This window comes from Hypanus sabinus, chromosome 6, assembly GCF_030144855.1.
Source record: "Hypanus sabinus isolate sHypSab1 chromosome 6, sHypSab1.hap1, whole genome shotgun sequence".
Lineage (NCBI taxonomy): Eukaryota > Metazoa > Chordata > Chondrichthyes > Myliobatiformes > Dasyatidae > Hypanus > Hypanus sabinus.
Window position 1 is genome coordinate 68126761 of NC_082711.1, and position 121896 is coordinate 68248656.

A 121896-nucleotide genomic window follows, 5' to 3' on the forward strand; every position below is an offset into this window, starting at 1 on the left:
CCCTGCTGTTGCTCCTACTTTGCCTGTGTGTATTCCAGGGTTGATTCTATTAGCAAAAGCAGTGCCATTATTTTTATCTGATTTGATTTTAATATGATGATTTATGTACAGATTAAGTAGTAGATTATTGCTGTGCTATAGTTTTGTCAATTTTGTTACATTTTGGTATAAATTGCCTTTTGAAAATGTCATTGACATATAGAGAGTGTCAAACTTAAGATCTCTATTCCTGAGACGTTTTTTCAAAGTCAGAAAAGTCCATTTCTGTTAGTTGCCAATATTGTATCACTCTACATTTGCTATATTTTTAAATTTAATTGATTAATCACAGATGTTACCCATGAAGTAATGGAGTATATGTATCCAGTTATTAATGAATACCATGAAACTTAATTACTTTCTTGAAAAACTATTTAATATGAGGGATCTTCTGTAAAGCTGGGTTTTTGTAAGTCTAGTCATCGGAAATCCAGTGATGTATTACATTTACTAAATAACATGCATTTTTATTACTCTGCTCAATTCTTACCAGCTCATGTGGGCTTGATAACAGTTTAATGTAGAAAATCAGCAAAGCCCCAATTTTGTCAAACTGGTCCACTATCTGGAGCATGAAATTTCTTATTCAAATGTTGTCAGGCATATGGCTTCCATATCTCTACATCTGTGAAATCTAATTTGCATTGCAATGGAAGAAGTTTTGATAACCCACCTTCATTACTGAAATCAGAAAACACCAGCAATATGTTCACAGGATGTAGGAAGCAATGACTCTGAAGCACTCTGGTTCCCTTATGAATTTGTAGCTGAAATTGTAAAACATGCCACTTTTGTATTGGACTTTATCTCACACTCCACGTTGACTAACTTGTCCCTTGATTTCTTTTTCAATCAGGGCTGTGTCGTAGGAACCCTTTTCCTCAAGGGCAAAAAAGCATGTGCAAGTGAATTTTTAACCATTGTTTTTGAGCAAAGGCTTAAGATTTCTGAGTTAGGCAAGAAAAATGAGTTCTTGGGTTGGTCTAGTCGACCATGGTATTAAATAAGACCATAAGCTATAGGAATAGAAATAGGCCCTTCAATCCATCAGGTCTCTGCCATTCCATCATGGCTAATCCCAGATTCCACTCAACCACGTACACATGCCTTCTCGCTATATCCTTTGATGCCCTGACCAAAGATTAGGCTGACTGGCCTATAATTTCCTCCCAGTTGCCTTCATCCCTTAAAGAGTGGAGTGACATTTGCAATCTTCTGGTCCTCCAGGACCATTCCAGAATCATTTGATTCTTGAAAGATCATGACCAATGCCTCCATTATCTCTTCAGCAACATCTCTCAGGGATGTAGTCCATCTGATCCAGGTGACTAATCCACCTTAAGTCCTTTCAGTTTGTCTAGCACTTTTTGCTTTGAAATAGCAACAGCACTCACTCCTGCTCCCTGACACTCACAGATCTCTGGCATACTGCCAGTGTCTTTCAAAGTGAAGACTGATGCAAGATGCCCATTAAGTTTATCTGCCATTTCTTTGTCCCCCATTACTACCTAACTAGCATATTCTCCCAGTGGTCCAATATCAACTCTCACATCTCTTTTAGTCTTTATATAACTAAAAAAAAACATTCTAGTATACTGCTTTATATTATTGGTTAGTTTGCCTTCCTATTTCATCTTTTCCCTTGCAGCTTTTTTAGTTGCCTTTTGTGGGATTTTAAAAGCTTCAATCATCCAACTTCTTACTCACTTTTGCTACCTTATATGCCCTTTGGCTTTTGTGGAGTCCTTTTCTTATCAGCCACTGTTGCCTGCACTTGCCATTTGAGAATTTCTTCCTCTGTGGGACATATCTATCCTGCTCCTTGTGAACTATTCCCAGAAACTTCAGCCATCTCTGCTCTGCCATCATCTTCCTCCAACCCACCTGGGCAAGCTCTTCTCATGCATCTGTAATTCCCTTTGTTCCATTGCAATACTGATGCATGTGAGTTATGCTTCTCCCTCTCAAGTTGCAGTATGAATTCAATCATATTATGATCACTGTCCACTAAGGGTTCCTTTACATTAAGCTCCCTAATAAGATGCGGGTTATAATAAATTCCCAGTCTAAGATGGCCTTTTCCCGAGTAGGCTGAAGCGCAAGCAGCTCTTTTATTAAAAAAAAATCAAAAATCTAGTAGGCATTCAATAAGTTCCCTATCTTGTGATTGGACACCAGCCTAATGAAATACAAGGGCAGACTAGCCAATAATATATAGCTGGATACCAGAAGTTTTTTCAGTTATGTAAAGAGTAAAAGGGGATGCTGGTGAGATAGTGATGTGATTGCATTCCTGTAGCTCCTATCTATCATTTCCTTAGACTCCTGTCTTATCTGGTTTGTCTAGATATATGGAAATGTAAGCAGGCTTTTAAGAACTGAAGCAATAAAAATATTTCTAAAATGCATTTGAGAAAATGAAGACAAAATTTTACACTTTGTACATAACTCAGCAGCCCAGTTGAAATGTACTGTGACTTTGCTAATTTTGTTAATTTGTTTTTGTTCAGGAGAAGAGAGTACACAGGTTTACAGTTTAGAAGCAGTCTCAGTGTCTGAAGTGAAGTGACTGGTCCTGTTTATAGGATGGATGAAGCTGATCTTTGCTACTGTCTGTACTGTTGATCCTTAAAACTGGGCTAAGTTATTTATGTTGGTTTTGTCGTAAGCACTTTTGATCATGTACAACAAATCCATTTTCTTACTGGAAGCATTATGTAAAATCACTATTGTATCAACATTGACTGTGTACCCTTTTTATATTTCTGATCTCAATTTCTATTGTATGAACTTGGGGTCATTATGTCCCAAGGTTATAATTTATCTTGTAGGTTTCTTTGGAATTGCCTTTTCGTGAAGCTCAGATGGTTAGTGAATATCCTGAGAGCTATGGGTTTAACTTTGACTCTTTTGACAGAATTGAATTCTGAATAAAATGAGATGCATGGTCACTAACAGAAATGGCAACATTACCTTGATGGTAATACCATCAGATTTCAGGAGACCACAATTATTTTTCATTCTGAGTAAAACTTAATTCTTTCATTAAAGTACCCACTTGACCAAACCTTTACAAATTGCATAAAATACTGAAGAAACAATCAGCATATGTGAAGAAATTAACAATTTATTTCTTTAAAGTATATTGTATAGCTTCCAAAAAGAATATTGTGATATTGACTTACTCATAAGCAACATTCTATTTTAGGAATATTAATGCAGCTGCAAAAAAGCACCAAGTGAACCATTACCATAAATCTGGAGAAAGATTTTATTATCATATCAGAAGATGTCACATTGTAGATGAATTTCAGTATTTAATTACAAATATTCAATGTACTGTTCCAAATATTGAGATTTCACTATTGTCATTGTAATTTTGTATTTTATATCCAGGCCCTCCTACACAGGTGAAATAACTTCTCATATTATAGGACTTAGGACTCAATCACTTGTGCCTTCATTTAAAAGCTCAGTTCTAACCTAAAAAATTTTAGCACATCCTTCCCCTCTCACCAAAATAATTGATATGTGACCTACAGTAACTTAACAGATCTATTTTTAATATTTTGAATTTTAATTTAGTCACTAATAATGGCTTTGAAAGCAAATAAAACTTGACAATACAAGCAACTTTTACGTTACAAAATGTGACAATATTTAGCTGCCATCACTATTATTTTTGATCTGATATTGTTTGCTTTTTTAATTTATCTTATTACCTAAGTATTTTAGAGCCTGGACAGTTTTTCTCCATAAATTTGATTGCTTTATGCTTCCTGAAGTACTTGGAAACATTAAGAAATTTAACATGCTGAATGCTATCTTATACAGGCTTTAATCTGATTGAATTATAAACTATTCCAGAAATTCTTGATTTTAAATAAAACTCCATGCCTCTTAATCATCCTTATCAAGTAATATTTACTTGGCTTTAATACTTAGATGATTTTCTTTAAAGCAACCATTTGGAAGAATACACCTTAGATAAAATAGTCTATCTACTGCATATACGAATATTGGAGCTTCCTGCATTGCAAAATAAAGGTTAATTGGCACTCTTCATAAAGTGTGTTTTAATAATGCAAGACCTTATTTGGTAACCTGGCACCAACTTGGGTTTGTGATTAATACTGTAACACTAATGCAAAACCTATTTTTGTGTACAGAATGACAAATCCAATTTTAACTTTCAATAGGGATCACACTTTCCAGAGTTTAGCACAGTCAGTACTTCCTTCAAGTTGTCTAGTATCAAATCAGTGGAAAAATGTAAACTCAGATTTAAAAAAAAATTCTTGAGCTACGTTGGTGGTGAAACTTAAAGCATTTTGTTTAAATCTGTAAAAATCCAACTTATAGAAGCAAGCTGTTGTGAAAATGAAATTTTTTTTGTAAGTTGTACATGTGTGAAGCTTTAACTTTTGAATTTCTTGTCAGTGATTTAAAATATAGAATAAATGTACTTTGCTGAATGACTTAAAATCTCACTTTCACGTATCATAATTTGTAAATGTAAACACTTGCTGATTTTATACTAAACTGTTGAACACTAAAATATTGTTTTGCTTAAATTTGTCTGTGGTTCATTATGCATTCCTGTCCTTTGTTTTTTGATCTATTGTAATTGTTTGAAGTTATCTGCAGTAAAGATTGATAATCATAGTTAAATATACTGGCTGGAAAGTGATTTTTTTCACTTCTGAATTGCATTACAATTCTGATTGATAGTAAACATGAGAAATTCTGCAGATGCTGGAAATCCAAAGCCACTTACAGAAAATGCTGGACGAACTTACTGTGAAAACTATGCAGGTGAAGAAACAGTTGAGCTTTTGAGCTGAGACCCTTCTTCAGGACTAGAAAGGAAAGGGAATGATGCCAGAATAAAAAGGTTGAAGGATACCTAGAAAGTGATGGGTGAAACTAGATGGGTAAGAAGGAATCTGATGGAGGAGAGTGGACCAAAGGAGAAGGAGACCCAGGGGACAAGATCGGCAGATGAGAAGAAGTAAGAAGCCAGAATGTTGGATGCAGAGGTTCATAATTCCTCGTCCTTAACTACCACTCTATCACTGTAAAGGCGGCGGGAAGATGGAGTGAGCATGGATGCTTGGGAAATGGAGGAGATGAGGGTAAGAGCAGCATCAGTAGTGGAGGAAGGGAAGCCCCATTCCCATGATTATCTTGACTATACCACTTCCCACACCCTCTCTTGTAAAACAGCTATTTTTTTCAGTTCCTTCATCTCCATATCTGTTCCCAGGATGAGGCTTTCCAAGCTATCAAAGATGTCCTCCAAAGAATGTGGTTTCCCTTGTCTTCATGATTGCTGCTGCCCTCACCTGCAACTCCTCAATTTCCCAAACATCTGCACCCACTAGCAGCTTCCCACCACCTTAACAGTGACTCTTGTCCTTACCAAGCAGCCTGCATCCAACACATCACTTTCTGCAACTTCTGTCATCTCCAAAGTGATCCTACCACCAAACATTTTTACCTCTTTCTTTCCACCCCCTCCCCTTTCACCTTCTAGCTACCCTCCAACCCCTGCCACCACCTTTTTATTCTAGTGCAGCTTTTCTTGACCTTTTTGCCCTGGAGGAACCCTTGGAAGTAATTTTCAGGTCTCATGGAAACCCTGCATAAAATATTATATCTACAGCTCACAGTATATTAATGTATCAGTAAGTTATAGATATAATCCAAAAATAATTGACAATGCTCTTTTGAGTAGAGAATTTTTAGCCAACCTTCCCCTTAAATTTTAAAAGGCAAACATAATAAATTTATGTTAAAATTTAATTTTTCTAAAGATTGGCTAGGTAGATTGAAATAAAGTTGTAAATTGATTTTAATTAATGCTATTTATAGCATGAAATTTTATTGACAATGTTGAATTAAAATATAGAATAAATGTACTTTGCTGAACACCAGTTGAGAAACCCTGTTCTATTGTTTTCCTCTTTCTTTTCCCATTACTGAAGAAAGGCCTCAGCCAGAAATTTGGGCTGTTTATGCTGCCTGACCTGCTGAGTTCCTCCAGCATTTTGTCTGCTTAATAGTATTGATTGGAATGCATATTTGGAGATAGAGGCTTCATTTAGCAGCATCTTCTGTACCAAAATTGATTTGGCAGTAATTGGCAAGTTGCCCTGGATCTCATAGTCTCCGACCTTTTGGAGCAGTCTTCCATGTGGAACTTTGTCAAAAAGCCTTACAGAAGTGCATGTCAATAGCTGAAATTTGGCCATTTATCTTTTGGTCATTGGTCCTGACTACCATATTATAGTTAAATTGCTTTCATACCTGTAAATTAGTTTTAAAATATAAAACATCAGGAGATTTTTTTCCATTCTTGTAAATGCCAGCTTTATTTGGCTCACCACTTTAAATCAGATATGCTTCCATCATCCTTTCAATATGTACTGAAGCTATATACTTTCCAACATAATCTTGATAGAAAGGAAAGCCCAAAATGCATGAAGGCTACAGAACACTGAAGTTCTGATCATTGCCTTTTGCGGTGGTACAATTGACCACAATAGTATCAGTGATGTGTGAATAAAACTGTTCTCACTCAGCCCCTTCTGTGGTGCTAAGTAGTTTGTGCAGATGTGCTAGGTTCAAGTAATGCCTGACATAGTGAAGATTATGAAATTATGTCATCTACCTTGGATGGCAAACTTGAAGAAGAGGAACCTTGCAACTTGGTCTACAAACATTATGGGGAGAAGGCAGGAGAATGAGGTTGAGAGGGATAATAAATCAGTCGTGATGGAGCAGACTTGATGGTCTGAATGACCCATTTCTGCTCCAGTGTCTTACTGTCTTTACATTGGCTTGTTCTTTTTTTTAAAAACTTTTTTTTATTGTATTTCAAGTTACAAAATAAAAGTATGGGGAAAAATGTATATTACCCATCCCCCTCCCCTTAACCCCTCCCCCCTAGCATCCCTATATAAAAAAAAAAGAGAAAGAAAGAAAGAAAGAATGCCTGGATATTGGAAGATCCCCACATGCTCCATGGAGTTTGTAATAACTTTAGTGTATATATATTTATTTATTTCCCCAAATAACCAATTACTTCATCTTCGGAGCACCTATATACTTAATCCTGTCTTTTGTAAATAAGGGTGCCAAATTTTCAAACATGTTTCATATTTGTCTCTTAAATTATAAGTAATTTTTTCAAGTGGAATACAGCTATAAATTTCTTTCTTCCAATGAACTATACTTAAATATGTATCCAATTTGCAAGTAACTGCAATAGCCTTTTTGGCTACTGCCAATGCAATTTTTATAAAGTATTTCTGATATTTATTCAATTTGGGTATCGGTTTTATCCCTTCAATATCACCTAGTAAAAATAATATTGGATTATGTGGAAGTTGTATTCCAACAATTTGTTCCCATAAAACTCTTAAATTTGTCCAAAAAGGTTGAATTTTAGAACAAGTAGAATGTAAAAAAGTAGAATGATCAGATAAAAAAGTAGAATGATCAGATAAATTTGGGTTTAATTTATTTATTTTTTGTGGTGTAATATATAATTGATGTAAAAAGTTATATTGCACTAATCTTAACCGGGCATTTATTGTATTTGTCATACTCTCAAGACATAGTCTTGACCAATTTTTTTCTTCAATTTTATTATTCAAGTCACTTTCCCATTTTTGCCTTGACTTATGGACTCCTTGTTTAATTGCCTGTTTTTGAATCAAATTATACATACAAGAAATGAATTTTTTAATCTTTCCTTTTTGAATTAAAGTTTCTATTTCATTAGATTTTGGCCATAACATTGTTTGACCTAATTTTTCTCTTAAATAAGCCCTTAGTTGAAAGTAACAAAAAAGTGTTGTTTGATACTTTATATTTATTATTTAATTGATCAAATGACATCAATATACCTCCTTCAAAACAATCACCTATATATCTAATCCCTTTTTGAAACCAATTATATAAAAGTTGATTATCCATTGTAAAAGGAATAAGTCTATTTTGAATTAAAGATCTCTTTGCTAATAAGGATTTCTTTATCTCGTCGTCAACATTTATCTTATTCCATAAGTCAATCAAATGTTTTAATATAGAAGATTCTTTCTTTTCCTGTATCCATTTAGATTCCCATTTATATATAAAATCTTCTGGTATATTTTCTCCTATTTTATCTAGTTCTATTCTAATCCATGCCGGTTTGTCTTTCTCAAAAAAAGATGCAATAAATCTAAGTTGATTTGCTTTATAATAATTCTTAAAATTTGGAAGTTGTAACCCTCCGAGATCAAATTTCCATGTCAATTTTTCCAACGATATTCTTGACATCTTACCTTTCCAAAGAAACTTGCTCACATATTTATTTAACTCTTGAAAAAACTTCTGGAGTATTTGTATTGGTAGTGATTGAAATAAATATTGTAATCTAGGAAATATATTCATTTTTATGGTATTTACTCTACCTACTAATGTTATTGGTAATACCATCCATTTATCAAGATCTTCTTGAATTTTTTTCAATAGTGATAATTTAATTTATATAAATTCTTTATATCATTATCAACTCGTATACCTAAATATTTTATACCATTTGCCGGCCATCTAAATTGGGTTATTAATCAACATTGACTATAATCTCCTTTAGTAAGAGGTAAAATTTCACTTTTATCCCAATTTATTTTATAACCTGATATTTTCCCATATTCTTCTAATCTATAGGATAATTTACGCAACAAGTGTAATGATAAAGCGGAACATCATCAGCAAATAAGTTAATCTTGTATTCTTCCTGATTAACTCTAAAACCCTTAATATCTGGGTCCATTCTAATTAATTCAGCTAATGGCTCTATCGCCAACACAAATAAAGCAGGTGATAATGGACAACCTTGCCTAGTTGACCTTGTTAACTGAAATGGTGTTGAAATTTGACCATTTGTCACTACTTTAGCTTTGGGATTAGTATTTAAGGTTTTAATCCATTTATAAAAGATACTCCTAATCCATATTTTTCCAATACCTTAAATAAAAAATCCCATTCCAATCTATCAAATGCTTTTTCTGCACCTAAAGCAACTGCCACGCTCATTTCTTCCCTCTTTTGCGCTAAATGAATTATACTAAATAACCTAGTTACATTATCTGTCGATTGTTTTTAATAAATCCTGTTTGATCCATATGTACTAATTTGGTAAGTATTTAGATAATCTGTTAGATAAGATTTTTGCTATTATTTTATAATCAGTGTTTAATAAAGAAATAGGTCTATATGATGCTGGCTTTAAAAGATCTCTATCTTTTTTTGGCAATACTATTAGAATAGCTGTCGAGAAAGATTCTGGAAGTTTATGTGTTCTTTCCGCTTGATGTATTAACTCCATAAAAGGAGGAATTAATAAATCTTTAAACTTTTTATAAAATTCAGGCGGAAAACCATCCTCTCCTGGAGATTTATTACTTTGAAGTGATCCTAGGGCTTCTTCGACCTCTTTCAATGTAAAAGGCATATCTAATCCCTTCTGTTCTTCCGTATTTAATTTTGGAAGAGTTATTTGTGATAAAAATCTTTCTATCTTGACATTGTCATTTTGTGATTCTGATTTATACAACTCAGAATAAAAATTCTTAAAAGTTTCATTAATTTCTAAAGGTTTATAAGTAGTTTTATTTACTCTTGTTCGAATTGCATTTATTATTTTAGAGGTCTGGTCTATTTTTAACTGCCATGCAAGGACCTTATGTGATCTTTCACCTAGTTCATAATATCTCTGTTTAGTTCTCATAATTGCTTTTTCTGTTCGATATGTCTGGAGTGTATTATGTTGTAACTTCTTATTAATAAGATGTCTTTGTTTTTCTTCTGTCATATTTCTTTGAGATTCTTTTTCTAATTTTGTAATCTCTTTTTCCAATTGATCTATTTCTAACATATGTTCCTTCATAGTTTTAGAAGTATAACTTATTATCTGACCTCTCAAGTATGCCTTCATTGCTTCCCACAATGTGAATTTATCATCAACTGAATGTGAATTTGTATCTAAAAAGAACTGAATCTGCTTTTTCATAAAATCACAAAAATCTTGATATTTTAGTAACATTGAATTAAATCTCCATCTATAAATTGATTCTTCTTTATCTGTCATTATCATTCTCATTATCAAAGGAGAATGATCTGACAGTATTCTCGCTTTATATTCCACATTTTTCACTCTATCTTAAATATTCGTTGATAATAGGAAGAAATCTATCCTTGAATATGTTTTATGTCTATTTGAATAAAATGAGTAATCTCTTTCTTTTGGATTAATTCTTCTCCATATATCAATCAAGTTTAAATCTTTCCCCAAATATAGAGTTAATTTTACTACTTTTGATTTTGTGACCACCTTTGTTGATCTATCTAAAACTGGATCTAGACAAAAGTTAAAATCTCCACCTATTAATGTTTTGTCATGTGCGTTAGCCAAATTCAAAAAGACCTCTTGTATAAATTTTACATCATTTTCATTTGGTGCATAAATATTCATAAGAGTCCATAGTTCTGAAAAAAATTTGACAATGTATAATTACGTATCTCCCCACTGAAACAATTATTATGTTTTGTATTTTAATTGGTAAATTTTTATTAACCAAAATTGCAACTCCTCTCACCTTTGAATTAAATGAAGCTGCAATAACATTTCCAACCCAGTCTCTTTTTAATTTCTGATGTTCTTTATCTGTTAAATGTGTTCCTTGTAAAAAAGCTATATCGGTTTTCATTTTTTTAATGTATGTTAGAATACTTTTTTCTTTTTACCGGTCCATTAAGCCCATTAACATTAAAACTTTAAAAATTCAGTAAATTAGTCATTATTTTTAATTATGTTACTCCAAGCTATAATAATACCTAATCTTTCAACTTTCTTGGTATCTTGGGAAATCTTTTTGAAATTCTCCATGTTGCTATGTGTGTCCCCACCAATCATCCAGGCAAAAAGATAGAAGAAAAATAGAATATAAAGACAAAAACAAAATACCCCCCTACTAATATTGTGAAAAAAACACAACATTACCCCCCACTGTTGTACAGGTCATGGCAATTGCCATGATTACACACGTGAATCCCGCAGAAACCGGTCCAAAGCTCCCCAGCCCCCCCCCCCCGGAACATAAAAAAGTATATACATAAGAAGAAAAAAAATACTATTCTCAATTAGTGTTCCTAAAATTTTACTTTTCTTCCCTATATTATCCTTAAATGTCCATCACTTCTGTTCGCTGTCTCTATCTTCATCTTTAATCCATTACGTTTGGAAGTCTTTATGTATAATTAGCCACTAGATGGAAGTTCTTGTGCGAACACCTCCGCTTCTCGATAATCGGAAAAAATCTTCTTTTTTCCTCCTTCAAAAAAATTATCAATGTTGCTGGGTGACGCATTATAAATTTATAACCTTTTTCCCATAAGGCTTTTTTCGCTGGGTTAAATTCCTTCTTTCTCTTCAAAAGGTTATAACTTACATCAGGATAAAAAAGAACTGGTTTCCCTGCTATCATCAATGACCCGTTTCTATTTTTGGCACATTGGGCAGCCGCCTTCAGGATCTTTTCTTTATCTTGGTATCTTAAGCATTTTATCAAAATTGATCGTGGATTTTGATCAGGTTGAGGTCTTGACCTTAAGGTTCTGTGAGCCCTTTCTATCTCAATTGGAGTTTCTCCTTCCATTTCCAATTTTTCAGGGATCCATTTTTGAAAAAAACTTATTGGATCATCACCTTCTTCATCTTCTTTAAGTCCAACAATTTTAATATTGTTTCGTCTACTAAAATTTTCAAGCTTATCAATTTTTTCCATAAATTGTTTTCTTTCTGATGTCCAAGCGGTATTCTCATTTTCCATTTTGTTCATTCTTTCAATCATGTCTTCTGTTGTAGTTTCCAAGTCTATAATTCTTCCGTTTTTCCTGTCTTTGTCATTTTATCAAACATAATCTCCATATTTATCATTTTTTCTTTGATTACTTTTTGATTACTTTTAATGTGCCTCATTTACGCATTATTTGCCTCAAAGTCTTTTCTATATTTCCAGAAGAACTTTTATCTCCATCTCCGTCTGATCTTTCCAGAGAATTTGACTCTCCCTCAGATTCACTTTCACTTTCGGTTGCAGTCGTAACTGGGCTTTGTAGTTTTGGTTGCTCCCATTTGCGCATGCTCCTTGCTTCACGCTTGCGTAGTTCTCGTTGGTCTTTTCCTTTAGGAATGTCCAATGTTGCCGCAGTTTCCTGTTCCGTATCGCTGGTGGTATAATGTACCTGAGTCCGCGGTTCATTGGTAGAAGTGGGCCTTGGTTCTGCTCCAAGTTGCGTTGCGTTGTCTTCCCGGTAGTGGTTTTCTTCATCTTCTGTTTTTGAGGCATAGCTTGAAACAATCCGGAGTAGTTCATAAGTAACTTTTAGAAAGTATTGACTAACTTTTCTTCACTTAAACATTAATTTATTGATTTTTTACGGGAGAGCTGAGTTCCAGCGCCTCGATCCTACGTCATCACGTGACGTCCCCCTATTGGCTTGTTCTTGTCCAAGGCGCTACTGATTGCAACTAAATTCAGTAGAGCTACATAAAGACCTTTCTGCTACAAATTGCAGCATTCTTTGTGAGATTCCTGGTAACTTGCCAAATTGGGTGGTTTTTCCTGGCCTTCCATTGGTTTTGAAGTGGCCTATGGTATTATTACTTTAACATGTGGAAAAATGCAATCAGAACAATTATTCATTCATTAGGCAGGTCATCATGTGCCTCCTAGTATGATTAAAGATTAACACTGTACATCAAAACATACAATGAAATGCACCATAGCCAACACAGTCTGAGGATGTATTGGGGGAAGCCTGAAGTGTTGCCATGCTTCCAGTGCCAGCTTAGCATGCCGACTATTTACTAACCATAACTTGTATATCTTTATGGATTATGGAGGAAACCGAAACACCTAAAGAAAACCATGTAATCATGTGGAAAATGTAAAAATTCCTCATGGATTGAAAGTACAGGGGAACATCTTCTGTACCCTCCCCAAACCCTCCACATCAATCCTACAATGCAGCAACTGGAAATGCATACAGTACTACAAATGTAGCTGAAACACAGTTTTTTTTAGAGGTGTGGCAGGACTAGCAGTAATTCAAAATGATGTTCTATCTATACAGATTCCAATAGATACTTAATACAGAAAGATAATTTAGAGGAAAGATTTTAGTTCATTATTATCTTATTTCAATGGAAGTTATTTTCAGATTGTTCATATTTTATGTGAATAAATATTCTCTTTCAGGTGGTCTTTAAATTCAAAAGGATATAATGAAAAAAGTTGCAACAGAAGTTAGACTATGGAGAGTTGAGGGTAAGTATTTAGTAAGTTTAAGCCTTATTAAGACAATTCTTGAAATGCCAGTGTTACGAAATCCCGTAACTGGAGAACTTACCAGCAAAGATAGAGAGGTCCGTTGAAGTCTGATGTCACTATTTTCAAACGTTTTTATTTATAAAGGGGCACAAAAGTAAGGTTAATGCAAACATTCAAATAATGCACATCACCAATACACAATCTAAAGCACGGGTATAGTCATAATCATCATTAATCTCGGCTGTTGTCTAGGGGATAATATTTTTGTCCATTGGAAATATAAAGAGTCATTCAGAAGTCTTTCGAGGAATCGCTGGGTTTCACGTGTCTTAGAGGGATCGGTGAGAATGAAAAGAAGACTTGCCCGTGTCTTCATGACCACTCCATTAAAATCAGGGGAGCGTTGGTTTCCCCGTTGTTAGTTCGAAGTCCTTCTCGGTAGTATCAGCCACCCGCTCCCCAGGCAAAGGGGTTAGGAGCACACATGGCGTTGAGTGGCTTCCAGCTCTCCCGGGAGCGTTGAACGAGAAAGTTCCTTTGGTGCATCGCTAGGGTACTGCCTCCTGCAGTCCGCTTTTATCTTTACTTGCAGAGTTGTAGCTGTCCATCAAAGTAGGGGGATGCAATCTCCACCCCTACCTGGCCCGAGGGTGTTCAGGTTCATGGTAGTTGTCACGTAGCCGGGACTTGCACGTGACACAGGTGCCTCTAAGAACAAGTGGTCAAAACCGTTGCATTGTCTCTCACTTCCGAGTCCCAAATTAATAATGATCTTGCGATTCTCCGGAAGGAGGGGGCTGCTCCCGCTCCTTCGGCCCCTCAGAGCTGTGGTACCTTCATAACACCAGAAAGAAGTGAGTGATCTGATGAAAGTTAATTAAATTGAAACATTAACTGCGTCTCCCTTCACAGATGCTGTCTGACCCATCAAGAATTTTCAGTATTCGGTATTTTACACATTATACTGTATAAAAGTAAACCACTTTAGTTCAGGAAGATAATGATTTTGGATTTACACTGATATGCATAATATCCCAGGGTATTGCTGAATCGTGGAAATAATGGGTCAGATTGAGCCCTATTTTTGCCTGAACTTCTGATTTATCTGTGCTATCCCCATGACCACACTAATTTTTTGTGGTCTATTGAGTCTAATGCCAGAGGGTTGAGCAGTGTAGAAGTTGCCTCTATGGACCATTCTGTCCATACCAACCATTGTGCCTGTCTATACTAATCCCACTTATCTGCATTAATTTCATATCCATCTATGTGCCTTGTTTATTCAAATACCTGTCCACATGTTCTTAAATGTAGTTATAGTTCCTGGGTCCACCACTGACAGTTCATTTGAAATATCGACTACTCAGTGTGAAATATGTACCCCTCAGATCTCCATTAAACTTCCTCTCTTTCACCTTAAGTCTTTGCAGTCTAGTTTTAGACAGCCCTATCATGGGAAGCAGACTCTCTCTATGCATGCCCCTCATAATTTTACATACTTCTGTCATTTAACTTCTTGACCTCCTTTGCTCTTGGGAAAACAGACCCAGCAGATTCATTTTCTGTTTGTCACTCATTACCCATTCTTGCACCCCCTTATGCTTAAATATACTTTTCATAATAGTGAGATGACCAGAACTGCACACAGTACTCCCAAGTGCAGCCAAACTGAAGTTTTATTCAAAGACCCGGCCCATACTCATTGCCTTGGCTAATGACTGCAAGCATGGCATACATTATTTACTGCCCTGTGTTGCTACTTTAAGGAAATTATGTACTTGCACCCATGTCTGTCAGAAACATTCTACGTGGCTGTACCTTTTTCTGTGTATTCTGCCCTAGTTTAGAACATAGAATTGCTCATATAAAAGAGCATTGACAGGTTCTTTTGTTCACTATATCTGTGCTGACCATGATGTCAATCTTAAAAAAAACCCAATCTACCCGAGTGTAGTCTACAGCCTTCAATTACTGTTAGTTCATGTACTTCTTTAAATGCTGCTGTTGTACTAACTTTTGCAACCTCCACTGGCAGTGTATCCCAAGGCACCTACCACACCCAGTGTATAAAAAAAATTGTCTTGCACATTTCCATCTATTTGACATTTCCATCCTACAAATAAGAACATAGAACAGTACAGCACAGTACAGGCCCTTCGGCCCACAATGTTGTGCCGACCCTCAAACCCAGCTTCCCATATAACCCCCTACCTTAAATTCCTCCATATACCTGTCTAGTAGTCTCTTAAATTTCACTAGTGTATCTGCCTCCACCACAGACTCGGGCAGTGCATTCCACGCACCAACCACTCTCTGAGTAAAAAACCATCCTCTAATATCCCCTTGAACTTCCAACCCCTTACCTTAAAGCCATGTCCTCTTGTATCGAGCAGTGGTGCCCTGGGGAAGAGGCGCTGGCTGTCCACTCTGTCTATTCCTCTTAATATCTTGTACACCTCTATCATGTCTCCTCTAATCCTCCTTCTCTCCAAAGAATAAAGCCCTAGCTCCCTTAATCTTTGATCATAATCCATACTCTCTAAACCAGGCAGCATCCTGGTAGATCTCCTCTGTACCCTTTCCAATGCTTCCACATCCTTCCTATACTGAGGCAACCAGAACTGGACACAGTACTCCAAATGTGGCCTAACTAGAGTTTTATAGAGCTGCATCATCACATCGCATCTCTTAAACTCTATCCCTCTACTTATGAAAGCTAACACTCCATAAGCTTTCTTAACTACCCTATCTACCTTTGAGGCAACTTTCAGGGCTCTGTGGACATGTATCCTCAGATCTCTCTGCTTCTCCACACTACCAAGTATCCTGCCATTTACTTTATACTCTGCCTTGGAGTTTGTCCTTCCAAAGTGTACCGCCTCACACTTCTTCAGGTTGAACTCCATCTGCCACTTCTCAGCCCACTTCTGCATCCTATCAATGTCTCTCTGCAATCTTTGACAATCTTCTACACTACCTACAACACCACCAACCTTTGTGTCGGCTGCAAACTTGCCAACCTAACCCGACATCCAGGTCATTAATAAAAATCACAAAAAGTAGAGGTCCCAGAACAGATCCTTGTGGGACACCACTAGTCACAACCCTCCAATCTGAATGTACTCCCTCCACCACGACCCTCTGCTTTCTGCAGGCAAGCCAATTCTGAATCCACCTGGCCAAACTTCCCTGGATCCCATGCCCTGACTTTCTGAATAAGCCTACCGTGTGGAACCTTGTCAAATGCCTTACTAAAATCCATGTAGATCACATCCACTGCACTACCCTCATCTATATGCCTGGTCACCTTCTCAAAGAACTCTATCAGGCTTGTTAGGCACCATCTGCCCTTCATAAAACCATGCTGACTGTCCCTGATCAGACCATGATTCTCTAAATGCCCATAGATCCTATCTCTAAGAATCTTTCCCACCACAGACGCAAGGCTCACTGGTCTATAATTACCTGGACTATCCCTGCTACCTTTTTTGAACAAGGGGACAACATTTGCCTCCCTCCAATCCTCTGGTACCATTCCTGTGGACAACGAGGACATAAAGATCCTAGCCAGAGGTTCAGCAATCTCTTCCCTTGCCTAAGATTTACAATATCTATCCGATCCATGCCTCTCATCATTTTATGTACTGAGGTTGTCCCATCAGCCTCCAGTCCTCCAGTGCAAACAGTCTGGCTTTTTTGTCCAACCTCTCCTTGTAGCTAATAACCTACTGGAAACCTCTTCAGCAGCCTCTCCAGACCCTCCAGGTCCATCCTATAGTGTAGCAACTGGAAGTGCACACAGTACTCCAAATGTAGCCTAACCAAAGCTTGAAAGAGCTGCTCCATAACTTGCAAGCTTTTATACTCTGCTCTGACTGATGAAGGCAGGTGTGCTGTATGCCTTCTTTATGACCCTATTAATTGTGTTTCCACTTTCAGGGAGGTATGAACTTGCACCCCAAGGTTCATCAATACTTTTAAGTTTCCTGCCATTTACTGTATACTTTCCTCTTGCATTTGGTTCACAGACAGCAACACTTCTCAATCTTACCCAGAATAAAAATCATCTTCCACTTCTTTGTTCATACTTTTATCTTGTCTATATCCTGTCAAAGTCATTTAGATATGACAAACAAAAGTACTGATCCTTGCAGAATACAACTGGTTGCTGACCTCCAGTCAGAATAACATTCCTCCACCCTCTGTCATTTATGATCAATCCTATTTTGTACATCTTACTAATTCAAATTGACTTAATCTTATAAGCCTTCTTTCCATGAGGGATCTTGTCAAGTTCTTTATTAAAGTCCACTGCCGCTACCTTATTAATCATCTTTATTACTTCCTTAATACAATTCCTTGAGACAAGTCAAGAGCTATCATTACAAAAGGCAATGTTAACTATCCCTGTTGCTGAGTTATGGAAACCCTATCGATGTTGTCGATAGGGTTTTTGAGGCAAGATATGAAAGTAGATTGCCAGGCCTTTCTTCCAAGCAGACCCTGCTGTTTGCCCAGGTTGGGGCCCAACTGGATTTGAACTCAAGACCATCCGCCTAGCCCAGTGGTGTTGTCACTACACCACCAGCCAGCCTGTTAACTATCCCTATCAAGTCCGTAGTTTTCACATAGGTAAATTGGGTCCATAAGAGTCTTCTCTAATAATTTCCCTACCACTGATGTAATGATCACCAGCATGTAATTTCCAGGTTTATTTCTGTTGTACTTAAAAGAACAATGTAATCTATTCTCCAAATTTCTGGGATCTTACCATGCTTAAAGAGGCTATATGGACCCCTGTCAAGGCCCCAGCATTTGTTTTCTTTCCAAATGTAAATAAATTCTGTCTCTCAATGTCTTCCAGTAACTTTCCCACTACTGATGCAGTGCTTATCAGTGTGCAGGCATATCCCTGCTGCTTTTATCAAATAAAGGAACAAAATTAGTTATTCTAGCTTCAGGTCTTGCAGTGAGAAGTGTCCTATGAAGTACTGCAAGTACTAATTTTTGTGCCATGGTTCCTGACATCTTACATTGATTACCCTTTCAAATGCTTTTTCAGTTGTCTGCATGTCTTTGTTAATTAGACTTGTTAAAATGAATGAAATAGAACTAACATTATTTTTAATTCATATGTTTTTGAAAATGTCTAAACTGATGTGTGTTAATTAAAACATAATTAAAATAGGTCTATCTCTACTGTGACTTTAACATAGGGTATATGTTGGGAACTATATTTGAATCAAAGTTGTCTGCTATGATTGGCATAAAGCTTAGACCAGATCCAAACCATACGTATCTGGCCCCTTGGCTCAACATTTCTGAGTTCTTCTGCTTAGCCCAGGAATTCAATTTCCAACTTGTTCTTTACTTGTGAACTGCCATGAAAATGAAAGCACATTCTGGCCCTTTTGTGTGTAGCTAATGTAGAACTAAATTTTAGAAAGGTGACAGTCATTGGCTAGATAGCATAATACTTATGGAAGGATTTTAATCCCTTAATTAAAAATTAATTTACCAATTATCTCGAAGAAGATAGATTTCTTAAGCAGTGAAGCATACGCTCCATTGGATAATACATTGAATATGGATGGCAATTCAATGCAAGATTTTCATTACATGAAATTAAGTTTTTGCAACAAGATTCTCTCCAATCTATTCTGCAATTTTATTAAAATGATACAGACCAATCCCGTTCTCTATTTCTTTTTCTTTCCTCCTATTTATATCAGTCTTTAATTCTATATCTTCCCTGCAGTCTATGGTTTTAAGAACATAACAAAACTGGAGGCATAGGCCACTCAGCCCCTTGTACCTGCCCTGTCATTCAATATGATTATGGCTGCTCTTCTTCAGATTTTAGCTCTTCAAGTCTAGTTCACGATAGCCTAAATTCAATGAACTTTCAAAAATGTATCCACTTCCTCTTTAAACACCCTCAATAATTTTTCCTTCACAACTCCCCAGGATAGAGAATTCCAAGGATTTGCTGCCTTTTGTGAGGAGATGTTCCTACACTCCTCGGTTTTAAATGACTACCCCCTAATCTTGAAACTGTTCCCCTGGGTTGAGAGTCTCCTACTTTAGCGCCTAACCTATCATGCCCTAATGGATCTTAATTTGCTTCAATAATATTTCTCTTCATTTCTCTAAACTCCAAATAATATGGATATAATTCCTTTAGAAACTGAATCCCATGATTTAGATCTGTGTATCCTTGTTCTGATTAACATCTACAGAAAGTACCTCATAGATACTGGGAAGTTCAAGTTTAATTATCATTCAATCATACATGAATATTGAGAAATGAAACAGTGTTCTTCTGGGGCCAAGGTGCCAAATACATTACCAACAGCACACTACACATAGCACATATGATTATAAATTCAGAAAAATATGCAATCACAAAGAAAATTAAATAATATAGCTCAAGTCCTTAGGTTGCATAATTGTAGAACTGATGGTAAGTTGTTCTGTTCCAGCTTGTTCTATAAGATGGCTTTTTAGAGCAGCTCGTGGTTCAGCTCTAGAGAATAAGCTATTCTGGATTGGGTGTTGTGCAATGAACCAGAATTGATTCAAGAGTTCAAGGTAAAGGAACCCTTAAGGGTGAAGTGATCACAATATGACAGAGTTCACCCTGCAGAATCAGAATCAGGTTTAATACCAGCAGTATATGTCCTGAAATTTGTTATCTTAGTGGCAATAGATGATAACACAGAAAAAAAGTAAGTAATACAGTATGTATATGTATATTAAATATTTAAGTTAAAATAGTGCAAAAAAAAACAAATAATATAAAAATAGTGAGGTACTGTTCATTGGGGAAGAAGCAGTTCCTGAATCACTGAGTGTGCTCCTCTAGGCTTTTGTACCACCTTCCTGATGAGAAGAGGGCATGTCCTGGGTGTTGGGGGTTCTGAATGATGGACCATGTCTTCTGAGGTACCGCTCCTTGAAGATGTCTTGGATACTACGGAGACTAGTACCCAAGATGGAGCTGACTAATTTTGCATCTTTCAGTTGCTTCTTTTGATCCTGTGCAGTCGCACCCCCATCCCTATACCGGACTTTGATGCAGGCTGTCAGAATACTCTCCATGGGACATCTGTAGAAGTTTGGAGAGCTTTAGGTGACAAACCAAGTCTCCTTAAACTCCTAATGAAGTATAGCCACTGTCTTAGCTTTTTTTTTTAAGCTGCATCACTATGTTAGGACCAGGTTAGTTTCTCAGAGATATTGACACACTGGAACTCACTCTCTCCACTTATGACCCCTCTATGAGGATTGGTTCATCTTCTCTCATCTCTCCCTTCCTGAAGTCTACAATCAGCTCTTTGGTCTTACTGATATTGCGTGCAAGTTTATTGCTACAACGCAACTCAACTAGCAATTATATCTCACTCCTGTATGCCCTGTCATCTCCATCTGAGATTCTACCAACAATGATTGTATCATCAGCAAATTTATTGATGGCTTTTGAGCAATACCTAGCCACACAGTCATGGGTATAGAGAAAGTGAAGCGGTGGGATAAGCACATACTCCTGAAGTGCACCAGTGTTAATGATCAGCGAGGAGGAGATATTGTCACCAATCTGCACAGACTGTGGTCTTCTGATTAGAAAGTTGAGGATCCAATTGCAGAGGGAGGTACAGAGGCCCAGGTTCTGTAGCTTGTCAATCAAGACTGTGGGAATAATGGTGTTAACCGCTGAGCTATAGGCAACGAACAGCATTCTAACATAGATGCAATTTGAGAAGGAGAAGCTAAAGTCAGATGAATCAGTATTACAGTGGAATAACATGAATTACAGAGGCATGAGACAGCTGACCACAATTGATTTTCTGGGAGCAATTCAGAAGGCACAGCATAGATATATCCCAAGGAACAATAAGTATTCTAAGGACAGGCTGACAAGAGAAGTCAAAGCCAACATAAAAGCCAAAGAGGGGGCATATAACTAAGCAAAACTTTGGGAGTTTAGAGGATTGGGTAGCTTTTAAAAACTAAAAACTAAAAAAAGACATAAAGAAAGAAAAGAGGAATTTGAAGGTAAGCTAGCCAATAATATTAAAGGGGATACCGAAAGATTCTTCAGATATTTAAGGTGTAAAAGAGAGGTGAGAGTAGATATTGCACCACTGGAAAATGCTGCTGGAGAGGTAGTAATGAGGGACAAGGAAATGGCAGATGAACTGATTAATTTTTTTTGCATCAGCCTTCACTGTGGAAGACACCAGCAGAAGTTTGAGGGTGTCAGGGACAGAAGTGAGTGAAGTTGCCATTACTAAGAAGAAGTTGCTTGAAAACTGCAAGGTCTAAAGGAAGATAAGTCTTCTGGATCAGATGGTGTACACCCCAGAGTTCTGAAAGAGTTGGCAGAAGAGATTATGGCGATTATTTAGAATGTTACCTGGGTTTCAGCACCTAAGTTACAGGGAAAGATTGAACAAGTTAGGTCTTTATTCTTTGGAGCATAGAAGGTTGAGGGGGGACCTGATAGAGGTATTTAAAATTATGAGGGGGATAGATAGAGTTGAAGTGGATAGGCTTTTTCCATTGAGAGTAGGGGAGATTCAAACAAGAGGACATGAGTTGAGACTTAGGGGGCAAAAGTTTAAGGGTAACATGAAGGGGAATTTCTTTACTCCGAGAGTGGTAGCTATGTAGAATGAGCTTCCAGTAGAAGTGGTAGAGGCAGGTTTGGTATTATCATTTAAAGCAAAACTGGATAGGTATATGGACAGGAAAGGAATGGAGGGTTATGGGCTGAGTGCAGGTCAGTGGGACTAGGTGAGAGTAAGCGTTCAGCACGGACTAGAAGGGCCGAGATGGCCTGTTTCCATGCTGTGATTGTTATATGGTTATATGGAGGCGTTAGTAATGATCTTTCAAGAAACAAGATTTCAAGAATCTTTCAAGAAGGTCAAGAGACCAGCTTCTGGCATGGTCTCAGAGGACTGAAAATTGCGAATGTTACTGCACTGTTCAAGATGGCAGAGAGGCAGAAGAAAAATTACAGGTCAGATAGTCTGACCTCGGTGGCTAGGAAGATGTTGGAATCAATTGTTTAAGGATATGGTTTCAAAGTACTTGGAGGCACACAATAAATTTGATCGAAGTTAGCGTGGTTTCTTTAAAGGAAAATCTTGCCTGACAAATCTGTTGAAATTTTTGAAGAAATAACAAGCAGGACAGAGAAAGGAGAATCGGTGGATGTTGCGTACTTGGATTTTCAGAAGGCCTTTGGCAAGGTGCCACACATGAGACTGCTTAACAAATCCATGGTATTACAGGAAAGATACGAGCATAGATAGAGCATCAGCTGATTAGAAGGGGGTAAAGTGTAGGACTTAAAGGGAGCCTTTTCTGGTTGGCTGCCCGTGACTAGTGGTGTTCCGCAGAGGTCATTGTGGGGACCACTTCTTTTTACATTATATGTCAATGATCTTAATGATGGAATTGATTGCTTGTGACCAAGTTTGAGGATGATCTGTGGAATTCATTGTCACAGATAGTTGTGAAGGCCAAGTCATTGGGTATACTTAAGCCAGAGTTTGGTAGATTCTTGGTTAGTCAGGGCATGAAGGGATGTGGGGAAAAGGCAGAAAATTGGGGCTGAGAGAGAAATGGATCAGCCATGATGAAATGCCAGAGCAGTCTTGATGGGCCAAATAGCCTAATTCTACTCATATCTTATTGTCCTATAGTTCTTGTACTGAGCAAACACTGGAATGCAGCATTGCTGGGAGGGGGCAGCTACCAACCCAAGTACAGATTCCAGTGCACCCCAAAGGGGCTCTCTCACACCACCTCAGTGTCTCCTCACCTTGTTGGCTGCCCTGGGCGAGCCCCTTGCTTGATCCTAGTCCTCACCACAACTAAGACAACACAGCTCTCCCACTATTGGTCTCACCAATGAACCAGCGAACTGGACTTGCAGCATTCAATGTTACCAGCCCCAGTAGGATTTTGCAATTACAACCATGTCCAAGACAATCACTTGCTTCTGTTTTTGGAACACACCATCTTGACACAGCAGTACATGACAAGTCCAGACGACAACACAACAATGGAGCACAATAAGTTTAGCTCCATTGCTATGGAGCAACTCACTGATGGGATAGTCCTTCAGTACTTGATGTTCTTGATATCCAGCAGTGACTAGTGATCATAAAATAAACATATAAGGTGAACAAATACACATTTGGTTGACCCTGGAGTGACTGCTGCATCCAGGCACACTGCCATCTTACCAAATCTTCTGAAATAAGCAAATATTGAAGTTCTGCTATTGTAACCGTCACCAGCTTAAGATCCCAGTTTATCATCCTTTTGTAAACCAACATCTAATCTGAAGGTCTGCCAGGGTCTAAAGGTCCAGATAACCTTTCCCTTCCCTGATACATTGTGACATTTACACAAACAAATCTGAAGCAATATTTCTTGAGTTCGAGACTCTTCGCATAGGAGTTGTTTCCAAGGATAATGTTACTATCCGTGGACTCCCAGAAGCTGAATTACATCTGCACTAAAATCTGTCCAATCTAACCTAATCCTATACATCAATTAAATTAGTTTGTAATTTATCATTCGCAAAGTATTGGATTTGCTGACTGCAAAGTTCTAAACTCCGACAAAGATTTTAAGGCCCATCTGATAAAAATAGCCACAAGTGCCCTCACTAAAGGGAGATTATGCTGTAACTACCCTATCTTCAAAGAGTCATTTACTTCCCTACCTACTTGTCATGGCACATTTAGCTGATGATACCCACTGCCAGTATCAGCCTCACAGCAGTGAAAATTCTGTGTTACATTTTAAATGTTGAGACAATGGGATTATGGTTCATCCTCATTCATCAGCAAAGTATGTGCTTATCTGTTTACTGAAAACAGTGGACAGTTCACAGATAACTGAGGACAAATTCCCACTTCTCTATTTCAGGTTGACCTACTCAACAACTTAATAGAGTCGCTGTCTCGTTAACTTTTTAACATCGTAGCTACTTTACAATGAGTTCACAAAGGAGTATTATTGCTACACTTGCCAGTAAATATCATCATAAAATTATATTGATAACCATTGAAGTGGAGCTAAGTGTCATCTGAGTGTCATCTTCTTCATATTGGAATAACTTCATGAAAATAATACAATAGTAATGAAAACCTATATGACAAATGGATTCTTCGTCCAGACACTACTAGCTTCAATTTTACTCCAATGCCAGGGATAGATTGGGTATTTTTGCTCAGTTGCTATTTTTTATTTGCTGCTTTCAAATTTTCTATCAAAAATAATTGATAAATGTATAATAGTGAGAATATATATATATATATATATACACACACACACACAAGGACAGTAATGCCAAATCTCATTGGTAAATATATTCCTACAAGATTGGATTCTATCCTGAATGGCACAACTTGAAAATGTGCTATATTGGGTGCTATTTACTCATGTTAAATAGGGTAATGTTTCTACTGAAATAGTGGACTAGTGAGTATGCTGTGAATTTGTTCTGTAATACGTTACAATATACTATTTAAATTCAATTTTTGCATAGACATGGTTTAGGAGAGGCAGAATAGTCTTCAGTGGCATTTTTCATAGGATCCAATAACGTAAATCACTCTTGAAAATGTCCTGTTAAAAAAACGATGACATTTTGCTGAAAAATATCTAAACTATTTCTAATCAGCTGAACTAAAGTTTACATCTTTTACCAGCCTTTAGCTGCTTCTTGCTTAGGGTTTGTTATCATATCAAATGAAATAAAGCTACTTGGTGACCTTGGCCTCCCTTGTGCGAGATATTCCCCCTAACCTAAACATTTATCCCTATCTGTGCTTCTGTTTTGCTGAAGAGTCTTTGACCCCTAAAATGTTAATTCTTTTTTTCCATTAAAGCTTCCTGGCCTGTTGAGTGTTTCCAGTATTTTCTGGTTTTGAACTTCAGTTCAATGTCCACAGTGGCAGCAATGGAATTTGAACTTATTAGTTATTAGTAATGATAACCACTAAAAGAGAAGAAATTGTTGTAAAGTCCCATCAGCTTCACTAACGATCTTCAGGGGAGGAAATCTAACATCATTACCAGATCATATGACTCCAGACCCACCATTGTAGCTATTTCATTATCACAAATCTCTACCACTGGCAGAACAGACGCTCCAGAGGGGAGTATGCATATGGCAGTGAGTGGCCCTGTGAATCTCGGCAATTGCTCTGAATCCCATGAGGTCTCATGGCATTGGCAAACATCTGTTCAAACTGGCCTCAAGGAATGAGCTTCTGTTGATGTTGAATATTTGAGGCCAGATTGATAAAGATAACTGAACAGATTAGAGGGAGCTCAGTCCAGCAGTAATCCCCACCTATTATAGGTGATGCAAGCATCTCTTTGGTTCATTGTTGGGATGATGATATAATGTAACAGTTTGACGAGGGGTGTTGCCATGAGGTCCTATCCTTGTGTTGCTGGTGAAACAACTTGTTCCTTGTGAGAAGGGCATGTAGCCGGCATTTTATTAGGAGGAGACCTCCCTTGGAGTTTGCTTTCTCTGCTCCTTTCTATGCCAGATGGTTGCATTGCTTCATTGAATTTGCCCAAATAAAATAGTTTGTCTCCCTTCAGGATGCAGACTGGGATTTGTTTCAGCATTAGTGTCAAATCCTCCTTGGCCTCAACTTCAGTTCCAGAATTGGGACATGTGCACTGACTACTGTGGTATGTTAGTTCTATGTTAGAGTGAGCCGTAGGGTCATCATGTTTTTGTTAATTATTCAGAGGGAGTTGTTGAGACTGCTCATTCTCGACAGTTAGACTCACTCTCTGAAGATGATGTTCCTCGTCCACTTTGCTCTTTCAGAAGAAGATGTACCCAGTGCTTTATTAAACTGATTACCTCCTGCCTGTGTTGCCATATTCAGTGGCACATTAGTGTGTCAAAATACTTGAGTTTTGGAAATACGATAGTGAATCGGTGTTCAGCACTATCTCTGCCAAGGCTGTCATGAGTGATCTAACACTGCAAATTGCCTGTGGTTTGTATCTTTTTGCACACCACTGCCACGTGGATTCCGTACAGAAAGTATATCGGGAGCATCTGTTTGAGGGTAAATTCCTATCTGACAATTGGATATCTTTCAAAGGCCCAGCAAACTCCTACAACGAAGAAAGATCAGGATGGCAAGGTTCGAAAACCTAGGATGACAAGAGATACTGCAACTTCAGGATGCATGTGTAAGGCTTAGGAAGCTGAAAGAAAACAAGGATCTTGAGGAATATAAAGAAAGCAATAAAGAAATCAGATCTCAAAGGGGCCATGAAATGTCCATGGGAAGTAGAATGAGAAGAATCCCAAAGCATTTTATACATACATTAGGAACAAGAGGTAAGCTAGGCAGTGGGTAGTACCACTCAATGAGAAAGAGGGATTTGTGTGTAGACCCAGAGGAAGAGGGTAATACTTAGCATTGACATAGAACATAGAATAGTACAGGCCTTTTGACCCACAATGCTGTGCCGACCCTTAAACCCTGCCTCCCATATATCCCCGCCCAGCTTAAATTCCTCCAAATACCTGTCTAGTAGTCTCTTAAATTTCACTAGTGTATCTGCCTCCACCACAGACTTGGGCAGTGCATTCCACGCACCAACCACTCTCTGAGTAAAAAACCTTCCTCTAATCCCCCTTGAACTTCCCTCCCCTTACCTTAAAGCCATGTCCTCTTGTATCAAGCAGTGGTGCCCTGGGGAAGAGACGCTGGCTATCCACTCCATTTATTCCTCTTAATATCTTGTACACCTCTATCATGTCTCCTCTCATTCTCTTTCTCTCCAAAGAGTAAAGCCCTAGCTCCCTTAATCTCTGATTATAATGCTTACTCTCTAAACCAGGCAGAATCCTGGTAAATCTCCTCTGTACCCTTTCCCATGCTTCCACATCCTTCCTATAGTGAGGTGACCAGAAATGGACACAGTACTCCAAGTGTGGCCTAATCAGAGTTTTATAGAGCCGCATCATTACCTCACGACTCTTAAACTCTATCCCTCTATTTATGGAAGCTAACACCCCACAAGTTTTCTTAATTACCCTATCTACCTGTGAGACAACTTTCAGGGATCTGTGGACATGTACCCCCAGATCCCTCTGCTCCTCCACACTACCAAGTGTCCTGCCATTTACTTTGTACTCTGCCTTGGAGTTTGTCCTTCCAAAGTGTACCACCTCACACTTTTCCGGGTTGAACTCCATCTGCCACTTCTCAGCCCACTCCTGCATCCTATCAATGTCTCTGCAATCTTCAACAATCCTCTACACTATCTACAACACCACCAATCTTTGTGTCGTCTGCAAACTTGCCAACCCACCCTTATACCCCCACATCTAGGTCGTTAATAAAAATCATGAAAAGTAGAGGTCCCAGAACCGATCCTTGTGGGACACCACTAGTCACAACCCTCCAATCCGAATGTACTCCCTCCACCACGACCCTCTGCCTTTTGCAGGCAAGCCAATTCTAGATCCACCTGGCCAAACTTCCCTGGATCCCATGCCTTCTGACTTTCTTAATAAGCCTACCATGTGGAACCCTAACCCTGACCCTAACATTCACCAAGGACATGGATATGGATTATGATGAGATCAGGGAAGGGTGCATTGTGACTCTATGGCATGCTAATATTAGGAAAGAAGACATATTGAGGGCCTTGAAAAACATTAAGTTGGATAAGTCTACAGGGCCTGATAGAATCTTTCTCAGGATGCTGAGGGAAGCAAAGGAGAATATTGCTGGGACCTTAACAGAGTTCTTTGCGTCCTCTTCATCCATAATTGAGGTTCGGGAATTCTGAAGACAGCCAGTAATGTTCTTTTGTTTAAAAATGGAAACAGGAATAATGCAGTAAATTATCGGTCAATGAATCTAACACAAGTAGTAGGAGAATTATCAGAGAAAATTCTTAGGGACAAGATAACTTGCATTTGGAAAAACACAGATATGAGGAAGAATCAGCATGGTTTCCTGCAGGGGAGGCCTTGTCTCGCAAACTTGATTGAGTTTTTGAGGAGCTGACAAAGGTGATTGATGAAGGTAGGGCAATGGATGTTATTTACATGGACTTAACAAAGCATTTGATAAGGTCCCTTATTATAGGCTGGATAAGAAGATTAGGTGAGTTGGAAATTGAATCCCAAATGGATTGGTCAAAGACAATAAAGGCTAGATGTGGAGGGTATCTAGGACTTGTTGTTTAAGCTATGTAGGTATTCATGCATGCATGAAAATGTAGGTGGTCTGACTGGTAAATTTGCAGCTGACACAAATATAGACGGAGTTGTGGAGACCAAGGAATATTGTGAAAGGATACAGCAGGATTAAATTATCCGGTATCCTTTCATCGATTTGGAATCTGAGTGGAGAAATGGAAAATAGAATTTAATTCAGACAAATATGAGCTGTTGCATTTTATGAGGTCAGGAACAATCATATACAGAGGGATCTTTGGATGCAAATCCCTAGCTCCCTGAAAGTGGCATTGCAAGTGGATAAGGTGGTAAAGAAGTGGTACTGGAAGATTGCCTTCATCTATCAGAGCACTGAATATAAATAATGGGCAGTCATGCTGCAGCTGGATAAAATTTTGGTTAGCATATTCTATGCATTTCTGGTCACCATATCAAATGAAAGATGTTGGAAAGTTTGGAGAAAATGCGGAGGAGATTCACCAGGATGCTGTCGGGTTTGGAGCATTTTAGATGTAAGGAGAAGTTGGTCAAACTTGGAGTTTGTTCTCTGGAATATCAGTGGCTGAGGAGCAAACTGATAAAATTATGAGAAATATAGGTTGGATAAATTGAGTCTTTGTTCTCAGATTGGAAATGTAAAATTCCAGGACTTATAAAGCTTGAAGGAAATGTGCGGAGCAAGGTTTTACACAGAATGGGAGGTGCTGCTCAAATGCAGATATGATGAAAATGTTTAAGAGGTATTTGGACAGGTGGGGAACAGAGGGATACTGACCAGGTGCAGGCAGGTGAATTTAGTTTAGATTGACTTCAATGTCAATGTAGGCATAGTGGGTCAAACAGTTCTGTGCTGTTCACAGAGTTAGGTCTTGATCCAATGGCAGTGGGTGACGAGGCTCCATTGTGGTTGTTCCACCTTAAACGTATGCTGCAGTTTTACTGATAATGATGCCAGATCACTCCTCAGAAACACACTGAGCTCACTGCATAAGCATTTGATGATCATCAGGTCCCCTTACAGAAGTAATTCCTACTGTTCACATTCTACACTGAACATGCTACAGCTAAGTGTCTCGGTAACTATACAACTGGAGTGCTGGCGGCTGCCTGCAAAACTGTGCGAATTTCTTTGAAATTACTTACATGTTCAGCTAGAGGGAGCAGGATGGTTCGGTTTGGAAGATCCTTCTAGAGGTTGTTTTGCACCCCGCCAACACCTATTTCTCCCAGCTCTCTCAAGTTCCCTGTTTTTTTTCCCCTGTGGATCTGCTGCTTGCACCCCTGCTGAATAACATTCTTCCCCTCTGGGGTCTTGAGCTGTGAAGGAATGCCCCCTGTGTGGCTATCACCTCCTGGTGATGGCAGAGCTCTAGCTTTGCACGATACGACTGTGCACTGTTCTATGCTTAGCTGATCATGACTGGGAACATGTCAGAATTTGGGAAAGTGTTTTTTTCCCGTTTTTTTTGCTTTTTTTTTTAAACACACAGCATATTTTCTGCCTCCGTGTGCAATAAAAGGGTTTCGGGACTGTTAACTCTCAACATTCCTCGCTTTGACACCAACCAGATTATTGAATCTCATGTGGCACCTCTATTTGAAGCGAACAGATCTTTCCATTGTTTTATTTAAACACAACTTCATTTAGTCACAGATTGTTCCAGGAGTGGTTTGCCTCTTTAACAGTCTCTTCCGCAGATCGGACGTAAGGAGTTCAGCCTTAGGGGATTGTTTTGGGTCTTAAAATATGAATTTCATTGAAGGGTGAAGTCAGCATGCTGGCTGCCCCATCTGGCTGCTGAACTGGAGCTCACACCCGCTTCCGAGAGTTAGACGTTTGTAATTCATTCTTGGCCGATGTTCTGTCTTTCACCTCACTATCAGGTCCCTTAATTCAGGGATCTTTATGGGACTGTGACTGGTATGCGTGTCGCCTTCACGCTGTTATGATTGGAGCAGTAAAGGAGAAGGGGTAAAAACATAAAACAGTGAACTGTTACAGGATGTGGTTTCACTGAACACGCAGCATTGAAGATTAAAATTTTTGATGCATGACGTTTTCAGCAGCAAAAAGGAAGTTAACGGATAATTTTAGACCAAAATGCTTCAATTGTAAAATTGGTATAAGAATCAGACCAGTCTGGTCACCTCTTATGCTGTTTGGAACAGTGCTTTGTTGCACTCTGCCTTTTCGAGTTATTTCTTACTCGTAAAGCTCATCTCAGTTTCCTTGAGGGCCAGGAACTTCCAATCCTGAAATGAGAGAATCTTTAATTGTGGTGGCATTTTGATCGCCGGCAACTCTTGAAAAGACTGCTGGCTTGCTTGAAATAATTTTCGTAGCAAGCATTCCTCAGGTAAATTATTCAATAATTATTTGTGTGCTTGAATGTATGTGTTGATGGTTTAATATTAGTTGCACTCTGTGCTCTCAGTTTAGGTGCTAATGCTGAAGGAGTTAAAGCTTTGACACAATAAACAGCATTTTATTTCGCCTTTAGAATTTTTTTTCCCATTCTTAATTTGCTTGTTTCATTTAACTATCACAGGAAGCATGTTACTATGCAGCTACGAATCTGCCGAGAGTGCTCTTTTTAACTATCTGTTGACCAAAATCATTTATAAACGTGTTAAAAACAATCAGGGGTTACTGTATTAAATGTTGCTGATTCTCATGATAGATGGAGATCACTTCATAATTAAAATGCAAATACAAATTTGTATTTGTTACATCATTGTATATTAAATATAAAGAGCACCAGCCTTCAAATAGTTAAACATTCATAAATAATTATATAATAATAAAAAGTACAATTCTTTTGACAACTATTGACTATATAATTAGTTGCAATTATATAATTAAAATTAATTCCCAGGTTGACATCTTTGATTTTCAACAGATATTTTAAGTTTTATTAGTCATTTTCTTACAGCTTCTTAAAATTATTTGAGAAGCACAACATAGTTAATATTCTTTAAGAATTTTTGTGTAACAATGCTGTAGGGGAATTCTCTGTTAAAAATTCATTGTACTTGAGGCCAGTCTTTTACATGCTGACAGAATCTTGCAGAGAACTCTCAGAAAAAAACAGCTGGCAGTTGTTAACAAAACTACAAATATAGCTGATAACAGAGCCTACTAAGACCATTACTCAATCCATTATGTATTTGGTGGTAAGGATTCTACCACATAGGCATCTTAACAATATCTGTAGTACCTTCTTTTGTATGAACTGATGTTTTGGTTATTTGAGTGACAGTACATTTCTTCTTGAGAAGTATGTAAACAAATTCAGTGAAACCAAGTTTGTAAATAGGATGAAAAAGAAATGCCTTAAATGTGAGACCAGGGCCAACTAATTGTGCTGTGGGCTCAGCTGAATAAAATAATCTTTAAGGAGGCTGGCTGTGAATTCCCGCTAACATATTCCAATTAAACCCATAAATATAACTGACCTAATTGGCAGCAAAATATGGAAATTGGGAGTAAAATTACAAAGCTGAACTTCCTTATAAGTTAAGCTTAAGAAAAGAAAGAGTGGTTTTAAAATGATAAACATGTGCAATGATTTAGGTCTGGAGAAGGGTTTAGAAATGATAACAGAATCAATACAGCACATCAGTCATCCATCAGAGATACCCTGAAATAACACAGGCTGACTGTGAATGAAGTCAGTACAGTACTTAGTCTCTTGCTATTGAAACTGCTGAATTCTTCCCATCATGTCATTACAAGAATCACCCCTTGTAATAATGATCAGTGAGGCACAGAGAATCCGTAGTTACCAACAAGTAACTTTTATTGATTCAACTAAAAGCACATGGGTTCACAAACTGTCTCTGTGTGCACCATTCTAGAATTCCCTGACAGTCCATGAACAATCAATGAAGAGAAAAGGATATTCCCCAGGAAAAGAGTCTTCGCTGGCTAGGCGTTCCTTGTGGTCCCGATCTCCACGTGTCTGTTGAGTCCTCTTTATCTGCGATGGTTGGTCTCTTGCTGCTGGAGAGTTATTGCCCCTGTGTATTTGGAGGTCCTGAGTCTTATACGTTTCCTCATCAATTGAACGATTGGATCTCCATCCCATTGGCTCAAGGTCACCTGACCTACCTGGGTCACCTTCTTACTGGTCATTGTACGGGGCTACAGCCAACATTGTTTCATGGCTCTGCCCACTCCAGCCCTGTGTATTTGTGTCCAAACACTCTGACTGGTCCAAACCAGTTAAATGAGGCAACCCAGACAGAGTCTAACGAGATTACAAATTGCAGGTCTGGAATTTTACAGAACAGGTAGCTACTCCTTTGAGAATGGTCTCGGGTATATCGCTCTGATGAGATTGTCCCAGAGCAAGGATCAGTTCAGAGTCCATTCCCTTTACATAACAAATGGCTATTTGTTTGAGAATGGTCTTGGGTTTACCTGAAGCCTTCTGTATCCACATGCAGTTGCTCTGATAAGATTATCCAAGAGCAAGAAACTGTTCAGAGTCCACTAAATGGGGCAAACAAAGTAACTTGTCTGCTTCCCCATCCTTGATCAGACTGCAGTTTCTTCTGGTCAACAATACACTATCTTAAAAACAACATAGACATAAGGGCACAATTTAACCGTATTTCCTAGGCAAGAACTACTCCTTCAAGTTACTAACCTGTTGGGAAGATGCACAGGATCCTCATTTTCCCAATTTGTAACAATTGCATAGCCAACAGGATTGTATTTCTCTTATGCTAATTGAGAATCTCCTCCGTGACTTAAGTTTCTGTCAGAAGCCTTTTAGATAAGTTTATATTACTGCAGGAGGAGGAGTGCTTTAGCATGTCAGTGAGGTCCAGTGGTTAAAATTGTTGCATCCTCATACCTTCATTTAACTCTTAACACCTATTCTGCCTTTCTATGCGATTGGCTTTATTGGAATATATTTTGGGATGCTTATTCCCCATTGCGTGAAAGTACGTTTTGACTTCATTTCTGCATGATCCGGATCCCCAGTTTATCATGAGAACAAATAGTTTATGTAAATCCACCACAATGAATAACACTATTTTAATCACCTCAATCAGATTACATCCTCACCTTCTCAAGTAAAGGTAACACAAGGAACTCCTATGCAGTCAGTCTTAGAGTAAACTCTAACAAGAGCTTGGGGAATCTGTCGCTGTCATTTAGAATCACAGCCAGTTTCCACCCATCCTTACTGGATTATATGTAAAATATGTGATGTGATAGTGCATTTGAATAATATTTATTTGATTCTATCACTGAGATGGAATGTTTGTCAAAAAAAAAACATAAAAGCAATCAGTGTAGAATGTAGTTTATCCTAGCTGACTTTCTCACAATCAAAGAAATATAGTTTTATTATCTCCTTTAAACAATTTAGATTTCTCTAAGCTGTAATTGCAATGTGAATGCAATTATAAGTAATTAAGGCAAAATATTGTAGTTCGTGGAAGACAGACGTAAAAACAAAATGCTGGAAATTCTTAAGCGGTGAGGCAGCATCAATGCAGAGAGAAACAAAGTTAGTGTTACAGATTAATTGTAAATCTTGACTTGCATAGATCAATGGGTTAATCGGAGTTCTCAGATTTCCCATTAATTTTATCCAAAGTATTTCAACACTTAAAGAGTTAAAATGTTCTATTTTTAAATGAAGAAAACCTCTTCTCCAGTACAGTTTTAATTATACCTATTTATTATTTATTCGGGATATATACCATAGAATCTCTGTTAAAATGGAAGAACTGTTGACAACAAAAACTGAAATGCTGGAAATATCAGCACGTATAAGAGAATATTGGGTTAACTTGGCAATCTATGATTTTATGTTTAAAATTCAGTGTAGTGGATTCCAGTTAATTGGGATACATTGGGACCAGTACATCTCAGCCCAATTAAGTTACCCTAATTAACTGAAGTTTCATGGAATTAGTTAAGTATAAAAAAGACAAACTACCATTTAACTGAGTAACAAATTATGTATTTAAATGAAATATGGAACAAATTAGGACACTACCAATGCTACTACAATACTATAAAACTGTACGTTAGTTCCTAATAGTCATTGAAAGAGGAATTCATTCAGTTTACGCTGATGTGTATGGCAAGTCCTGAGAGGGGCAGCACCTCAGGTGAAGGGGCTTGTCATGATCATTCTGGAGTAACTCACTCACTTTTGGTCCTTACAGAACACTCAGCCTTCACCCTGGATCTAAATAGCTGTTTGCATGTGACAGCAGCCACACTCCAGTAAACCGCTTCGACAGAAGGGTCAAACAAGTTGAGGGTAGCCAGTGGGTTGCATGTCCTGTTGAAATAGGGACATGCTTGTCCTAGTATATGAAGTCAGCTCCAGTGGACTAGATGGATGAGATCAATAGTGCGATCCAATGGCCAAGAAAATGGTTCTGCAACACTTTGTGGATAGCAAAGGCTATGATGACTACTCGTATCACTGGATCCAGACTTCCGAGGTTGTGAGAGTGGAACTGTTCCAGTGTAATGGCTTTTCCACTTAAAAATTGTCTCATGGAGGTTCACTGTCATCATCAGATACGACAAACAACTAACATATTCTTTTTGATTGGTTGTACGTGAACAAAAGTAGCGCAGACACCTAATGCAGTTATGCTTTGAACAACTGCATCCTGCAAATCTTCATTTTCATTGTAACATCCAAGATGATTGGTGATATCTTCAAATTCTTTGTAGTTTCTAACTTGTTGAAGTAGTAAAATAATTTCATTTTCACTGCCAGCCATTTCTCCAAGCTTGGATAATTGAAACCACAGTGAGCAAAAACAATTCTAAATTGTCTTGCTTACTGCTATTTCTCACCAACTATCAGCGACAAAAATCACTGCTTTTTGAACACAAACACGCGCAACTGAGGCTGTTTAAAAACTTTGCTCTGAGCACAGTATAGTGTCTTACAGCCACACAAGTTCATGCGACTGGCACTAATTGGAAACTGTTCAGCAACAGTTTTCTGTCAATAAGTGGCACAATGTCCCAAATAAAGGAAAGGAATCCCAGCTACCTTTTTAATTAGTTTTTGTTCTTTAAGAGTTGTCCTAAATAAGTGGCTGCCCTAAGTAACTGATGGACCTATTAAACAGAATCCACTGGATTTTCAAAAGTTGTAACCATTTCTTGACAAAAAGATTTATTAGGTATTTACAGATTAATATCAAAAATATTAACAAAGAACCAGATCAACTTTCTGGTTTGTGATTTAAGAGGTCCAAGGTTAAGGTAGGAATACTATTTTAAATATTTGGTAGCAGTAAAGAATGAAGGTCAACTGATGTGATTGTGTTCCAGTTATATTATATGACTTCAGATTCATTTTACTCTTGTACAAGTGATGTACAGTTAAAGAATGTTAGTAGTTTAAGAGAAAATCAAATGTGGAAAATGTTTCATAATGGAATGATTGTATAGTTAATGCTTGTAAATATTTCCATGATGCCAGCTGTTTTGTTAAGGATAAGATTTAAAGAACAAAGCAAATGTGACATCTGTAATAAATAGAATTCATAGAGTTAGCAGCATATTTATGTGATTAAGATTTATTAAGTTTTTCAGAGATTTCTGAGGGTGTCATTTGTTGATGCTGTGCTGTTAATTCTATCACTCCCTGTACACTTCTATTTTATAGTAGCAACTGAAAAAAATGGGCTGTGGCTTACCAAAGCTGGAAAAATCCGATGAAAACAGCCCTGGCAAAATCTATTCAACACTTAAAAGACCACAAGTGGAAACTAAAGTGGACATAGCCTATGAATATAAGCTTTTGGATTTCACTGTAGCAGCAGAGGGTGGTAAGTGGTACTTATGTTCTTAATATTACAAAGCAAAGCTGTGAATTGGGATCCCACATCTAATTATATTCACTTTGAAGAGATATTCTTAATTGAGTATTCTCCTGACTCATCTGTAAAATTGTAAAGATCTAAACTGGAACAGTAAAGTGATTATCCTACTGTCAATGTAGCATGTAGGCATCTCTCAATATGCGTCATATTACCTTCTTTCGGGTGGTCACCCATTGGTGTTAGTCTTGGAGTCATATGTGTAACGCTGAGCTATATCGGCTCGTACCTATATAGGGGAGATCCTGTCCCTGCCCAACCTTGTCTCATGGTTGCATCGGTTGCTGTGCAATGCCAGCTGATACGTCCTCAAACATCAATCATCAGCCAGCATACAATGTACATTTTACAAATTACACTTTATAAATCTTACTTGGTCTATGAGATTAATAAAGATACAATACAAAAAGGAATGAATGGAAACAGAAAAAAGGCGCCAGACTTATCAAAGTTCAGTTTCTTCGTGCACACACGGTTGGAGCTCGGGACCTTCCTCCTTCCCCTGTGATCCGCTCTGACCCCACGACTCGTAGCTTGGGACCACCCGAAGTAATCGACCAGAGCACTCCCAGCACGTCTGTCTTCCTCTCGATCTCCCCTCTGACTGTCCACCAAAACCCCTGTTTCCCAGCCATATGAGACAGCGTATCACCCCAAAAGAAGAATAACATGGATACCCATTGGTTCATTCGCTCTCTTATCAATAGGATAACCCAAACAAACGGCAGTGAGAGAGCTTTCTCAGCATTTAACATAACCAAGAAGCCATTTTAATTAACATACGCAGTAACACAAAGAAGAAACCCCTTATATATGGAAATACAGCAAATAGGTCCTATGGCCTAACAAGTCCCCACTGAACATCCATCATTACGCTAATCCTGTCCTAACCCATTTTATCCTCTCTGTATTCTCATCAACTCTCCCAGATTCTACCCTCATCGACACACATTAGAGCTGATTTACAGTGGAAAACTAACTCACCAACACAAACATTTTTGGGAGGTTGGAGGAGACTGGAGCACTCGGGGGAACCCAGATGGTTTGAGGGAGAACATCCAGACTTTCTGCTGGTAGCAGAAACTGGAGAAAGAAATGTGATTGTGTATGATCGTGAAATATACTTAACATGCCAACGAGGTAGAAGGTAACAACCTTCTGTGGGCAGTTTAAATTCATCTGTGCAGAAGATGTGTATGCGCACACATGCACACACCTTAGACGGAACACTGTTCCGAAAAGCCAACTGACCTCTTAATTTACAGTTTCCAAAGACATAAATTAGTTCCTGCAATTAATGTAGCAACATTTGTTTCTGGAAACCTGTACTGTCAGGCTCCTTGGCCACTACACTTCCCAAACCCACTCCCTTAAATCTTGGAATCAATGAATGAAGACAATATCTAAGGAACAAGAGAACTGATGCCCAGTCACACTAGCGTGTATTATTTCTTCTTGATCCATTCACATTGTAAAAGCACTTACCATCCCACTGTTTTGTCAGATAATGCAATCCTTTTCAAGTGTCTGTCCAATTCCTTTTCAAGAATTGCATCAAATATCAATACTTTGCTATTGATTAAAATGAATTTGGTAAAACATTGCCAGATAAGGGAAGAAATATCCTTCATTTTAATTTCACTCCTAATATAACAATATTCTGTAACTACATGACACTTCATATATCAAAAGCATAAAATATGAAACAACCAAAAATCTTTCACAGTATTTAGCTTAAGAAAACAGACTGTTTCTATTTGTTTAAATCTTAAAATAACTGATAATCAAGAATCCCATGGGGAAAATCTCCAAGAAGGAAAAAAAGTCTGCTAAAATCTTTATTTACCCTCCTTGATGATAAACCAAAATATCCAGGATATGTTTCTCACATCATTATCAACATAGCTCAGCCTAACAGGTCGATTCTGCAGTTGCCATTTTCAAAAAGTCCAGACTGCAGGACAACATGCAATCATCTGTGCCCATGTTTTATTTCCAACCTTAATCCATGAGCAACTAATGATAGGACTGAATCAAAACAAGTTTTGGATCAAAGTATTCAGAAGCTTAACAACAACCTACTGTACCTTTTGAATGAGGCTTTTTAGCCCAGTGTTGGATCCTGGCAGTTCAATTTACTCAGTTCCATTCCTCTTCTTTCTTTTTGCTTGCAGACTGCTTCCCCCGCCCCCCCCCCCCCCTCCCCCATGTGCCTGTCCCAGTTCTCATGGTTGTCTCTATTTCCACTGTCCCTACAGACAGTGGGTCCAACATCATAACCTCTTCATCAATGAATAAAGATTTTCCTTCATCCTTCCAGTGATTTGCCCATGCTATAAATCAGTTTCCAGATCTTGAACAATTTGTTGATTGGAATTGCTCTCCCTTTACCCTATCTAGACCTAGTTGAGTACACATACACCAAAATTCCTCTTAATCTTCTATGCTCCAAGAAAAATCACCCCAGTTCTCCAGATTAACTTCATAGCTGAAATTCTACATCCCTGGAAACATTCTTTTAAATCTTTTCTGCATCCTTACTAAATGTTTACTAAGTGTTGACCAGAATTGGATGCAATACTCGAGTTGTGGTCTAACCAATATTTTATAATGTTTCAACTTAACCACTATGCTCTGTGCCTGTTTATGAAGCTCAGGATCCTACAAATTTTATTAACCATTCTTGCAAAACACCTTGATGATTTAAAACATTTTGACCTAATTAAACATAGGCCCCTTTGTTTCTGTACATTTTTAAACTATGCACTATTCAGCCAATATTCTACCTCAGCCTCTATTCTGCTAAACTGCTTCACCACTATTTTCTGCAGATGTATTTTTGATTTTGACTAGTTAATCAGCAGGTTATGCAGAAAATCCATATGGGCATCATCTACTCCATTGTCTTCATTAATTTCAACTGCTACCTCATTAAAAAATTCAAACAGTTTAGTTGAACAGGAGACACGAGGGACTGCTGATACTTGCATATGGAGTAAAGGAGCTGGAGGAACTCAGCAGGTCAGGCAGCATCTATAGAAGGAGATAGATAATAGTCAATGTTCTGGATCCAAACCCTTCCTCAGGTCTGGAGAGAAAGGGTGGAGATAGCCAGTATGTAAAAGTCAGGGAAGGGGTGGAGCAAGAACTAGTGAGTGACAGTTGGATCTAGAAGAGGAGATAGTCGATGAGGGAGAATGGAAAATGAGGATGATGTGAGGTTATAATAGAAATGAGAAAGGACTGAAGATGATGGAATGTGGAGCATGGAATAAAGGGAGGGAGGTGGGGAGGGAAACCAGTGGGAGGAGTTATGGATAATGAGCAGGTGGAGAGGGTGTGGGAGGGATAGGGATAGGGTACTGGGAGCCAAATGGATCGGGGTAGACAGAAAGAGAAAAGGGAACTTAATTCAATTTGCTACATTCTGGGGGTCAAGTTCTGTTGGCTCCATTTGAATCCACTTAATGTTTGAATTAACTCTCTGACTTTATGCTCATTGTTTAAGTAAGCCTGATTTACAGCACCTTTTGTTTAGAAATTCAGCTATGCAACCACTGATTTCAGAGTCAGGCAAATGAAAATTGCAACTTCTCAGACTAAAACATGGGTTACCTAGTCCAACTATGCCAGGTTGGTCTGGGCACTTCCAGTTGCAAACTGTGCTTGAGCAGATGAGCTACTTTTATGCAGGTATAAACCGTGACACAATTCATAATGTAACCGTCACATTGTGTGTGGCAGGAAGAAAGGTCACCTTGGTCTTTGGCTCATCCACTGCTGGTTACCCACAACACAGCTATTGGTTCTACAGCTGTGCTATTTATGAAGGAACTCACTCAGCAATCTCAAAACAATGCTAAATACCTAACTCTGATGGATCCCTTTTCAATTTCTTGCTTATTGGTTCTCTTTATGACACCCTTCAACTCTTCTTTCATTAATACCTTTCACACTTGCCTCAAGCTCTCTCAAACTGATAACCACTGACCACTCAACATCCACTCCACACCAATGAGCAATTCCTAATTCACTTACTCAACACCCCACTACTGCTGATTGTACTCCACAATTAGGGACATGTGGTTAGAGAGTCATACAGCCTGTCTTGTCAATGCTAATCTGCACCAATCCCTCTTGCCCATATTAGGAATGGATCCTCCAGTGCTTTGCCTACATAAGTGCCTGTTTAGATGCCTCTCAGAGTGATTTTACCACCTCCTATGGCAGTACATTACAGGTATTAACCACCCTAGGTCTAAAAAAATCTTCCTCCCAAGGACTCCTATAATTCTCTTCAATTTCACCTTTAAACTATGCTCTCCTTTTTTTTCCCACCACCTTCAACAAGATCCTACCACTGACCATATCTTCACCTCTGTCCCTCACACCCTCGACTTTCCACACGAATCCCCCTTGTCCATTCGTCCCTCCACACTAATCTCCCTCGTGGCACTTACCCCTGCTAGCAGCAGGAGTGCTACACCTGCCTATTCACCTCCTCCCTCACCTCCATTCAGGACCCCAAGCAGTCCTCCCAGGTGAGCAACACTCCACCTGCGATTCCGTTGATGTTGTCTGCAGTATCCAGTGTTCCTCCTCTATACTGTTAGGACCTTTTCGTAGATTGGAGACTGCTTTTTCAAACACCTCTGCTCCAACCACAAAAAACAGGATTTCCTGGAGCCCAACCATTTTAATTCCAAATCTCATTCCTGTTCTGATGTGTCAGTCCATGGTCTTCTCTACTTCCGTGATGGTGCCAACTCTCAGGTTGGAGCAGCAACACCTCATGTTATGTCTGGGTCACCTGCAACCTGATGATATGAGCAATGATTTCTGCAACTTCTGTTAATTTCCCCCCTCCCCTTCCTTCTTCTTTAGTTCCTCACTCTGGCTTACCTCTCTTCTCCTCACCTCCCTATCTCACCTCCCCCGGTGCCTCTCTTCCTTCCCTTTCTCCTGTGGTCCACTCTCCTCTCCTATCAATTACCTTTGTCTCTAGCCCTTTAACTATTCCACCTCTCACCTCCCAGATTCTTACTTCATACCCCATCCCCCACCCACCTGGATTCACCTATCATCTACTAGCTTGTCCTCCTGCCATCCCCACCTTCTTATTCTAGCACCTTCCCCTTCTTTTCCAGTCCTGGTGAAGGGCCTTGGCCCAAAGCGTCAACTGTTTATTCATTTTCATAGATGCTGCCTGACCTGCTGAGTTCCTCCAGCATTGTGTGTGAGTTGTTCCCGTTTTTGCTATCTCGACTGTAGGAAAAAACATTCTGTGTATCAACCCTATCTGTGCCATTCATAGTTGTATATATTTCCGTCAGGTCACCCCTCAGTCTGCTTTGATCCAGGAAAAATAAGTCCAGCCTATCCTATTTCCACCAACTCTCCACCAACAACACATGCGGCTTATGGCAAGCTCTGCACCCTATCGCAGACTTCAAAGCTGAGTACATTGGTGCTGCTGACATCGCTGCCACTCTCCCAGATGAGCTAAATCTTTTTTACGCTCAATTTAATGTCGCCAACACTGAGTCCCTGAGGAAAGCTGCCAAAGTGGTCTGCACCTTGGTCATCTCTGAGGCTGAGGTACTCAGGTGTAGCCAATGAGTGGACAGTCGCAAGGCTGCGGGACCGGACGGCATCCCAGGGTGACTACTCAGGATGTGTGCAGCACAATTGGCGGGTGTGTTTACAGACATTTTTAATCTCTCCCTCTTCCAGTGTAGAGTGCCTCCTGCTTCAAAACATCCACTATTGTCCCTGTACCAAAAAAGACCAAGGTAAGATGTCTGACCGACTGGTGTCCTGTCACACTCACCTCAATAATAAGCAAATACTTTGAGAGACTGGTCAAGGACTACATCTACTGCATGCTACCACGCACACTGGACCCTTACAATTTGCCTACTGACACAACCAATTGACGGATGACACAATAGCCACAGCTCTACACACAGTCCTTGCACGTCTGGAGAAGAAGGATGCTTATGTGAGAATGCTGTCTTGGAGAACAGTTCAGCATTCAACACCATAATTCCCTTCAGGCTTGACAGGAAGCTCAGAGACCTTGGCCTTCACCCTGCCTTGTGCATCTGAATCCTGGACTTCCTGTCAGATCGCCAGCAGGTTGGTTCCCTCAGCTCTGCCCCTCTGACCCTCAACACAGGAGGCCTTCAGGGCTGTGTCCGAAGCCCCTTCCTTTACTCTTTGTATACCCACCACTGTGTCGCCACCCACAGCTCCAATCTTAATTAAATTTGCTGACGATGCTACATTGATCGGCCTAATCTCAAAAAGTAACGAGGCAGCCTACAGAGAAGAAATCATCACCCTGACACGGTGTCAAGAGAAAAACCTCTCCCTCAACGTCGTAAAAACAAACGAGCTGGTTGTGGATTACAGGAGGAATGGAGACAGGCTAACCCCTATTGACATTAATGGATTGACACTGAGGATCTCACGTGATCTGTACATACTGGCTGTGGTTTAAAAAGTACAACAGTGCCTCTTTCACCTCAGATGACTGAAGAAGTTTGGCATGAGTCCCAGATCCTAAGGACTTTTCTCAGGTGTACAATTGAGAGCATCCTGACTGGCTGCATCACTGCCTGGTATGGGACCTGTATTTCCCTCAATTGCAGGACTCCGTGGAGAGTGGTGCGGACAGCCCAGCGCATCTGTGGATGTGAACTTCCCACTATTCAGGACATTTACAGAGACAGGTGCATAAAAAGGGCCTGAAAGATCATTGGAGACCTGAGTCACCCCAACCACAAACTGTTCCAGCTGCTACTATCTGGAAAATGGTACTGCAGCATTAAAGCCAGGACCAACAAGCTCCAGGACAGCTTCTTCCTCCGGGTCAACAGGCTGATTAATTCACACTGATACTTCTAAGTTATATTGACTGTTCTGTTGTATATCTTACTGTACATACTATTTATTACAAATTACTATAATTTGCACATTGCACATACAGATGGATGAGTAACAAAGATTTTTACTCTTCATATATGTGAAGAATGTAAGAGATAAAGTCAATTCAAATCAACTGTCCCCATAATTGAAGTCTTCAGTCAGGGCAATATTATGGTGAATCTCCTCCGTACTCACTCTAACGCAAACCCATCCTTCTTCTGGTGTAGTGACCAGAACTACACACAATACTTAAGGAGCAGCTTAACCAATACTCTGTAACATTGCAACACAATATACCAATTCTTATATTATAGGCCCAACCTTCTTCACCACCTTATGCGTTTGAGTTGCCACTTTCAGGAAACTGTGGATGTAAACACCAAGATCTCTCTGTTCATCAATATTTTTAGTGCCATCCTTTATGATGTGTATGTCAGGATTAAATTCCATTTGCTAACCCACTGCCCATTTCTCCAACTGATCTATATGCTGCTATAGTATTATAAAAACTTTCATGTTAATTACAACACCACTAACTTTTGTGTCAACCACATATTTACCAGTCAGTCCTCCTAGATTCTCAACCAAGCCATTAATTTATTGACCTCAGTCTGGTCTCTTGATCAGCAGTCACGGGCCCCACCATCGTCGATCATCAACAGTTGAGCCTTCATAACTCCTGTTCTGATCCACTGCTCTCCTTCTAATCCTGGAGATCTCCCCTCTCTGATTCCCCTAGACCATGCCTTGTTCTTGCCTTTGTGCTCTGGATTGTTAGAATTCTAAGGCCAATTTAGCAGTGCCCAATGCCTTTGGCCTTGGATGCTGCTAAATATCCAAATGCTTAACCTATTACTAAACCTCTAATGGCAAGACACATTATGACCGGCTGGCACATCCCTACACATGCCGAGGAAATTCTAAGCATTGGAATTGGAATTGAAGCTAATTTATTACTGTTATATATATATATGAGATATGGTGAAAAGCTTGCCTTGCAGACTGTTGACATAGGTCAAATCATTATACAGTGTATTGAGATAGTACAAGCTAAAAGAATAACAGAATGCAGAATAAACTGCAGCTGCAACAGAAGAAAGTGCCACAGTTGCAGAGAAAGTGCAACTCACGTGGACAATAAGGTGCAAGATCACAATGAGGTAGCTTGTGAGGTTGATACTCCTTCTTATCGAATTGTTCCAAAGTTTTCAATATAGAGCAGATTAGAGGCTGCCCTTGAGCCTTGTGATCTGTGGTTTCAGGCTTTTGTATGTTCTGCTTGATGAGAGAAGGGAGAAAAGAGAATGTCTGGTGTGGATGGTATCTGATTATGTTAGCTTCTTTAATGAGGCAGCAAGAAGTGCAGGCAGAGTCCATGGACGGGAGACTGATTTCCATGTTCTGAGCTGTGACCACAACTGTCTTCAGTTCCTTTTGATCACAGGCAGAGCAGTGGCCGTAATGAGCCATTATACATCCAGATAAGATGCTTTCTATGGTGTATTAATAAAAAAATGTTGAGGGTCAATGGGGACATGCAAATTGCTTAAACCTCCTGAGGAAGTAGAGGTGTTGGTGATCTTTCTTGGTATCTATGTGGCTGAACCATGACAGGCTATTAGTGATATTCACTCCCAGGAACTTGAAGCTCTCAACCCTCTCTGTCTCAGCCCTGTTGATGTAAACACGAGCCTGTACACCACTTCCTGAAGTCAATGACCTGCTCTCATGTTTTGCTGACATTGAGGGAAAGGTTATTATCATGACATATGCTACTAAATACTAAGATGCATCATTATTTGAGGATTGGCTCACTATGTTGGTATCATCATTTACAAACCCCATTTCCAGAAAAGTTGGGATATTTTCCAAAATGCAATAAAAACAAAAAAAGACCACATTCTGCACGGGCTACAACAGAGTGGCTTTGTAGACACAGAGTGTGCTTGACTGGCCTGCTGCCAGTCCAGATCTATTTCCTATTGAAAATGTATGGCGCATCATGAAGTGGAGAATCAGACAATGGAGACCACGGACTGTTGAGCAGCTGAAGTCTTATATCAAGCAAGAATGGACAAAATTTCCAATTGCAAATCTACTCCAATTAGTATCCTCAGTTCCAAAACAATTAAAAAGTGTTATTAAAAGGAAAGGTGATGTAACACAATGGTAAGCATGCCTCTATCCCAACTTTTGTTGAGTGTGTTGCAGCCATCAAATTCTAAATTTGTGTATATTTACAAAATACAATTAAGTTGGTCAGTAAAACGATTGAAAATCTTTTCTTTGTACTTTTGTCAGTTAAATAAAGGTTCACGTGAATTAACATATCACAGATTTTTGTTTTTATTGCATTTTGGAAAATATCCCAACTTTTCTGGAAATGGGGTTTGTAGTTTCTTAACTATAAAAATTCACTTTTCATAAAATAAAAGATTGGGGTAGGAGACCATCCTGACTCTTGGCAGAAACCATAGTTGGCAGAATCTCAGGTGGAGACAGGAGGGCATACAAGAGTGAGATATACCAGCTAGTTGAGTGATGTTGCAGCAACAACCTTGCACTCAAAGTCAGTAAATCCAAATAGCTGATTGTGGTCTTCAGAAAGGGTAGGATGAGGAAACACGAATCAATCCTCATAGAGGGATCACAAGTGGAGAGAGTGAGCAATTTCAAGTTCCTGGGTGTTAAGATGTGTGAGGATCTAACCTAGTTCAACTTATCAATGTAGCTACAAAGAAGTCAAGACATCGGCTATACTTCACTAGGGGTTTGAGGAGTTTTGGTTTGTCACCTAAGTCACTCGAAAACTTATACAGATGTACCACGATTCCTTCTGATTCCTAAATGGATAACGAACCCATCAACCTTGTGAATAAATGTTTCATGCTGATTTGGTACTAATCTGCCATGATTGCTCTCTAACTGTACACCTTCTGATAATTATCCAGTGAGACAGGTGGGAAAACAGGATAGGATGACAGGAATGTTAAAGTCTCCTGCTGTGAAACCTGGTGATCTGTAGTTGCTTTGCATTGATCAGGGTAATTACCAGAAGCATATAAGTGTAGCTTTTTTTTGACCTGTTTAAATAACATAAATGGATCCGTTGACTCAGTACAAGATAAAGCAATGTTTTCAGTTGAGCTCATGATACTTTATGACTTAGCTTGCACGATTTCTTTTATTTCATGAAGAATATGTACTTAAATAATCAATGAAAATGTAGATGTGTGGGTTAGTAAATCTGTGGATGACACTGAGATTGGTGGAGTTCTGGATAATGTAGAAGACTGACAGAATACAGCACAATATAGATCATTTGCAGATATGGGCTGAGAAATGGCAGATGGAGTTTAACCCAGAAAAGTGTGAGGTAGGGTAAATTCAAGGAGACAGTACACTGTTGAGGGCAAGATCCTTAACAGTGTTGCTGAGCTGAGAGATCTTGGGATCCAAGTTCATAGCTCCTTGGAAGTGGCTACACAGGTTAATAAGGTGGTTGAGCTTATAGAATATGTATTCTTATTAGTTGAGGCTGTGAGTTCAAAAGTCAGGCAGTTACGTTGCATCTTTATCAAACTCTGGTTAGGCCACATTTGGAGTATTGCATATAGTTCTGGTCGCCCCACTATAGGAATGATATTGAGGCTTTGGAGAGGGTGCAAACGAAGTTTATCAGGATGCTGCCTGGTTTAGAGGCATGTGCTATCACGAGAGGCTGGAAAACTTGGGTTGTTTCCTTGGAGGATTGGAGGCCTAGGGGAGATCTCATAGAGGTTTGAAAGATTATGAGAGGCATATATAGAATGTCACAGAGAGTATCTGCTTCCCAGGGTTGAAATGTCTAATACATGCATGCATTGAAGGTGAGAGGGGGTAGGCTTAAGGGGATGTGATACTTGGATGCCTGGAGTGCACTGCCTGGTATGGTGGTAGAGGCAAATGCATCAGAGGCTTTTCAGAGACCATGAGAGGCACATGGATGTAGGGAAGATGAAGGGATATAGACGTGGTGTAGGTTGGAGGGTTTAGTGTCTGGGTGTTTTTGATTTGCTTTTTAGCTGGCTCAGCACAGCACTGTGGGCCGAACGGTCTGTTCCTGTAGCGTACTCTTCTGTATTTAAGAGCTGTCAGTATAATTATAAGTAAAGCTCTTAGCAGGATGAAAATCCCATCAGGCACACACTTTTATCACTAAATTGTTTGATTTAAGGTTTCTAAATGTTAACTTACTGACAACTGAAGTAGCACAAACTGGATTTGTAACCATTCTTCCATTCCAGCAGGGCTGAGACATAAAAGTTTTTGAAAAATGTTATTGACAACAGAGAAGATTTATTTCCTCCAGTTTTTAATATTAAAACTGATATATCTCCGTCTTAAAGTAATCTTTTAATTTAAATACACTTTCAAGGTTCAGCTTTTTATGAGTTGTGCTACATATTAGAATTAAGCTCATACTGCAATTCACCCTTCACAAGAAATATAGTGAGGGTCCAAAAAAAGAGAAAAACGACAGGCACGATGATTAGAAATCCATGCATTTGCTTAACATTTTCACAGTCTGACTGGACTATCTACACTTTTTAAATTCTGATGTTTTTCTTATCCTTATCAACCACATTGTCAATTTTTGTTTCACGTGCAAATGTATTTATCATGCTACCTACATTTAAGTTTAATTGTTATTATATGTCAGAGCTCTGAGGAGCCCTAGTGGTAACAGCCTTTCTTCTAATCACAGAAATACGTGTCAGCTATGACCGCTTGCTTTCTGCACAGAGCCACTTCTGGATCCTATCTTCCACATTCTCTTGGATCCTGTTGGCGTGTACTTTCCTGATCAGACTGTTATTCAGGACTATGTCAAAAGTCTTGCTAAAATTAAGTGAAGACTACATCAAATGCACTGCCCTCATCATACCTTCTTGTTACTTCCTCAAATATTCTAATGACAGTCTTGTACAAATTTCATTTAGCATGTTCTTTCTAGCTGTCTCAAATGAATTTATGACTTTCAAAGTGAAAGTTATCCTACCCCTCAAATAGATTCCAATAACTTACTGACAACTGAAGTGGCACTAACTGGATTTCTAACAATCTGGGATGCACAGCATTCAACTCAAGTGACTTATCCATTTTCAATGATATTCAAACCTGCAATACGTTATGTTTATTCCACACAGCTCTTGCTCCTGATCTTTCACAATATCAGTATCATCTCCTTTGACAAGAATATCAAGAACCTCACCACACCTTTTGCCTCTAAACCCAGATTAATTTTTCAGTTTTAGCATATCATAGATTCCACTATTTTATCCTTGTTCTCTATATTCTTATGAAGCTTCTTTAGCTTTTGTTTGATTTTACTTTCTGATTTCCTTTTCCAACCTCCCTTAGTTTTCTGAATCACTCACTTCTGTGTATCCGGCTATACTGAGCTCAAGGTGCCTTTATCTCTCTTTTGATCTTGGTGTCTGCCTTTTCCAAGAGATTCTCAGTTTGTCAGTCCCAGCCTCGCATCTGCTGCTTCTCATTGCATTGTGACTCGTTAGTATCAGTTTCCAGTAACTTTTAAATCACTTCTCAGTTGAATATGATTGAACTTAACCCAGTTTAAGGTATTTACTATAGTTTAATCATTGTCCTTCTCTCTAATTATGCTAAAGGGAACCAAATTATGATGAGCACCACAAAAATGCTGTCCTGTTAATAATTCATCCATCTCCCCACTTTCATTTCCTAAAAGCATCACCCTCTCTTGTTGGACCTATTCTCATGGAGCTGAGCAGCACAGATACAGACCCTTTGCCCCATCTCATTTATGCCAACCACAATGCCTACCAGCACTAATCCCATTTGCCTGTGCCCCTCTATGCCTTTGTCGTGCGTGCACCTGATGGATTCCACCTTTGTGAGTCACCATGTCTTCAGTGGTGGGGAGCTGGTTAAGTCTACAAATCTCTGCAGCTTCTTTTGATCCTGCACATAGGAGCTTCCTTTCCGGGCAGTACTGTAACTAGACTGCAAGCAAGCTCTAACAAGCCCTTTCTGATGTTGTCATTGTATTTGCTTCCTTCTCTGGCAGCTGGTTCAACCCTCTCTGTGTAAAACACCCCTCAGATTGCCTCTAAATTTCTCACCTTAAAACTGTCTCTGTCAGTTCTAGATATCCCTGCTCTGTTTCTCTGTCATATCTATGTCCCTCATAATCTTATGAATCTCTATACTAACTATACATTTTTCTGAATACAATGCCCCTTTGTACTTTTTAAACTACATATACCCTAGGAAATGGACAATTAAGTTAAATTGGTTTGTTATTGTCATTTGTACCAGGGTACAGTGAAAAACTTTATTTTGTATGCCATCCATAAGATTATTTCATCATATCAGTACATTGATGTAATACAAGCGAGACAGTTACAGAATTTGAAATAGAATGCTAAGTTACCAAGAAAGTGCAGTGTAGGCGGACAACAAGGTGCAAGGCCATAAGCAGAGTCTCTTATTATGCTACAGAACTGTTCAGCAGCAGGGTAGAAGCTGTCCTTGAGCCTGGTGGTACATGCTCAGGCTTTTGTATCTTGTGCCTGAAGTAGGTTTGGGGAGCATCCAGTCTAGGAGGGATCTTTGATGATGCTGGCTGCTTTGCCAAGGCAACAAAAAGTGTAGGCAAAGTCTGTGGAGGGGAATCTGGTTTCTGTGACGTGATAAGCTGTTTTCACAACTCTCTGCTGATTCTTGTAGTATCAGGAAGAGCAGTTAGCATGATGTATCCAGTTAGGCAGGTTCTTATGGTGCATTTGGTAAGGATTAATAGGAACACACCAAATTTCCTTAACTTTTCTTGGCAAGACATCTACGTGTTTGCCCCTAGGAACTTGAAACTATTAGCCAGCTCAGTGATGTAAATAGCATTGTGTGCAACAAACTTTCTGAAAGTCAATGGCAAGCACATTTGATTTGCTGACATTGAGCAAGAAGTTATTAGCATGACACCGTGGCACTAGGTTCTCTATCTCCTTCCTGTAGTTATTTGAGATTCTGTCTACTGTGGTTGTGCCACCTGCAAACTTACTACAATAATTTAAATCTCCCACTGCCTGTGGTGAACTACATATACCTGTCTGGACATGCCCCCTGCTGACTGCTCCTGTGGCTCCTCCCAGAGACCCCGGTATAAAGGCTATTGAGGTCTGAGCCCGGCCTCTCTGTCTCCAGGATGTAGTATGGTGGTCAACCACTGCTTGTTCCTTCTTCCAGTCAATAAAAGCCAGTATCTCACCTTTATATCTCAGAGAAAGTTATTGATGGTGCATCACTGCCTTAATGCGTTTTGCATATTAATATATTGCTTGCACATGCCTTTTGGTCATGTTTGGATTGTGGAAAGTATATATCCCACTCCCAAAAGCTTAAGTGTCCCTTTTTGGCTGTTTAATTCAATATATATATATATAGTCTCATTTAAGGGACATATTGTCTCTCCTTCCAGCTCTCATTGTTTTGTTTACTGATCGTCATCATTTCCACTTGTACAGTAACCCCATCTCTTCCTTCTTTGACAGGTTTGTAGCCAGAAGCAATAAGCCAGGAGATTCTTACCCTCTTTAAAGGGATGTCATCACTAGATTATACCTCTTTGCCTATCAATGCCCTTCAATTCCTTTATCTTACTTACTTGGCTTCTTACAGTGTACCGTTAAGCTGAGTCAGAATCCATTTTTTGCCAATTTTCTAACCTTGATTGTGGTGAACTATGTGCCTGTCTGGACACACCCCCTGCTGACTGCTCCTGTGGCTCCTCCCACAGGCCCCTGTATAAAGGCGATCTGAGGCCTGACGCTCGGCCTCAGTCTCCAGGACATAGTATGATGGACACTCACTCCTGGTTCCTTCTTCCAGTCAATAAAAGCCGATATCTCGCCTTACGTCTCAGTGTGAGTTATTGATGGTGCATCATTGATGTTCTCTTCTGATTAAATTCTCTCAATGTTTTTCCTTTTGATTTTTCTATTTTGCTTTACTCTCTTCTGAATCTTTGCTAAGTTTCCAGTACCCTCACCAATCTAATTTAAAACTTTTCAAGCGATGACTAGCAAACCTATCCAAGAGAATGTTAGCCCAAGCCATGGCACCTTCCCCAGATCCAGTTCCAATCTCCCAGGAATCTAAAGCCCTCCCTCCTTCACCAATTCTCCAGCTATCCATCCACCTGCACTATTCTCCTATTTCTGCAGAGTGCCAGGACTAATCTGAAGTTTATTTCTATTATGTCCTGCTTGGAAATTTCATTCCTAACATCTGACTGAAGAACCTCAACCTTTTTGTATCTAATGCTATTAGTACCAATGTCAATTACAAACTCTGAGTCTGGATCAGTAGCAGCATCTCCAACACCACCACACTGAGCACGGGGGCCCCCCAGGGCTGTCTGCTCAGTCCACTGCTATTAACTCTGCTGACCCACAACTGTGCAGTTCAAATTACATCAAGTTCGCCGATGACACGACAGTGGTGGGTCTCATCTGCAAGAGCAATGAGTCAGCTTACAGAGAGGAGGTGCAACGACTAACAGACTGGTGCAGAGCCAACAACCTGTCTCTTAATGTGAACAAACAAAAGAGATGGTTGTTGACTTCAGGAGGGCACAGAGCGACAACGCCCCGCTGAGCATCAATGGCTCCTCGGTAGAGATAGTTAAGAGCACTAAATTTCTTGGTGTTTATCTGGTGAAGAATCTCACCTGGTCCCTCAACACCAGCTCCATAGACAAGAAAGTCCAGCAGCATCTCTACTTTCTGCAAAGGCAGAGAAAGTCCATCTCCCAACCCCATCACATTCTACAGAGAATGTATTGAGAGTATCCTGAGCAGCTGCATTACTACCTGGTTTGGAATTTGCACCGTCTCAGATTAGAAGACCCTGCAGCAGATAGTAAGGTCAGCTGAAGGGATCATTGGGGTCTCTCTTCCTGCCATTACAGACATTGACACCACACACTGCATCCGCAAAGCTAACAGCATTGTGAAGGATCCCATGCACCCCTTGTACAAACTCTTCTCACTCCTGCCATCTGGGAAAAGGTACCAAAGCATTCAGGCTCTCACGATCAGACTGTATAACAGTTTCTTCCCCCAAGCCATCAGACTTCTCAATACCTAGAGCCTGAACTGACACCAACTTACACACACTCAACTGAACCTTACATTACTTAGTCTATCATCTTGTTTATGAATTGTTTTACTGTTTTGTGCACTTTATGTAGTCCCATGTAGGTTTGAAGTCTAATGTAGTTTTGGGTTGTTTCATGTAGCACCATGGTCCTGCAGGACCATTGTTTTGTTTTAAGCGTGTACTGTACCAGCAGTTATGGTTGAAATGACAAAAGCAACTTGACTCGAGCTCAGTGACAACCTTGACTCTGGCATGTGAGGCAATTTAGCCTCCAATAATTAATCCTGCAATCAGAGAAATATATTTTACTCTGAGCTAAGATGTCCTTGACCTTCTCTCTCCTGCCTTATACAACTGAGCCAATGATACTGTGGTCTTGTTTCAGTTTGCACTCCTCAGGGGAAATCCCTTCCCTCACCCCAGTAGTCTGAACCTACAGGATAGCAGTTAGAGAGCAAGATCCCTGAATAATTACATTACAGGCTATTTGGCCTGTTAAGTCCACAGTCACTGTGTAAAGACAACCCACCTAGTCCCCTAACTTCACCTTTCTTTTCAAATACTTATCCACCTCCTTTTTAAATGTTACAATTATAGGATTATATAGTGCAGAGACAGGCCACTCTTATACTATTCTATGCTGACCAGCAGGCGCCATTCTGTATTAATCCAGCCCTTGGTCCGTAGCCCTCTATGTCCAAGAAACTCAAGTGTTCATCTAAACCTGCCTTTCAACCTTCACACATTGTGCAAAGTTCCAAAGAAAAATGTATGTATTTTTTTTAAATGCACAATTTCTTGCAGAACCCCAGTTCAGAAACCCTGATCTAAATACTTCTGAGATGCTGTCAGAAGTCCCAGGGAGGGTGTTCCAAACCCCCATCTATTTCTGCATAAAGTAATTCCTTGTGTCCACTTTTTGTACTTTTGTCAGTCATTGTTTTTAGAAACAGAAAACCTACAGCACGATACAGGCCCTTCAGCCCACAAAGCTGTGCTAAACTGCCTAGGCTTTACCCATAGCTCTCTATTTTTCCAAGCTCTATGTACATATCCAAGAGTCTTTTAAAAGACCCTATTGTTTCCACCTCCACCACCACTGCCAGCAGCCCATTCCACACGCTCACCACTGTTTATATATATTATATATATTTTTTTTTTATAAATAAAAACTTACCCCCTGACATCTCTGTACCTACTTACAAGTAACTTAAAAACAAGCCCACTTGTGCTAGCCATTTCAGTCCTGGGAAAAAGCCTCTGACTATCCACACAATTAATGCCTCTGATCATCTTATACACCTCTATCAGGTTGCCTCTCATCCTCCATCACTCCAAGGAAAAAAGGCTGAGTTCACTCAACCTCTCACAAGGCATGCTCCCCAATCCAGGCAACAAATCTGTAAATCTCCTCTGCACCCTTCCTGTAGTTACGTGATCAGAACTGAGCACAGTACTCCAAGTGGGGTTTTTTATGTTCACTGGTTCTCTCCCTCTTCTTTAATGAGAAAGATTTCTCTAGCAATTGACTCCATTTATGCTTTTCATTGTTTTAAATAATCAGATATCTTTTTAAACACTTGGACCAAGAACTACTACCCTGCTCCTCCAATCTATCTACTTAACTAAATACACCGGACATTAGTTTGGTAAATACCTTTTGTCCCTTCGCCAAAGTCTTCACAACTTTCCCATTCTCATGCCTTAAGCTGGACACAGTATGCCAGTTGCAAGCAAACCTATCTTTAGAAAGCCATAATTGAATTGGCCTTACTATTGCAGACACAGCCTTCCAGATCCTAAGCATTCACTTTAAGAAAAAGTTTTTCCTCATTCCTTTCTTTATTCTTTTTCTCATCCTACCATTTGATGCCTCAAATTATTAACCCCTCCAAAAATTAGAAATTTATCTACGCGAGTTTCCCCGTCAGCCTCTTCTCTACCAGCAAAAATTGCTCTGAATTTCTGTGGTCTGTCCATGCAGAGGCAGTGACTCATTCCAAATAATCATTCCAGTAATCTCTTATGCACTCTCCTACAGTTCTGAATCAGAACCAGCATTATTGTCACTGACATCTGTTGTGAAATTTACTGTTTTGTGACAGATTGCAAAATATAAAAATTCCTGTGTTATAAAAATAAAAAAATATTGCAGTAGTGAAATAAGGAGATGTTCACCTCCATCAAGGTGGAGGACCCCTTCATCATTTTACAGGATTTTAACCAGGCCAGCCTGAACAAGGTCACTAAAGGAAACAAACTGGACCACTGTTACACCACTATCAAGAGTGCCTGTTGTGCTAATCCACACCCACATTTTGGAAAGTCTGATCATCTAGCTGTACTTCTGCTCTGAGTATAGGCAGAGACTGAAGACTGCAGAACTAGTAGTGAGGACCAAGATGGTATGGACAAGGGAAGCAAAGGAGTACTTACAGGACTGCACAGTATTTAGGGATTTATCTTCGAGTCTGGATGAATACACTACAGCTGTCTCTGACTTCATTAAATCCTGTGAGGATGAGTGCATGCCTATGAAAACTTGCTGCACATTCCCAAACCAACAGTCATGTATGAACCAGGGGGTTCATCTGCTGAGGGCTAGATTTGTGGCATTCAAGTCTGGTAATCCAGGTCTATACAAGAAAACCAGGTATGTCTTCCAGAGGCCTATTTCAAGAGTGAAGAAACAATTGAGTGAGGTTGGTGGCAACATGGGATGCACATCAATGCTGGCAGGCTTTGCCAGACAACTTCCTACAAAGCAAAAGCTAATGGCATGAATGGCAGCATTGCTTCACTACCAGATGATGTCAACACCCACTGTGCACACTTTGAAAGGGAGAATGCAACTACAGCTGTGAAGGTCCCTGCTGCATTTGGTGACTAATCTGTCTCAGAGGCCCATGTCAGGCTGTCTTTCAAGAGGATGAACCCTTGCAAGGCCGCAGGATGCAATGGAGTACCGGGAAAGGCTCTGAAAACTTGCCTCAATAGCAGGACTATTCAAGGACACCTTCAACTTCTCACTGCTATGGTCAGAAATTCCCACCTGCTTCAAAAGGGCAACAATACCAGTTAACAAATTTCACATCATATGCCAGTGATAATAAACCCAATTCTGATTCAGTGCCCAAGAAGAGTAGTGCAAGATGCTTTAGTGACTATCATCCAGTAGCACTCACATCCACAGTGATGAAATGTTGTAAGAGGATGGTCATGGCTAGAATCAACTCCTGCCTCAGCAAGGACCTGGAGCCACTGCAATTTGCCAACCACCACAATAGGCCCACGGCAGATGCAGTCTCAATGGCTCTTCACATGGCCTTGGATCAGCTGGACAATACAAACATCTTTGCCAAATTGCTGTTTGTTCCTATTGCTCAGCATTAAATACCATCATTCCCATAATACTAATCAATAACCTACAGAACCTGAGCCTCTACCTCCCTCTGCAATTGGATCCTCGACTTCCTAACCAGAAGACCATAATCTGTGTGGATTGGTAATAAAATCTCCTTCTTGCTAACTATCAACACTGGCACACCTCAAGGATGTGTACTTAGCTAACTGCTCTACTCTCTCCATACCCATGACTGTGCGGCTAGATTTAGCTCAAATGCCATCTATAAATTTGCTGATGATGCAATCATTGTTGGTTGAACCTCAGATGGAGACAAGAGGGTGTACAGGAGTGAGACATACCAGCTAGTTGAGTAGCGTCACAGCAACAACATTGCCCTCAATGGCAGTAAGACCAAAGAGCTGATTGAGGACTTCAGAAAGGATAGGGTGAGGAAACAAACCAATCCTCAAAGAGGGATCAGAAGTGGAGTGGAGAGTATGAGCAATTTCAAGTTCCAGGATGTCAAGATCTGCGTATCTAACCTGGTCCCAGTATGTCAATGCAGCTATATTTCATAGAGTTTCAGGAGATTTGGTTTGTCATCTATGGTATGGAGTGGGGGGCGGGGGAGGTGTGGGCTACTATTACATAGGATTGAAAGAAGCTACAGAAATTCAGTAAATTGGTCAGCTCTATCTTGGGTACTAGCCTCCATTAGTATCCAAGACATCTTCAAGGAGCTGTGCTTCAGAAAGGTAGTGCCCATTATTAAGGACTCCCATCACCCAGGACATGACCTCCTCTCATTGTCAGCATTAGGAAGGAGGTACAGAAGCCTGAAGGCACACACTCGGCAATTCAAGAACAGCTTCTTCCCCTCTGCCATCTGATTCCTAAATGGACACTGAACCCATGACCACTACCTCATTTTAAAATATTATTTATGTTTATGCACTTTAAATATGTGTACTGTAATTTGTTTATTGCTCTCTTATTATGTATTGCATTGTACTGCTGCCACCAAGATAAAAAATTTCATGACATATGCCAGTGATATTAATCCTGATTCATGGGCCATTCATAAATTTAATAACAGAGGGCAAGGAGCTGTTCCTAAATTGTTAGGTGTGTTTCTTCAGACTCTAGTACCTCATCCCCAGCAATAGTAATGTGAAAAGGACATGACCTGGATGGTGAGGGTCTTTAAAAATGGATTCCACCTTCATGAGTCACCATGTCTTCAGTGGTGGGGAGGGTTGTGCCTGTATGGAGCTGGTTAAGTCTACAAATCTCTGCAGCTTCTTTTGATCCTGCACATAGGAGCTTCCTTTCCAGACAGTGCTGTAACTAGACTGCAAGCAAGTCTCTAACAACATCTCAAATTTCCTCAAATTCCTAATGAAGCAGAGCTGCTGGTATGGCTTCTTTGTGATTCCATCATTTTCTTGGGCTGAGGATGGATCCTTTGAGATGTTGACACCCAGGAACTTGAACTGGATCTGCACAAAACAAGAGGCAAAGTATATTCATCCTAACTTTCTTACTCAAGTATTCTACAACTCCCTCATACAGCCCAAGAACTTAGCACATTTCACAAACCTGTCAGGTTACTTTCAAAGAGCAGATTTAGGGGTAAATGTGTTTTTTTTTTAATATAAAGATCCTTTCCAGAATCATGCCTTCCAGTTATTGTTTCCTGCCATTCTTTGCATTTCTCAGCATTAAATTTAACCCAATCATTCCACCATCTCCTTCACATCTTACTGTCCTAACTAGTCACCATCTCTCCAAGGTTTGTGTGGTCTACACTCAGAGCCAAGTCATTATTATGCCACACAAATCACTGGTCCTAGTACCAACCTCTGGAAAACTCCTGTGTACATTTCCCTCCAGTTTGTAAAGCAATTCTGCACACACCTCTATTTCCTCTTATTTAAGAGTTCTTTTTTTCTGTCCATTCTCTCTACAGAGACCTTTTCAATAGATGTTGCATAATCTACTTGGTGTTTTCAGCTATTTCTATTTCAGGTTTCCAACATCTGTAGATTTATTGTTTTTTTTTTTTAAAACTGTTCATCACTTGCTCTTTTGTCTGTTGACAGTCACCTAGTCCCAATCTTCACACTCTTGATCTGCGGTGTGACCACTTCCTGAAATCTGCTGTCCACAATTCAGTCAGCCTCACAGAATGGAACATTGATGTCAGTTGTTACTTGAGCACTTCAGGCCTGAAGCAAAGGCTCCTTCAGCTGACATCACTTCCTGTTCTTGTGGCAGTCCAGGAGCTGGGACACCATAGAGCACTACAACACAAACAGGCCTTTCAACCCATCTAGTCCATGCTGACCTGATCCTCCCTAGTTTCACCTCTCTGCACCCAGACCTTAGTCTATACCTTTTACAGCCATATACTTATTTAAATTTCTCTTAATTGAGACAATTGGAATGCATCTATCACTTCTGCTGACAGCTCATTCCACACTTGCGCCATCTTCTAAGTTCCCCTTCAGATTCCCCTTTCACTCTGAACCCATGATCTCTAGTTCTAGTCTCACCCAACCCAAGAAAATTGTGCATCAACTTTAATTATAGCCCTCAATTGTGTAAACCTCTAACTCTCCTCATTCTTCCACTCTCCAGGTAACACCATAACCAATTCAAACCCTCCCTTTAAACTTAGGTCTGCAAGTCCCAGCAACATCCTTGTAAATTTTCTCTGCACACTTATTATTGATACATTTCCTGTAAATAGGTAACCAGAACTGCACACAATATTCTGGCACAGTGTCCTGGCACAGGATCTACATTCCACTGGTCTGAAGTATCGTTGCCTTGATTTATTTGATTAGTTCACAAAGCAGAAACAAGTCTGTGTCTTTTGTGCTCATTGTATTGAGTTCCACAATCACCACTAGACCTAGAATATCTGTGGAAAGCTAACAGCAAAGAATTCTCTAACAAAAATAAGATCAGTACATATGAAAATCTAGAAAATTGGAGCAAGACTTCTGGGCCCGCAAGCTTATCCAACCATTCAATATTATCATAACTGATCTGCTCCAGGCCTCATCTCCACTTATGTGCTAGTTTTCCATAGCTCTAAATTCCCTGAATTCAATTTATTTACTTCCTCTTTGAATTCCCCACTAATTCAGACTCCCAACTCTGTTTCAGAGAATTCCAAAGATTCATCATTGTCTGTACAAAGGTACTATATACACCTCAATTTTAAATAATCACCATCTCAACTTGTAAAATTGAGAAGTTTCTCCCAGAAGTGGAAACATCTCAATATCTTTCCTGTCAAGCCCACACCATGTTGTATATTTCAATAAGATCACCTTTCATTTTTCTAAAACCTAAAGAATACAAATCCAGTTTCCCATGCTCTCAAGTATGGAAAAATCCTCTCACCCCAGGAGTTAGCTTAGTGGATCACTGAGTGCCACTAATACCACTATACTTTTTGAAATAAGGAGACCCAAATTGTGCAGGGCCCTCAAGATATGAACTTACTCACACCTGGTGCAATTGTAATAATACTTTACTGTTTTTCAATCCTCCTGAAATAAAGGCCAACAGGCTATTTGCTTTCCTAACCCTCTCATACACCTGTCAGCATATCCAGGGGAGATGCATTTATGATAAGCAAATTTTATTGACTTTGGAGAAGTGGATGGTTAAGTGTATTGTACTTACAAAAGTAGACAACACACAGTAGTTTAAGAAGAAAAAGAGCTTTGCAATTGTTAGTCCCTGCATTGCCACAATTCCCACATTTAATTCTCACTTAGACATAACTATCATTGTGCACATAGTGAAACAGTGAGAGTCAGAGCACCTCAATACAGAAACTCATCCTGCAGCACTTCAGCCCATGACAAATTCTGTTCTGCCCAGTCCCATCAATCTACACAGGGACCATTATCCTCCATACCCCTCCCATCCATGTACTTTTCTAAACTTCTCTTAAATGTTGTAATCCAACCCATATCCACCACTTCCACTGACTTTCATTCCACACTCACAGCACTCCAATTAAAGTAATGTCAGGATGCTGGAGCAGAGATCCAATCACAGACCCAGTACTGTACACACAGTGATATTAATTGAGTAACAAATCCTGAGGTGCAAACAAAGTCAGCATCAAAGTTCAGACAGAGATCAAAATATCTAGAGAAATCAAAAAAACAGGCAGAGTCAATATTCAGACAAACACAAATACTGGAACAGCTCCAGAAAATTCACTGGCACAATCCAGCAACAAACAGGTGAAAACACAGGACTGAAATACACTGAGCAATAAACAGAGAGGCAGACGATAGGTGGAGCTCAATGAGACACAGGTGGCAGCAATACAGCTAATAATAAGAAGCAAATGAGAGACGGAGTACTCAGTAATACAGGGGCTGGAGTAGAGCAGGACTGGGAACAGGAGCACGTGGCAATACAAAACCACAGACTGATAGCCAGGGGATCACACAAAAAGACAGAGTTCAACTGGAAGTATTGGCAAGAAGTACCCCTTTGGGTTCCTGTTAAACATTGAAATTCACCCTTTTTCTGTAAGCTTTAACCATGTGAAGTTGCTCTATTTTAGTTAAAAAATTAGGAAAATAGGGATCTGTTTTGTCTTATCTTTATAGTCTCACCTTAAGATGGCAAGGTTATCGTAATAATATCACATTGAATAGATCATTTACATAATGAAAGTGAAAAAGTAGATCAATTTTACTCCATTCATATGAAACTTAATCTTCAGAGAGTATTAACTGTATTAAGGATGCAATGAAATGTATAATTTAAATTAACACCAGCAGATGCTGGAAATCCAGAGTAATGCACACAATATGCTGGAGGAACTCAGCAGGCCAGGCAGCATCTATGGAGAGGAATAAAGAGTTGACGTTTTGGGAAGAAGGTGTACAAGTTGGCAGGTGATAGGTGAAGCCAGGTGGGTTGGCGGGGGGTTGAAGTGAAAATCTTGGAAGTTATAGGTGGAAAAGTTTAAGGGCTGAAGAAGAAGCCCTTAGTTAGGACAGGAGAGTGGACCACAGGATAAAGTGAAGGAGGAGATCCACTAGAGTAAGGCAGGCGAGGAGAAGAAAAGGGGTGAGGGGATCAGATATGGGAAAAGAAAAAAAGAGCAAGGGGGAAGGAGGTGAGATCACTAGAAGTTAGAGATATCAATGTTCATGCAGTGCGGTTGTTGAATATGGTGCAAGTAAGTTTTTTATTGTATCTTGTGCATATGATAATAAACTGCATTCTGACTTTGACTTTGTTCTCTGTTCAATCCATACCTTGGGTGTTGTCAGTGTGGAATTTGCACCATCTCTCTGTGACCACAAGTTTCTTCCAGATGTTCCCAACTCCAACCACATCCTATATACTGCATGTGCTAAATGTAGTTACACTTGAATTAGACAAAAAAGATCCATAGGGGAATTGATGGGCATGTGTAATTGAGAGAAGGTTGCAAAGGTGTTAGGAAAAGTGGAGAGAAGGAAGAAGAGTTATGGATTTGATCACTGGGAATTGGCACAGACCTGGTAGGTTGAACAGCTACCATTATGCTGACGGACAGGGGATAAAATAGGAAAATGATTTTGGTTTCATCTTTTTGGGCCGGGCCTCACTAATAAGGCTAACAGTCAATGCCCAGTCTTAATTGCCCCTGAACATTGTTGATATTCATTTCAAAAATATGCTTTATTTATGATAAACAATTATTTACAAAGGAAGAAATGGTGTATTAAGTGTTTACTTTCATGGTCATTACCTTTGGTAATGCAACCTTTAAAGAAGTACCATTGCCCTCGTGGCTCCCTGAGTTGATATCCTGTTCGTTGTTCAAGGGGCCTTCTCACCTAACTCGATCTGCAACGGAGTGGAATGATCAAATAGTGTGATCCTTGCCCTCAGCACCTGCTGGCTGGGGCTTCAGTGCATCCCTCAGCACATACATCGGCAGCCAGACTGAGAACTCTGTAGCATTTCATTATGACAACTCACTGTGCTGGGAGGTTCAGGCAGACCAAAGCATGCCCTTCACTGATTTGATGGCTTCAGTTGCTGAAAATGAACTAGGATGCAGATCCTTGCATCCATCTCCACACCCATCCTGCAGCAGAATCTCCAGACCAGATGCAGACTATCATTCTTCCTCCAATCCCTGTGACCACCATGGTACCATCACCGATAGCTGCATAGGTGTGACCTCCCACTCCAGTTTAAAAAATTCATATCTGATTTGACCTTGGCCAGTTATTACAAGGTGTTAGCACGTCACACAGTGTTTTACACATTGTCCACATTTAGAGATACCAGATTCATCTCTGTTCTTAGTGTTATTTGAGTACAGGGGTAACAAATACAATCCATTACCAATCAACCTAAGCCTTCACACCCGCAGCCTTAGTGAACTGCTGGACTCTTTTTGGGCTCGGGTTCTGGGAATGTTTCTCCACAGGGTTTAGCGATGCTAGTGATGTCACTCTGTTCATATACCGACCACCGGTTCTTATTTTCCTGCATGCTTAGCCTTTCAGAATTGGCATGCGCTGGGCACCATGCTGCTTCCGGACTTCCATTTCCAGAGCAGAGGGGTAGCGAGCAACTTTGCTTCCTCACCCTGATATGTCTGTGGGCTTTCCTCTTTTTCTCCCCTCCATTTTGGCACTTCTGCTTGTGTCATCAGTTTCCAGTCGTTGCTTCATCCACCATCGGGGAGGTCGCTGGTGGCTGTCTGCTGCATTGCCTTTTTTCCCATTATTTTCACTTTTAGTAGCCTGCTGTCTCTTTTGGTGGTGTCTTCTGGGACTTATTCCTTTTCAATACCTGCCATCCCACTTCTTGTCCCTATGTCATCCCTCTTCCATTGACACCCTCCTTGGGTTTGAGGACTTGTGATTGGTGGTTGGGATGTTGAAGTGGTCACCTTTTCCTTCAGCCTCACCCTCTACTGGGGCCTTTCTACTGGTGTCAGCATTCCTTTGGGGATTCTTGTTGCCAGCTCTCCCTCTTATTGCCTGAGCATAAGTACAGGCATATTTTGAACAGATCCTGTAGGGGTAGCCTCCCTCCCCACACAGGTTACAATGTTTGCTTTTTCTGCCATCCTTGGTCCGGTAGCTGGTCCTCTGAACTCAAGAGGATAAAACCCTTTTATCTTGTTTTTGTCTCTTTCCTCCATCTTGAACCAGTTATTACTTTAATCCCTGGAAGACTGGTCTAACAAAATTAGATTACCTGTGAAGGAGTTTTAGTAAATGTTGAAGGCTCTATTAAGTCAGTTACAACAACTTCATGTATATAGGAAAAATCTGTGGATTAAGTTTATATTTTTTCAGTGATACGGTACTATGCAAAACTCTTAGGAAGCTAGGCTATAAATACATATATGTCTAAGATTTCCATACTGTAGTAATTTTATGTATTGCACTGTACTGCTGTGGCAAAATGACCCAAATTTCATGACATGTGTGAGTGATGATGAACCCGATTCTGATATGGGTCTCTAATATGGACTGAAAGTGGGAAGTGGTTAAGGAGAGCGGAAGGGAGAGGGGAGGGAATCAGAAGTACCAGAGAGACATTCTGTATTGATTAATATACAAGACATTGTCATGGAATGGTGCCTCAAACAAGCGGCACCCTTCATTAAGGATCCCCACCACCCAGGATATGCCTTCTTTTCATTGTTACCATCAGGAAAGAGGTACAGAAGGCACACACTCAACAATTCAGGAACAGCTTCTTCACCTCTGCCATCGATCTCTGAATGGACATTGAGCCCAAGAACACTAACCACGACATTTTTATTTCTGATTTTTGCACTACTTATTTAATTTAACTATTGTATATATACTTTCTGTAATTCACAGTTCTTTTCCTATATTTATCATGTATTGTATTGTACTGCTGCCGCAGAGTTAACAAATTTCACAACGTGTGCCAGTGATATTAAACCTGATTCTGATTCTGATAAACCAAGTGTTTGGAATCAAATAACCTTCCCTGTTGTCACCCTCCCTCCCTACACCTGGCACTCCTCTGCCTCCAGTCCCATACCCCTCCCACGGCACTACACCCTCATCATTCCCAACATTCTTTGTTTCCACCAGATTCACAAACTCACTAACTCACTCTCCACTTCATGTTGACAAATACAGTACTGTACAGAAGTCTTTTATATAAATATAAATCTAAGACTTTTGCACAGTACTGTAAATACAACATTCTCATTAACATTATATGAGATCACAAAGGATTACTTCAAGGATTGATATTTCAGGTTCTGCACTGTTTCTCTGTTAATGCATGGCCTCAATGTCACTACCAGCAGAAACACCCCATAATGTTAAAATCAGAAAATATTTCATTACTGTTACCAATATTGAATTAATCTAATCTGACTCAGAGAAAAAAATTGTTTCATAAAATACTACCTTTGAGGATGGTTCTAAATTTTAAGCATCCTTGGGAAAGTACATTGCATTTCATTAACGTTATGAAAAGTAGCACCTGTTTGGCTTGTTTCTGTCAATAATATTGAGAATCCTGCCAATATTATCCATTGTCAGATCCTGCTGAGTAAGAGTTATTTGATTCAAGATTTCCAAAATTTAGAAAAATTCATGACTTTTAATCTGGTCAGTGCCCGGCCTGCCGAGTTCCTCCAGCATTTTGTGTGTGTTGCTTGGTTTTCCAGAATCTGCAGATTTTCTCTTGACCTTAAGTAATTTGTTATTTTAGCAATTATTAGTTTTTATCAAATAATCCCTCGTCAGAAAACAAGTATATTTATATTACAACTAAGGTGCACCAACAGAGACGTCAAATGAATTTTTTGTCTTCAAGAAAGCATAACTTGTGAGCAGCTGAGTAGTGGTGGGAAGCACAGTAGGGCAGTTAGTAGAGCTGATGCTTTGCAGTTCTGGTGACTGGGGTTCGATCCGGACCTCTGGTGCCGTGCAGCACACACAAAATGCTGGAGGATCTCAGCAGGCCAGGCAGCATCTATGGAAAAGAGTACAGTTGACATTTTGAGCCAAAACCCTTCAGCAGGACTGGAGAAAAAGTGCTGAGGAGTAGCTTTAAAAGGTGGGGGGGGGGGAGAAGAGAGAGAAACACCAGGTGATAGGTGAAACTGGGAGGGGGAGGGATGAATTGGTGGGAAGTTGATTGATGAAAGAGACAGAAGGCCCGTGGAAGAAACAAAAAGGGAGGGAGGAGCGTCCGAGGGAAGAGATGGGCAGGCGAGGTGAGAGAGGGAAAAGGGGATGGGAAATGGTGAAGGGGAGGGGCATTACTTGAAGTTTGAGAAATCGATGTTCATGCCATCATGTTGGAGGCCTCTCAAACAGAATAGAAGGTGTTGTTCTTCCAATTTAAGTGTGACCTCATCATGACAGTGGAGGAGGCCATGGATGGATGTATCGGATTGGGAATGGGAAGTGGAATGAAAATGGGTGGCCACTGGGAGACTCTGCCTGTTCTAATGGACAGAGCATTGATGCTCGGTGAAGCAGTCTCCCAATCTACGTTGGGTGCTGTCCGTGTGGAGTGAGCCTGTTTTTCCAGTGTTCTGGTTTTCCTCCATGCCCCAAAGATGTGAACATTGGTAGGTGTATTAGCCACTGTTAATGTCCCTGGGTGTGGTGAAGAGTGGTAGACACTGAGGAGAGCAGGTGTGAATGTGAGACAAATTGAATAGGTTTCGTGTAAGATTTGTGCTAATTACTGCTTGATTGTCAGCATCAACTCCCGTGCAATATGACTGAGTATAATTAGTCACTACTGAAGAACATTTGGTGTGAGCATAACCTCAATACTCACACTGTGCATCCTCTCTAATATTGATCCACTCTTGATGATTAACATAGTTCTGGAAATTTATTTGTTGGTTTGATAAATTTAGCAAAAGATAAGAAGATGATTCAGATAGATCTAAAAGTGACATTTCATAAAGTTTTCTGAATTTAACACAGCTAATGGTAGAAACCCCTTTGAGAAAATCCCCTGTGAGATACTGTATGTTCTGTTGCATTCAAACCATACGAGTTTCACAGTCATGCAAATCGCAGTGGTGTTATAGCAAAGCTGGGCTTGGAGAGGGAACTGATGCTAGAAGGAATGAGTAGCAAAACTACCTTCACACTGAGCTAATATATGCTGTTAATACAGAGTTAATGCACTCTGAAAGTTTTTATCTGGGAGCTAGTAAAAGGAAGTTTGAATATCTGACTGAAAATTCTGACTCAGGGCTTTTGCTGTGTGTTAAAACTGTAGAAACCTACAATGCAAATTAATTAAGTGTGTTAAACCATGGAAGATCAAAAGTATAAAAAGTGATAACGTTATCCTATTATGAGGGGAAAGTGCAAATATGTTCCACATAATGTTTCAGTGTGAAATTGCTCCTATAAATTTCAACGCAGAATTCCTGATCTTAGCTGTGTTATAATGGGAGGTTTTACCATTGGAGATAAAAGAAAAAAAATGAGTCTGGAATTGCTGTTGGTGAGTTAACCTAATGAAATAAATTTTGTATTTTCTGTCATAGTCTGTAATCTGTGGCCATATGCTTAAATTCTGTACGAGAGAGTCACTTGGAAGTAATTTGTGCAAAACTTCCATTATTTAACATTTTTGAGGAGTTGAAAGGCACTGCGTAATCAATCTTCTCTTGCATATCATATTCTAACAAGGAAAGGAAGTCAAGTCAAAATGTATGATTTTTTTTGTACAGAAGTCTCTTCCCAACAATATTTCACAGATTAGGATCCACATTGAAAGAAACATGGAAACTGAGTGACTGAGACCTGACCTCCAGGGTCAATGCAGTCAAAGCACATGAAGTTGTTTTTCAGATCTCAGTGAGGGCCAGTAATACAGGATGGCTGGTGGCCCTTTAAATAGCATGGCTTTGGAGGGACATGGGATTACCAAAAACAGGTTGCTAAGAGAGTAAATGAGAACTCTTGCTGTAAATGATCTTGGTGTGTTGCACTGTTGAAGAAGTTTTACACCAAAGAAATGTGCTTAAGAGAATGAAAATCCCACAAAAAAAAAGTAAGGTGATAAATTTATCACAGTGTTAAAACACTCTGACATTTATTTTGTACTCTGGTTAACTGAATAGCTTTCCAGCTCTGAATTCCTAATGCATTTCTGGGCACGAGGCTCTGACTTGGAGCTTGTTAAAATCCCTATAATATGGTTTATTATATAGCAACAATGTTCCAAAGAGGCTGTTTACAATTAACACGGACCTCTCCTGATTTCTGGCATGCCAGATTCTTCATATGATACTTGTTGCCATTGACAATGACAGTACAGTACTCACTTTCATTTAAGTCTGGCTTCGTAAATTTAAATCTGTTTACAACATGTGCCTCAGTTGCTGTTTGTAGATCTGCTTCTTATTATTCTGTCAAACTGATGGCTCTGGGACTTTTCAATTTGCTGCACTGGATGTACAGTAAATGACAGATAGGAAATCTTAATCTCAGTGGCACAGAATACCCGATCAGCCAATGCTGCATATGGCAGGTATTGGAGATTATTGTAGTACTGAACAAGAGGACAATTAACCTGTACTTTCAATCCAATGCATGGCACACGTGACATTTATCCTGCCCACACAATTTGATGATTTCCGTATCGAGCCAGTTTGTGACCATGGTCCAATTCTGTCATTGGTTATTGCTATTTCAAGCTAGCTTTCATTGCTTAAGAGTAACCTGCAACTGTGAAAAGGATAAACAGGGTGGGTAGTTTGTGTTTTAGTGCGCTCCTTCTGCCATTTGAACAAGGCTGTGTGCTCCCGATGAATAGCCTCTGATGCACCATCAATAACTCTCTGAGACGTGAGGCGAGATATCGGCTTTTATTGGCTGGAAGAAAGAACAAGCAGCAATTGACCACCACACTGCATCCTGGAGACTGAAACCGGGGCGGAGTCCCCAATCACCTTTATACCGGGGTCCGTGGGAGGAGCCACAGGAGCAGTCAGCAGGGGGGCGTGTCCAGACAGGTATATGTAGTTCACCACAGCCTCAAGGTTCTCAACACCACCCTAAGTGCTTCTTCCGCACTGGAGATGTTATAGACGAGGAATTTCCAGGATCTCCGAGGATTTTGCTTCTTTTTTTAAAGGAAGACCACAATCTTGAATCTTTTCCTTGGTCCACTTATAAGTTCCTTCCCATGACAGAGGACAGAGCATGGAAGCCGTTCTGAAAGTCTGGTGTTGGGTGTCTGTGGTGAACTACATATACCTGTCTGGACATGCCCCCTGCTGACTGCTCCTGTGGCTCCTCCCACAGACCCCTGTATAAAGGTGATTGAGGCCTGAGCCCGGCCTCTCAGTCTCCAGGATGTAGTATGGTGGTCACTCACTGCTTGTTTAAGCCGTTCATTGGTGTGAGGTGCCCAACATCGAAAACCAGGTGTAACTAGGGCATCAGTGCTGAAGATGTTAGCTTGGGAGAGGACACTGATTTGTTCTTACAGAGTGGTTGGAGGAGTTTGCAGAGACGACAGTGCTGATATTTTTTCAGTGACTTGTGAGATGGCTACTGTCAGTAGTCCAGCTTGTGGGGTTGCAGGATTACAGCTGTGCAGTCAACCATGAGTTTTGTACCAAGTTGAGTTCTTGGTCTCTGAATGCCAATTTCCTCAGTCAAGCTCAGGCTGTGCAGGTTCATTGAGGGCAGTGACGAATTTTATCACTCATGTCCAATCTCACTAAGAAGTGGCTCCTGGAATATGGCAGATGGGGTCTTGGAGAGGGTCCAGAGGAGGTTCATGAGAATGAATGAATTAACGTATGAGAAGTATTTGATGGCTCTGGGCCTGTACTTGTTGCACTTAGAAGAATCAATGGGAATCTCATTGAAACCTATTGACTATTGAAATGCCTAGATTGAGTGGAGCTGACCAGTAGTGTAGTGGCATCCATCCTGGGCTTTGAGGCAAGCGGTTCCAGGTTTGAATCCGACTTTCCATCTGTGCTGGGAAGAGCACTGAGATAGCAATTTGGCCTTTTATAAAAACGGACAAAAATGCTAAAGAAACAGCAAGGTTGTCACCAATGTGCCACCAGCTGCAGAAAGGAACAACAACAACAAGATAGAGTGGACATGGAGAGGATGTTTCCAATACTCCACTAGGACCAGAGGGCAAAGCCTCAGAATACAAGATGCCCCTTTAGAAAAGAGATGAGGAGGAATTTCTTTAGCCAAAGGGTGGTGAAGAACTGTCACAGATGGCTGTGGGGGCCAAGACATTGGGTATATTTAAAGGGGAGATTGATAGATTCCTGATTAGTTAGGGTGTCAAAGGTTATAGGGAGAAGGCAGGAGTATGGGATTGAGACGGATAATGTGGTAAACTATGTATACCTGTCTGGACACACCCTTCTGCTGACTGCTCCTGTGGCTCCTCCCACAGACCCCTGTATAAAGGCAATTGGAGGCACTGCTCCCTCCTCAGTCTCCGAGATGCCGTGCTCCATTTTGCTGCTAATAAAAGCCTATCGTTCACCTCCCGTCTCTGAGAGTTATTGATTGTGCATCAGATAATGAATCAGCCGTGATGGAAAGGCAGAACAGACTCAATGGACTATATGGCTTAATTCTGTTCCTATGCCTTGTTGTCCTATCATGAACCTTTACGGTCAGAGGGCAGAGTGTTACAGAAGGGGAATGAGACGCCAGTTCTTTATTTCCCTCCATAGATGCTGCTTGACCTGTTAAGTTCCTCCAGCATTTCATGAGTAGTACAACAGTGGCAGGTTGGTACTTGTCTTACAAATGTTAAGTGTTATGGCCAATCCCCTTACATGTTTTAGTGAATTAGTTGTGATGGCTTTGATCTCAGCCTCTGAGCCTGCACAGCTTCAAGAACTGTCTGCATATTGCAATACCTTTATTGTATTGAACCTAGTTATGGAATTCAGTCATCATAATTGGACAGACTCACAGTAGTTCCGAATATCAGCTTCGCTCCTGCAGGAAATTTATTGCAATAAGAAAGACTGAGCAAAGTATTGAGGCAATGACATAGCCTTGTTGATACTGGCTTAACTGAGAATAGCTCTGTTGTAGTGTTGTAGATCCAATGGTTGGTATCATGACTTCCATACTATTCAAATGTAGAGATAAATTTCTGGGGGCAGCCAGATATGATCAAAGTCCAGTGCAATCCCTCCTGGCTGCTAGATTCAATGATTTCAGTGATCTTGAAAAAGGCAATGTGTTGTCATTGATGTGGCTGGTTGTATTTCTCTTGGAGTTATGTAGGTTAGAGTCACATATCATGAAAATATGTTCTTCATGCTACCTTGGTCATAGTGACATCAAGAATTCATCTATACAACCCCAAATCCCATTTACCAACGCCTTGTCCTATGCATTGTGAAGATCATACCCATTGTGCTTCTCAATGGATGTATTCCTCACTTCTCTATATGGAGTGGCTGCTCAAGGACCTTGAGGATAACTTTCTCTGTGGCAGATAGCAGACCATTCCCTCTAGAGGTACCACTGTGGGATTTGTCTTATTTCTGACTCACATGAAGGCACCTGATATATCCTCCTCTTCCCTGATGCAGGCAACACAATTGTGGATTCATGGCTGCAGCACTTCTCCACGCAGTATTAGAATTTCAGTATGGATACTGTCTGCTCCTCATACTTCATTCATTTTCATTGTTGTACAGCCAAATTTTATCAGTCAAAGATGGATCAAATAGGCTACTGATATATGGAGCCATGGGTGCTCATATCAAGAACAATTATGGTTAACTTTGATCTATCAGTGGGAATTCATTGTTTCTGTCCCAATTTAGTGAGTTTGCCCCCATTCTAGGCCCTCTGTGGAGTGTGTTTTTGGTACTTGGGCCATAAGTAGTCTTGACATTGCTGAAGAGCCCGCTCATGTTGTAATGGTTCTCAATGAGTTGCTGAGCTCTCAACATCTGTTCTGATCACAGGTTTTTCCTTCAGATGCCTATGCATCTGTCTCCTGGTCATTCTCATCAAATCAGTCCTACCTGTTCTTGACAGAAAAGCCAGGAATCTCTTCACAGGGATCAATGTGGTTGGAGCTTGGAGCAGCCCATCCACTGTTGGCTTGTAGTCAACAGTTGAGGTGCTGATTGAGAAGGGTGAGTTTTATTGGGTTTCTTGCAGCAATAACCTTTGGTACTATACTTTTGGAGCCAGTTTGATGGAAGATCTAACCTCATTAGGTAGGATCAGTGCAGTGCCCATTGATACCTTAATGATGTTAATATATTTATGGTCTCTACGCTTGGACAATATTATAATCTAACAAATACCAATGCTTGGACAGTGTGTGTTGCCATGATGTCTTATCCTTCTGATGAGAGTGTTGATTGCATCTAAAATGTGCTCCATGTACTTTGTTAGAAATTTGCTGTAACCTACTCCTTCCTTGCTAGTACTTTGTGTCCTTCTTCACTCTAGTGTTGAAGACTCCAAAGATGATCCATTTCTCTCCCTTTGGGACATGAATCAGGACTCATTTTATGAACACAGTAAAATTCTTGCTTGGCTCCATAACTTCCAACATTGTGGTTTATGGACTGATGTTGGGTTGCTTCTGAGTTAGAGAAACTGTTGGGTCATCAAGTATCCAGCATTTCTGCAGTGGGAGTCGCTGAGATGTCAGACAAGCTCACCCTTGATAGCAAAGTTCAATATAAGTGAGTTTCTTGTGTGCATCATATGCCAAATTGAAAACATATTGGCACCCATTGCATCCAAACAATGTCCAGCTTCAGAAGAATCAGAATCAGGCATGTGTCATGAAATTTGTTAACTTAGCAGCAGCAGTTCAATGCAATACATAAGAAAAAAAATAATAAATAATATAAAACATAATAATAAATAAACAAGTAAATCAATAACGTATATTGAATAGATTTTTTTTTAAATGTGCAAAAACAGAAATACTGTATATCAAAAAACATGACTATCTCCTACCAGTGAAAAAAGGGCATGTCCTGGGTGCTGGAGGTCCTTAATAATGTAATGAAATCTGCAAAAGTAGACCTTTTTCAAACCATCTGCTGGAGGAAATCAACAGGACAAGTAGCATCTGTGGAAGGAATGGAACTGTCAACATCCTGGGTCAAAGTTCTGCTTCGGGACTGCATTTTTAAAAATTTGTGTCTACGTGTTGACAATTCCTTTTTCCCCCGCAGATCCACAGATACCGTTTTCCTCCAGCAGATTGTTTTGTTGCCCCAGATTCCAACATCTGCAGTCTCTTATGGCTCCATAGATTTTTTTCAGTATGTGGACCCAGCAATTTTAAACTATTTGAAAGTTTGATCTTGGCTTTTTGCACAAAATATAATAAGAGGAATGAGAAGGGCATTACTGTCTTAAAATGTTTTTTTTCCAAGATTGTTTTAAACATTTACTTTAGCCATGACCTCTCTTGACCATGTAGTTACTAAAGCAGAGGAAGATCATACTAATACAGTAGGCCTGGGATATTTATTCATTTGGCCTTGTGGCCACAACAGTTACAGAAAGTGGTCTGAAGTCAATTGGCTTACTTAAGCTGCATGCATCAAAAAATACAAATGAAGTTTGCCTAATTATTCAGCAATGAAACATCTGTTCTGAAAGCAATCCAATGCCAAATCCTTGTGAAGAGCTGGAAAACTAAAACAACTAATAAAAATAGACTGCATTTCCTAGGTTTTAAAAGAGAGTATGATGGACAGCCCTAAATAATGCATGGAAATAGTTGAATAGTCATATAGCTTCTGTCTCTGTTGCAATATTCTGTGGCTCAAGAGATTCAGGTACGCCTTTCACTTGTTTTCTGTGGTTGAAGATCCCATTAGACAGGTGTTAGAAGTGACAGAGTTATAAGGACCTATCAGAGCCAGGTCACTTTTCAATACCACACTGTACCCTGTTAGAAGAGAACCAAATAAGCAAAATAACCCTCTTTGTATCCTGTTCAGAAGGTGAAAGGAAAAGTTAGCTTTATTTGTTACATATGCATAAAAACTTCAAAACATGCAGTGAAAGCTATCATTTGCATCAATGACCAACATAGTCCAAGGGTGTGCTGGGCAGCCTCCAATGTCACTGTTCTCCTGGTGCCAGCAAAGCATGCCCACAACTTAGGAACCCAAACGTGGAAATGTGGGAAGAAATCAGAGCACTGGGAGGAAATGCATGCAGTCACGGGGAGAACTCAGAATGGACAGAGATGGGAAATGAACCCCAATCACTGTCACTGTAAAGTGCTACACTAACCGCTTTGCTACCATGCTAGTAACACTAATGAATCTCAATTAAACTAAAGTAAGTTTTGTCAATAGTTCCTTCACAATCTTAAAACTTGATAATTAACTGCCAACTGCAAGTTAGCTGTTTTTACATGCATATTCAAAAACTATTTAGACTAACAAATGACTGGGAGGTTATATTCTTGGATATACTTTTGTAGATTTCATATTTTGAATAATTTTTCAGGAACTGCAGGTCTGGCATACTTTGGGGAATATTATGCTGAAGTAATCCATTTTAATAAAAAAATGATTGGTCATATTCTTGCTTGCAGAATGATTGATTTGTGTTAATTCCAGTGATTTCTAATGCTCTGTGTTCCCTTTTGTGTTTTGTCTCTTCAGAATCATCTGCGGTGAAGCTCATGTCCTTACGTGATCTTCCTCATCATCTGCAGGAACTCTACCAGAAGGGCTTTGTTCTGGCGGGTTTTCACCCTTTCATATACCCCGTCAATGGCCAGAAAACAAATCCATTAGAAAAAATGTTCAGAGCTATTTTGATCAAAACAGTGGTGAGGTAAAGTCGGCCATATAAGTGGGAGATAAACACAGGCACTGGATTACTGGAACAGATTTTCATCATAGTAAACTAAGCTTTATTTTTGTAGTCAAAGAGTTATTTAACAATATAAATATTTAAGTTATTTATTCAGTATTGCGCACATCAGAAGTTTAAAGCTCATAGGAAGTCAGATCATAATCCAAAAAGAAACATGGATTTTAAATGAAGCTTGAGTGTATTGACACAAATATATTCAATGTTTTTGTGAAAGATTCCTGTCATGGAATGTATTTCTGTCAACTATTAAAAATCGACTTAGTTGAAGGAAAGGGCATTACCTAATCTAATAGTAAGTGACTCTCTGCCATATTATACAAACAATGTCTAGTCAAGTGTTATCAGGGTAGAGCATTGCCCAAGGTTACTGATGTAATTGAGGTATAATTACCCACTTAAGGTCACATCTGCAACCCGCCAGATAATTGTTATATTTCAACAAAGCAATACAATCAATATTTTCTTAATAAGCCCTTGGGCAAACATTCAGAAGAGAAAATTCCTTTCATTCATTTCCAACAGGCTATCACAAGCTTGCACTTTAAGGGATAACAGTCTGAAGTTATCTGCCAACATAAATTGAAGTGACAGCTGAATTCAATTGTTGGACAGTTTTCTTTAAGCAGGAGCCAGGTAGAGTTTCAGCATACATGTATCACAGCTTTAGATACAAAGACAATTTACTGTATGATTATGAGGAAAATCTGTCAGTGTTTCAAATATGTCAAAGGCATGACATTTAATGTTTACATTACTGTTATTACTTGTTCCGTATATTGCACAATAGGTAGTGGTCAGTGTGACCACTGTATGAAGATTTGATATTAAAAAGAATAACAATAAATCTCTGTGGATTTAAAATATTTATTTGATTTCTAGAAATTCATAGCATTTTTAAGTCTGTGTAATATCGTAATATCATTCTGGATATCCTCATTTGGAATATATCAGTTATAACTGATTATATCTGAAAACAGACAAGCTATTGACCTTGTGTTGCAATTTTCTCCAAAAGTATTAATTTTACCTTTGCTTAGAAAGCCATATGCAGATTATGCCGGGGAGATAACACTGTTCAGAAAGTGGGTTCATTTGTGCCTGACTTACATGTAAAAATCATGCATAAAAATCATTTTGCATCGAAGACCTGCCCAATACAGCTTTGGCATAAGTGCGATTTCTCTGTGGAATTTGCTTCTCCTTCCCAGCTTGGTCTTATTCTCTGCTTCCTACTTTCTTTCCCCTTCATTAATGGGGTTGACATCCTTCCTAGCAGGGAGTGTGTGACAGGTGTGAGAGCTGCAAGCACCAGCATTCTCTGCTTGTTTTCTACTACTTTTAACTAGGAGAGAATTATGATAATGATTTTTTTAGAGTAAGGATATCCCAGTTTGTTTGTCTGCAGGTAGTTCAGCTGCATCGCAGGCCCAGCACCGCAGGGTTGTGCCTGCCTTTGTGGAATTTGCATATTTTCCCTGTGCCAGTGTTTCCCTCAATGCTTTGGTTTCCTCCTTCTAAAGAAGTGTTGGTTGTTTGGTTCATTGTTACTTATAGTGCAGGTAGGCAGTGAGACCGACAGTAGGGTTTTAATAGACCTGTGCAAGTGAATAGGGAAGCAAGTGAAATTAATCGAAAATTTGTCCGTGTTCTTTTTCAAGATCATAAAGACATATGGTAATTTTCCCCTTTTTTTGGTGCTATTTTAAAAAACTCATTTAATGTTCAAAATGATGTCTAATTTCTAGGGACACATGTATGCCATCATTTGTAAAAAAGAAAAAAGTGGATGCATCTCTCAGATGTAAATCCATCATCAGAAGGACAAAGGCTTCACGCTTCACAGTTAAATGGTCTATTTCCTTCCTTGAAGATTTTACACCTTTTTAAATTATTATACTAGCTTGGAGATGGTGACCATTAAAATGTTGATAATTAGAAAGATTTTTGATTTATGATTTCACACAGAAATTAAAATATTAATTTGCATTGCTTAGTTATAATATACAACTGGGACTTTCTCTAAGTTTCCCCTTTATTTGGATATAAAAGCAACAGGAAGCTTTGCTGTTCATCGTAATAAAATGTTTTTCATAAATACTGCTTTAATTTCTTGGAAACAGGTTTTACATATCTTTGGTATCTGGCAAAAATGCAGAGTTGCATACATATATTGAAGCAATTACTCCAAGCTATTTTTCTTCCAATAATCAATATAATTTTAATAAATAATGAAATTAATGAAAATTATTTATTTTATCTTCTATTACTGAGACATTTATTTTAAAATATTTCTTTTAAAAAGTTATAAGCCAGAAAATAGTATTGTTAGCTGTGAAGATATGATGAACTAATAATAAGCAAGTAATATACTAGTAAATAATAATAATGATAGGTAACTGGAGAGCTATGTGGGAGGGGAGGGTTAGATTGATCTTAGTAAAGGTTAAAAAGTCAGCACATCATGGTGTAAACACCAGATCTACCTCTTTGAGGAAGCCTTACATCATGTCACTTCAAGTTAACAAACCCAGTGATCTTAGTTGTACAGATTCATGTGTGAAGTTCCACAGAATTGGAATTGGTTTATTATTATCACGTGCTGAGATACAGGGAAAAGCGTTTGTTCCCATGCCATCCAGACAGATCTTTCCATACATCAGGTCATTTAGGTAGTAAAATAGAAAACAGAACTCACAATATAGTTAGATTGAAAAGCTATTATTGTTAGTAATGCTTGCAGACTTAGAATTGAGATTTAAAATAACAGAATGATAATACTGAATGTAACAAATAGATTGACTGAAAGCAACTCATAAAGAAACGCCATGCTCCACAGCATTTTGCTATATGCATTAATATTGTGAAGAAAATATTCTGTTAACTTATATGAGATTTATTTAGCAGTGACCACCGTTAGGGTAGTCACAAGAAGATACAGTAGGTGCAGGGTAGGTACTCTGCCATTTAGTATGACCCCATGCCTCCTCTGAGCCAAATCCCTGCAGAGCTACCAAATACTCCTCCCAGTCCAGTGACTTTCCAAAGCTGGCCATGCTCCTTACTTTAAATGCCTGTGCAAAGCAGCTTTACCAGTCTACACAAGAGAATTATATTTTGTAAGGCATGAGATAGGCTGGTACTGTGGTGGTGTTAGCACAACAGAATCTTTCACTTTTAGTTGTGGTGGATCTATGGGGAAGGGGATCCGAACCATCATTTGGAGAACTGAAATGGCTGGTTAAATGCTGTTGCCTATCAAATCTTGATTGGAGGCCAGGATTACAGAAGCTCCAAATTTTCTGCAATTTCACCCTGAACTTGCATTGCTGTAGGAAAATGCTCCCTGTCCCATAAGCCTAGTGTGCAATTCCCAGTGCAAGGCGAGGAAATGCTGCATCTGGATGCTAGCCTAGTTTTGTGTCCTCGAGGTGCACTGTTATTTAAATTATGGCAGCAGTGTAAAGGAAGGGCATTGAAATTTCAGACAGTAACTTGACATGTCAAGTTAGGAATTTCACCTTGGGTTTAGTGAACCACAGTCTTCACAAATTCACTGTGGGTTTGTTGGAATAGTAATTAATTCCAAACAGCAGCGAGCCCAACACTTTTTATAATGTTGAATAGGTAATGATATATAAGAAGATTTGTTCCCAACATCATTGCAGGAAAGATAATAATATGCTGCATTTTTGTTTCTGTGATTGAATCCAGATTGCTAATTTAATCCAAATGTTGTTTTCTGCAGTTTGAAAATGTGAATATCTAAGGTTTAGGCCACAGCAGAAAACTATTTATGCTTTCTTAAAATACATCATCACTGTTCACAAAATAAAGCTCTCTCTGTTGAAAGCACGCTAAATGCCAGAGGGCACCAAGGTATTGTAGTTGTTAGCGTGACGCTATTACAGCTCAGAGTGTCGGAGCTTGGAGTTCAATTCCGATGTTATCTGCAAGGGGTCTGTATCCTCTCTGTGGAATGCGTGGGTTTTCTCCTGATCTCTGATTTCCTCCCACAGTCCAAAGACATTGCCTTAGTTGGTTATTGTAAATTGCCCTATGATTAGGTTAGGGTTAATCTGGGGGTTGCTGGGCAGTAGGGCTTGAAGGCCTAGAAGGGCCTGTCAGTGCTGTATCTCTACAAAATAGAATAAAATAAAATAAACTCAGCGAGTCAAACAGCATCTATGGAAGGGAATTTTGGGCTGAGATCCTTCAACAGAACTGAAAAGGGTGGGGGCAGAAACCAGAGTCAGAAAATGGAGGGAGGGACCCTCTCCTTCTCCTCACCTCCCTCTCTCCCTTTCTTCCATGGTCAACAGTCGTCTCTTATTAGATTCCTTTTTCTTCAGCTGTTTACACCTATCACCACCAACTTCTTGCTTCATTCCAGAGGTCCCAGTACAGAACACCATGAGTCATGGATCTTCAGCAAGATAAGACCCATTATCAGAGGGTAGCATTCTGTGGGCAAGCCAATTCTGAATCCAAACAGCTAAGACGCAGTGGATCACGTGCATCTCAATCTTCTGGATGAGTCCACAATAGGGTATCTGGTTGAACACATTACTAAAATCCATGTACAATACTGTGCAAGAGTCTTAGGCTCATCTAGAGAAACATAGAAACATAGAAATCTACAGCACATTACAGGCCCTTTGGCCTACAATGTTGTGTTGACCAGGTAACCTACTCTAGAAACTGCCTAGAATTTCCCTACCACATAGCCCTCTATCTTTCTAAGCTCCATGTACCTATCTAAGAGCCTCTTAAAAGACCCTATTGTATCGGCCTCTACCGCCTTCGCTGGCAGTGCATTCCATGCACCCACCACTCTTTGTGTGATTTACGCCCTACCATGCTTTTTCAAATGTCTATCCCTAAGCATCCTCTCCAATAGCATCCCTGCAACCAAGATTAAGCTTATCTGTCTATAATTTCCAGGATTATCCCTATTTCCCTTTTTGAATAATGAAACAAGATTAACTACTCTGGGACATCAACTGCGAATAGAGGGGATACAAGAAACTTGGTCAAGGCCCCAGCATTCTCATCTCTTTTAACTCTCAGCAACCTGGGGTTTATCCTATCAGGCCCTGGAGACCCATCTAGCTTAACATTCTTCCATTTGGTAAATTGGTTTATTATTAATACATGTATTGAGGTACAGTGACAAGCTTTATTCAATCAAATCAAGTTTAATTATCCTTCAAACCATACATTGATACGGCTGAATGAGACAGTGTTCCTACATGCCTTTAAGAGACCCAGCACCACCTCTATCTTTATTTCAAAATGCCCAAAGTGAATTGACATATCTGCACTGCACTCACTATCCTTCACGACATTCCCTTGTGTGAATACCAATGCAAACTACTCATTAAAGACCACATCCATATCCTCTGCCTCCAAGAATATGTTGGCTCCTGTCCCACTCTCTCCCCAAGTATCCTCTTGCTTTTGATTATGTATTCTTAACCCTATGTACTTTCAGTGGCCACCTTACTAGGTGTACCTGTAAACCTACTGGTTAATGCAAATATCTAATCAGCCAGTCATGTGACAGGAACTCAATGTATAAAAGCATACAGACATAGCCAGCCAACAGGTCCCGTTAATGTTCAGACCAAATATCAGAATGGGGGAAGAACTGTGATCACTGTGACTTTGAACTTGCAATGATTGCTCGTGAATGATGGGCTGGTTTGAGTATCTCAGCAACTGCCGATCCACTGGGATTTTCACGCACAGAATTTTCTAAAAGTTTACAGACAATAGTGCGAAAAACAAAAAAAAACACACCAAGTGAGCGGCAGTTCTGTGGGTGAATGTTAATGAGAGAGGTCAGAGGAGAACTGGTACAAGTTGATGGGGGTGGGGGGACAGTAACTCGAATAACCACATGTTAAAATAGTGGTGTGCAGAAGAGCATCTCTAAAGGCACAACATACTGAACCCTGATGTGCATGGGCTACAGCAGCAGGGGACCATGGGTGTACACTCAGTACCCACTCTATTAAGTACAGGAGGTACAGTGGCCCTGAGTGCATACTTACTTTTTATTCCTGATTAAATTCATAGCATCTCTTATCTTCGTAGGTTCTCCTGGCTTGCCATCATTGTCCTAACCTCTCATTATAACATATTAGTCCTGCACTCTGTGTAGTTGGTCTTTAAACACCTCCACATGTCAGATGTGGTCTTGCTTAATAACAGCTGTTCCCAATTAACTCTCCTTAGTTCCTGCCTAATACTCTCAAATGGCATCATAATTGCACAACATTTAACTTGCATTTTGATGCCTGAACTGTAGTTTATGTACTGCAAGCAGATTACAATAGTATTTCAAAGTCTTGTTTATGCAGCAGAAAAACAGAAGACTCCAATTAGTTATCTTTAAGTTAACGAACCCATGTGAGATGTTATGATTTTACGGAGGGAGCAGAACGCTCAGTGCAAGTTAAGCAGACATAAGTTCCTGTATTTAGACTTTTACACTTCAACACAATGAGTAACATTTTTGCTTCAGAGTCTGTCTGAGACACATACTGCTCTTTAGGTGGAATTTACTGTATTCATGGTTCCAGGGTTTGTGGTGCTGAGCTCTTTACTACATTTGTGCAAGATTACTCTTCTGCACATATTTTTATGATCTTGTAGCCCTGTTCCTTATCCTGATTATTTATTTGTGTCTTAAAGAAAGATGCTGGTCACATCCTTTAGAAAGTCTTTAGAGTGATTTCTGGAAGCAAGTTCAACGGGGACGTGGCACAGGACAATATCCTCTAAAAGCAATGCTATAAATGACCAATAAATCTGTGAATTTGGCCCAAGTGGACTCCATGCACCATGTTTGAATCAGAGATCATGGATTTCCTTTCATGTGTTTGGATAGACAGATGGAGTTTAATGCTTTGTTAAAAACAGAGCAACCCGAATAATATTTCAATCCCTCAATACAGCATTACATTATCAGCTTTAACTATGCATTCTGATGAATATTTTAGAATCATAAAATTGAAAAGCTAGAAAATGGCCCTAACTTCCACACTGACCCAAATGGACATCCTTTCATACTAATCCCGTTACATAGCACTTGTGTGCAAAGTTAAGAACATTTCTGAGGATCCCTACCACCCTACTACCCATCCCACAATCTCTGACCCACTACCAATAGAAATGAGATACAGGAGCATCAGGACTTGGACTGCCAAACTGGGTAACAGCTTCTTCCCTCAGGCTGTGAGACTAATGAATACCCAAACTCTACTGAGGTCTCATCACTAGGACCGCAAGCTGTTCATTGTTTACTGTTCATCTGTACTGCATACTACATGCACTTTGAATCATGTTTATTAACTTATTTATGTTAATAATTTGGTTTATGTGTACCATGGTTTGGAGGAACATTCTTTTGTCAGACGAGGATATACTTCAACTTAAAAGTGCAAGAGCAAAAAGACCTTTGTGGGAGAAATGTACAATCCTAACAGTAGCTAGGATGTGGGGTACAAATAACAATGGTAGGTAGAAAAGGAATGTAAAAAGGGCAACATTATAACAGTCATGGTAGATTTCAATACATTGAAAAGATCAGATTGGTGCTGAGTCTCAAGAGAAGGAAGCAGCTTCTAGTTGAGCCCACTGGGGAAAGGCAATTCTGGATTGGATGTTGTGTTATGAACAAGATTTGAACAAAGGTAAGAGAACCTTTAGGAGACAATGATTATAATATGATAATCGTTCTGCAATTTGAGAGGGAGAAGCTAAAGTCAGATGTATCAGTATTACAGTGGAGTGAAAGGAACTACAGAAGCATGAGAGAGGAGTTGGCCAAAGTTGATCGGAAGGGGTTGCTAGCAGGGATGACAGTAGAGCAGTAAGGGCTGGAGTTTCTGGGAGTAATTTGGAAGATGTAGAATTGGTTTATGCCAAAGATGAAGTATTCTAGAGAGAGGATGAGGCAATCATGGCTAACAAGGGAAGGCAAAGACAGCACAAAAGCAAAAGGGAGCGCACACAATATTGCTAATATTAGTGGGAAGCTAGAGAATCCGGAAGCTTTAAAAACCAACAGAGGGCAACTAAAAAAGCAATAAGGAGAGAAAAGATGAGATATGAAGGTAAGCGAGCAAATAATATAAAAGAGCATATGAAAAGTTTTGTCAGGTATATAAGGAGTCCAAGATAGCAAGAATGGACATCAGTCAATTGGAAAGTGATGCTGGAGTGGTTGTAATGTGGAATAAAGAAATGGTAGACAAACTGAATTGGTCATTTGTATCAGTCTTCACTTTGGAAGACACCAGAGGCATGCCAAAACTTCAAGAGTGTCAGGGACAGAAGTGAATAAGTCACTATGACTAAGAAGGAGGTCTAGAAAGCTGAAAGATCTGAAGTTAATTAAGTTACCTAGACCAAGTGGGTTACACTGGTCTGAAAGAAGTAGCTGAAGAGTGATGTGCAGAAGAGCATCTCTGAACGTATAACATGTTGATCCTTGAAGTGCCTGGGCTACAGCAGCAGAAGCCCACAAACATACACTCAGTTGCCTCTGTTTTAGTACAGTAAGTGTTCTATCTCTGGCCTTTTCCATAGTCACTTCATAATATATGGGGTTATGGTAGCAACCTTCAAAATTAACTTTTGCTGACACCTTCCCAACTTGACCAGCTTCATTTTCCAAGATGAGATCCAGTAATGCTCCTTTACTGATTGGTCTGTCTAAACACTGCAACAAAAAATCTCTCCTGGACACAACTCAAAAATTCTAAGAATTTAGTACTAAGGCAATCCAGTTAATGTATGTGAAATTGAAAATGCAATACAATAATCCTGTTTTTTATCACATCTCTCTGATATCTGCCTTCACGTTCGTTCTTGTATCTCCTGTTGACTTTAGAGAGGACATCAAGATTATGGGCATAGTGGAAGGCTATCAAAGCTTGCAGTGGGACCTGGACCAGCTGTAAAAATGGGCTGAAAAATGACATGGAATTTAAAGCAGACAAGTGTGAGGTGTTACATTTTGGGAGTACAAGCCAAGGTAGGACTTACACAGTGAAAGGTAGGGCACTGAGGAGTGTGGTAGAACAGAGGGATCTGGGAATACTGATCCATAGTTATCAAAAGTAGCATCTCAGGTAGATAGGGTTGTAAAGAGAGTATTTGGCACATTAGGCCTTCATAAATCAGAGTTTTGAGTATAGGAGTTGGGATGTTATATTGAAGTTGTATAAGATATTAATGAGGCCAAATTTGGAGTACTGTGTGCACTCCTGGCCACCTATCTGCAGGAAAGATACTGATGTTTAAAAGGGTATAGAGAAAATTTGCAAAGTTGCTGCTGGGACTTGACCTGAGTTATAGGGAAAGGTTGACCAAATTAGGATTTATTCCTTGGAATATAAGAGAATGAGGGGTGTTTTGATAAAGGGATATAAAATTAAAAAGGATATAGATAGAGTAAATGCACGCAGGCTTTTTTCTACTGAGGATGAGCGAGGCTAGAAAACATTGGTTAAGAGTGAAAAGTGAAATGTTAAGAGGAACCTTAAGATGTTAAAAATTAAGGGAAACATATTCTCTCAGAGGGTAGCAGAAGTTTGTGAATGTTGTGGATATGGGTTTGATTAAGAGAAGTTTGGTTCAGTATGTGGATGGGAGGGGTATGGAGGGTTATGGTCCAGGTGAAGGTTGATGGGACTAGAAGGAAGAACAGTTTGACATGGACTAGGTGGGTCAAAGGCCTGTTTCTGTGCTGTAGTATTTTTCTGTATAATAAACAAAGTGACAACAGAGTTTTAGTCTCTAATCTCTACCCACATGACCTAATCTGGGGAGCCTTTTAAACTACCCTCCTTCAGTACTGAAGAAACACTACCTTTATCTGTGCAATATCTCCTTTCCTCTAACTCCTCCATCTATTAGGCTTCAATCTACAAATTTCTAATACTGCCAAGTGCGCTGTCACTAAGGCAACTGGATGAAAAACTCAAAAATATATCGGTTTTATTGGACAGAAAACTACACCAATAGTTTTGCAATGACTAAAATTGTAAATAATAGATTGTGATAAAGCTGCAGCTTCATTTAATTCTTAATATTTACTCTATGACTCAGACTGTCAAAAGCTTGTAGTATTGTGCATGGTCACAATTTTGAATATCCTCTTAAGTCCTCTTCTCGTTAGTGTGTGTTGATGTGAATTTATATAAAGTGAAACATATTTGGAAAATTCTGCAGTAGAACAAAGGCTACTGTTAAGATGTTGGAAAGACACGTCTGTAAACACAGTTTTCCTTTGTTTACTGTGTTCCACTCAATTTGTTGTTTGCTAAATGCAGCATTTTTATACTTCTGTATAAGCTAAATCAGAGTTCTGAACAGTCCATGAAGCCTTGTACATGACCTCACTATTTCTTTCACATTATTTATTTATTTATTTATTGTAACTTTCACTACTTTGTTTTGCCTGCACTTTCCTGCTGCCATAAATTTGATGACCAATATTACTGACATCAAACTTGATTCTGATTCTGAAAGCTTTAAAACAGTATTACCTATTAGTAGTATTGAACTAGTGCTTCTCATTGCTAATGTTAGTTAAATAATCAGATGTACGTAAGGTTTATTTCTTTTTCAATTACCTTTGCTTTTTCATTTAAAAAGATGGAGTAAGTCCCTCATTATCAAAGTTATCCACAATTTGCCATATTGTGAAAGGCAAGAAGATGCTCAGTACATATTGTCATATTATTCATAATCAGCAAATGTAATTATAATAGAAACAGGAACAATCATAAAACAAAGTTTATGTTATAATCCCTGAATAATCTGTATCTTTTTTCAGTGAAAACCAGACTACTGAAAGAACATAACAGGTCAGGCTGCATCTACGGAGGCAAAGTGATAGTCAGTGTTTCGGGTTGAGACCCTACGTTTGTGACAGGACCTTTGTTTTAGTGGTTGTAACTCAGTAGCAGTGGGTTACGTTATAGTTTGTGTGTTGCAGTCTGCCTTTAGGTACTTAGGGCCTATTCATCCTAAAAAGCAATGGCTGGCATCTTCAGATCCAGTGGCTGCACCTAGGCTGATTTAGACCATCAAAAACATTTTAAACCGATAAACAAGGGAAAATCTGCAGATGCTGGAAATCCAAACAACACAAACAAAATGCTGGAGGAACTCAGCAGATTAGGTAGCATCTATGGAAAATAATTACAGTTAATATTTTGGGCCAAAACCCTTTGGCTGATAGCATAATTGAAAAATAATTTCAGCATAAGATTTTAAAACAAAGAATTATGATGTTCAGATATGAAACTTCTGTCCTTTCAATTTGCTTTTGCAAAACATGCATTATTACAAAGAGAAGTGAACGTGTGAACATCACAGAGAGCGAACAAAATCATGACACCCAGTCTTAAAAGCATTTTATTTAAAAACAACAAATGTTCTAAAGGCATTATTCTGTGTGGCTTGATTCTCCTGTCTGTTGGTGCAAAGGTTGCTCTTTTTTTTGGACCAAGTCTTCTTTAGAAGGTAATTTGTGGTTGTATGCAATAAATAAAATAATCATTAATCCTTGAGTGAATAAAATATTTTTAGAAGTAAATCAACGATACTAAGTCTTCGAAGATTGTGCTAACTTAAATTTATTGTTCTACAATCTCTCCAGCTCTGAAGAGAATAGTGCCAAGACAGAACCAGGCAGCCTTGAAGTGGATCTATGTTTATTGGCTAACCAACCAGTTAATTCCAAAGGACTAGAAGATATCCTGCAAAAAGTAAGAATATAATCCTTCATTTTGACTTTTCTTAAAAGCCTTGGCATTGTTGACATGCAACAAATAACACAATAGTAATAATCACAATCTGCATTTTTGCAGATATTTGCTTCAAAATAGGAACTCAGTAATTTCTGAGCATGTGGCTGCTATCCATCCTCATTTAAAGCCTTCAATTATGTAATGTAACTTCCCCTTTATTCCTCCCATCATTTTTCATCTGCTGAAGCTCTGATTAGTTTCAGATGTAATCTCAAAAATACACTAGCAATTCTGATATTCTTCTGATACAATTAGTGTTCCATTTTAAAATGGGGCCCCAGAGAATTTCCAACTACTAACATGCAGAAAGTAAACAGGAAACTTTGGAGCCACAGCAGGTCAGGCATTATCTGTGAAAAGAGAAATAGAATCAATGTTTCATGTCAATTGCTTTCCACCAAATGACAGAGCTGTACAGGAGTCAGCTCATAGGAGAGTGAAGATGCACAGAACTTCTGCTGCAGAGCCCTCAGGTGAAGAAGACATCAATGTGACAGATTACAGAAGAAGATAGATGTACAATGGCGTGCTTGATCCACTTGGAAGGCCCTGCTTTGACTGATAAGAGTTAAAGAGTTTTCTTCCTGAATATCACAAAAGGATTTGCATTGTGCTTCAACCCAAGCCACTCCGGAATGGGAACAGTGGGCATCTCCGTTCCAAACTTGTTGACTAAAGCATGATGCAATGTTAGCAGGGCGTTAAGGCAGTTTCCAGTGAGTCATCGATGGAAAGCACCTAAAGTCAGGTTCTGCTACAGTGGTTCCATGGAGGCTGAAGCTACAGTTCTCTCACAGGATGTTCGAGTATAAGATCACTTGACCGTCTGATATCACGGGCTATCCTTTCCACATTTCTTTTTTGCTGGGCATTCAGTGTATGTAATTCAAGTCCTCTCCAAACTGCAATTGACGGGGTGTTCACTTTCCACAAACACCATTTGGATCACAATGGGCCTTCTGAACAGAAATCAGTGAACAGTATATTGAGCAGTGATTTTCTCCTCACCCAAAGTGTTCTGACACTGAGGCTCTGGGGATTAGGCAATAAAAACACAAGTAGAGTCCCACAACATGGCAACTGTGGCACCTCTGGGAATGAAGTCAACACACTGCAATTTACCAGATTAGAGCTGGTTGCATGTCAGTTCAGTCCCTTTTTTTCATGTAAAAAGCTTAAAATAATACTGAAATAATACACTTCAAAGCAATGTTATACTCATTTTTATACAGTACTTTCTGTTGTCCTTTATGTTTAATAACTTGTGATCTAAAGAAATCAACTTTTATTCTGTACTGCAAAAGGAGCTTCAGAATATTCCCAGACTGAGGAGAGTATCATCTATAGTTATTTGTATGATAATCATTATAGTTACCATCCATATATCAGTCTATTTTATAAAATAACTTTTACTTTCTATGATCAGTTTTATGGATTCAAAGTACAGATGGAAATTCAAGATATAGGTCTGTTTTTGTTTTTGCCCCCTGGTTCAGTGTAGAGATATTCTTAAGTATTCTGCAGTATAAAAGAAGCTATTATTTCTCCAGACTTAAAGATACCATAATTTATAGTAATTGCATGTTAATCAACATAGTAACTGGTAATTATTTAACATTTATATTTACGTCCATTAAAATAATTTTCTTTGTAATTATGTGCTTTATGTTCAAAATACGGCTAGAAAAGCACAATAACAGGAGTTGTTTTATTTTTATTTATGGTTGGGATATAATTTGATATTCCTTATCCTGCTGCTTACCAGGACCATATCCTATTATTTTTAAAAAAGTCCTTTTGTGAGTCAGGGGAAAGGCTGTGAACCAAATAAATTATTCCTCCTGAAGATAAGAAAAAATACAATAATGTAATTTGCGATTAAACCTTTCCTTGCAGTGCTAGTGAAGAAACAACTGTTTGGACATAATATTCCGTGTCAATGCCCTAAGAAGCAACTGAAATAGCAGAAATTTCCTGATTATATACATGTTTGTATTTTGTTAAATTTTTTTTAAATGTAAATTATCATCCTTCTTCTTATTATGCATTATGTGCTTCAAGTTTTAGAAGCATAGAAACATATAAAACCTACAGCACAATACAGGCCCTTCGGCCCACAATGCTGTGCCAAACATGTACTTACTTTAGAAATTACCCAGGGCTACCCATAGCCCTCTATTTTTCTAAGCTCCATGTACTTATCCAGGAGTCTCTTAAAAGACCCTATAGTATCTGCCTCCTCCACTGTTGCTAGCAACCCAATCCACGCACTCACCATTCTCTGCGTAAAAAAACTTACCCCTGACATCTCCACTGTACCTACTTCCAAGCACATTGCCCTCTTGTGTTAGCCAGTTCAACCCCGGGAAACAACCTCTGACTATCCACATGATCAATGCCTCTGATCATCTTGTACACCTCTATCAGGTCACCTCTCATCCTCTGCCGCTCTAAGGAGAAAAGGCCGAGTTCACTCAATCCCCGACCTATTCTCCTAAGGCATGCTCCACAATCCAGGCAACATCCTTGTAAATCTCTCCTGCACCCTTTCTATAGTTTCCACATCCTTCCTGTAGTGAGGTGACCAGAACTCCAAGGTGACAGTACCCCAAGTGGGATCTGACCAGGGTCCTATATAGCTGTAAATTTACCTCTCAGCTCTTGATCTCAATCCCACGATTGATGAAGGCCAATGCACCATATGCCTTCTCAACCACAGAGTCAACCTGCGCAGCAGCTTTGAGTGTCCTATGGACTCAGACCCCAAGATTCCTCTGATCCTTCACACTGCCAAGAGTCTTACTATAAATACTATATTCTGCTATCATATTTGACCTACCAAAATGAACCACCTCACACTTATCTGGGTTGAACTCCATCTGCCACTTCTCAGTTCAGTTTTGCATCCTGTCAATGTCCTGTTGTAACCTCTACACTATCCACAACACCTCCAACCTTTGTGTTATCAGCAAACTTACTAACCCATCCCTCCACTTCCTCAACCAGGTCATTTATAAAAATCAAGAAGAGTAAGGGTCTCAGACAGATCCCTGAGGCACTCAACTGGTGACCGACTTCCATGCAGAATATGACCCGTTTACAACCACTCTTTGCCTTCCGTGGACAAGCCAGTTCTGGATCCACAAAGCAATATCCCTTTGGATCCCATGCCTCCTTACTTTCTCAATAAGCCTTGCATAGGGTACCTTATCAAATGCCTTGCTAAAATCCATATACACTACATCTACGGCTCTACCTTCATCAATGTGTTTAGCCACATCCTCAAAAATTTCAATCAGGCTCGTAGGGCACGACCTGCCCTTCACAAAGCCATGCTGATTACTAATCATATTATACCTCTCCAAATGTTCATAAATTCTGCCTCTTAGGATATTCTCCATCAAATTACCAACCACTGAAGTAAGACTCACTGGTCTATAATTTCCTTGGCTATCTTTACTCCCTTTCTTGAATAAGGGAACAACATCTGCAAACCTCCAATCCTCAGGAACCTCTCCCATCCTCATTGATGATGTAAAGATCATTGTCAGAGGCTCAGCAATCTCCTTGCTTGCCTCCCACAGTGGTCTGGGGTACATCTCATCCGGTCCCACAGACTTATCCAACTTGATGCTTTCCAAAAGCTCCAGCACATCGTCTTTCTTAATGTCTATTTGCTCAAGCTTTTCAATCCACTGTAAGTGTTACCTACACTCGCCAAGGTCCTTTTCCGTAGTGAATACTGAAGCAAAGTACTCATTAAGTACCTCTGCTATCTCCTCCGGTTCCATACACACTTTTCCACTGTCACACTAGATTGGTCCTATTTTCTCATGTCCTATCTTCTTGCTCTTCACATACAGCACTTGTAGAATACCTTGGGGTTTTCTTTAATCCTGCTTGCCAAGGCCTTCTCATAGCCCCTTCTGGCTCTCCTAATTTCATTCTTAAGCTCCTTCCTGCTAGCCTTATAATCTCCCAGATCTCTATCATTATCTAGTTTTTTGAACCTTTCCTAAGCTCTTCTTTTCTTCTTGACTAGACTTACAACAGCCTTTGTACACCATGGATCCTGTACCCTACCATCCTTTCCCTGTCTCATTGGAACATACCTATCCAGAACCCTACGTCAATATCCCCTGAACATTTGCCACATTTCTTCCATACGTTTCCCGGAGAGCATCTGTTCCCAATTTATGCTTCCGAGTTCCTTCCTGATAGCTTAATATTTCCCCTTACTCCAATTAAGTGATTTCCTAACTTGTCTGTTCCTATCCCTCTCCGATGCTATGGTAAAGGAGACAGAATTGTGATCACTATCTCCAAAATGCTCTCCCACTGACAGACCTGACACCTGACCAGGTTCATTTCCCAATACCAGATCAAGTACAGCCTCTCCTCTTGTAGGCTTATCTACATATTGTGTCAGGAAATCTTCCTGAACACACGTAACAAACTCTACCCCATCTAAACCTCTTGCTCTAGGGAGATGCTAATCAATATTTGGGAAATTAAACTCTCCCATCTCGACAATCCTGTTATTATTACACCTTTCCAGAATCTGTCTCCCTGTCTGCTCCTCAATGTCCCTGTTACTATTGGGTGGTCTATAAAATACACACAATAGAGTTATTGACCCCTTCCTGTTTCTAACTTCCACCTATAGAGACTCAGTAGACAATCCCTCCATGACGTCCTCCTTTTTTGCAGCTGTGACACTATCCCTGATCAACAGTGCCACACCCCCACCTCTTTTGCCTCCCTCCCTGTCCTTTCTGAAACATCTAAAGCCTGGCACTTGAAGTAGCCATTCCTGTCCCTGAGCTATCCAAGTCTCTGTAATGGCCACAACATCATAGCTCCAAGTACTGATCCACGTTCTAAGCTCATCCGCTTTGTTCATAATGCTCCTTGCATTAAAATAGACACATCTCAAACCATCAGTCTGAGCTCATCCCTTCTCTATTACCTGCCTATCCTCCCTCTCACATTGTCTCCAAGATTTCTCTACTTGTGAGACAACAGCCCCTTCTTCCATCTCTTCAGTTCAGTTTCCACCCCCCAGCAATTCTAGTTTAAACTCTCCCCATTAGCCTTAGCAAACCTCCCTGCCAGGTTATTGGTCCCCCTGGGATTCAAGTGCAACCCATCCTTTTGGTACTGGTCACACCTGTCCCAGAAGAGTCCCAATGATCCAGAAATCTAATTCCCTGCCCCCTGCTCATATCCCTCAACCATGCATTTATCCTCCACCTCATTCTATTCCTATTCTCACTGTTGCATGGCACCGGCAATGATCCCGAGGTTACTACCTTTGAGATCCTGCTTCTCAACTTTCTTCCTAACTCCCTGTAGTCTGTTTTCAGGACCTCCTCCCATTTCCTACCTTTGTCGTTGATACCAATATGTACCACGACCTCTGGCTGTTCTCCTTCCCACTTCAGGATATTGTGGATGTGATCAAAAACATCCCGGACCCTGGCTCCTGGGAAGCAAACTACCATCCGAGTTTCTTTCCTGCATCCACAGAATCGCCTGTCTGACCCCTAACTATAGAGTCCCCTATCACTGCTGCCATTGTCTTCCTTTCCCTACCCTTCTGAGCCACAGGGCCAGACTCTGTGCTAGAGGCACGGCCACTACTGCTTCCCTCAGGTAGGCTGTCCCCTCCCCCAACAGTACTCAAACAGGAGTACTTATTATTAAGGGATACAGACACAGGGGTACTCTCTAGTATCTGATTCTTGCCCTTTCATCTGCTGACTGTTACCCACTTATCTCGAGGCCCTGCTGTGGCTTCTTGCCTGTAGTTCCTCTCTATCACCTCCTCCTTCTCCCTGACCAGACGCAGGTAATCAAACTGCATCTCCAGTTCCCTAACCCATTCCCTAATGAGCTGCAGCTTGACACACCTGGTGCAGATGTAGCCTTCCAGGAGGTTGGGAGTCTCCCGGACTTCCCACATCTGACACCCAGTACAGAACACTGGCCTCACAGACATACTTCCTGTTTCTGTTCTTCACAGGTAACTTACCTCACCTCGACCCATTATCACCGAAGCCCTGTGGAGCCAAAGCCCTCCTACTCTGTTTACCTCTAGTCCGTTGCCTGCTTCTCTGGTGCCCACTCTATAAAGCTGTCTTCTTCTTATACTCTTCCTACTGGTCTAACTCACTGACACAGTCGTTCCTCAATATTCTTTTAGAAGTATTGTCCTTTATATTTCAAATCTAACAATCAGCAAAGACCAGAAGACCCTATGATACAGGAGCAGAATTAGGGCATTCAGCCCATCAAGTCTGGTCTGCCATTCAGTCATGGCCTTTTTTAAGCTGTTTTTTTTCCACAACCCTTAACCCCTTTACCAATCAAGAACCTATTAATCTCTTCCTTTATTTCAGGAGAGTGTTATCAGAGGAATTCTTCAGTGTTCTCTAGGGATCCAACAAGTACCCTGTTACAAGGGAGGTGTTGTCTCTCCATGTATTAGAGTGAGTGTGTTTTAATGAGTGAAAATAAACTGCAGGAGGACTGAACTCCAGTGATCTGCAGCTTGCACCTCAGTCATGACAGGAAATAGATCTTCGAGACAGGAAGAACCTTTATTTTCATTTTTGGAAAGTGTTTCTTTTGTGAGATTGGATTGAGGGAAAATAGCTTTGATCCTTCAACCCTTCCTGCTGAGTAGGAAGTGGCAGCAACGGGTTGGCTAATTACTTCACTTGATAATTATCATTAAAGAAATCAGGATAAGAAATAATGTAGGGTCTAAATCACTGCTGCTGTTCCATGAGCATGGGATAATTGTAAAAATTTTAATTGTTGATAATAAGTAAATAAAATTTTGTAAATAAATTTAATTGAGGTAATTTATTTAAAACATTAATACTAATTCATTAAGGGAAATCAGCAATGATCTTCACTTTCCTTTTCCATTAAGATCTGCATTCCATTGGAGTGGATGTAGCAGACACTACTGAGGGCCCAGATGTGCAGTGCACCAGGGTTCTCAGTTCAGTCCATGCTGGAACCACACACAGACTCATTGCTGAACCTAATGGCAGAGAGGGAAAGTCATGTGAACCAGCATCCGATCCCTGAATGCCCCATGCTTGCAGTGTTTCAGTGTCTGAGCAATGAGGCTGAAAGGACAATGATTCTCCATGGCTGGCACCGATACCCACAATCTTCAGTCTGGTTGTTTAATGTCTATGTTATCACTGATGATAACATTGACATTCCATTACACAAAAATTATACATTAAAACTATTCAGATACTCAATAAAATGTCAAATCTTTTCAATTAGAAAATACATCAGTACAGTTCTTGCATACTGTTTTGATTGAAAGTAATCTGTCTAATAGATGACTAAATGAACTAAAAGTTCATTATGATCTTTCGACAGGCAGATTTGATTTAAATAAGATTATTGGAAACCTGTTAATGTTACATAACATTGCAGTTTATGTTTCTATATTATAACCAAGGAATCACTAATTGTTCAGTGCTTCATTGGTAAATGGGTGACTTGATTAGACTAGAAACAAATAGACTGAAATATTCAGGTTCAACATCCAACCTGTATGGAATTAGCTGATCTCAGCTAGAGGTACTGAGATGTAGAGTTGTCTTCCGCCAAGGGAAGAGAATGTCATGCAGAGTTCTTGTTCTTCTCCAATAATCCTGAACATGAGTAACTCAGGAACTCAGTTGGAAGTGGCAATGATCCATTGCAGTTGACTGGCTTGCTGACATCCACTTGATGCCTCTATATCGAAAGAAGGGCAAACCAGCTGCACCACCACTGGTTCACTGATAACTAGTCCAGCAGAAGTTATGGGCTGATTCTCAAAATAATGATGAAATCAGCTGTGCAGATATTTGTTCATCCAAGCATGGGAGCGATTTTGTGAGGTGGTCTTATAACTGTTATTGTGCTCCAAGGAGCTGCTCAGCTATGTAAGACCTCTCCCCCTTTCCCATCTCTAGCACATTCAAATCAGGGCCTGGGTCTTCCCTCCCCTGATTTTCAGTTGCTGGACAATTGTTCTCAGACATGGAATGGATTAAACATAAAACACTTAGTGTCTTCAGAAGAAAATAAGGGGAAAAGGATGATTTTTTAAAAAGTTTCTAAAGTTGAGTAATTATTTTCTGATTAATAACCAGGTACAAGAAAAGTCAAAGAAAGACTCACGATTTGTTGGACATGTGCTGTATCAAAATTCCACAGCAAATTCAATGGAAAGGTCTGAAGAAGTGTCAGCAGCTAACAGTATTTTGAATCAAAATAAAGCTGAAAAGGATGAGCAAAGTGATAATAATGGAGATAAACTTGCGTCGAGTCAGGATTCCAAAGGGCCACCTGGTGAGGGATCCCAATCTGAAGCCCAAGCTATTGAATGTCAAGAGAAAGCTGATGATCAGCCAACATTAAAAATAACGAGTCAGACATATCAAGAAGATGAAAGCCAGATACAGGATAAAAGCTTAGCTGGTAGTGAGGTAGACGACATCGTTACTGATAAACAAGATGCTTCATCACCAGCGGAAGCATCAGGACTTGAAGCCGCAGATGGCCTACATACTGTGGGGACAGCTGTGGGGGAGCAGTCTCCAACAGCAACAAATGAGTTCACTGAGGGGAAGCCAATTACAGAATGTCGTGGAGCCAATGACAGAAAACAGGAGGTGCGCTCAAAGCAAGGACTGGCTGAAGGGATCAGACAGAGGAATGTTGTGGGTGAGCTGTGTTTATTACATTCTGTTTCAATCCCTGCAAGATATTTATCCAAGATCATTTATCCAAGATTTTATAACATTCTTAGTTAAACAATCTCATGTTGAAATCAGTCTGCGTGTACAGGCTTCTTTAATAACTCTCGGAACTAAATGCATATAATACAGTGAGGGCATCAGCAAATCAAACATCCGACCTCATATGCGTGATGTGCCAAATAACCATTTATTTTATTTTCTCTAAATCTGTTTTGACATTTTCCCAAGCTAAGCACTTTTTTTTTAGTTAACAGAGCCACAAATAAGCACTTTTTTTCTGTGCCTACATTATTCTGATCACACAGTTGTTGGTCAGTCTCACTCTTGGCTTTCCCTTCAATTCTCCTGTGCTACTCCATCTGCAAACCCTTCCACCCAATGTCCTCTGCCCACCTCACAGCACCACTCCCCATACCGAGTCCAAACTCCAAATGTTAGAGAGAGGTGGCTTACAGAGAGGGTGATATCTATTGATCTGAGGTTTGGACTCTCTCCGTTCCTAATGCTGCCCGACCTGCTGAGTTATTCTGATTTTATTTTAGTATTCAGGTATCTGCAGTATTTTGCTTTTGGCGGGGTAAGCATCCTTGTACAATAATGGGGATCTAGCTCTCAAAGGCCAGTGAAAACAGGCAGAAAGCAACTTCTGAGACACCCGTGATTCTGGAAAACACACAGGGAATGCTGGAGGGACTCAGCAGATCAGGCAAAGTCTATGGAGAGAAATGAACAGCCAGCATTTTGGGCAGAATCCCTTCTTTAAGACTGATGAAGGATACTGGTTCATTTTCCTCCATAGATGCTGCCTGACCTGCTGAGTTCCTCCAGCATTTTGTGTGAGAAAGCTTCTCTTATGCAGCATTGGAATCAAATCTCAATTGATGAACCACTGTGTGATAATAACAGAAGAAGCCATTCAGGCCATCATTCCTGAGCAAGCTGTTCGAGAGAGCCACCAGTTACTGTTTTGATGTTTACTGGATCCGGTGGCAGTGTATGGATTAAATTCTGAGTGTGACCTGGATAGCATTTTTAGATTAGGAATTTTAGCCTTAATAGAGCAAAAAGAGAAGTGTTGTCAGTTTGTTACCCTTCCTCTATTTAGAATTCAAACCAGATCACAGCATGTGTTCTTTGTTATATCATAACTAATTTGGCAAGGGGGTGAGAACTGGAGTGATGGGGCTGAGATGGGGTAGTTGGTATACAAGTAGGTGTGGTGTGTCGTGAGTCTGTGAGGAAGGACAGGCAGACGACAGGGCAAAATTGGGATAAGTTGAAATAAAACATGGGGGCAGAATTGAAAAGGATGAAGAATGCAGGTCTGAAGGTGTTATTACTTGAATGCACACAGAATAAGGTAGATGATCTTGTTGTGCCTCTGGAGTTTGGCAGGTGTGGCATTGTGGGCATCACTGAGTCATGGCTGAAAGAAGATCATGGTTGGAAGCTTAATTTCCAAGTATACACATTGTATTAAAAGGACAGATAGGTGGGCAGTGGGGTGGGATGGCTCTGTTGGTAAAAAATGAAATCAAATCCTTAGAAAGAGGTGACATAGGACCAGAAGATGTAGAATCTTTGTGGGTAGAGTTAAGAAACTGCAAGAGTAAGAAGACCCTGATGGGAGTTATTTAGAGGCCCCTGAACAATAGCCAGAATGTGAGACATAAATTACAAGGGGAGATAGAAAAGGTGTGTACAAAGAGCAAGTTTACAATAGTCATGGGAGATTTCAATATGCTGGTAGATTGGGTAAATCAGATTGGTGCTGGATCCCATGAGAGAAAATTTGTAGAATGCCTATGAGATGGCCTTTTAGAAGTAGAGTCCACTATGGGAAAGGCAATTCTGGATTGGATGTTGTAGAATGAATCAGATTTGATTAGGGAGCTTAAGGTAAAGGAACCCTTAGGCAGAAGTGATCATAATATGATAGAATTTACTCTTAGTTGAGAGGGAGAAGAGTCAGATATATTAATATTGTAGTGGGGTAAAGGGAATTACAGAAGTTTGAGAAAGTGGGGGGTCAGAATTGATAGGGAGGTGTCACTAGCAGGGATGACAGCAGAACAGCAATGACTGGAGTTTCTGAGGGCAATACAGAAGGCGCAGGGTAGATGCATCCCAAATATGAAGAAACATTGTAAGTAGTCAAGTATTCTAAAAGGAGGATGAGGCAACCATGGCTGACAAGGGAAGTCAAAGGCAGCATAAAAGTGAAAGAGTGGTAATGGAATATAGCAAAAATTGGTATGCAGTTAGAGGATTGGGAAGCTTTTAAAAATCAACAGAAAGCGGCTAAGAAGCCCTAAGGAGAGAAAAGATGAATTTGAGGGTAAGCTAGCCAATAATATAAAAGAGTATACCAAAATATTTTTCAAATCCATAAAATGTAAAGGAGAGGTGAGAACAGATATTGGACTGCTGGGAAATGATGCTGGAGAGGTAGCAATGGGGCACAAAGAAATGGCAGATGCACTTAAGTACATTTTATGTCAGTTTTCACTGTGGAGGATACCTGCAGTATGCCAGAAATTCAAGAGTGTTGGGGCAGAATTGAGTGTAGGTGTAGTTGCTTTTACTAAGGAGAAGGTGCTTGGGAAGCTGAAAGGTCTGAAAGTAGTTAAGTCATCTGGACCAGATGGTGTACATCCAAGGGTTCTAAAAGAGGTGGCTGAAGGGATTGTGGAGGCATTAGTAATGATCTTTCAAGAATCACTAGATTCTGGAATTGTTCCGGAAGACTGGAAAATTGCAAATGTCACTCCACTCTACAAGAAGGGAGGGAGCCAGAAGAAAAGAAACTATAGGCCAGTCAGTCTGACCTCAGGGTTGAGAGGATGTTGGAGTGGATTGTTCAGGCTTCGAGGTCCATTGAGGCACATAATAAAATAGGCCTTAGTCAGCATGGTTTCCTTAAGGAAAAATCTTGCCTGAAAAATCTGTGGGAATGCTTTGAATAGCAAGCATTAAGTTAAGTCACCTGGACCAGATAGACTACACCCCAGGTTCTGAAAGAGGTAGCTGAAGAGGTTGTGGAGGCATTCATAATGATCATTAAAGAATCACTAGATCCTGGATTAGTTCTGGAGGACTGGACAATTGCAAATGTCACTCCACTCTTCAAGAAGGGAGGGGGTCAGAAGAAAGGAAACTTTAGGCCAGTTAGTCTGGTTGGGAAGATGTTGAAGTCCATTCTTAAGGATAATGCTCAGGGGTATTTGGAGGCACATTATAAAGCAGGCCAACATCAGCATGGTTTCCTTAAGGGAAAATATTGTTTGACAAATCTGTTAGAATTCTTTGAGGAAACAACAGGCAGGAGAGACAAAAAAGAGTCAGTGGATGTTGTTTACTTGGATTTTCAAATGTCTTTGACAGGGTGCCACACATGAGCTGCTTAACAAAAATAGAACCCATGGTATTACAGAAAAGATTCAAGCATGGATAGAAGACTGGCTGACTAGCAGGAGGCAAAAGAGTGAGAATGAAGGAGACATTTCTGGTTGTCTGCCTGTGACAAGTGGTGTTCCGCAGGGTATGGTATTGGGGCTGCTTCTTTACGCATTATATGCCAATGATTTGGATGATGGAATTGATGACTTTGTGCCAATGTTGGTGGACAATACAAAGATAGCTGAAAGGGCAGGTAGTATCGAGAAAGCAAAGAGTCTGCAGAAAGACTTAGATGGATTGGGAGAATGGGCAAAAATGTATCTGATGGAATATAGTGCAGAGAAGTATATGATCATGCACTTCGGTAGAAGGAACAAAGACGTAGACTATTTTCTAAGCAGGGAGAATATTCAAAAATCTGAGGTGCAAAGGGACTTGTGAGTCCTTATGCAAGATTAAATGAAGGTTAACTTACAGGTTAAGTCAGTGACAAGTAAGGCAAATGCAACATTAGCATTCATTTTGAAGGGACTAGAATGTAAGAGCAAGGATGTAATGCTGAGGGTTCACAAGGCATTGATCAGACTGCACTGAGTACTATGAGCAGTTTTGGCTGCAACTTTATGGAAACCAGAAACCAGAGGGAAAGATCCTGACAGCTTAAAATTTATACACAATTTTATTTTGAAATAGATATTTAAATGGCTTTCATTCAGCCACATATTTGTTTAGCTTGGATGGTCACTCCATGATGAGGCCTAGATTAACTTTAATCTACACATCAAATTAAGGTGTTTAACAAAGTTGCATTTACACACATGCAATAGTAACGGTTTGATAATTTAATTTAATATATGTTATAATAACACACACACACACACACACACATACATATTAGATTTAGTAAGCTCAATTTCTTAATACATATTTGAATAGTGTTCTATCTAAGAAAATATATGCTGGCATTGGAGAGGATCCTGAGGAGGTTTATGACAATTATTCTGGGAAAGAAAGGGTTATCATTTGATGGCTCTGGGCCTGTACTCACTGGAGTTTAGAAGAATGAGCGGATCTCATTGAAATTTACTGAATATTGGAAGGCCTAGATAGAGTGGATGTGGAGTGAGTCTATGACTCAGTCTCAACACAGAGGGTTGTCCATTTAGAACAGAGATGAAGAAAAAATTCATTAGCCATAGAGTGGTGGAATTTGTTGCCACAGGCAGCTGTGGAGACCAAGCCACTGGATATATTTAAGGAAAAGGTTGATAGATTCTTGATTAGCCAGGATATGAAGGGTTATGAGAAGGCAGGAGAGTGGGGTTGAGAAGGATAACAAATCAGCCATGATGAATGGCAGAGTAGACACGAAGAACTAAATGGCCTAATTTTGCTCCTATGTTTTATGGTTTTATAAATTCCCAAATATCTGTGGATAATCAATATTCATTGTACCACTTCTGCCCGGGATTTCTTTTGTCAGTCAAGACTAAGATCAGAACACAAACAATCTCCCATAGAAAATATTATCTTTTACCTGTCATTTTCCTGATTTTATTCTTTAATAATTTCTTTTCTTTAATGACTTGTCCTTTCTCGCTTCCTACTTCAGCGGATCTACCTTTTTAAAAAATTAAGTACCAATACTCTGTTTAATGCTCAATAGTTCTGTTAACTCAACTCAATCTTGTCCTTAATTTACACTTTAAGAACATAAATGACACTTTGACCTTCAAGTGCTTTGACAAATCATCACACCCTGAACATTATTTTTCAGGTTATGTCTGTTGAAAGTAGGAAGGAACACTATAAAATGCCCAATTAATCAAATGATCAATTGGTTCCTGAATTGTACTTTGGAGGACCAGGTGTCAAGTTTGAAAACTTTAAATGATCCTTTTCCTTCCAGCAGCACAGCATTGTTTTTATTACAACTTTACATTGGAACACTATTCAAATATATATTAGGAAATTATTATAACATATAACATGTATTCAATTAACTTAAATTATCAAACAACTGCTGTTGCATGTGTATAAATGCAATTTTGTTCATCGCTTTAATTGATGTGTAGATTAAAGTTAATCTAGGCTTCATCACGGAGCAGCCATCCAATCTAAACAATATGTGGTTGAATGAAAGCTATTTAAGTATCTATTTCAAAATAAAATTGTGTATAAATTTTAAGCCGTCAGGATATTTCCCTCTGGTTTCTGATTTCCGTTAAGTTGCAACCAACATTTTAGGCAGCTCTGTGTTTCATTTAACAAGTTGTTATATAGAGCTGAAGATTGTATAATTCCATTTAAAAATAAATTTATATTAAATAAACTTTGAAAATGTTGGCAAATCAGGTTAGCTGCGATGAAATGCAGAGACAGGCATGAGCAATAAATGCCCAGTAAAGTCTATTTAAATCTGCATAAATGAAATGGTGCACAACAGCACCTTATTTTTAGAAAGTATGTTTCATTTTGTGAAATGTCCAAATGTTGTGAAATATTTTGGAGGATGAGGACATCAAACTAGAAGAAAAGAATGAGAGTATAAATTGTCAGGTCTAAAGTAATAACTTTTGAAGTTGTCATTTAAAGTTTAGGAAGGAAATCTGAAAGCATGAACAGAGGTGGAGATTTCCTGCTGCATTGTGTAGGGGCTGGGGAGACCACAGCTGGAATATTGGGCACTGAAACAAAAGCAGAAAATATCTGAAATACTCAGACAGCATCCATAAAGAGTGATATTTTCAGTAGATGACCCTTCACTAAAACTGGAAACAAACATGTTTTAATTTATAGACTGTGGTTGAGGGTGGAGAGAACAGAGGGCATGCCAGAGAAAAACATTATTGTCAGGGCAACAATTACTTTAAAAACATTAAAATGGAGAACAGAAAACATGTAGAAATACAATGGAACAGAATGATTCAGCCATAACTGCTGAGAAATTCTCCTTCACTTTCTTGATATCTCTCACTTCCTTTCAGGGATAGGTTATCTATCAATATCCATTTTAAGCCCACTGATCCCTGCAACTATTCAGACCTCCTGCCACCATGCTTCCTAAAAGGACTTAATTTCATTTTTCCAATTTCTGTGTCTCTGTTATAATTGCCTGATGAGATTTTTTTTGGTATTAGTTTTCTTAAGAAGTCTTCCTTTTCCATATCTAAGTTTTCCCTGAACAAGGCTCTTAATTGTGTTGCCTCTATTTCTTACACTTGTGCTCCCTCTCCTCCCAGCCAGAATAAGAATAGGGTTTCCACCCCACCATTCTCCACATTCCACATATCATCTTCAATAATTTCTGCCACCATCAATATGTATCCACAGGAAGACACATCTTCCTCTTCTCTTCACACGTTCCAGGACCATTCCATTTGTGATAGTTTGGTCCTCTCTTCAGTGCCCACCAACCACTCCTCTTCTCAAAGTGCTCTCCTATTGCACTATTCAACACCTGCCTTTTTATCTCATCCCTTTCCAGCATCCATGGTGTAACAGGCAGTCAGGTACATTGAAGCACTTTGCATTTGTTATTGAATTTAATGTTTGCTTGCTCTGCACTAGCATGGCCTTATCTGTCTGTTTCAATTTATTTATTTTTGTTCCTTTTTCCAACTGCTGCTTTTTGAAGCAGTTGTTACCCTGACAACATTGATCTTCACACTATCAGTGACATTTTCTCTGTCTGTCCATCTTCCCCCTCTCTTAAATACACCTGTTTTCCCAATTTTCCGTTCAGATGAATTGTCCACCCAAAATGTCTACCCTGTTTCCCTTCCCACTGATGCTGTCTGAGCTGCTAAGTGTTTCTTGTAACTGTATCTGCCTGCACCAGCTCCTCTATCAGCTTGTTCCAGATACTTTTAGTTTGGATTTCTAAAGGTGCAGCAGGATGTTGGTCAGAAGTTGGGCAGAATGGGGGCAGATGAGATTTAATTTAGACATGAGAGGAGTGGTAATTTGTGAAGCCAGTTCTATTAGGACATAGGGAGTAATTAGCAGGGATCTTAGGTGTGTTCATGTACAAAGCGATTTTGGGCTGCAAAGTCCATAGCTCCGTGAAAATGACCACACTGGTCAATGAGGTAGAGAAAAGGGCATGTGGTATTCTTTTCTTCATAGGCTTAGACGTTGAGTAAAGGAGTTGGGAAGTCATGTTGCAGTTGTGCAAGTAATTTGACAAAATGCATTTCAAGTTTGTTTACAAATCTACGATCAGCAGAGAGAATGCAGAAGAGTTCACCAGGATGTTGCCTGGAATAGAGGGCAAGGAGAGATTGGGTAGGTTAGGTTTATTGTCATTGGCCTACAGGAGAAATGACTTTATAGATTTATCAAATTATGAGGGGCATAGATAAGGCAGATAGTCTGCTTCCCAGGGTGAGGTGCAGGCAGATACAGTTACAACATTTAAAAACGGGTAATTGGATAGGAAAGTTGGAGAAGAATGCAGGTTTAATGCAGGCTAGCGGGATTGGTTTAATATCATCATTATATCTTGTAAAATTTGTTAGCTTGGCGACAGCAGTACAATGCAATACATGATAAATATAGCAAAAATAAGTCAATCAATTACAGTAAGTATTTATATAATAGTTAAGCTAAAAAGAGTGCAAAATCAGAAATAATAAAAGTGAGATAGTGTTCATGGGTTCAATGTCTATTTAGGAATTGGATGGGAGAGGGGAAGAAACTGTTCTTTATTCACTGAGTGTGTAACATCAGGCTTCTATACCTCCTACCTGATGGTAAGAGTGAGAAGAGAGTATGTCCTGGGTGATATGAGTCCTGAATGATGGACAATATTTTCTGAGGTACCGTTCCTTGAAGTTGTCTTGGATACTATGCAATAGCATCCCCGCATACTGGACAGTGAGTCAGCCTGTCAGAATGCTCTCCATGGTCCATCTGTAGAAGTTTTTGAGTGTTTTAGGAGACAATATTAATCTCTTTTGACTCCTAATGAAATATAGCTGCTGTCCTGCCTTCTTTATAGCTCCATAGCTATGTTGGGATCAGGTTCGATCCTCAGAGATCTTGACACCCAGAAACTTGAAATTTCTCACTTTCTCCACTTCTGATCCCTCTATGAGGATTGGTATGTGTTCCTTCGTCTTACCCTTCCTGAAGTCCACAATCAGCTCTTTTGTCTTACTGACGTTGAGTGCCAGGTTGTTGTTGTAACACCGCTCAACTAGCTGGTATATCTCACTCCTGTACGCCCTCTTGTCTCCATCCGAGATTCTACCAACAATGGTTGTATCAGCAGCAAATTTATAGATGGTATTTGAGGTATACCTAACCACACAGTCACGGGTATACAGAGAGTAGAGCAGTGGGCTAAGCACACACCCTCGAGGTGTGCCAGTGTTGATCATCAGCGAGGAGGAGATTCAAAAGTCGAGGATCCAATTGCAGAGGAAGGTACAGAGGCTCAGGTTATGTTGCTTACGATCAAGACTGTGGGAATGATGGGGTTAAATAAACAGTACCCTGAAATAGGTGTTATTGTCCAGGTGATCTAACGCCACGTAAAGAGCCATTGAGATTACATCTGCCATAGACCTATTGTGGCAATAGCCAAATTGCAGTGTGTCTAGGTCCATGTTGAATCAGGAGTTGATTCTAGCCTTGAACAAACTCTTAAAGCATTTCATTACTGTAGATGAGCTACTGGATGATTGTGATTAAAGCAGCTCACACTGCTTTTCTTGGGCACTGGTATAATTGTTGCCTTTTTAAAGCAGGTAGGAACTTCTGACTGTGGCAATGAATGGTTGAAAATGTCCTTGAATACTCCCGCCAGTTGGCTGCCACAAGTTTTCAGAGCCTTACCAGGTACTTCACCGGGCCTGCTGCCTTGTGAGGGTTCACCCTCCTGAAAAACAGCCTGACATTGGCCTCTGAGACAGTAATCACAGGGTCACTGGGTGCAGCAGGGATCTTCACAGCTGTAGTTTTATTCTCCCTTTCAAAGTGAGCATAGAAGACATTGAGCTCGCCTGGTAGTGAAGCATCGCTGTCATTCATGCTGTTGGGTTTCGCTTTGTAGATTAATGTAGATAGGCATCACATTTGGTGTGGATGAGATGAGTCAAAAGGGCCCACTTCTGAGTTCTGTGATGTTTAAGATCTATGGATTTTTGTATATTAATCAAGTGATAAGGGGCTAATGTGGAAAAATGGTAAGAATTAAAAATCAACTCTGATTGTACTGACTCCATGACTTTGAATGGTGAAGCAGGTGTGAGGGGCTGATTGGCCCATTGCTTTTTTTTCCTTTAATGTTCTTATGTGACTGATGAATAAATACTGCAAATGTGGACTATTTTAAAAGTATGTATGTTAATATGTATATGTAATATCATGTGATCTATCTGCCTGATTGCATTAATGTCTGATATAGCAGCTTGAATGCATTAGAATGTAAGAAGCTTCAGAGAGCAGTGAGCTTTGACCAATACATCACTGGCTCATGCTTCCCCATCACTGGTAGTATTTATAGATGGTGCTGCCTCAAAAATGCAAATTCTATCGTCCAAGATCCCCACCATCTGGGCTATCATTGGGCAGGAAGTTCCACACCATCAAATTCAAGAACAGCTACTTCCCTTCAGCCATTTCTGTCTTGAATCAACCAAAAAAACCCTAATCACTACAGTTTAGTGACTACTTTGACCACATTATATTAAAATGGGCTTGTTTATTTTTGTTATGATTGCGTTTTCTTGTAAAATGTGTGCATAATGACTGATTCATTTATGGTTTTTCCTATAAATGCTGTTTATATGATGTGATATGTTTGTGATGCTGCTGCACGCTTCCCATTTCACTTGTGCATATAACAGTAACTCAACTCTTACTCTGACTTTAATTGTAAATTTATATAACTAAGAGTTTATTTATTGCTTCTTTCTAGAAAATGAGATATTTCTCCTTTTCAATAAACAACAAGTAAGCCAGAACTCTCGCAAGTATTACACAGCCACAATTCCGCTGAAGGTCAGTAAAAAGGGAGAGGATATCAACAGTTTAGAAGCAGACTGGCTAGAGCACATGACAGAACACTTCACGAAGGGAGCCTTGTTAGTGGATGCTTTGATTTGTCTGGGAACACTGACAGGTATGAAAACCAAACCTTGCCATTTGATTAGCTTAATGGATTCAGCGGTTCACGAGGCTGTTTCAGTGTTGTATTTCACTATGACATTATGATGCCAATGACTGGTTCTAGATTAAAATACTAAATAACATTCATAGCCCAAACTGTTGTGGATGATGGTGTAAAAGCCATCAGGGTGGCCCAGAGGCAGAGAAAGTTGGCTGCACATGACAAGAAGGTTGTAGCAGTAAGGCTTTGTGCTGAGCCACGGCAGCAAAAGGCTGGAGCAGATGGGAGGGTTGTGCGTGTGCCTAATGTGAGCCGAGGAACATGCTAAGCACGAATTGGTGCATCAGAATTTGTGCAACTCTTTTTTATTAGTTTTGCACAGGTAAACTGACTGACCAGATGTGTGTTTCCTGTTTGGGCAGATTCAATACCGAAATCAGTGGATGGGCTTTTTATCTTTGAAGGAGGTTCAGATGAAAAGTATGAACCCTACGATGCCATAGTTGTGGAACAGTGGACGGTGATTAACGTAAGTATCAGTGTGGAAGCTGCAGTACAACGTGTAGGCTTAATATGTGAGACATGGGCATACTTCCAGCAGCTGGGGTGCGAATTCTTTCCGTTCCCACCCTGAAGATTATACCTGTTAGCAGTTTGCGAAATTTTCTGGTGTTTCAAAACATGACCACTCTAAAATTTCTATTCTTTAAAATTCCAAATCAAATTTGCATTTACTGTAAAATACTAAAATTAATGTTTTGTGGTCATCTGTATGTTTGTCATGTGTGTAATGAAATTTCAGGGTTAAATTACTAAATTTCAAACTAGATTACAGAGAAATCCTGAGCAAATTTCATTCTGTCTGATTTGGGTTGCAAACATTTACCTCAAAATAAGACATGTCACTTAGCTTCAACTTGAACTTGGGTTCAATTCCATCAAGGCTGAAGTGGTATAGCAAAGCCAACGTGATAATACTGTGTGATGAAAACTGAGGATTTACACTGTGAATGGAAAGTCTATGATTCTTGTTCTGATTTTCAAATTGGGTCCTCTGATGCGCTGAGGAATGGAGGATGCTGGATATGAGGTGGCATCCATTTATCTCCAAGAAAGAACACCACTCCAGATCTCTCATAGGCACACCATGCCATGCCACCAGTAAGTCCTCACGTGAGAGCAGACTTGCACAGGGCCTGCTTCTGTGACTATGACTTTAAGGGGGCCCCTTCAGGCTGATCTCAGCCTGGCACTGCAAGCTCAGTTCAGGGCCATTCTACACTGGGCTCCCCCAGCGTAACTATAGTAATGCCCTTCCGATTCCCCCTCCCACAAGCTCATGATCCGTGCCCACCACCACACTAATCTGCTATGTAATCCTAACACTACCCCAGCCACTGATCCCCTAATAGTAATTGCCCCTCCACAATGATGGATAAGGTGGTCATGGAAACTCAATTAAGGTTATGTAATTGGGGTTTTATTACAATATAATGTTTATTTCAAGGACAAACTATAATGTAGTTCATGGGAAAGTTGTGTTGAAGGATAAGCTTTTCATGTAGGGTTCAGACTGACCTTGTACCTGTTGCATGCAAAGTTTTAAATTCCCAACTATGGGCATTTCTAACGTAGATTACCTAAAAATTCAGAGCTGCATGCTTTTAGGTATGGTGAATGCAAGACTCAGAAAGTGTTAGAGGAAGCTTCCGAAGGGTAACGCAGCTGTTTGCAAAACTGTTTGCAGACTTCCTGTTTTGATTTTAATGCGAAGCACATGAAAATGCAATAAATTCACTGAAACCGGGGTAATATGATTTGGCGGTCATGTTGTTCCTACCAGAACAGAGCTCAGCATGAAAAAGATGTGCTAAAAACTGGCGGCACAACATTTTTAAGTGGTTAGCAAACCAAATATTCACACATCCTCATTAAATAGGGTCAGCTTGTGATGGAGAGATCAGAGATCATCAGTGATATTCTGTCCGTAGTTACTTCTCTCTGAATTATGCAACAACTAGCTGTTTTCTTTTCCCCTCATATCACTGTCCACTAAACTGCAAGATTATAGCTGAAAGTAAGACTGAATAAAGTATTCTCACAGAGACATTAAAAATATGTCATGCTTGCACTGACATCTTGTGGCTTCTATACACAATCAGCTACTCATCTTTAACTATCTCATCAAACATAATAAATGATTCTTTGGATTCCATAACCCTGCTTGTTCCTGTAGGAACACACAGTCATAAGAGCAGGGCGTGGGTACCTGATTTGGGTTGTCCACAACCAGCAGAGAGGAACATTGGTGCTCACCATGACTGAAAGGCTTATTGATGCCACACTGCCAGATCTAATTAGTCTTCACACATCCTATTTCCCCCTAACCATCCCATTAAAGTGTAAGCTTGCATCTCCTTCATTCCCTCACCCCGCCCATCCCACAAACATTTACATCTCCTCCATTTGCTGCCTCCCCTCAGCACAACTGCCCTTCCCAGGCAGTGAGCAGTGTAACCTGCTAGAGTACGGAGTATCAACAAGAGATGGTAATGACTAACTTGTGTCATTACTCAATTTTATATTCTCAACCAAAATCTTAGCTAACAAAATTGAGAGGGTGGTCATGGCCAGAATCAATATCTAAACAAGGACCTGGACCCACTGTAATTTACCTAACGCCACAGCAGGTCTACAGCAGATGCAATCTCACTGGCTCTTCACTCAGCCTTGGATCACCTGGATAATAGTAGTACCCACATCAGGCTGCTGTTTATTGATTACAGCTCAGCGTTCAGTATAATCATACTGTCATCTGTAATCAATAAGCTCCAAAGCTTGGGCCTGTGCAACTAGATCCTTGACTTTCTCACCGGGAGACCACAGTCAGTGCAGCTTGGAGATAACATTTTCTCCGTGTTGGCAGTCAACACTGGTGTACCTGAAGGATGCATGCTTAGCCCACTGCTCTACTCTTTCTACACCCACGATTAAATAAAAGCAGAGATGACTGTTTTTCTCCTTATGAAACCTAAATCCCCCTAGCTTCATACCTTAAAAGGAGTTTTAATTTGAGGAAACGTTATCATTTTGATCAAACAATGCATGCATGCTCATTCACAGCCTTAGCCATGTCCAAGGAAACAAATAACCTTTGCTATGGGAGGGGAGGAATTGTCCACAACTGAGGAATCTGGGCTTATTTGTGACCTCCTAGTCAGCTGAAGAACAGAGCTGACAGTAGTGTGGAGTAATTTCTTCAGCAAGGGGGAAGTGAATCTGTGGAATTCATTGCCACAGGGGGCTGTCGAAGCCAAGATACTGGGTTTATTTAAGGCAGAGAATAGCTAATTCTGCTCCTATATCTTATAGTGTTATGGGCTAATCTACAAAAAGCACATAAAAATCTTTCAGATATGGACAAAAATATGAATGGTCTATTATTCCTAGGTAAAATAATGGAAAGCAAAGAAAATTTATACAATCTGATCATTCCAGGCAGAAGATGTAATTCTTTCAACACTTTGCATGGACTTTGTTACCATGACACTTACATAAGTTTTATTTATTAGCTAGCACTGTATAATTTAGATAAATATAAAGATTTGTACAGAAAAAAGCATGAAGGGATTTAAAAAAACAAATAATATCATGCGAGATGAAAAACTTCAAAATTGACATCTCAAACTCACATTTATTTCTGTATCTTCCATAAAACATCATTAAGAGTGTTGCAATTTTATTATTAGTTAAAAATACTCTTGTCAGGAAAAATAATCTTTTTTTTAAAATGGTGTGCAGTCCACCAGTTGAAAGTGATTACATTTTTATACCAGGGAACAGAACTAAACAGAAACAACATTGCAGCACTAAGCACTGGAATAATTTATGGATGTTTAAAATATCATCCTTATTCCTAACAAGGAGAATTTTTGAAAGCCCACTCACATTTTTATCCATATTCAAAATGTTATGTAATGCTTCTATTATTCATGAAAGATCAGTTAAGTAAAATATATACTTTTAGTATGAAGCATTTATAAGAGCAAAATATTTTTTTAAAAGATTTGAAAATAATGAGTAAAAGTTAATAGCCCAAGTAAAATTCTGTAAAACCACAAGCCATGAAAATCTTGGTTCCCAAGGAGGCACTTCACTGAATTTTTACATCAGATCCATTTTCTGAACTGGGTTGCCTTCAGCACAATTATTTTCAGCTAAAAGTAACAGAAAGCCCTCTGCTTCTGCCAGTGTCAATTTAAGCAGATCCTATGACGATTCACAGTTCAAACTTTTCCTGGTAAGATACCTTTGCTCCACCTTGATGCTCCTTATAACAACTAACTCAGAATGCCAACTCAGCTGAGTGTGCTCTTGAATTTACAACCTAACACTTTCGAAGATTGTAACCCTCAATTTATCAAAGAAATTGACAGTAGCAGTTAGTGTTAAAATTAATGAAACCGACAAATTAAAATCAGTATCGTGATATGGAACAAACAAAAATAATATGGCGACCATTAACAGCGTTCTTTTCTTTGTTTCTTTAGGGAAATGAGGTGAAAGCTGATTACGTTCCCTTGCTGAATTCTCTGGCTGCATATGGCTGGCAGTTAACCTGTGTGCTGCCTACTCCTATAGTGAGGAGAGACAGGTAGGCAATGTTGCTCAAACACCACAGTGCTGTTAGAGTATTCTGTTTGATCATTATCAGACGCCAATGAGACCACGAGTAATTCCCATTTAGACAACAACGTTCATCTATGGCCCTGGAAGTAATTCTTTCAATGAAATAGATTATTTGTTGCATCACTAGGAGCAGCTGGAAATACTCCTTGATAAAATGCCATCAAACTTTGACATAAACTATCTTTCTCGCTCCACAGATGCTGCTTGATCTGCTGCTCATTTTCAAATTTGTTGCATCTGAATGCTTTGGAAGTGAAAAGGGGCTAGTGTTGCAATTCCATTTACTGTTAACTGCCTTTGCTATATGGTACTTAAACAACTTGTGTTTGCAGGCCAATCGCAGCTACTGTCTGACAAATAGTATCTTAGCAGGCTAATGTTTGCGAACTATAGTGATTATCACTGTGAACTCTTGCAGCAAACTCCACTGTGGGAGTGCCATACAGTGAACTAAAGCCTTCACATCCTGAACCTGTCAAATATCCCTTTATTAATCGCTGAAGTGGGCATGTGCAATATCAAGTATTCGGGAGTGCACAGCTCTGTTGATCAAGCTAGTTGCTTCACCAGTGCGAGAACCTTTACTGCTTTCGTAAGAGTGAAATCTAAAAGTATTGTAACTTGTAGTTCATTAGGATTTCCCCAAAATGTAAGAATTATCCCCGACTTTACTTCCAGGGAGTACAACTACAGTGATGGCTCTGTAAGATCTTTCACTATAAAACCATAAGACATTGGAGCAGAATTAGGCCAATTCTGTTTTCTCTGCTATTCCATCATGACTGATCTTGGATCCTACTCAACCTCATACACCTACCTTCTTACCATATCCTGTGGTGTCCTGACCAATCAGGAAGCTATCAACTTCTGCTTTAAATATACCCATGGACTTGACCTCCACCGCAGTCTGTGGCAAAATATTCCACAGATTCACCACTCTCTGGCTTAAAACATTTCTCCTTACCTCTACTCTAAAAGGTCACCCCTCAATTTTGAGGCTGTGCCCTCTAGTTCTGGACACACCCTCCACAGGAAACATCCTCTCTACATCCACTTTATCTAGTCCTTTCAACATTCAATAAGATACCCCTACCCTCTGCCGGCATTCTTCTAAATTCAAATAAGTATAGGCCTAAGGCTGTCAAATGTTCCTCATATGTTAATTCCTTCACTTCCAGAATCATCCTCATGAACCTCCCCTGGACTCTCTCCAATAACAACGCGTCCTTTCTGAGATATGGGGCCCAAAATTGTTGACAATACTCCAAGTGTGGCCTGACTAGTGTTTTATAAAACCTCAGCATTATCTCCTTGTTTTTATATTCTATTCCCCTTGAAATAAAATGCTAACATTACATTTGCCTTCTCTACTACAGACTCAACCTGTAAATTAACCTTCAGGGAGTCTTGCACAAGGACTCTTAAGTCCCTTTGCACTTCTGATGTCTGAGCCTTCTCCCCATTAAGATAATAATCTGCACTATTGTTCCTTTTACTAAACTGTGTTATCATACATTTCCCAACACTGTATTCCATCTGCCATCTTTTTGCCCATTCTTCCAGTTTGTCTTAAGTCCTGCTACAGTTGTATTGCTTTCTCAGTATTACCTACCCCTTCACCTATCTTTGTATCATCTGCAAACTTAGCTACAAGGCCATAATTCCATTATCCAAGCCATTGACAAACTATGTGAAAAGTAACAGTCCCAATACTAACCCCAAAGAACACCACTAGACACTGGCAGCTAACCAGAAAACGCCCCCTTTATTCACACTTGTTGTCTCCTGCCAGTCAGCCATTCTTATATCCATGCCAATATCTTTCTTGTAACATCATTGGATTTTATTTTGTTAGGCAGCCTCGTGTGGCACCTTATCAAATGCCTTTTGAAAATCCAAGTAAATGACATCTACTGCCTCTCCTTTGTCTACCCTGCTGGTTACTTCCTCAAAGAGCTCCAACAGATTTATCAGGCAAGATTTCCCTTTACAGAAACCATAATGACTTTCACTTATTTTATCATTAATCTCTAAGCACCCTGAAACTGCATCCTTAATAATGGACTCCAACATTTTCCAAACCACTGAGGTTAGTCTAACTGGCCTATAATTTCCTTTGATTCATCCTTCTCCCTTCTTAAAGAGTGCAGTGGCGTTTGCAATCTTCCAGTCCTCCAGGACCATGTCAGAATCGAGTGATTCTTGACAAATCATGACCAATGTGTCCGATATCTCTTCAGCAACCTCTCTCAGGACTTTGCAATGTATTCCATTTGGTCCAGGTGACTTATCCACCTTAATACATTTGAGTTTGCCTAGCACTTTATTCCTTTGTAATAGCAATGGAACTCACTCCTGCTCCCTGATATTCACGGACCTCTGGCACACTGCTAGTGTCTTCCACTGTGAAGGCTGATGCAAAGTACCCATTAAGTTCATCTGCCATTTCTTTGTCCCCTGTTACTACCTCACCAGCATCATTTTCCAGTGGTCCAATACCAATTGGCTAGTTTGCCCTCATATTTCATCTTTTCCCTTCTTATAGCTTTTTAGTTGCCTTTTGTTGGATTTTATAAGCTTCCTTATCATCCCACTTCTCACTCACTTATGCTACCTAAAATGCTTGGCTTTTATGCATCTGCATAATGGCATTCTCAGTCCAACCCCAATTGTTAAAGCAGACATAAAAAGAATATTTCAGAGAAATATAGAACAGGCAATTAATTGTTTTTTTCACTTTTACTTGCATCCTCCCCTTCCCCATGATGTAAAGAACACTCTGATATTTTTTCCATGTATAGTGAGATACAATGTGAAACTTTTCTTGCCCAAAACTTTCTCGAGCAACTGTTTTCATCTTTGTTGTAGGAGTTTCGTTGCCTGCCAAGTTTTCTGCAATTGCCCAATTGTAAGGAGGTGCTCCACATGTCAAGCAACCTCTTTATCACAGTTCATGCAACAGGAGCCCCAGCCCTGAATGTGAAATATTTGCCTCATCCTGTCTTCAGCACAAATTCCCTTTAATTTTACATCTTTTAAGTCTCAACATATCCCACATTTTGCTGCCTGAAACCCCACAGTAAATCTCCATGTTATCAGAACTTGGATTTACAGGATATAAACGCTTTAAGGTGATATGAAGGGTGTGATATTAGTAATAACTTTCCTTTCTACTAATTATCATTGGACTTCAACTAATGATGGGTCTTGATGGAATGTTTTTCATTAAAAATTGCAGCCATTTTGATTTCTGACAATTCTCTATTACTACGACCTGCTGTAACTGCCAAATCATTTAAACTCTGGAGACAGTGCAAATGAGGAACAAGGGGACTGATCTCATTCCAGGGGACTGACACTGGACTGACAACAAATTGGGTGTTGAAATTATAACATTGCACAGAACTGCAAAGCTGTGAGACATAATCTTATGATATTTTACCCAACAAACTCAAAACATGCATGAGTCATTTATTTGTCATAATCATTGGTAATCATGTTCAGATTATTGAAGCAAGCATCTATATTCTAAAATGCTGTGTAAAGGGGGTTTCTTCTTTTTTCTTTGTTACTGTGTATGTAATCAAAATGGCTTCTTTGTTTTGTTAAAAGCAGGAATGCTTCTTTGTTGCGAGAGAGTGCTGGAAGCTTGTTTGGGTTAAATTTACTGATAACGAGAATTGTATTCCTTTGTAAACCAATTGAGATTAATGTTGTTCTTTCTTCTGAGTCTGTAAGCTATTGTTGGTGGGCTTTTGGGGAGATCGGCGCGAGGAGTTGAGAGAGAGAGGACGCGATGCTGTAAGCTGGGTGAGGAATGGACCCCAAGCGGGGGTCCGAAGCCAGGAGGTACCCCGAGGAGAGGAGATGAAGCTAGATGTGCTTGGTTGATCACTTCGGATGGTCCTAAACTGCGAGTCGAGGAGTTCGGAGGGTCCTGAGCTGTTTGGAGAGTCGAGGAGTTCGGAGGGGATCGAATGGTGGCCAGAAGACTTCAGTAATTGAGCTCCAACGGTTGTGCACGAAGTGGTTTGGACTTTGATAAGTTTGGCGCCTTTTCTTTATTTTTTCTTCGTATGTACTGTATCGTTATTAATCACTTAGTAACCTTTATAGTACTATTAGTAACCTTTATAAATTGTACTCATTTAATTGCATATGGTGTACTGTCTGTTTTTGGGCGAGGCGGGGACCTCACACAGCATCCACACCAGCTGATTACCCAGTTTGGCGGGGCTGAAGGCTACTCCCCCTAGACGAGAACAAGCTGAGCGAGCCTGAGGCGACCCAGGGGGTTACGTTGTGGGGGCTCCTCCGCGATGTCCCTGCCTCGCCCAAAAACAGACAGTATGCCATATGCGATTAAATGAGTACAATTTACAAAGGTTACTATAACTAAGTGATTAATAACGATATAATGCATATGAAGAAAAAATAAAGAAAAGGCGCCAAACTTATCAAAGTCCAAACCACTTCGTGCACAACCGTTGGAGCTCAATTACTGAAGTCTTCTGGCCACCATTCGATCCCCTCCGAACTCCTCGACTCGCAGTTTAGGACCATCCGAAGTGATCAACCAAGCACATCTAGCTTCATCTCCTCTCCTCAGGGTACCTCCTGGCTTCGGACCCCCGCTTGGGGTCCATTCCTCACCCAGCTTACAGCATCGCGTCCTCTCTCTCTCAACCCCTCGCACCGATCTCCCCAAAAGCCCACCAACAATAGCTTACAGACTCAGAAGAAAGAACAACATTAATCCCAATTGATTTACAAAGGAATACAATTCTCGTTATCAGTAAATTTTAACCCAAACAAGCTTCCTGCACTCCCTCACAACAAAAAAGCATTCCTGCTTTTAACAAAACAAAGAAGCCATTTTGATTATGTACACAGTAACAAAGAAAAAAGAAGAAACCCCCTTTACAGCTGTAACACTATTTTAGAGCCTTTTTCATTCTCTCATGTATTGTCAATTTTTCACAGCTACATACAGTTTATGATTTTCCCTTTGAAAAGCACTTTTGAGATGCCTACATTGATTTAAAGGAATTTATAAATGCAAGTACTTATACTTTTGAAAAGACCAGCTCAGAGCTGACCTTACATGGTTTGCAACAAAGCAAGCTCAAAGAGAAGATCTGTTCCTGTGCTGCACTATTCTAAAATACGGAAGACCCTCAGCACGTGAGGCAGCATCCACGTAAAGAGAAACTGCTGCTTCATGCTACTTTGATTTCACCCTTTCCAAAACAGTTCTTTGTTCAACAATCCCTCCCCCACCTTCTCCACTATTCTGAAAGCTGACTGGTTTTCTCTTTTTCCTAATCCTACTGAAGAAATGATCTGAAATGTTAAACTCTGTTTCTCTTTCCACAGAGGCTGACAGGCCTGCTAAGATTTTGTTTCATTATCTTTATTTTAGATTTCCAGTATTTGCATTTTAAAAAAATTATTTTCATTTACAAGGGACAGAAAATTTGGGTCACACCATAAAATTAAATTGTGCCATTCAGATAAAGTTTCAATTTAAACTACAAAAAGCATATTTGTAGTTAATACCAGAAAAGAATGGTCGGAACATGAAATACTTGTTAAATTGATGGACCAGAACCATTAAGAAACAGTTTTGCAATAATGAATGGAAGTTGATTTGGATGACTGAGATCAGAGTGATCATATTCACCTTCATACCGAGAACCTTAGCAACTCAGTGAGTTGCCAAAATGAGTAATTTGGGTGATTTGCAGTTTAAGTTATATTCTTAAACTGAGGCCACTGTTGGAGATACTAGAGCTGGCTCAACTGAGGCTGTTTAGGGAAAATAAAATGGGTCAGGGTTCCAATTTCTAACAGTAATTGAGTGAGCCCTGCTGGAACTGCACATCTGGAAGCTGGATGAGGAAAGAACCACACTCACTGTGCAGCTTACAATGCACATCCAGCCAACACTCACTGTCAACTTTCACTCATGAGAGAGACCATAAGACGTAGGAGTAGAATTAGACCATTTGGCCCATCCAGTTTGTTCCACCATTTAATCACAGCTGAATCTTCTTCCCTCCTCAGCCGCACTACCTGGCCTTCTCCTCGTAACATTTGATGCCGTGTCCCATCAAGAACCAAGAGCTTTAAAAGAAGTCTAAGCTAGCAAGGAGCATTGACAAAAAATGGGGGCAGGGAATTGGCTAAGAGGGAAAAAAATTAAAACAGGGAGATAAGGCAAGGAAGCCACCAAGTCCATACTGTACTTCAAGCACCCTTTTTCACTAATCCAACCCTAATCCAGTTTATTGTCTTCACGGTCCTTTCAACATCCCTGGAGACCACTACTCACCCATATGGAAACCTATTGTAGCCTATGAACCTACCAACTTACACATTTTAAGATGTGGGAGAAATCCCTATGTCTGCAGAAAGAATATATAAATTCCAGAGAGATAAACAGCAGAGGTCAAAATCAAATACAGGTTACTGGAACTGTGAAGCAGCTGCTGAAAGCAGAGAGTCTACCTTCTGAACCAGTTAAAATTTGTTCACAGCATTCAGATATTCTGCACAATTTTACGTCAGCAATTAAAGTCAAAGTCGAGTTTATTGTCATATACACAAATATGTGTATGCACAGGTGCAAAGAAAAACTTACAGCAGCCTCACAAGAAAAACATACTTAGAGCATAAATTACACACAATATTTACAAGAAAAGCACAATTAGAATATAAAGAAGTCCATTTTAGTGCAAAGTGATCAGAGTGGTCAGAGGGTTCTAAACTGCAGTGATTGTGGTTTTACCAGGTGGTTGAAGAGCTGAATGGTTGAAGGGAAGTAAGTAGCTGCTCTTGAACTTGGTGGTGTGGAACTTCAGCCCTCTAAACCTCCTGCTCCAAGACTTTTTCTCATTGATTAAATTGAACATCTACCCCATATTTTCCTACCAGCTGTTTCCTGAACTGTAATAAACCCAAATGGATTTTGCTTGATTACTTTTCCACACTGCTAGCTGCTTCTAATGCAGGAAAACATTAGTGAAATTTTACAATTAATTGCTTTTCTCATATTTACATATTTATATTTCATTACAACACTGGATGCTATTTGGCCCATCAAATGTGACTGTTCTTAGAGCAAACATATTCTCCCATTTATTTTTCTTTAACCCATTCTCTTATAGATGCCTGTTAATAATCTCCAATTCTCCCAAACTAAGGGAAATTTAAAGCAGTTGATTATTTTAATAATGAAAGGTTCTAAGGTTCATTTATAATGAAAGTATGTTTGAGATTCTTCTTCACCAGATTGGCAGGAAACCAAGAAAAACCATGGAAGTGAGTTCAGAGAGAAAATGCAAACCCACCCCTCTCACACGAACAAAAAAAGAACAACACAATCATCAATCCCCAAACTATCTCCTCCACGCAGAATGCAACAAGAACATTGACCCCCCCCCCAAACCCTATGCCCCATATGAAATGCAATAAGAACATTGACCTCCACCCCAGCACAAAAAAACGAGAGAAAATGGACATGTGTTTTGTTGGTGAAGGGTACTGAAGCACCTGGAGAAAACCCATGTAGAGACAGGGTGAATGAGCAAACTCCACACAGACAACACTACAGATCAGAATCAAACCCAAGCAGCTGAAGCCGTGAATCAGTTGCATGCACTCTTTCAACAGCTTTCATTGTAGGGAAGGACGTACATGGTAGATCCTACCCTCTGACATCATAAATGTAGGAGTCAAGATCTTCACATTCCTGCTGTGCTGTTGGACACCAGCAATGGCATGGTGGGAAAGTGGTTCTGCAAGAGGGTGAGTTGCAGGAATGCATTCAACAATAGGGACCACAATAGATGTAGGGAGCTGCAGATATGTACCTCTCAACAGAAACCAAGGCCCAAGAAGTAATTCAATGAGAACCAAACCGTGAGAAGAGGACGTCTTTACTATGTACTCTTGCTTCATTGCTATTTGGGGCAAACTGCACCAACCTTGGGCATAATATTACTCATGAAAACAGCACTAGCATGATAGCTGTTACTGGAATAAGCAGCCTGAAAATAGCATAGGATATATCTGGTCTCAATTTGCACAACTTAGACCTGGTGTAATCTAGTGTGTTGTTTTCTTGATATATCAGGGCTTATAGGTAATAGAACCGACAGAATTTTAAATAAAAAGTTTTAATCTAACTTCTTTTGGTAGATTAGGTTGGAATTCATGAAATTAATGAAAGAAAATAATGTTCTTCTTGGTGTGATATACTTTACAGTGATGGGAATCTTGCTACAAAACAGATTGTTTTCCTCCAGAGACCATCACTGCCAAGCAAAGAGAAGAAAAAGGAGCCAAAGGTAAATGGCCTCTTTTTTTTTTGCTTGCAAGTGTAACTTCATACAGGTACAGCATTTTGCACAGCAAAGCTATAGAAGATTAGTTATGCTTGACTCAACTAGGTTGAAGTCAGTAGAACAAAGTTTGCTAGTTGCCGATTGAATCACATTCAAAGAGACCATGCCAGTATGAGTAAGGAAGAAGGAGTACAGCAGCATGTGACATCACACAATTTGGTAATGTTTTCTTTGATATTCTCTGAAGTTGTTGCCAGTGGAACACATTGTTTCTAGCACTATAAACAAACTGCTGGAGGACCTCAGTGGGCCAGGCAGCATCAGAAGAAGCAAAGGGATGATTGGCACTTCAGATTGCAAGTAATATCTAATCCACTTACAGATAATATCTAACCCACTGAATTTCACGAGCCTTTGTGTTTTTGCTCCAGATTCCATCTTCTACAGCTTCCTGTGTCTCCATGCTGTTTCTAGCTTTTGGCAATATGTTTCATTTTTCTATTCTGCTTCTTTCTTCATCAGCACCTTTCATCTTTCTCTCTCTCTCTCTGTTGCCGCCCATTCCCTTCCACTCTGTGTCCTTGCTTATTGGCTCAGTGCTGCTCATGTTTGAGTGTTGTGAGTAAGGAAGTAGTTCAAGTTACTTCTGTGGTGGTCTTGATACCTCAGATCAGACTCCTTGCTATTGACAGGTAGGAGCCACGTTGGAAGTTGAAGGGGGGGGGCGGGGAGGTGAAGGGAAAGTCACTACATTAGAAGGGAAAAGGAAGAGTGATGTATAATGAATGAATTGAGAAAAGGGCCTGCTGTGACTTAAATACAGAATAACAGTCAGAAAGGGTTGAGGATTTGGAAGAAAAAACAAGCTATCTTGAATGGAAAGGAAACCTATTTTATATGGTGAGTTTAGTAGGTATACAGATGGATGTTCTTAATAAAACAGTTCCCTGTGTTTTGCATGTGTAGTGTTGGCAAGAATAGACACAATTTAAGTTCCTCAGGAGCTTTTTGTTATGCTGAATTTTGCTAATAATTGCAGTATTCGGACCACATTTTACATGTACTCTTTTATGCTTTTATATTTGCTATCAGTATATTTCCTCAAAAGGTGTAAATCTCCCCATTTTAAAAATATACATTTGATCCATGTGACCTTTTACCCCACTCTGAGGAGCCACACAAGTCGCTGTGATGAGAACCAGCATTCCTTCAACATTACTCTGAAGAGGCTCAACATGTAGAGCATTAATTCATTCCAGTACATTAGGAAGTGTTTCTGTTACCCACACAAACTTTATGGGCTACAGCAATCATTTCTAGTAGAAGAATCAAGAGAACTGAATCTTATTCAACTCTCCTGCAGGAAAAGAAGCCAGTGGAACTGAATTAATCACATGAAAAGCGCTAACTTTATTTACAGAACAAACACTGTAGAGTTGTAAAATATTTTTTCTGCTCTATATAATGAACTTCTGGGTCCTTTACAACAATGGGAATCTTGATACAAAGCAGATTGTGTTCCTTCAGCCACCTTGGTGGTGCCAGAGGTTGTATTGAAACCAGTGCAAAACTGAGGCAGCAATGTTGTGAACTGTTTAGTATCATTTGGATGGTGTATATTTGAATTACTTGGGTTCGTGGACTTAAGGGATTTAAATGTTCCTTAACGATGCCACAAGAAATTAACCATAGCTTTCTCTAAGAAGAGAAAAGATCATAGATGTAGCCAGGAAATTAATATGTAGACAATCCTAGCAATAATTCAGCTCTGTTCTCCATATTTGTCTGCAGAAAAAATCAACAAAAGATGAAAAATCAAGCAAAAAAGACAAAAGTTGTTTAAAAGATAAAAATGGCAAAGCACCTCTTACAGTGAAGAAATCTAAAGAAGTTTCAGATGAAAAACTGGAAGAAAGCATGGCAAAGAATGGAGACAAAGAAAATGTTGAAACTGGAATTTCCCTGAAAACAGAGAGAAATGAAAATAGCGTCTCTGGAACTGAGGGAGTGCAGAACTACATATGTGTGACAAATGCTGAGGCAGCTGGGAGTGCAGGGCTAAACACAGTTCCAAAAAATGTAATGAACAAAGCCCACGACGATGAAAATATTTGTGAAAATGAGGGTATGAAAATAGTACAGGAAAAGCATGAAAATGAATGTCAAAATGATACAATTAGTCAAAGTGAAGGAGAGGCCTGTCAAGCAAAAGTGAATACTCCAGTGAATAGTGAATGTACTGTCACCAGTCAGCACCTTAATAACATGCCTGCCCAAGCCTTGGAAGAAGCAACTGGATCCATCTGAGAAATAAAGGCTGTTGCACCTGAGGAAGGGAAAGGAGATGTAGAATTACATGATGGTGTTGATGCCTTCTTTGAATAATGCAATATTCTGGATAATAGAAAGTTAGTGCAATTTTCTTCCCCTGTGAAGTCTGATTGTAGAATTTTTGCTGGTCTGTTTGTAAAATTATGCCCATGTTGTGTCACATCCATAGTGAATGAACTCACTCACACACGCTTGGTATGCGATAAAGCAAATAACGATAGTTTATGCTAGAATTCTGCATTTTTATACAATGCTACAGTTGATAGTATGACATTCTAGTGTTAAACTTAATAAGAGTGTAGGTGTTACAGTTAATATTACAGTAAAATCTATTAGTTGATCACAGCAAATAAAATATTTTATACAAAAACACCTTCTGCTTATCAGCAGTTTCCCCTCACAGGATCATGTATTCACTATCATTTAATATTGCTCCTGTAAATAAAAATATTGTTTTCATTGAGAAACTCGCTTCAACATTTGTATTTTACACATTCAAGTATTATAATGCAATTATTTTTCTGTGATGTTAACATCAGGACCTCGGGTCTGATAGCTGGGCCGTACAGAGTTAATGGATCTCAACCTGGGTGAAAACGTGCATGGCTTATTTACAGCAGAGGTTATCAACGGCCAGACAACATTTCCTAATCCGTGTTAAACATGCATCAGGATTTTGATTGACTGTTATGTTTTATAACCATATATCTTTTCTCTCTCACTGACTTGCTGTATGGCTGAAGATGGTTGAAGTTCTTCACACCTGCTCAGGATAAGAATCAGGTTTATTTTGGTAGACTACTTATGTGATATGAAATTTGTTGATTTGTGGTGGCTGCACTATACAAAGGCATAAAAATTGCTATAGACAACAAAAATAAATAAATAATACAAAGAAAAACCAAATGCTGTTCATGGATCATTCATAACTCTGACAGTGGAAGGAAAGAAGCAGTTCCTGTATCATTGAGTGTGGGTCTTCAGGCTCCTGTACCTCATCTCTGATGGTAATAAGAAACAGTGCATGTCCTTGTGGCTAGGCATAGCTCAAATACCATCTATAAATTTGCTGTTAGTTGGTAGAATCTCAGGTGGTGACGAGAGGGCCATACAGGAGTGAGGTATACCAACTAGTGGAGTGGTGTCGCAGCAACAACCTGGCACACAACATCAGTAAGACGAAAGAGTTCATTGTGGACTTCAGGAAGGTTAAGACAAAGGAACACATACCAGTCCTCAGAGGGATCAGAAGTGGAGAGAATAAGCAGTTTCAAGTTCCTGGGTGTCAAGATCTTGGAGGACCTAACCTGGTCCCAACATATCGATGTAGCTATAGAGAAGGCAAGACAGCATCTATTCTTCATTAGTAGTCTGAAGAGCTTTGGTATCTCAGCAAAAACACTGAGGAACTTCCATAGATGTATGGTGGAGAGCATTTTGACGGGCTGCATCACTGTCTGGTATGGGGGGGAGGGGCT

At 39.7% G+C, this 121896-nt stretch overlaps 1 protein-coding gene across 1 annotated transcript; it reads left to right on the forward strand.

The window, feature by feature from the left end:
• The first annotated feature begins 30603 nt into the window (after nt 1–30603).
• On the forward strand, nt 30604–121308 carry LOC132395560 (raftlin-like). Its single transcript, XM_059972349.1, has 10 exons — nt 30604–31040; nt 36348–36510; nt 73710–73884; nt 85604–85712; nt 93926–94499; nt 104859–105062; nt 105473–105579; nt 109601–109704; nt 118009–118090; nt 119879–121308. Exons 2-10 carry the CDS (start codon nt 36363–36365, stop codon nt 120392–120394), a joined length of 2019 nt encoding a protein of 672 aa, XP_059828332.1. The 5' UTR covers nt 30604–31040; nt 36348–36362; the 3' UTR covers nt 120395–121308.
• Nucleotides 121309–121896: the final 588 nt, after the last annotated feature.

Excerpts from the sequence above, each read along its gene's own strand:
- LOC132395560 (XM_059972349.1), top strand. The coding sequence starts at position 36,363 with ATGGGCTGTGGCTTACCAAAGCTGGAAAAATCCGATGAAAACAGCCCT. Across the intron at positions 109,705-118,008 it reads CCTATAGTGAGGAGAGACAG|TGATGGGAATCTTGCTACAA; the intron begins GTAGGCAATGTT and ends TATACTTTACAG. Across the intron at positions 118,091-119,878 it reads AGAAGAAAAAGGAGCCAAAG|AAAAAATCAACAAAAGATGA; the intron begins GTAAATGGCCTC and ends ATTTGTCTGCAG.